Source organism: Chroicocephalus ridibundus, chromosome 2 (assembly GCF_963924245.1).
Source record: "Chroicocephalus ridibundus chromosome 2, bChrRid1.1, whole genome shotgun sequence".
NCBI classification, from domain to species: Eukaryota; Metazoa; Chordata; class Aves; order Charadriiformes; family Laridae; genus Chroicocephalus; species Chroicocephalus ridibundus.
This window is the reverse complement of record NC_086285.1, coordinates 79,606,087-79,735,919: the sequence shown is the minus strand read 5'-3', so window position 1 is coordinate 79,735,919 and position 129,833 is coordinate 79,606,087. Positions and strand designations below refer to the sequence as shown.

The 129,833-nt window shown below is 44.0% G+C and overlaps 2 protein-coding genes and 1 long non-coding RNA gene across 3 annotated transcripts in view; 1 reads left to right on the top strand and 2 right to left on the bottom strand.

Moving 5' to 3' along the window:
• Positions 1 to 9,260: 9,260 nt before the first annotated feature.
• BCL2 (BCL2 apoptosis regulator) lies at positions 9,261 to 106,515 on the bottom strand. Its single transcript, XM_063326046.1, has 2 exons — positions 105,551 to 106,515; positions 9,261 to 14,377 (listed from the first exon to the last, which is right to left on the bottom strand). The coding sequence occupies exons 1-2, from the start codon at positions 106,133 to 106,135 to the stop codon at positions 14,243 to 14,245; spliced, it is 720 nt and encodes a 239-aa protein (XP_063182116.1). The 5' UTR covers positions 106,136 to 106,515; the 3' UTR covers positions 9,261 to 14,242.
• LOC134511697 (uncharacterized) lies at positions 29,368 to 33,065 on the top strand. Its single transcript, XR_010069958.1, has 3 exons — positions 29,368 to 29,400; positions 30,001 to 30,221; positions 32,988 to 33,065. It is a non-coding gene; the product is annotated as an uncharacterized LOC134511697 (long non-coding RNA).
• Positions 106,516 to 114,894: 8,379 nt separating the features above from the next.
• The window catches only part of KDSR (3-ketodihydrosphingosine reductase), a 24,366-nt gene continuing 9,427 nt past the window's right edge, over positions 114,895 to 129,833 (bottom strand). The window contains exons 4-10 of the mRNA XM_063326045.1: positions 126,609 to 126,674; positions 126,364 to 126,459; positions 125,071 to 125,262; positions 123,315 to 123,398; positions 120,463 to 120,546; positions 118,563 to 118,664; positions 114,895 to 118,226 (exon numbers count right to left, since the gene is read on the bottom strand). Of these exons, the coding sequence (XP_063182115.1) occupies positions 118,107 to 118,226; positions 118,563 to 118,664; positions 120,463 to 120,546; positions 123,315 to 123,398; positions 125,071 to 125,262; positions 126,364 to 126,459; positions 126,609 to 126,674 (744 nt within the window). The 3' untranslated portion in view covers positions 114,895 to 118,106. The remainder of the gene's footprint in view (positions 118,227 to 118,562; positions 118,665 to 120,462; positions 120,547 to 123,314; positions 123,399 to 125,070; positions 125,263 to 126,363; positions 126,460 to 126,608; positions 126,675 to 129,833) is intronic.

Sequence of the window (129,833 nt, the reverse complement as noted above, 5' to 3'; positions counted from 1 at the left end):
CACCATAGTTAACATTATATTAAGCTTTTGCATTTAGATGGATTTTTTGTCAAAATAAATACTTTTTTTTAAAAAAAAAACCACACTTTTGTCAGTATGACGGCTTATTTCTCATGTTCTTGTGTGTAATTTTGAATTTCTACTTAGCAGAGTATGTATAGTATTAGAAAGTCTTCATTTGCCAGAATTTGAATTTTGTTTACTGTATTGCCAACATATATTCAAATCACGTTTATGAAGAAAGATTCACCACATACTTCCTGCAATACAGATATATCAGTTTTAGAAGTGATTTTATAATTTCCATGGATTTTTTTCTTCTACGAGAGAACTATTCCAAGGTTTCCTGGGGAACTTCCAGCTGTGCGGTTTCCTTCCCTTACCATGTTCCATCTTCCCATCAAACAAGGTCGGGGAGGCTGGAGGAGAGAGGGAAACTCAGGGAAGAAGTTGTCTCACAATATTTATTGTTTCATGAGCGCACTTACCTGTCACGGTAAATGCTCTCTATATAGGCCAGTGGCGGGGAGACCTGTCTGACAATAAGGAGGACATTCGTGGGTGCTGGGGTCTTGAGTTACAGCTATATATGTACACGTCTGCAGTGCAAAAGAGGGGAGACAGCAAAGGAGCAGAGTGAGACACCGGTGGAGGGATTTAAAGGGACTCCTTCCTAAGGCAAATTCCAAAAGGAGGGAAATTTCCTTCTGCTGGTGCCCCACCTCCTAGCATCAATATTGCCTTCAGGTTGTGGTACTCTCATGGCTCTGAAAGTCACCAAAGGCTTGCCCCTTACGAGGTTCACAACACCCTTAGCTCTGTCTAGGATTTAAAGATGCAAAAGTCTTGCAAAATCCAAAGGCCGATATGAGTAGGGAGGACTCATGAGTAGGGAGGACCTACTGAATCCTACTTGAACTTGCTCTACCTTATAGTCCTCCCTCAGTTCAAGTAATCATAAAGAGATAGCGGCATTGAACATTTTGTTTCTGTTCCTGTGAGAGTACGAAAAATGAGCATTGTTGTAACCAAGCCCCTGGTTATTGCCGTCAGTAGACCTTTACGGCAATGTTCATGTCTGCAGGTTGATTATCAGTCTTCTCAATGATGACACAAGCAGGTAGTTTAATTGCTCTAATATAAAACTTAATGCCAGAATGAGTCACAAGCAGTTTTGACTGACAAATGTCTTTACTCAAAAAATAAAATCTGCTAACATCTCTTGTTTTCAGATAGTTGGCTCCATCTGTAGACATGTTCCATCATGTGCTCAGCTCCTGAAATATGAAATATGGGCATTCTTCTTGTTTAGAGTCCAATAGCTTTTGTTGTTTCCCTTTGGGGCTGCTGCCCCACATGTGCATAAGATAAGCTTGCCTGACATTCATAAGCAAGAATATTTAGGTCTCTTCTACCCAGTAAAGATAATTTTTATAATTTACCTCTACCACCGTTTTGCAAGCTTATTTTTATAGGAAATACTTTATGTATTAAAAGGGCTCATATAACGCTGGAACATTTGTTTTGCCAGCTACAGTCATCATGGACACATCATTAAAATGACAATGGTAGCTGCTCTGTGCTGTCTAATTTTGTAATGTTTTGACAGAATTTAAGACATGAATGTATGTTTGTGCTACTAGTCATTGCTGAATCATACCCCTTAATTGGATGGGTCAACAAGATAAATAGATGTGGTCTTTGGGAAATGAAAATGGCTTCTTTCATTTGTGACTTTGAGTTTGTTTGTACACTGCTTTTGTTGGAAGTAGCATTAGTTGATGGAGATTATGGAAAAAGCAGTGACTTATTTTCCTAACACTTGAGTGAGTGGTGATAGTTGTTGGAGGATGTGATGACAGAAGAAAAGCGGGTTTTAATTTCGGTTTTGAAGTGGGTGGGGGTAGGCAAATGGATACTCAAGACACATTAATGAAGTTATGTTGACAACTGTTAAGTGTGAAGTCTGTCATGTATCTCATTGCAATGAATGTGTCTTTATGAGCATACTGCACTAGAGACATCTGTGCAATTGTCAGCTGTAATTAAAGAAAAGGATGATTCGTCAGTGGACATACAGTTGAAAATGAAGGACAGGTTTTTTTGGGTTTTTTTTTGTTTTGTTTTGTTTTTTTACGTGGGTGGGTATACTTCGGTCTGCCAAAAATGACATATTTTTTGACTAGCTAATTCTTTCCAAATAACTACTAAATCGAAAAAATGAACCAGGGACTTTGGGTTTTTTGATGATTTTCTCCTATAGGAGAGAATTTTAACATTTTAGGGCAAGCGAATAGGGACTTTTTGACCATGCCCTTGTTGGTGGCATTCAGGAAATGCATAGAGAAATTACTTCCAGAAAGCCTTGGAAGAGCATGAGATAAAAAGTCACGCATGCAAAATAGGGAAAGAAACCGATACCACTTAGAGTGGGGTACATCTGTGTTTGCACGTGTTGTGCTCACTTGTGATACATGTCGCAGCTGTGTGTCATGTTCCATTTTCCTAATACCTTTCTGACTGTATCACGGGTTTTGGTGTTGCTTTCAAAGGGGCTTGCGAGTACTGTAAAGGCACAGCTGGGGTTTTGTCCTTCTAAGGGATGAGCAGGCCTTGGGATGGCGCTCTCATTTTTTTCCAGCCACAGAACTTCCCACCACAATCAACTTGAACTTAAGAAAGGTGAAGACATTTGAAGAAAGACTCATGCTTTTCTCAGGTAGCTGAATAACTTTGTGTAGCAGTTCAAGCTGTTCTGCAGCTGTTGATGGCTCGCCTTCTAGTGCAAGTACTAAAATATCTTTCCCTGGCTCCAGCTGATACTAATGAGAGTTCCGCGGTAGATGACGATGGGAGTAGTTCTCGAGTTGGTAGCATGCTTTGAAAAGTGGGGGATGTGAAGAGCAGCCTGCACCTATCTGAACCTCGGATGCTGTCTCATCTCTTGTCGGAAGGTAGCTGTATAGGTTTTTTTCCTTTTATCCTTCTTGAATATCTTTTATGACCTCTGGACTGGCCTTCCTCTCCCCCCTCCATCTTGGCAGAAAGCAAGGAAGCAGCCGCAGTGTAACAGGACTGATGTCTGATTCCAGAACTGGAAGCTGTGACTTGGATGTAACTGGGAGCAGCGCTATTTGTCCTTGGTTAAAGATTGATTTTATGTCCCTGATGAAAACACTGGGACAATCCATCATGCTGATTTAGGTGGTCAGCAGCTGGAGTGAAGGGCTTATTAGGTACCTTGTCTGTGAGGCGGAGGAGTGAGGAGGAGCTGAAAATGAGCACCTTTGTTTAAAATACATCCATTTCCTTTCCATGGCCACGTTTTTCCAGCGTAAAATGTATCAGCTTCTATTTAGAGCTGTGTGTTGGAGGAAGCTGTGCCTGCTGCTAGCAGTAAATGAGATACTTAATGGGAAGAATATTTGCAAAGCCTGGAGAGAAATAACAGCTGCTTTTTTAAGTGCAAAAAAACCCCAACCCTATAATATTTCAAAACTGTAGCAAGATCAGGGATTTTTTTTTTTTTAAAGGCCTGGATGAAAGGAAATACGTAATGTGTAGGGGGTGCTGAAAACCCAGAGCCACGTGAACTACGAGCCAGTTTCCTTCAGCAACATTAATTTACAGTCTCCGTGAGAGAACACACCTGGGTTTGCTGCCAGTTTTGGCTTCAAGCAGAATGATCGGCAGGCAGAGCAGTGCCGGCAGCCGGCCACACCGGGCCACGCCGCCCAGGCGGTGAAGCGGGCAGGCGGCACAAGGCCACAGGCTGGGCTCTGCCAAAAGCATTGCAGAGCACCTTTAATAGTACTTTAATAGTAATTCTACTGCTGTGGCCTCTCCTCTGCCTGCCGGGCATGTTACAGGGTGCTGGCATCTTTAGGCAACGCAAGTGGGCTTGCCAAAGCTTGTGTTTGAGGTTGGTTGACACGGTTTGCATCGCTGGGTCCGGCTGGCGGGTTCCTCTGCTGTTGGGAGGCGGGGGTCAGTGGACGTGGCGCAGGTCAGGAAGAGGGGCTGTTCAGCCAAAACCGCTTGCATTTGCTGTTTGCAGTGCTTCGGCATCATGTAGTAACAGGTATGGAGGCGCAATGCCTCGTAGCATTTTAGAATCATAGAATGGTTCAGGTTGGAAGGGACCTTAAAGGTCATCTAGTTCCAACCCCCCTGCCATGGGCAGGGACACCTCCCACTAGACCAGGCTGCTCAAAGCCCCATCCAGCCTGGCCTTGAACACTGCCAGGGATGGGGCATCCACAACTCCTCTGGGCAAGCTGTTCCAGTGCCTCACCACCCTCACAGTAAAGAATTTCTTCCTGATATCCAATCTAAATCTACCCTCTTTCAGTTTGAGGCTGTTACTCTGTGTCCTGTCATTACCCTCCCTGATAAAGAGTCCCTCCCGATCCCTCCTGTAGGCCCCCTTTAGGTACTGGAAGGATTTTGCAGTGATACTGTCTTGAAGGAAGTGCATTTCCAAACCACCTTGTTGCCTGTTATGGTGTCTCATGTGGCACTTGGGTTCGCTTTCCACTCTCCCGCTGCTCTCTTTCCAAACTATCCAGGAGTCCCAGTGTCAATTTATTTATTTTTAATAGTTTTGAGGTGCTGTTAAGATTTGAAATGTATTGTATATTCTGTATATTCTTGTATATTCTGACAGCACAAGGGGCAATGGTTCAAACTGGAAGAGGGTAGGTTTAGATTGGACATAAGGAAGAAATTTTTTTATGATGAGGGTGGTGAGACACTGGAACAGATTACCCAGAGAAGTTGTGGATGCCCCATCCCTGGAAGTGTTCAAGGCCAGGCTGCATGAAGCTTTGTGCAACCTGATCTAGTGGAAGATGTCCCTGCCCAGGGCAGGGGGGTTGGACTAGATGATCTTTGAAGGTCCCTTCCAACCCAAACCATTCTCTGATTCAATGAAATGCTGTGCAGTTTGAATGTTGCTAAGCACGCTCAGACAACTAGAGGTACATGCTGTCACACAAGTGTCTTGGAGGGCTGAACCCCAGAAGTGAGCAAGAGGCTTCTGGACAAGTAAGTTGTTTTTTTTGTGTGTAAGCTTTTAGTAAATCATGGATGATTATTTCCACTGCAGCAATAATGTACAGTGTAGGTTTTTTGCTTGTTTTAGTGCTGAATGCAGCATTTTTCTCCTTTTACAATTTCTGATGTAGTTGCCCCAACAAAAACAAAGATTAAGGGTCTGTCAAAGCTGTTACCATCCCACTGTGAATGAGTACGTTTGTGGCCTCAGTCAGTGGTCCATAATAGACTGCATGCATTGACCTTTTATGTGTTTGCATCAGATACGCTTGTCAGTTCACGTGTATAAAACATGAAGCTCTGTGCATGGAGAGATTTCTTATTGTATCTCAGTGGTACAATAAATCAAATTTGGGGAATTCATGATACTTGACAGAAAGAGCAGTTTTTGAAGGAATATGAAGTAGTTGCATAGCATGCATTTACAGAAACACACAAAGCGCTGCTCCAGTGTAACTCCTGCTGGCTCAAGTTGACCAATTTATTTTTTTTTTCCCCTCCTGTAAGTTAACTTTCTGCCAGAGGGCTTTATGGTGAATGGAATAAAGCCTGTTTGTGCCATTCTAACTAGATGATGCTGGATCAGGTGTCATTCATCCCCCTACAGCCAAAGTAAACACCTTAGCATGGGCTGTGGCTGCTTTGACAGAAATGGCATCAGGTGCCTCTTTATCATCTGGATGAAAGTAGCACAGCTCAGGGGTCTAGCAATGCAGAGACCTCCATGGTGCTTATCATCACAGTAGCACAGCCTGAGACACACACATTGGACATTATGGTTAATAATCCACTAATAGTATCATTCACATATATTAGATTTTATCTGCCAAAGGGTCTTTAGTGTTCCCAGAAAGGTGAGAACAGTAATATGCCGGAAGGCAGAGGTGGGAAAGGGAAAAGTTTACGTACTGGATATACTGAGGATCAGTAATCTTTTCAGAGTGGGAATGTACGGGGGGGAGAGATTTAAACCTGCATGAAACTCCAGGTGACCCCAAGAAAATTTCTAACTAGGGCATTGGACGGCATCTCTGACCATGGAGGCAGGAAAGCATCTGTAGCTTATCAAGTGGACAAAGAAAGGGAAGGAAGCTCCTTTTCCATTTCATCTCCAAAGAAATAGATTGGCTGGCTTTCATTCCTGTCACCCGTGGCTTTATAAAGCTTTGCATCAGTACTGTCTGCTCCAGATACACATTTTTATCTGCAAGACCAGGACCTTGTTTGAGTTAGGGCTGATTTCAGAGCTTCTCACTATAATCGAGGCATTGCATTCCCACTGTTGTGCTCATGCTTGTAATGGGAGTTCTGGAGGACGCATGGAGAAGAGCGCACACTAATCCATTTATCTAGGATACCCAAGAGCCATTCTGAACATTTTCAGTACTCAGGCTCAATCGTAGTGAGGTGCAGTAAACTAAGAACTATGACGAGATGCTTTACAAGCTGTCTCATCGTTTGTTCACCCATGCGAGTCAGTTTCTTGCAGTGTACAAATCTTGACTACTTGATCTTTTGCCCTGAGTAAGACCTCCTCAGAGCCAGTTCTTGATACCAAAAAGTTAGTTACAAGCAGAAGGCTAACTCCTCTTAGGGTCAGGAGTTACGTGAAACTTAAATGGCATGCAGTTGTTATCTGGCCATTTTTACTGGAAGAAATATCACTTTGTATCATTTGCAATCACTCGTTAAATATTAAATAAGCTAGAGGGACAACAGCAGGAGCTATAGGTACTAAGACCCTGAGAGCCTGCTGCTGCAGAGGGACTGCAGGGCACTACAGCTCCTCTGTAGGCTTCCAGTGCTTGAAACCATTCGAGTATATTTTGAGAAAGGAGCTTTCTGGTTTTGGTCCAGCAAAACTTGTTTTAAAGGGGCTCCTACCTAATTTTCAGATAGCCAAAACCCACTTTAGTTATCAGGAGTAATGTTCATTTTGTCTTTATCCAGGCCTCTTTTCTTTTCACCATCTATTCGCTATGCTTGATCCCAGTGGTAAAGTAGCCATTTAATCATGGGTACTAATCTGTTAGATTTTTAGAGAAATTGGAGTCATCTGACCAGGCAGAAAGAGGGAAATCATTGAAGTAATTTACCTAGTTTTGCTGAACTCAGTTTGCCTCTCTAGAGAAAGTTAATCCCATCTTTTTTTGTTAGGTCTTAGCCAGAAAAAAAGACAGTGCTGAGGCTACTTCCCTCCAAATCCTTTTCTTCTCTTTTCACTCTCACAGAATAATGAGGGAAAAAATGTCAGTACTTGGAGAACTGCACATTTGCTTACCTTCTGCCTTGCAAAGTATTTAGTAACCTTGTTCTCTGCTGGACGGTTCAATCCCAGCACAGGAAAGTCTGTTAGTTGTGTTCCTTCGGTTTCAGGCTGACTTCCTCCTCCTCCTTCGTCTTCAGGGACACAGAAATAGTTTTGTACATGTGTCTGAATTGTCCTTGAAAGGCATTAATCTACTGACTTTGGGCACTCAACAACAAGTGCATCCATGTGCATACACTGCACATGCTACGCTGCATAAATTGTTAGGGCAGGTAACCTGAGCTGATTTAGCTATATTCTACATGAACTAAAGCCACAGAAAGTATGTGGCAATGACTGTAATTTGAGAGCTGGTTTATATGAGCCTTTAAGAAGCAAAATACCTAAATACCTGCCAGGAACCAATCATAACTGTAACAAAATTTCAGCACTGTAAGAAACCTTCAGCAGTCGCAAAAATACTTCTTTTTCTCCTGTTGAAACTTGCTAATATGCTTTTCCAGCTCCTTTCTACTAGGACGAAAAGTAGGTTTAGCAAATAAATAGAAGAGTCTCGCTGCTCTTTCCGCAAGACATCAGACGTCCGGGACAGCAGAATGGGTGACACTGTCCTCAGGTCCCAAAGCGCGTGGCAGACCTGTGGAGTGCATTTCACACAGCAAACCGGGGTTGTTGCATCTCGATGCAGAGAGACCTTTGAAGGCAGCTAGCGAATGCTAGCTCTTTGCAGCCTTTTGTGGAGGTTTCCACTCTAGAGAATTCAGTCCAGAGTGCAGGTCTCTGGGGTTGTGTCCGTAGACGTGGTCCTGGCTGCTCTTTTTGGGGGGATCCAGAGAAAGAAGAGATGCGGTAATGGCACGTAGGGGTTTGAATGTAAGCTGTGTGCCGTCCTTTGTCAGCTGCCGGCAGCACGGATACTTCTTATGCATGGCTTTAGTGCGTAATTCACCTTGTATTTATAGGAAGTTCCTATTGCTCCTCTTCCAAGTACTGGATGTCGTTAAGTCCTGATTTTTTCCCATTTGGAGCTCGCAGTATACTCAATGTACCTACCTGGAAAGAGTGACATGTAAGTTGGTGGACTTAGTAAATCTGTGATCCCAGGCAGTGGGAGCTGTGACAAGAGACACTTAGACTAAACCAGGGTCTTTCAAAAATCTCACTTGAAGTGTTGGCTTGCAGACCTACAGCTCTGAATGAGCTGTAGTGAGCATGATGAGGTGCTGTAAGAGGTAGTTACACTATGAAACATCAAGCACCCGATTAACCAGTCTCCAAAGAGTCAAAGCAAGGAGAGAGCTCCTCCGTCTTCTGTCGTGATGGTCCAGACAAACCAAGAACCCACCTTGGCGGCTCTGAGGATCACCTCTCCACTGACCTGATGGGCAGCCTGTGGAGACTAGTCAATTAGACCCTCAAAGGTGGGTTTTATAAATACGTTCTTGCACAGAGCCCCTTTGGTTTAATAGGAATGTGGTATGAGTGCAAGTCACCACCCACATCTTTTAAGCATGTTGATATTAGCTTGAAAAATATCACAGCATTAAAAAAAAAAAAATCATACATTTAAAACTTGATGTTCCTGTGTTGCATAAACTTCAAAGATGTGAGGGTTTTTTAAAGCGTCTCTGATATCATGAAATTTAGAAAAGTTTTTTCCATTTGTTTTTTAGGAAACTTGCATTCCTGTAGTTCCAGGGTCTATGGGTTTACAAAAATCATCAAATATTTTGGATTCAGATTAAAAAAATCAATAGCGTGGGTAAGTAATATTTCTGCAGTGTCACTGTGGCTTGTTAATATTGAGCAGAACATGTCAATAGAACTATCAGGAAGGAAACATTACGTTTCCTTGATGGGATTACAACTCAAAATGTTTGAGTAGTTTTTTTCAACAAATCCTAAACAATGCAAATGCAAAACAAGTAACTCACAGTGTGCTTTATTATTTTTTCACAATATTAACTAGACAAACATGGTAAGTTTAATGGCAGCATGTTCTTATAACATTTTAAAGACAAAGAACGACATAATCATATTAAATGATGATAAACTGACAAACTACATTACCATACATACATCATCCAAAGGTACTGGATAAACGATATCTGCTTATGTACATTTATGCTGGTGATAATTAAAATTCAAATATTCAGAAGAAAAAGAGAAAAATGTGCTATTTAAATTATAAAAATATACAGTTTTCGTGTGGAATTCTTAATGCTGTGTAACTTTGAAAAATATTTCATTGTGTGATGAAGCTGCATTAACTTAGTATAGGAGCGTGATTTAAACCAAATACAGATTAAATTGGCTCTTTTGTCTTCCTTGTATTTAGCCTTGTTTGAAAGAGAGATAGGAACGAAAAACAAAGCTGGGCTTTTGCAGTGAGAAAGAATTTTTATATTCATAAATCAAAAGATGTTTAATTTTTCATATAGTACTGAGCCATTAACTCATAATGCAAATGAATCATTTTGCTAGCTTGTTTAAAGATAGAAAGAGGAAAAAAAAAAGACAGGCTTTAAACATGCTACTTCACTATACTTTTAATCAATAGGACTTCTAGGTTTGTGGAGCGGAGTGCAGGTGCACAGCTAAGCACAGTGTCACGCTTCAGGGTCAAAGCATGCAGTCCTTACGTACAGCTGACTCCCAGTGCCTCAGCTGGGGAGGCTTGTGTGCATGCAAGGATTGGGGGTACTGGGTCTGTATTCTTTGAACTGCATCACCTGCGTGTTTCCTTTGCACATCTGGTTTCACAGAATCGCAGAACGGGAGGGGATGGAAGGGACCTCTGGAGATCATCTAGTCCAGGCCCCTGCCAGAGCAGGGTCACCCAGAGCAGGTTGCACAGGAACGCGTCCAGGCGGGTTTTGAATGTCTCCGGAGATGGAGACTCCACCACCTCTCTGGGCAGCCCGTGCCAGTGCTCTGCCACCCTCAAAGTAAGGAAGTTCCTCCTCGTGTTGAGATGGAACTTCCTGTGTTCAAGTTTGTGCCCATTACCTCTTGTCCTGTCCCCAGGCACCACTGAAAAGAGGTGCAGAGAAACAATTGTGGGTTTTTTCATAATTGTTCCTTATTAGCGCAACCCTACTAAGGCTGTGTAATCCCCAATCACAACAGCAAATCGATGAATTTTTATAGTGATTGGATAGTTTTATAATAATTTACAAATAGTTTTGCAACTGAAAAGTTTTAGTAATTGTAGTCATGCAGTGCACACATTTGTAGCTGGTTTTAGTTAAAGTTATTTTCAGACTTTCATGGGTGAACTCCTGCATCATATGAAACTCGAGATTTTCTTACCTACCAATGTCATTCTCCATATCTTCCAGCCCCTTTCCTTATCTGTATATTCTATGTTACCTCAACAGCCCCATTGCTCCATTGGTGGATCCAGTGCTTGTTCTACTAAGAAACGTCCTCTGTGTCAGCTCTGATTTCAGAATACTTAACTTGCAGAATTTTTTTCTTGTTTTTCCATCTGTTCATAAGTTACTGATCTATAATAGATCTTACATTTTTGTTGTTGGGTTGGGCTTTTTTTGGAAGCAAAATATTTTCCGTCATTATTTTCTTAATAAATGGAGTGAAAAAGAATTAACGACAAATAAATTGAATACAGCAAAATCAAGTATTTCTCTTAAATTCCTATGGAATTCCTGTTTTGCAAAAGACTGCCTTCCAAATTAACAAAGTTTTATAGCGAAGAATAATTGTGGGGTCTCTGTAATATTTTATTGTGCCCTGATATCATCCTTTTTTCAAGGGAAAGGATGAGAGATAAACAAATTCCCAGTAACAGTCATATTTAAGCAAGGATACATTGCAGTGATCTCTTTGTTTCCCTCCTCTTGACCTCTTCCTTTGTTGTCCTCTGATCTTCCACACCTAACCAACTTCAGAAGTGTCCCTCTTTTTTTATTTTTTTTGCTTTCACAACTTGGATATGCTGGGAGCGGTCAGCTCTGTGTGCATACATAGTGACGCAGGATGGATTTTTCACTGAAGCATAGTCTTGGAGCATGGAAGTCTATAAGGCATTTTGTGGGAACAAAAATCTTACGTGAAAGTGTAATGAAGAATAGGAAAGAGAGGAATTATTGCAAAAGAAATGCAGGAGTGAGAGGAGAGGCTTTTATTAAAGAAGTTCAAGCTTTTATATACATTCAATGTTTCTAATATGTTTCTTAATAAATGTATTATCAACTATCATTATACCTAATGCAGCCACAATACTGTACTATTCTGCAGTCAGGACAGGGAAACTCCATTAGCTCTTTAATAAAATAAAATCATCAACAGTCATCATGACTCTTCTTTTTGCCTGGTATTAACGAATACACTGGGAAGTCCAGTGAGTAGACACAACAGAACACAAAATCCTCAGTATTTATTTAAACGTGTATCATGTGTCGTCTTCATATTATTTCTAAAGCAGCTTTAAGAAACTTTTGCCATTGGAAGGTATTAAAAAATAAAACCCATTCAGATTATCCTGGTAGTATAGCAGCACTGGAATTGATAGTTACTCTTTTACTACTTTTGACAATGTAAACCTTTAATAAAATAAACAATATTGAAACAATTTGAAGTCTAATAGTTCATGAACTTTAATGGGCATATGGGCACAAATTGAAACGAAGACTAGATTGTGAAATGAAACATTAGCTCGATACCAGCCAATTCCAGCTGTGAAATTGGCTGCGGACAAATTCGGCTTGGAAGCTGAAAAAACCCAAAGCCCACACTCAATCCACAATATTCGGTTGCTCCCATTTCAAATATTTTTCATCCGAACCCTATACGAGCGTGCCCACTTCTGACAGAAGCACTCTGAAAACACTGCAGGTGCTTTTTGTTTGATGGTGGGCTTTTTCATTTTTCTTTAATCAAGCATAGTTCACATTTTTGTGTTCTTAATAACATTTCCTTTCTATGTTTCTATAAAATTAGAAGTAATTTCAAATTTGAAATGTAAAGCTAGCTCCATCTTTGCTCATACAAAGTGTAGGTGCCACGACTAAATAGCAGTAAAAATGCTGAGATGTACAACTCTTAAAAAAAACAAACGAACAAAAAAGCAGCTTTGAAGACACAACATCAACTACAGCCTTAACATTGAACGTATTACATTCCCAAGGTAATGGAGATAATTTGCATATAATGCCACAAAGTTATTCGACTGAAGTCTTGAGGTTGAATCTACAGTTTATTCACTGTATTTTTTTCGCCCTTAGAGCACTTATGTATTGTACGGTACACTTTATCCAGAGCTTTGCAGCCTTTTCTTTTTATGTCTGGATGTCCATTTACCCACAAATCCCAGATTTCAAAAGTTTTGTAGAAAAAATAGGAGCGCTTGACTTATACATTTGAAGCTGGACATTTCCACGCCTCAGAGCAGCCCGTGGGACAGGCTTCAGACTCCTCAGCTTCGTGGGGACTCCTGGCCCCCCTTCCCAGCGCAGGGAAAGCCCCGCTTTAAAACGCATCGACACATCTGGTTTCAGAACACGGGTCTGTTTATAAAACTGCACACTGAGTACTCGGCATCAATTTGACTTGAGTTGCATTTTGTAACACGAGCAGGTGACTTCACCCCCACCCCCCCACCCACCCCCTTTTCCTCCACCCTATTTTCGCTTGAAACGACAGCAGGCACCTGCGCGGCTGAGGTGTCAAAGAGTCTCTGTCCAGAGAGAGGATTTGGAGTTTCTTCATCATCTTTTCTTCTGTAGACAGTCTTAGGAAGTTAACTAGCATGAAATAATTTTGAGGGCGAGGGGCAGGAGGATAAAGCTCACTTTCTTTTCCTGTTATGAAAATGAACTTGATTTTGGTGTCCAGTTTGATAAACAAGGATAGTCAGAGCTAATCTGTAACTCAGCTGAGGTCTGCTTCTTGCCAAATAAAATTAAGATCTTTTTCAACTTTCAGGGATTTAGAGACCGCATCTAATTGGTTTCAAACCCCCGGAGGAACTCAGTAAGTAAACAGGATTAGTTGCAGATATGAGCCCACTAAAGTGGGACACAGGTCAGGTCTTCAGACTCCAGCTCTGCTCTGTCGAAGCAGGCACTTAAGGTCTCCTGATGTTTCTGTGTCAGTAGCCGCAAAAAAACGTTTCACTGCTGAGAAAATCATTGGAACGGCAATTTCCTGCAAGCTCCAAAGATTTAACTTCACACTTCTATTAAAAAAAAAAAAAAGTATTTGAGTTGACATGTATTAGGGTACTGTGATTATGACGTGATGGCACAACCAGTAACTTGAAAACGCATGTTTACAAGGCATAGGCAATCATATTTCCAACTGTTCTCCTGTAGGGATAGCCAGGTGTCCTTCAAGAAGGTGCCATCTTGACTCCACGTAGGTACCATGTTGAATCGTTTGCGCTGTCAGTTCTTGCCAGCAGGACACGGTGAGAACTTTGTTCACGCTGACCTTGTCTTTCAGATCCCTCCCAGCCATCCGGAAAAATGCAGGGAAAATCAACACAATTACGCAGCCTTTAGCAGCTCAAGTAACTGCCCTCGTGAATGTAAGCAGGTAGGTCTTTGTCAGTATATTTGCTCTTCAGAGATAAAATAATCCAGCCAGCTGCATTAATTAAAAAAAAAAAAGGACCTAAAATACTTTGGGGCTCATTAAAGTTAAGAATAACAACATGATGTGATGACAGATACAACTTGCAGAGTTTCTGAAAATAGCAGGTTAAAATGTAAATATCTTTTAATAAATAATTTTCCTGCAATGTAAAAATAAATGATATTTCCTTTGGCAGTAATAGCTGATTTAATCTTTAGCTGGGAAGTTGTTTTGCTCATAAAATATCATTGTGCTACAGAAAAAAAAATATTATTTTGTTGTTTTGAAAGACTTTTGTAATCCACGATAAACTGGGTGACTCTACTTATGTCCGAGATAAGCGCCAAGAGTGATGCAAGCTCCCACCAGAACCAGACTCAGGATAGTCTTCAGAGAGATCCAGGAGAAATCGAACAAAGGCCTCATACTGTTGCCATACAACTCCACGAAGGCATCCTAGAAAGGGAAATAACAGAATATCAGAATTGGAGTAACTTTTTCAGCGAGGGGGGGGAACTTCTTCACACTCAGTGGTCGTCTGGCAATCACACCGGCACAAAAAACCCACACGAACCTATTAAAATAACAATTTGGGAGCTATGTTTTTGTGCAGTGCTTAACACAGTCTTCTCCTGCCTATTTCTTCACAAATATTGATGTAATTACTTACGGTCGTGACTTCTGCCTTAGGCATGCCCGGTCTAACAGAAGATATAGAAGTATAAATTTTTAAATACGAGTACCACAATTTTGGCTCCTGACTGTTGTATATACAAACATACACAAAGGAGGAAAATGGACCTTCATTCTGCAAACCTTTTGTTTCCACTGGACATGGGGCATCTATATTGCTGGTCAGCTTTGCTGAAAATAAGGCAGTATTTATTTGGTTCCCCTTGGGATGGGTTCAGAAGACTACGTGGAGTAGCCACAGATGTTTCTCCTGTACAAACTGAAGCTGTTAGGCTTGTGTTGCACCTTTGACAGTCTTTCACAACTGTCACCAAAAGGGGTGACACCTTGGTCCTGTGGTCCTGCTAATCATGCCTTGGATGTGGCAGTGGTCTGGCTGTAGGGTCTATTGGGCCAACCATCTGATCCAACAGCCCTGCCTAAAAATGAGCTGTCTTGCCATGGATCCTCTTGTGAGTCTGCCTTGCCTTCCAGCCTACAGCCAAGACATTCAGCTAGAGGAAGAGGAGGGGAAGAACAGAGTGATGCCACTGCTCATGGCCGCCCACAAGTCACCTGGCATGAGGTGCAGGGGGAGTCCTCTCCCTCAGCCCAGCCCAAACCACCCTGGCTTGCTCCTTCAAGCTGCAGTCCTCCATGTATGGAGAGCCGTTTTGTGAAGCTGTTCTGGGGAAGTCTGGAGGTGTGTGTAGGCACCAAATGGAAAGGCTGTTTAAGTAGCAAAGATAAAGTTTTTGTGACTCATAAATAGACTGGGATTTGACGGGGCTAGTGATGAGATGGATGATACTCTGCAAGTAACGCCTTTCTTTCAGGCTGCAATTCCTAACAAACGTGAAGCTTCAAAGCATTCCTGAGAGATAGATAAATCACACCATATGGCATGAAAGCAGTAAATTGCGAAGCTGAAGGACTTTAAAAATGAGACAAAACTGATGGCATCATTTAGGGCAACTCTTTCATTGTGCAGCCAATGGAGGTCTGCTCCCAAACTACTGAGATAAACCCACGAAATCGCTATCTAATGTGGGGGTTTCTGTCTCTACCTTTATTACTCTGGACTTCCCATTTTTGGTAGAAGCTAATGTTCTCTATTTATGTTATAGTGCCTTTAGCTGTTTTGTAATGTTACTATGCTAGGAGGTAAACCTGCCTTCTAAAAGTGCATATATGTTATCGTTTAGAGACGGAATTAAGGGGAAAGTCTCCATTATTAATATAAACCTCCCAGACAAGTTAATTTTCTGTAAATTAGGTAGTCACATGAGCCTCCATCATTAGCCATCTCTAGTTATTGTCAGAATAAAAGCGTTTGTGGTTTTACCACGAGAGGGCGTGTAAGGTTTTTTAATATTTTGCCATTTTGACTCCCATTCACTAGACACTGAGTGAGATTCAAATAAATAATAGGCATTTACTTCCAAAGTATGTTATTACATTAAGTAATATTGGTGCACGTTATAGGTAAGAGTGGGTGTCAGTAGGTAAGAGCTGGTAAGAGAATAGCTATAGGCTTTGGCCAACAGATGACCTGAAAATACATCTGCCTCCTGCTATTTCTCAATGCTTGTTCCTCCAGGCAATCATTTTCAAACTTGGGTTTCCAAAGGTATATTCTTAAGTGAAAGCAGCTTAACCTTTGGGCGGAATGTTTTAATGCAACCTCTTCATTCCGGAGAAAATTTGGCAACTTTTGCTTAGCTGCATGGTTTTTGAAATAGACATTTGCAAACTCTGGCCTTAATATTCTGCTGTGCTGTTGGGGAGCTGAAAAAGCACACTTGGTTTGCTGTGCAGCTCTTTGGAAAGCTGCTTTTATTTCTCCTTAAGGCTATGAAGTAACACAATATCCTAAAATGTTACAGACTGGGCTAAATCCTGTTGTCGCCAGTGCAGACTCCCTGACTTCCATGGGAGCTTTGTCAGTACAGGGAGTTCAAGACCAGGCCTTATAAAAATACAAGGGTGAAGTTCAACACTTGGTGATATTATTATGGGTGGAAAAGAGAGGAAATGAAAAAAAAAAAAACCACCCATGGAAATGCAAGTCATGTGAAAACATTTTAACCTTAAGATTTCCATGGTTTCTTTCTGCGGGGAAGGTCTCACTTCTGTATACTCATATGACAGCCAATGCATACCCAGTATCAATATCAAAACAGGCATATTTTGTGCCTCCCTTCTATCCCAGTTTAGGAACATTCCTCCCAGTTTGTCTGGGAGACCATTATCTAGTGATTCAGTGGAGCTCCTGGAATTGGGTATGAAGATGGACTTGAAGACAAGGCAAAAAACACTTGAAGACGAGGCAAAAGTATGGCATAAGCTATAGCTCAAAAGAGGAATGTTAACAAAAAATGTGCAGCATGCAGTACTTTTTCGTCCGAGATTATTACAACAATAACATGAACCCAACCTAATGGTGTCTGCACTATATATTACAAGTAGCTCTTTATGATCGTTCCCCCTCCCCTTCTCAAACATCCTGATTAGGCCTATTTCCGAAGCTTGTTTGAACAGCCTGTCACTATTTGTTTAAGTTTCAAACCTGTTTTAAATAAACACATGTCCATTTTATGTACTAAAACAAGGAGAGGGGGGGAGGGAAGCATGACCCGTTGCTGAAAACTATATTAGCACAAAGAGAACCCTTACCAGAATCTCAACTGTTTCATAAGGTTTGTCTCCTTCTGTAAACCCATGTATTTGTCACTGCATTTTTGTCACCTACACCAGTCTGTTTAAAATAAGAGAATCTCTGCTAAACCAAATAAGATTAGGAAAATTGCTTGAGACACTTGATGTCCTCTGAGAAGCACTCTTTATAATGAAAGCAAGGGTTCCCTTGGCAAATAGACCGAGGCAAGTTCTGGCTTGGTCAACCTTTCTGGAAGTCTTGCACAATTGGAAAGAAAATGGTTGCAGGCCTTGCTTTTAAGACCTACCTATTCAAAATTTAATGGAAAGTTATATCCTGGATGTAAAATTATATCAGGGCAGTTAAAAATTATATGGAAAAGAACTCTTCATTCAGCTCTGTAAGTTTTTAAAAAGTAATTTCTTAAGAAGCTTTTATTAAGTCGAATCAGCCTGTTGCTGGTTTACTACTACACTGACTGTTTCTGCAAAGCAAGAAAGGTGGCAGCGAGGAAGGGAAAGATGCTCTGCCAAAGCTCCTCTTAGCACCAAAGCACCCGAGATGCCAGCCTCACCTCCCTGGGCTCGACTGGAAGGCCAGGAAGATCGTCCCGAGGGCAGGGAGGACATAGCGTGTTCCTGGCTGGAGTTTCTGGGATTTGCAGGGAGCCCAGGGCAAAAGGGGAGTTTGTCACCCTCAGAGGATTAGGAGGCGTGATAGCGCACTGAGTCAGGACAGTCTCCAAACAAAGCATCCAGATCACACTACCACGCTCTTCCGCTGGCCCAAATTCGGCAGCTCCGATCCAAGACACAAATGTCATCTTTAATTGCACAGGCATTCTTTGCCTGCGCATGGAGCTGAGTTTGTTCAGTCTCGGTCCTTTTTGCAACTCAGCCTTCACCCCTGCTCGAGAGGCAAGGCACAGCGTCTTGGCTGCAGAGAAGTACGTACTTCCCAGAGGCTGAGCCCGGCGAAGCCTTAGAGGTCGGACGGCTCCTTACTGAAAACAGGGAGGGAAAAGGCAGTTTCAGCCTGGCATTTCTGACTGAGGGGGAGGTGGGGAGAGCAAACACGAGGAAGTAAAGGCTTCCTTTTTCTACCTGAATCAAACAGCTGGTGAGGAAGTGACTTTATTTCCCTCGTTATCATTGGGTTGACAGGATATCCTCTTGAGCCACAGTGTATTGAATGAAGAGCCGGTGAGACTTCCATTTTACTGAACAGGAATTGCCTTGTGGCTATTTTACGCTGCCCTCTCCGTGACTCCAAAACAAACAAACAAACAAACAAACACACACTAGCTCCTGGCTTTTGAAGAAACCTGCACAGGTCTGAAGGAGGTGTCTTCGCCACCCATCACGGGGCAGGAGAGGGAATGGCATAAACTCCGATGCCAAGGTTTAGCAGCTGAATGACTTTTCCCTCACCCCTGCCTCCATACGAATGACATAAATTCTCATAAAAGCTTTCGTTCACAAATGGTAACTCGTTTCAGAACGAGTTTGGGGAGGGAGTGGAGAGAGCCGGTTAAATCGTCCCATGTTTTCTATGCAGCGAAACCTCATTAAAATGTCATCTTGAAGCTAACGAGAAAAGTTCTTGGAACACAAAAAATAGACAAATCTGTGGCTGTTCTTTTCCCAAAGAGTTTATGGGTCTTTTACGCAAGCTTAAGTCGTGAGTACATGCAAATAAGGACCGCTCAGACCTTGACCGCGTTGTGCCGAGGTGTGGTGTTTCATCAGGTCGGTATCTTTAGAGAGGCCGGTATCTTTTTACGCCTGGGAGTGCCAACATGCTGGCAGTCCAGCCAGGTACATGTTATCAAATTATAATGGGAAGGAAAAGAAGGTGTCACCACACAAGCCGTGCCAACCGCGGGCAGGGAACCTGCCTGGGGAGTGGCTTTGGGGCGTGCACCCCTGATCAAATCCCCATCCAGATTTATTTTTTTTCCCTCCTCACCTTTGGGTCTATTCTGAATTCTCCATTTCCACAATGCCCAATATAGTCCTAGGTCTGCAGCCGATGTGTTAGCTGCTGGCTGCATAACCCTTTTGTTTCTCCAGTGATATCTGAGGTTTCTGACTTTGGACCAAACTGGTTCTCATCACAGTGGTCTTGCCTAACTTCTTTGTTCCTTCTCTCCTTGCTATCTATTTGTATAAATTCTTGCCTCAGTCAGTCTGTGATCTTGGGGGCATATCTTGGAGGTCCTAGTGTTGCCAGGCTCTCACTGAAGTCTGTGTGAATTGAAATCGGTGGAAATATTATTTGCATAAGGCTGACTAAACATGGCACTCAGGTGGAGACAGCCGAGGAGCAGGGACTAATTGTGGCTAGGTTTGAAATGAAAACTGACGTGTATGCTTAGAAATATATAAATGTGAGTGGTTATAGTAATGGGGATGACTAATCCTCCTGTCCACGCTCTCGGAGAGTGACCCTGCTGGCAGGCAGATTTCCTCCGGACCTCTGTGAGATGAAGGACAAACCCAGGCTTTGGGGAATGGTCAAGTCATCTCTTTAAACACAAAATTTGTAAGGTGTTGATCATTCAGCTTGCATGGAAACCCATGCCGTGCTCAGACTAGGCTACATTCTTGTTAAACCAAGTCAGCATGAGAAATGTTTCAGTAATTTAGTCTTGGCGTCTCTGCTTAATTCAGTTAGAAGTGGCTCTGCTATATGCAAAAGCCCAGACCTAGTGGAGGCTGCCTTGTTTTCTTATTCCTGGAAAGGCCCACACGAAAATGAGGTATTTCTGGCATCAGCATAACAGTTGTAATGTCACTACAGCAGCTAGCTGGTGGTATTTAATGGGTGCCACTTATGAGGGAGGAATATTAACATTAATGAGAGAAAGAAGACAGGAAGGCCTTCTGGACAAAATCCTCTATGTTTATAAAACACGGTCAAATCTGCTCTACTCGATTCTTCACAATTTACTTTTCAGATCTTTTGTGGGTTGATAATCCTATTCAACTAATTTGTTATTTATTTGCATCAATATTTATCAGTCTTCGTTTTATTTTCTGATTGTAGCCCACTTAGGTAGAGTGCTAGAAGTTGTGTGTAACTCATACTGAGAAAAAAAATATGTGTCCCTGCACATACTTTCATGTATCTCTGTTGCACTGAGAACTGTTCAGTTTTAGGCCACCTTCTTTTCCTTCTACTCAAATTTAGCAAACCCATTCTAGTGAGTTTACGTCCACATACAGCAGTAAACTTAGAAAACACTCATTTATGGATTTGTGGATCACTCTGGAGGAGAGAACAAATGTCAGAGTTGTTGGGAGGACTCGTCTCATCCCGTAACATCGCTCTTACACCTGCATCCTCTGAAAAGAAGCTAGATGCATTAGGACCCCGTCAAATCTTCAGAATGACTTTAAAATGAAAATAATGACAAAATGGGTCTGAATGACAATGCAGGCCTCTTTCTCTCAAAATCTTGTCTAAATTCTCCCTCTTGCTCGTAACTTACTTTCAATATGAGTGACCTTACACTGGAAATAGCCCACCTAATCTAAAAGCCTGAATCTGAAGATCTGGCTGCAGCGGGTACGTTGGTAGTAAGAGGGAAATGTGAACAAACACATCCCCCATTGTGTTCCCTGCCTGCTCCAGCTACCCAGGCCGCCGCAAAAGAGTTAAATCACGTAAACCGCCTGAGAAATGGGAACCGAAAGTAGCTGCTTGTAGAAATGCTCAAAGTGCTGCGGCACGGCATTTGTCATCAAGGCCATGGAGGGTTTTATTTAAGAAGCGCATCCAGCTGTGCCGGGCTCAAGGCGCAGGTATTCGTGGAGGTAGAGAGGGGAAAGCAAGAGAGCAAGGTCTGGTGAGGAGGGCCTGGCCCCGGCCAGAAAAGGCAGAGAGCATGTGTGGATGAGAAGGGTGAAATCGGACCAGTCTGAGCAGGTCGTCCCATCGGCTGAAGCACGAGGGACCAGTCACGCATTTTTCTGCTTCTTGTTTTATCACCCCGCAGGGAAACACTCCATCCCGGGCTTGTTGCCTCAACACTCAGTTCTGACACGAATCTGTTTGGCTTGACCGACTTACGCTCGGTGTTGAGCAAGACTAACGCAGAGCCGGAGTGGTGGCCGCGGTGCTCCTCGCTGCTCTCGGCACCTTCTGCAGAGGTGCCACCTGTCCTTCATGTGACCGTTTTTTCTAAATCTTGTGACAATCAACTGATTTACAGGGAGAACGAGACAACACAGCTAACCTTATGAGAAAGTTACCTCACGATAAATCTGCACTTCAATGAACAAGGGCAAAAAAAGCTCATGCTGTAGGCTTCAATGGACAGTTACACTTCTACCAGCAGCCACCTGGAAAATATGAATTTGCGCATGTGTTTTCTTTGGCAGCCGACACCTCATTAGCAGCCCAAACCATTTCTGCTCACCTGTAAAAGCCTTACTTGAGGCAGAGAAGAGGCAGCATTTTTTGGTTATTGCTTTCTCTTGCCATTTCCCAAGCCAGCCCTTGGGTGCTGTACTCCACCGGGCAGCGTGTGTGTCAGCGTTAGCTGTCGGGGAGGCAGACGTGTCCTGGCTGTCAGGCAGCCCGATGGAACAAGCTGCGATTTCTCCCCCCTTCCAACACAGTGCACACAAGAGTGGAGGCCTCTCGGTGGCTTGCTCCATGTTTTCGTTGTTTCACAGCTAAGTGATCATGGGAAATTAAAATAAGGGAAAAGTTCCTGGTCTGCATCTGCTCAGGAGAGATTGCTTTTGGTCTGGGTGCCTCCCCTCCGTTCCTCCTTCTTGGCCTTTCTGTCCTGTTCACCCTGTGCGCAAAAGCGCAAGACCTGGGAGACAAATGGAAAGTGAAGGAGCAAGGAAAGGAATGAGGAGAGTCTGCCTAGTCTGAGGCAAGTGGGAACCGAGGCAAAACAAACTGTCTAAATAGGACAGGTGAAAACTGCCAGTGCCCACAATGATCTGAATCCTACTTTTAAGCCAAGATAACTTTCTAAGTTGCCTTGCCCTTTGAGGGTGCTGCTCATAGGTTAGGATTGGCTGGTAAATCTTGAATTTTTGGGTTCATCCGGAAAGTCTTTTGGCAAGTGTTATCAGGTTATCCCAGCTAACAGGGACCATATGAAGAAACAAGGAAGAGTCAGTGTAAGAATACAATTCACAAACAGACAGAAGGACTTTGTTTTGTTATTCAAAACAGCTCTTAAATTAATTTGCCTACACAGTTGTAATCCATTAACTATGACCATTAGATTTATTCAAATGCCACAATGCAAAACCAAAATACGAAGACTTAATAAAATGCAAACCACCTCTGCCCCTCCATCTCCAAAACCAACACCAAAACAGGCATCCTACAGGAGAAGTGGGATCCTCCTCCCATCCAAGATCAAGTACCACTGGGATGTTTGAAAGCGACACACCTCCTACCTGTATACTCTGTGAAAAGAAATAACATCTTGCTGATACAAGAAAGGGCACAAAATCTGTGTGTTTCCTTTTAGCAGGAAGCTTTAAAACTGAAAAAATGTTAGAGACCAGTAGCAGGAGAAAAAGGGTTATTCTGTACTTCAGGGGCTTTGCTGGTGTCGCTGTTCTGGCCAAATCCCTCTATGGAGATATGGCTGGTACCAGCTGAAGGAGTCTGCCAGCATGGTTGAAGTACCTCCCAAACAATGTGAGTTATACTAGCAAAAGGACTCCTCTATTTGGTGTAAGTCTACGTAAGTCTACAGAGTGGGGAAGGGAATCATGCCAAAATAGTTATCTTTGTAGGCTAGGGATGTGATTTTTTCCCCATGAGATAGTTATGCTGGCCAGACTTTGTCATGTAGACCCTAGGAACTTTTATTTGCAAAATAAGACTGTAATTTATTTTAACCAGATGTTCAGCACTGATCTGTGTCTGTGCATTCACAGTGCACTCCAAGTAATTTTTACTGTGAAAGACATATACCTTGGACACCGGTAAGATTTTAAAAACATAATGCTGAAACTTTAAGGCTGTGGTGGCCTTATCTTTCCTTTCGGTGGTGATATGTAGTTCCCAATGAAGTAAGACGGTGTTCTGGGTATTGAGTTTTGCTCCTATCAATCGGATCCTCTACAGGTCCTGTAAGGCAGAAGGCTCAGCTCTCCCGTCTATCAGACATTCACATCAATTGCTGGAGCAAGTCATGCAGTTCCTTACAACCTAATGATTGCTGGGAGCGCAGGGTGAGAGCTGAGGTGACCTAGGATCTCTCTTTTTCGTAAAAGAGCAGGAGGTATGAGTGCCAGTCCTCTGAAACAACAAATCCCTCTTTGTTTTCTTTCATGGCTGGTGTTCCTGAGAGGAGGCAGGGGCTTGTTCTGCTACAGGACAATGATCATCAGAGTGGTCACATAGCTGTCACTGGAGCCTGAAGTACCTACCACTATCAACAAGTTACACATACACATCCTTGGCAACAGCTGAAATACAGCTTAGCCTGCATTCCTATGGCCAGTCATTCAAAACAGAAACTAAAGGATTTGGTTAACTGCTGCTTTTTTTCTTTTTCTTTTTTTTTTTATAAGCCTGCATGTCCTTGCAGATCATTCACAAAGGACCGAGCATTTATATTTCCTATTGACATCCTTTGAAAAGGAGAATGCCAACAGAAATTGGATCTTTTAATGAACAATTTCTGTGGACAGCAAGTCAGATGAAAATTCATGAAGGATTTAAATCTATCATTGTGACCTTGAACTAACAGCACGAGGAAGGAGAAGGCCGTTAACTTAGGCAGGAAAGACTGGTAATTACTTCAAGCGTTGGTGTTTCCAAGTGAGTAGAAATTCCATGCAAAATTTCAGTTACGCAAAGGAAAGAATAAAAAACAAAATCGGGAATACCAGCCAAGAAAAAAATAAATGCATTACCTATGAAATCAGTGCTTGAAAGCTTTCCCACTTTCTAAAATAAATAAGACCCCGCAGATCAGAAACTGCAGATCAAAATTAATATAAGGTCTTAAACCCCAACAGTCGCTTTTTTTTAATACCTCTAAGTGCAGGTGGGTCCACACGGCAGAGTGCAGTTTTATGGAGAGGAAGAGAGTGCGGACCTTGCACTGAACAAGCCAACTCAGGGGCAGGTACAGGGGTGCACGCACTCTAGGTGTATTAGAACAGTCCTCCAGGTGGGCTAACCATTCCTGCTGTGAAACGAGTGCAACCACTGTTTGCACAGAGGCAGCCCAAGTATCCCCGTGCAGCGCTGTGCCGTGTCCTGTAGACGTGCCCTGAGGCACTACTGGAGAAAAAATGATGGATCCTGCTGCCCGCAGAGAGTCTTACAGCACCGCCTTCCCCGTGCAGCAACGTGCGCAGTGACTCTTGTGCCAGCAGCTGCTGCTGAAAGGCCAGTTTTTCTTGCCCAGTCACTTCAAAGTAGCCTCAAGAATTTCATTAAAGCATTAATCTGCAATTAAAGAGCTGCCCTTGCTTAAGAGCCAGAGGAAGTGATTACAAGAGCTGAGGGATTAATGTGTGGTAGAAGGAGGGGGACAAGACCTGGAAGTAGGTACAGCAATCATCTAGAGGATGACCACAAATAACTCCTGTGTGCAACCACCTCCTGTGTCTGTTTCTCTTTGGGTGATGACCTGTGCCCATCTTGATGCTCTTTTCATTGGAGTTCTGCCATTGCCGTCAACCCGCTGCTTCTCTCCGAGACCTTCCATCACCACTACCTGCTGCTTCTACCCCTGAGTGGGAAGGCACAAGGACGGTTTCCATCAGCTTTGCATCAGTAGAGGCTTCCTGCCACAGGGGTAACTCTCAACTGGCAATTTATGGCTGGAATCTTATGTATAAGTGACATAACCCACCCAGGAGCTGCCTTGAGAACCTCCTATAATTAACTGTTGCTGCTATAAGTTTAGACAAACCCAGGAAATCACATGCAAAATTCTGTCTGATTTGCTATCTAATCTTCTTCTATCTAGGTTCTTATACCACACACATTGCTGTGGTATCTGAGCATCTTGGTGCCTGGATGCAATTCAGTTAAACCCTTTTCAAGCTAGCAGTCTAAGCTGCAGTCCTGACACTTCTCTTACACGCCGCCAACTGTTTTGCTATGAGCAAACTGTGAAGAAGCTTCTTCAAAGGCTCCCTGAACGTACCAGCTTCTCTTGTCTTCCTTTCCCAGATAATGTAAGGTTGGGAAACGTGCCAAGCATCACGCTAAACCGAAAGAGACATTCAAATTGCAGCAAGTACAGCAGCCAAGGGAGCCCAGTCTGCCAGAATGTTATTGTAGCGTTCTCAAGAAGCTCACAGCATTAAGACTTCATTTTGTTGTGTGCCTGTCTGTCTGTCTAGGAGATGCTCCACTGGAGGCCAGAAAGTCATTGCTTCCTCAATATTAAATACAAACGTCTCGACCAACTAGAAACCATTTGTTAGCTTCAAACTTTCGAGTCAGTTTTCTTTCTTTTTCTTTTAAGATTGGAGGCGTTTGATCCTACGGCTGCTGTCGCTTGAAACAGAACTTCTGCTTTCAAGAGGATCTTAGATATACCCTTTTCTGATGAAGCAAGAACACAGACAGGGACCAGCAGTCAAAAAGGTGATGAAAAGAAGCTGTATTATTTCTGGATGAGAAATATTAGATATGAGTTTGACTGATTTAAGCGCAAGTAAGGGAAGAGAAAAGTTCAGAACTTATCTACACTTTAACAGTAAAGAAGCAATACTCCCCCCAGGAGGAACCATTTATACTGATATCAAAGTGTATTCTGACTCATTAACTGAAATATGTTGTGCTGGTGGAAGGCAGTTATATCAGCAAGATTTTGTCTACATAAGGGTTTGCACCAGTATAATTTATATCCATAAAAAAAGTCAAATGCGTAACCGACATGGGTGTAGAGTGCAAACCAGGCATGAAACACAGGGGAAAATTTGCAGGCCAATGTTTTGGGCTATGTGTTTGATTTTTACAAATTTGTGTTTTAGAAGTTCTTTTATGTCTATAATGAGAGCAGTTAAAACAAACAAAACAAAACAAAAAAAACCCAAAAAACAAACCAAACCCAACAATCTAGAGCAACACAAGCATCAGGAACCTAAAATAAAACGAAAGCCCCTTCCTTTTTTTGGCTATTTATTCCCACAGCTTTAGCCATAGAGTTGGGGCGGGGAGGGGAAGAAGCTGAACTGAGCCTGTGATCACGGCATTAAGTTGATTTGACTATTAGAAAACTTTAATTTAAATGTTCCCCACGGGGATTCTGGTATTTATTTCCTTATTTACTTCTTGAGCCTATTTAATACTTTGACCTGAAGGAAGAAGATTTTGCACAAGCAAGAGGATTAAAGGTTCAAATTAGTTAAAGATGAAACAAATCTATTGATTCATTAAAGCCCAGTGTTCTCAGTGTCACCAGTGATACTATCATATATTAAACTGTTAATATGCTTGAAGTGAAGAAAAAATACATTTTCAGCATAGGTTACAGATGGCTTTTGATTGGAAAAAATACACTGCTCCTTTGCATCCTTTTTGCCTAACGTTTTCAGTCCCAATCCAAATGGCCTTCTTATGTTTCTAACAACCATGGGAGGACTACTGAGTCTCTTGTCATGCCTGGCTGACCCCGTACATTGGTTTTAGTCTTATTTTGTCATCTCTGGCCACTCCCAAATTGTACGTCTTAACTTGCACCCTTTTCATTCATTGGGGTTTTTTGCATGCTTTGTTCATGTACTCGCTTTCCTTCTCGTTGGTGTTTCTTTAGCTAGTCCTTGTGTGATTCCTTCTTTCACTCATTACCTCTGTTTCCACTATTGATTTTCACACATCCAGTACTACCTTGCACAGTTTCTGCAAAGCATTTGTGCATACACAAGTTATGCCTTTCCTTGCCGGTATATTGTTTATTCCCGTCCGTAGAGTTGAAGTTAGCGGAGACAAATGCATGATTGTCATCGTGCCAGCTAATCGTGCTTGAGCCGTGGTCCCAGCAGGTTTTAACTGCAGCTGGCTGCCACAATGCTGAGTGCAGCCTAGGTGGATGTAATTGCCAAGTGACCGTGGGCCTTGTGCCAAGGGGACTCTTCAAGGTTGCGTTATGACACAGTGGTAGCTTGCAGTGGAGACTCGCCCTGCCCCGTACTCGGTGAGACTCCGATACCCAGTTTGTGTCTCGAATAAACCTAAGCTGAGGTGGTGTTCCTCTAGAAGCAAGCAGGGCTGGGTAGGAGTGTTTGGAGCAAGGCTCAGTACAAACAGCAGTTGTGTCTGGGTTGCTGTGAAGCCAACACAAGACCGTGCTTAGAAAGCAGGGATACCTGGGCACTGTACAGCTGTAGTTCATCCCTGCTCAGTGAATCCTAATATGTGGAAGGCACAGCGTTGTCTATTTTATCAAGAAGCTGGTAGCTGCTGAGCCATACGAGAAGCTCTCTGAAGGCTTTCACACTCCTGGGACGAGGAGCAGCTCATAAAGCTGTGTTTAGTACTTCATCTCTGGCCAATTTTTAAGGGTGGATTTAGGAGGAGAAAGATGAAGTTGCTCTTTGTTGCATTTCTTAGATACCAAAATACACACTTATGTCATAGTTTTTAAAGCATCAACTCGAAGAGATGAAAAGTATGATGCATGAACATGGGAGCTGCTATACTGAATTAGCCTTGTGGTCCACCTAAACGTTAAGGCTTAATGAGTCAGCTACAATCGGTTTGTGATTAATACCTGAGTTAAAACCAGCTTCTTCCTTTTGTGTGTCACTTTTCCAAGATGCTGTCATGTTAGGTGTCAAGAAATCTCTCTTCTAATCTGTGCGCTTCCTGATCTATTTGGGACCTGTTTGGCATAGGGGAATAGCCAAAGTCCCTATTACCACAATTTTGTTAACAGTTCTTTTGAGTTCAACATTGTTCACTCAACTTCCTTTTCTTAAGCTGGATATTAGCAACAAAGACCTGCTAACATCTTTACTTTCCAAAAGCTGTTAAAATGCTTTGGAATTTGCAGTTTAGCATTTATTTATTTGTCTTCAGAGATCCAGTTGCATAGTCCTTCCCACTTAAAGTTCAGATAAATAATGTTCATGTTATCCTTCTGTACAGAGGTATCTCCTCTGCCTCTGTGGCCCAGTCTTTCTTTCCTGAACAGCTTGTAGGTAGATAATGATGTTGTTCCACTACATTTCCCTACCGCCTTTTATTATTAAAATCATCCTCCATGGCAAAATACTCCGATTGTTCTTTTGCTTTTAAGCTTGTTACGTTTGTCTAAATACTTATGCTTATTCAACTCCTTTTTCTGATACCTTCCCAGTTTTACTGAATTCCCTTTTATGCATTTACCAAAATTACGACTCTCCGATGGTCGTAATTGGCATCGCGTTCTCTGAATTCACAAGATGCTGCCATATATACAGATGTCTTTAATAGACATATCTGACTAATATGTTCCCCAGATCCTCGTAACTTCTGGCTTATTTGCAGTATCTACTTCTGTTCTGGTCCTCTCCGTTTTCTGGGCTCTCCTTTCCCCAGAAGGTTTCCTCACGCTCTAACAAACTAAAACGCCTTCTTGCACAGTCTTTTCTGGCCACACTCAGAACTGGCATAGATCTCACTGCCTCATCAGGCTTGCATATGAAACTGGGAACGACTGAGTCAAAGCCATTAGCCTTGTCTTGGACCCAGAGTTTTCTATCTAGCCAAATGATGTTAGTTCCCAGACAGTCTCTCTTACTTACTGGTAGGAAAAGCTCATCCAGTGTCTCATGATATCCATTGTTTTGGCTGAAATTAAGCTTGCTGAGTTCATGTTCCTCATGACTGCGTTCCTGGGGACAACTGGGGGCGTTTGTCTTGCCAGTCTCGTTCTGACCGGTGGCAAAAGCCATCTTCGGTCACAAAGAATCGTATTTTCTGCCAGAGAAGGGCGATCCGGCCCTTTGCTCTGTAGCCGAGCTTCTCTTCCATTAGGAGGCTGGCTTCTTAAAACAAAGCATTGGCCAGCTTGTGCCTAAGAGCCACCCTTCCCCTCCCAGATGACCTTTCAGCTTCTGAGCTTCCTCAGTTTCTCACAGACATTTGTGGGATTTCAGAACATTTGAAAGTAAAGAAGCAGAAGCTTTGTAAGATCAAGGGTCCTTAACAGAAGGTAAGCTATTTTAATCAGTTCCCTAGTCAAAATAAGAATTATTGTCTTTTTACCTACTTGCTTAAGTTTTAGAATCATAGAATGGTTTGGGTTGGAAGGGACCTTAAAGATCATCTAGTTCCAACCCCCCTGCCTCGGGCAGGGACACCTCCCACTAGACCAGGCTGCTCAAAGCCCCATTGGCTTTTGGCTGGGCAAATAACTGTCAGTACCGTGTTGCCCGAAAGAGTTCTTTCTCATTCTCACTGTAATACATCCCATTTCCCTAAATCTTCAAAAAATATGCCTTCAAGTCAGATTCCTAAACACATGAGCAGACATCTACGTGAACAGACTGAGTTTCACAGAGGGAACCTCCTGCCTTGGTTGTCTGAAGTTGGGTAGGTGCCAAGCATTCAAAGTCATGGGTCAAGTAATACATTACAAAGCTACGGTTTGAATGGCGACAGAGGAAGTTAAATTCCTGATCCCATTTCTAAATTGTTAGTATTATGCATTAATAATCATTGTATTGATAATAATTAAATTTAAATTGCTGCGATTTAAAAAAAATCTTTTCTGAAAATTGTGTTTGAATTTTCTGCACTATTTTTTTGACAGGGACCAGAGTGGAGCAATGAGATTATAAGAACAGAAAAAACTTTTCAATAGAGAAGGCACTGGAACTAGCCGTGTTAGTAAGTAATCAACTAACTGAACAAGGAGTGAATGAGTGACAGGGAGAGAGAATGTAAGGATGGAGATTCAGCACTCCCAGTCCTCATCATGCAAGAAACAGAGGGATTTCAATTACATAAGGAAAGACAGGAAATTCAAAGCTGGTAAGAGCACATACTTTCGCATGGGATCCACAATTAGACCATTTTATTATAGAAAGTATTTAAATTAGATGATTGCTACAGGATGCTGAGAAGTGAGTTTAGCAAGCTTCAAAGAATAATTCAATATTTCTATTGTAAACAAAAGCTGTTAACAGTTAGTCAAAAGTAACACTAATAGTAGTAATAGTAGTACTAGTAGTAGTAGTACTAGTAGTGGTAGTAGTAATAATAATAATATTGGAAGCCTTATGCTTGAAGGATTAAATCAGTCTGAATTCTTGGGATTAGTGTGACATCTTCAAGGGGACTTAAGCAGGACAGGGGGAAGGACGGGAGAGAGAAGAGATTATCCTAAATCCGCCTCTTGTGGCATTTGTTCACCTTCATCTGAGGCAGGTGGTGCTGAGCACAGGCACAGTCTGTGCTGGATGGATCATGACTTTGGTGAAGAAGGGCAATTTTTAATACTTGTGTATTAACTGAGCAAGGGAATTTTGTGTCCTTCAGTGTCTTACAAAGATTTTTTTCTAAACTTTTTAGTGTTCACCTAACTACAAAAGACTTTGATTGAGCAAAACCAGTGGATTCCTAAAGTAAGATTTGTATAGAAATTTTAAAAAATGAGCAACATAGTACCTTTAACTTAAGAAAAAAATACAGTATGTCTTTCTATCTGTAAAACTAATGTGACTATTTAGTATTCAAAAAAATTGCTGCAAGTTAAATGCTAGTCATAATAAGAGGTTAAGGAAAGTTCAAGACAGATTTTTAAAATGGGCAAGTTTTTTAATCTTAAAAGGAACATTTTCATAAAATATATAATGAAAACTAAAAAGTAAACAGAATAAAAATTTGGTTTTGTCCATGTGCTTTATCCAATTGGAAGGAATAGTAATGAAACATATAATGACAGCAACACAAATGGAAGAGGCTGTATTTAAAAAAAAGAGATAGCTGTGTTCCTTATTTAACTGAAAATAAAGCTAAATAACCTGCTAACGATACCGAATGTAAACCTGTGCCAGGGTATAAAATGCTACTGTTCAGGTGCAGCTGCCTTCACTCCTTTGCCCAGCTATAGACAACTGTGATGGTTAGTTGCGTTTTTTTAATTGAATTAATGACACCAGGGGCGCAGGCTCTCCCAGGCTGCTCTGAGGCCCATCCCTTGCCACCTAGAGAGGCGTCCCTGCAGGGCTGGGGTGGATGCTGGAAGAGGCCACACAGGTACGGCTGATGGCACTGGGGCAGATAAGGCTCCACCAAGCCTGAGATGGGCAACTGGATCCTGTGGCTGGACCCCAGGGCAGAGGGGCAGCCTGAGCGCAGGTGTCCTCATGGTGGGCCACCCGTAGGAGCAGAGCCCCTCTGTCTCCTTGCATGTGATGGCGTTGCAGAAGACAACAAAGCCACGTTAAAGTCTGCAACGCTGTATTGGTCTTTTCTTCTTCTCTACTCTCCCTAGAGGACTCCTCAGTTTATTTTTATTTTTCAACCTCCCTTGAACCTCTTTCATTTCCTCCCCTCCTTAATTATACCTCACTATATTAAATATTTTTAGGTAGAAGTACATGAATACTTTTAATGACATCAAGTCTTTTAAAATTGCATTCACGGAAGAGAATACAGCATATATGCCTGTAGTGTGCCACGGGTAACGTAGTGGCGTCTTTCTCACGGTCAGCCGTGCTTCCCAAACTCCCCTCCCCCCTAACCGAGTACTTTCACTCACCTCTTTTCAGACCACTAAGCAACCACTGTCAATCACCCTTCACGCCCCATCCCACCACTTTCGCTCTCAGTCATTTGCCCACTGCCGTGACTCTCAGGATGCACCTCACCAAACCATTGCAGACGCCCACCCCTTCTTACTCATGTCCCGAACCCTTTCATGCGGGCAGGGATATTCAACAGTAGCTCAGCTAGAGCTGTCTGTACTGTGGTAAATACAGAAAATTCAAAGCACGCGCGCGAGAGAGAAGATAACTGAGTGATACAGGCAGCAGGTGGGAAATTCCTTAGTCAGAAGATTTAGCAGGTATGACTGTCTCGGGGAGGGGGGGGCTGGAGAGTGCAGGAAACTCATCTGCTTGAAGCGCTTCTGCAATGCAACAACTACCCCCAGAGGTGGGTCCCCTTAGATTCAGTAAATACAATGATCCAGAGAGAGACAAACTCTTCCAGAAGGCGATGCAGAGAAGCAGCAGCCTAATGTGGGTATCTCCAAGTCGCCCTCTGGAGAAACCTCTTTGCCCCTCTGTTGAGTGTACAGGGAAAGTCCTTGCCTACATACCCGAGCGAGAACGCCTCATTTAATCTCTGTATCTCAGTGCATCATCTGTGGATGGTGGTAATGAAGTACTTGACTGAGGCATGTGGAGGACTGTTCCTGGAACTTGAGTGCTACAGCAGCTGTGGAGGACTGCCCGCAGCGGGAAATTACGAGTGGCTCTGCATGTGCACAGAGCTGGGAAGTCCCCCACAAAGAGGTTGTCCATGCTTGCTCAGATCAAGGATAGATACTCTTCTCTATGTTACTCTTGTAGAAAGGGTCACGGTATTTCCCTCTGGGAGTAGTGTATCACGGCAAGTCAATTCTAGCTGGTTTATCTTAAGTGGTTTTATATTCCTGCATTAATTCGCTGTAGTAAAAGAAAGACTGCCATTTGCATTTGCATATCTCCTCAGTCTTTGAGTGGAAAATGATAACGAGAAGAAATTTCTCAACAACTCTTCAACCTGAACGTTTCTTATCTTTTATTTTAGCCTACTGTTGAATGAAATACCATTTCAAGCTACGGGAGGCATCATTTGAGTGAACAATAGATATCTCTCCACACCTGTCAAGTTAAAGAGTAACTGGAAGGTACTATTTTCGGATCTATTATCTTACATAAGTATTATGCAGAATCCAAACATACTTTTCTCTGTAAATAAATCCAAAGGCTAAACACTGGAGATATATGTGAGATCCCACTCTTGTGAGACCCCACCTGGAGTACTGCATCCAGCTCTGGAGCCCCCAACATAAGAAGGACACGGACCTGTTGGAGAGAGTCCAGAGGATCAGAGCACCTCTCCTACGAAGACAGGCTGAGAGAGCTGGGTTGTTCATCCTGAAAAGAAGGCTCAGGGAGACCTTCTAGTGGCCTTCCAGTACCTAAAGGGGGCCTACAGGAGAGATGGGGAGGGACTCTTTATCAAGGAGTGTAATGATAGGACACGGGGTAACAGTGGGTAACACTGAAAGTGGGTAGATTTACATTAGATAATAGGAAGAAATTCTTTATTCTGAGGGTGGTGAGACCTCGGAACAGGTTGCCCAGAGAAGCTGTGGATGCCCCATCCCTGGAAGTGTTCAAGGCCAGGCTGGATGGGGCTTTGAGCAGCCTGGTCTAGTGGGAGGTGTCCCTGCCCATGGCAGGGGGGTTGGAACTACATGATCTTTAAGGTCCTTTCCAACCTGAACCATTCTATGATTTTATGTATATGCATAAGTATATCATAGACATATGTATATTATATATATGCATATATATACATCAATACATGTGTTTGTATGTATAAAGCTGAATGGTTTGAAAAACTAAGTGAAAAATCAAGACCCATGTAAAGTAATTAAATTTAGTATTCCATTACTATTTTGCCAGCTAATGACCGTCGTCTAAAATAGGCTGGTTCATTAGCAGAGTCCACCATTGATTGGTTACAGGTGCAATATATCCATCTTAGACATTGTATATGCTGAGTGCTAGAGCCCGCACTTCGCTTAAGCACCTCTTTCATCCACAGCCTTGAGGTCAGCAGAAAGAGTTCCCCCGTTTCCATTTGACTTCGGTCAGGTCCTCGATGAGCTAAACTGAACTTTCCCACAGCTCAAAGAAGACCGTCTCCTCTGTGAAAAGGCCCCCAGAGCTATGCTAGCTATTGATACCAGGGGTATGAGGGTAGTATCTGCACAGCGACCAGGCAGACCCTGGAAGAGAACGGTCTGGACCGTGCACTGAGAGCTTCAGTCATGAGGATCACTTAACCCAAAAAGCTTGCTGCTGCAGAAGGCCACAGACATTTCATTACTCTTCCTTGGTTCTTCCTATCTTTACAGACATCACAGCGACATTGTGCATAATACGGGTTTATTTGAGCTTTCCGCTCGGGACTCTGACCTGACCTCAGACCACTGAAGAGCCGATCTCATCCCAGCTAGCAGATGCCCGTGTGAGATCTTACAGTTCTTGTCCTTCACAAATACTTCTTAGCTCCGTCTATTGCCAATTAAATCTCCCTATTGTGACGCAAAGAACGACAGCAGCATTGTCTATGTCCACACGTTGCCTGGGCTGATAAAATGCTCAGTATATGTTAAGAATATAAGTGTGCTCAGTCCATTCACAACACACAATAAGTGCACAATTCAATTAACTAATGCAATTCATATTTCATTAGGACAGAAGCTGTTTGTGACCTTAAATGGACAACAATTTCATGACAGCATTGCAGAATATTAATTAGATAGGAAAATAACAAAGACGAATGAAACCCAGGGAAAACGCGCTGCCTGGCAGAATTGTTCTAAAGAACTTAAAAACAAAAGATGCAGTTGTTCTGCTAAGCCCTTCCCCTCCTTCCCCCTTACTAATGATGCAGAGAACAAAACGTTATTGCCTTTCTTTGCCTCTGATTAACCATTTGTAGAGAAGGCTATCTCAGCGCTTGTGGTATGCACCTGGTATGGTACCGAAAGGCACAGGAAAGAGAAACATAAGGGCCTGGTTTACCTTTTGATTATGGGTATCTAAATGAAGAGCAGCTCCCCTAACATGAACCATTTTTATATCAGTTTTTCAAATTTGTTTCAAAGGCCCAAATATTGGGCCCTAAAATCATTTGTGAAGGAAAGTGGTAAACCAGCAACAACAACAGATATGACTGATAAAAATTAATTGTTAGTATGATTAGTACAAAATAACACACAAGATCACAGTACATAAAGGGCTGTGATTAAAGTAGAGAAGGATTCCAATGTTAAGCTGCAATTGCTGTAATATTTCTTTTTGTGATACTCTTCAGAAAATGAGAAGAGATTAATAAGGTTAGTTATTACAGTCCCATAGTAATTTCATCCTTAATCCAAAGCATTACCACGTACGCTGACCCCTGTGTGAGAAAAATGGCTCCCTACAGTCTGTAATTCAGTTTCGTTATTTTACTATATATTGCCAAAACCGTGTTTTGTATTACAGACACATAAAAGGACAAGACCCTTTGGTTCTAGATAGTACATTTAAAGAGATGACAGAAAGATGAAACTACCAGATCAGAGTTCACGGTCTGCAAAACATGCTCCCTCCCCCCTGCCCCTCTCCCAGACCATGACTTTTGTTTTGAAGATAAAATCAGTAAATAAATTTTGTACAAAGCTGGCCAGATTTTGTATTAAAGGCAAGATGCTGTGTAGGAAGCAATTGGTTGTGTAGCAAGATGCGTCTGTTAATCAGGATATTTGTTGATCTGGGTCAGTAACAGGATGGTTATTTGTCCCTGGCCAGTGGGTGGCAATGGCAGCAAATGGCTTATAGTAGACAAGGATTGATTTTGATAAACATGTCCAGATGGGTACGATTTAAATCAGTAAATATATTGCTTTGTATGAAGACATATTTTAAAATTAATTTTAAACCAATGTTTACATCTACCAGTCGCTAGATGCTACATATACACTCTTGAAATAATATTTGAACCAGGAGTATAATCAGTAAAGCAAAAGGAAAATAGCTTTGCCTTCTCTGATCCCAACACCTCTGATGTTTTTCTTCTTTATGATATATTAGATCAAAGCCCCATTGTCTGTATATTAATATTATTTAGTAGTGCTTTTCTCAAACTTACTGTGAGCTGAAGCTAATTTTACTGGAACAGATGAAGTTACTTTATTGGCAGTATTATCAAATAACTTTTTAATGCAATGAAAGCATCAAAACAGTACAGCTGCTAAACCAGAGAGATCATAAAAAGGGAGTTTCCAGAACTGACTGATATTAGCTGCTCACCCATACATTCCCTTCCTCTCAAGTTTCAAGATGAGATTATTATAAAAAAAGGCTGATTTTTCAAAAAAAAAAAAAAAAAAGAAAAAGAAAAAAAAAGAAACTGTCTGAACAGATCTGCAAATAAACCAACTTGGGGGAATTCCCACGTCTGTGTCTGACCTCCACGATCAAAATAAGGCATCCTCAACCCAATAAAAAATTCTGCTATTTTTTTAATACTTAACTCTTCACCCGATCGGGTATCTGTCCGGCGCAGCTCACGCTTCAGGAAAGTTGTGCTTTAACAGTGGTCGACCCAGCGCCGTGCCAGACCCGTCGCAGGCCAGAGGGGTGACTGCTCGGGGGGGACCAGGGTGGTGGCCACCGCTGGTCACAGTGGCAGCGTCTCACCTGGCCCCTGAGCACCTCGCTGAGTTCCCGCACCGTGAAGGAGCCAGGCCCAGGCTATTTATTTGTAATGAGCACCGTTGTGCAGCCAAATTGCTCTGTACGGCTTCCTTTTTAATTTTTTTCCTGTTCAGTTTTTGGCTTGGCTGATGGAGGACGGGGAGGAAATGCATCCCAGCAAAACTGCCTCTCTTCGGACTTGCGGAGGCCTTGTTCCAGTCGGCTTGCTGGCCTTGGGCTGACCATGTTAGAGACACTGTGCTGTGATTATTTTAATTTTTTTTTTTTTTTTTTTTGCCTTTTCTGGAATCGAACTTACAAATTCAATGCCAGATTTTTTTCTTTCTCTTACAGTACTGCAAAACCGGAGTCACCCCGCAGCCGTCCTGGGATCTGCTCTGCACTGCCAGTGATGCCACCAACGGCTTTTAGATAGAAGGAAACTGAGGCTAAAGAGCAGAGAATATTTCTTGCCCCACATTGTTCTTGGAGACTATTTCTGTCACACAGGAAGGACTCGCAAAATCACCATCAAACTTATTTTAGCTAACTCCATACGTGACTCCAAGTATTCCAGAGGTGTGTGTCAAGCCTCGGAGAACTGATGGCAAATTTCGTTCCCCGGTTAGACACAGAAATAAAAATATGACACTCTAGGGGCTGCCTGGTTATAAACAGCGGGGAAAATAGCCTTCAAATGATACAGAAGAATATTAACGGGAGTGGGTCCAAATATTGTATTCTAAAATGAACACTTTGATAATCATAACAATGTGGTTTGAAAAGCATCACTTTAAAAGGTCAGCTATACCACCCCCTGACTGCACATTGAAAGCATAGCGGATATATTGAGTCATACATATTGTTCATTGTCATTTGCATTTGGTGAAATCCCTGCATTTTACCCAATTTAGTAAGCAAGCACCGCCTTGGGCTCCCTTGGCAATACTCACCTCTAAACACAGTTACTGTTTGTTGCGCTAAAACAACATCTCGTCCCATCCCGCACCAGTAAATCACTCTTCAGTCTTTTGATCAGTGTTTGTCCCTTCAAGCCTGTGAGTCATTTTGCATTAATGGAAAGAGAGGGAGAGGCACACTGGAGCAATGCGGGTATTTTGAGATTCACCTCTGGGATTCTTTTGTCGGTGGGGGTTCTGAACAAAATGGCCATCTGTATCAGTTTGCAGAGAGCCACTAGTGCATCGCAAGATCTAACTTCATATTTGTGTGGATAAAGACAGGCTTAATCCTACAAACACCATGTAGCATCATCGGGCTACGTGTCGTGAAAAGGCCTTACCGAAGTCAAGCACACGTTTTGCATTCCAGCCTTTTTTTAAAAAGTGTCCTTGAGATTTGACCTCAAGGCCTTTTCCTTATTTTTTGCACATCACCTATCACTGGTAGGGACTGTTCGGCTTTCCAATAGTCATGTGAGTGATATTTCCAACCAGAATACGGCGGAAGCTGTCCTCACCCTTCCGGGGGCTACACCTGAAGAGTAAGCAAATTTTGTGGGTGTTTAAAACTTTTTTTATTTTCTATGAGCAATGTAAAAATGACTCATTCGTGCTTCGGCTGGAATGTATAGTTGGTAAACACCAGCGGGGAGCAATGGTATTTCTAGATTTGTAAATAAAAACAGACCGTACTATGCCACCTCTTTGGTCCTGTTACTAATGTGAGCTTCTGGTGGGAAGGGCAGAGGCTCAGCCTGGGCGGCTCTGATAGATACAGCCACCGGTGGCTGGTGGATGCAGAGAGATGCACGGTGCTCACAGAGACGGACGGATGTGCAAAGCAACATGGAGCATAATCCAAAGACCACAAAGGCAAAGGAATATTCCACTCATGGGCGTCCTGGATTGAGCTCTGCATGGAAGATAGTCAAAACACACGCCCCTGCCACACACACACTACTTTAAAACTAGTCGGTTTGCTGCCTGAAGGAGAATTTAGACTGAATCGTGTAAAAGCACATTTATGCCTTGCAGAAACTGCACAGGAGAGAAGTCACCTTAAAGTGCATTTATAAAACCTAATGCTTTTCTAGTGCCCTGGAAATCATAACGTTCTTTGTAAGGATTCAATGAGTATTCTCCATCCAAGAAGGTACGCAATTCATATGCCTTCTCCCTGATATGGACAGAAAGACCAACACTCAGAGGATTTGATTTAGACCCCTAACCCAAGCTGCACGACCACTTTAGAAGGAAAATTTGGAATGGGAATCTGCTGACTTGCTCCCTCTCTCCATTGTCCACCAGAAGGGAATGCATGGGAGTCCTGCTGGGGCACAACGCTGCGTGTCATCTGCAGATCCTTCCCGTTTTATAGTTTTGCTGGACTGGAGCAGCTGGGCTGCTGTGCCCAGCTCACCAGTCCTCCCAGTTTGTTTGCCCATTGGGTCCCCAGTCCCCACTCAGGCTGCACAGCTCACACCGCTCCCCCGCTGCTGGGCCACGCAAAGTTTCTTTGAGATTCAGCACATCCCTCCAGTGACGCCTGTCCGGAGTTACCCGCTGATGAGTAATAGTGTGTAAAAGTCAATTACATTCATATTCATAGTTGCCTGCTACTTAAAATGTTAACGATGGGGAAACTTGCCCTACAGGAATGAAGATGGGGGCAAACTTTTATTAGCCCCACATGGGCTTTTATCTGTTTTAAATGTTACATTGTCCCAGGGAAAGAAGTGCCATTGTTAACGGCATTGGAAGCAGTCAGCTGCACTCAATTTAAAATTAAAAGGAGAAGAAAAAATAAATGAAAAGGAAAAAAAAAAAACCCAAACGGGTCTGCCTGACGCACTGCAGTATGGCAGGCTATGGTAACTTGCCCCAGAAATTTTTTATTGAATCCAGCCCTTCAGTACAAAAGAATTCGTTAACCGCTTCATGATGTAAAGTCTGCTAAAGACATTACACTCACCAGCCAGCGCGAAGCTGCTCCCATACGCCGTAAGCAATTGCCTTCACCGACCAGCCCTGCGTCCAGGGTTGCATCCACCAGTCAATACGCTCGAGTCACCTGCACAAATGGTGCATCCCTGGTTCTGCCTCGAGCCCAGGCCACGTCCCTGCCCATGGTCACGCCGCTGAAGTCGTGACCGCCAGAGCTCACCTCAGGCAAAGGCACAGCCTGGGAGCGTTAAGTGCGAAGCTGGTGCTTAAAATCAGCCGGTGTCGGGGCTCTTGTGGGCTGAGCTTCTTCCACCCCCTCTGCACAAAGACTATGGGTGGTGCAAGAGACCCCCTTCTCCTGCCTTTCCCACACATCCAGCGGTGCACGGATGGCACAGAAACCCCTGTGCCGACTGTATGCCCCAGCCTGATCCCCCATGGCTGGGTACACCCGCCCTTGGGACAGCGCAGGATCCACTCCAATAAAGTTATCCCAGTGCAAAAACTAGCAGAACCAGATGTCTTCTGCATGAAAAATAGTACTACATTAATGTAATCACTCTGCTATTGTAGCAACCTCCCCTTTAAAAATGTTCTTTTATTGGGCTTAAGTAGGCTGGGGGCAAGAGAAGCCAGTGTGACTCTGGAAACTGCTAGTATCTTCACATCGATTTAAGATTTCCATTCACTATCACACATTTTCCAGTTTGCACTTCACTGACGCAGGCGGTGCTGAAAGAGATGCAGCAGTGGATGTTTATTAAATTTATCAACCAGGTGGCCCTAACTGCCTGAATGACGCTCGCTGCCTTCTATTCATCATGCCGGCTTAATGAACAGCGAGGCTGGCGGCTGTCAAACAACCAGACAGGAGAAACAAAAGAGAAGCCAGGCACGGTGTCACCCAGCCTGAACCAGGCCACCGGTAGCTTTCAGGCTGCCGTATCCATTCAGCTCCCTTGCAATCCTGGTGTGAATGAACCGCAGTCACTGCCGAGCAAACAGATAAGAGTCTGGAGGAACTGATCAATATATTTAGATAAGGTGTAACAAGACTACGTAGCAACCTGCCTCTTTGTCCATGCTTGGTAAAGAGGAGAGGAAAATAAAAATCCCTGTATTGGCTGCTTCAGGCTGAATTCTTCTCTTTGACGCTACAGTTAATCGACACCACCGTAACCATGGAGTTAGCCTAAGTTGAGGATAACGCAATGGCTTTATTAAGAAACTCAAGCACAGAAATACAGCCGGAAAGTCCTAGGTCTCCTCGGCAAATTAATCCTTTGAACTCAGCTCGGCCACCTGCACCTTCACGTACGCAGTTTTTACAGAGAAGATGTTGGAAGTTTAAAAATAATTCAAAATATGTTAGTCATGCTTGAAATGGCCAAATGAAGATGAGAGAAAAGCTGCAAAAAAAACCCCAACAGCTTAACTGAACATGAGGTGACATTAAAGGCTATGTAAATATTTATATGTAATTTTATAGCAGTCTGCTATATACTGTACTTTTTTTGCTCACACACCAATTCCAGCGCTCGCTAATTGGAATTTCTTCAACTCTGAAAAGGACCTTTATGGGATTGAGAAAAGAAAAACTAGGACAGCATCGAATATGAACTTGCTTTTGAGACAAGAGCCACTTACGTGACCAAGGCTGTATTCAATTGCCTTTGCTGTTTTCTTGCAGAGAAGCAGCTGAGCAGTTTTAAATAATGGAAGAAAAGAGTCTGTTTATAGAACAAACTGGAAATGAGAGTCTACCTGCAGAGGCTGAGTACACAGCCAAAGTCTTCCTCTGGCTTCACTTAAGTTTGAGTTTATTACAAAGCCAAAGAAGGCGTACTTCATCTTTTTCTTTTCTAAAATATACACATATAAATAAATATATACGTAGACATGCACAGGACAGAAAGAACAAGTCCGTCCGTATAAAATCCCCTCTATCTTTAGCTGAAAATTTTTCTGCTGTGTCAAATTCAGAATACAGTGCAAACCCAAAATCTAGAGAAGAGTATTTTGAGACCTGTTTAGTTTTCAGGGGATTTTTTTTCCTTAGAGATAAAATTAAGACTACGAGCTTACCTGTGTCTTGTGTAAGAATCTCTTACCCTTCTTTGACTATACGTTTGTAAGACAAAGTGTTTAGGAACACCTAGGAAATTTACCAACTGCACATTATAAAAAGGCTCTTGCTAATCGAATTTTACAGAAAAACTTATCAAACTGCTTATGGGGGGAAAATAAACAAACCATCAACATCGTGTAGCATCTGTGTTTGTCCAAATGTATTTGTTGTAAGCACACACTGTACTACCCACCAGAAAAAATCTCTACCAAGCTGCATCCCAACACTAAAGTGCAAGGCGTGCGGACAGCTGCCCCCCTCAACTCGGTTCCTTTAAAAACAATTTCTCCTCAGTCTACTTAGGTACTTTATTTATAGTCTGGCCCAGAGTTTCAGCTGTGGTTTTACCTTCGGTTTCCAGTAGATTTCAAGTGTTGCTTTGGCCTGAGAGGTGTGGATTGTCCATCCCTTAGGAAGGCTTTACCTCTTGGCAGCTGGCAACGCTGAACCCTTCAACACCAACAGCATACGGGCAGGCCCAAAAAATGATTCATACCTTTCGCTGTCATTTTAGGCATGCCAGTCCCAAATTTAGGCAACCCTTCTCAGTCGCTGTGAGCACTGATGTCCTAATTTTGCACCAGTAATATTTTCCTAGGTCTCTAGATGCTGGCTGCCGATCTGGCTTTGCTCTGGCTTGATCTGGTATGCGTCTACACAGATCACTGTCAGCATCAGGCCTAACAAAAAGAGGACTTGTATTATCCTCATGCTGCTACTCCCCTTTTTGGGAGAATCAAGGTTTGTTCCCTCCTTTGTTCACTACAAGGACTACGAGATGACCTACAAGGCTACTCTGTAAGTGACCCCTTTTTATAGACCCTTATAAGACCCCTTTTTAAGTGGGTCTCTCCCCTGTCAAAGCTTTTCCATTTTGTTCTAAGTATTTAAAATTAGTCACTGGAAGAGAATGAATTCCACATCTTAGGCCTGAGCCCAGCCAGCATCAGGCTGCAGAGTCAGTCTGCCATGGTGTCTAACACAGTTATTGCAGGCAAAATGGAACAGCCTCGAGAGGAGACAACACAGACGAGGGCTTGCTACATAACGCGGGGCTGTGGGAAGATTCCTCAGGGATGGCCACTGCAGCCCTCAGCAAGTTCTTTGTGAAGACCAACCCAATGCATGTTGAGATTATGCTTCCAGATTGCAGGATGCAATATTCGCAGCAATTATAACCCTAGCATTTGGACTCCTATCAAGAAGCAGCAACTCATGGCCAAGTGCAATTGTAAATACCACTTACATTTTAGCAAAGCCTAAACCAACAGATAGATCCCTACAATCCAGAAAATGCTGAGCTACAATGTTCCTGATTCGCCTGCTAGAGCCAGGGATGCAGTAATAACCCCGATCTTAAACTGCAATCATGCACTTTTTTCCCCCTGAACATTCCCTCTAAAGAATCCTAAATTAACTGCAGACATAATAATGATACAAACTGTCTTGTTATCATCTAGGACAGGCTTATTATCACCTGTCTGAGCATAACAGTGCGCACAGGGTTTTTTTTCCCCGGGTCAAAAAGAAAAAGCATTCTCTAGAAGAAAGTACTGCAGAATGACCGACAGCTGTGACAGGGGTGGCAGCAACACCATCTACTTAACCAAGACTAACACTTAGCTTTAGAAGTGCTATTTCCAGCGAGGTGGAGATTTCTGGGGCAATCCCCACGCTAACTTTGAGATACTGGCTCCTTAGAAAGGAAAAAGTAGCATCACACTGGCGAGATGTCAGAGGCGTGCAGGAGCCAAGCTCCTGCAAGAGAGGAAAAAGTCATCCACTAGCCCCTCTGCCTCCCAGCCACCTGAAACCCTGAGAATATCCCCCAACACCTGTTTCCCTGCACAAAGACCTGAGAAAATAAAAGAACAAGAGCCTGGGAGCATCCTCAGCTGCATCTTCAGAGGCAGAGGGGCATATCCTACTCAGAGACCCCGAGAGCAGCTTGCCTTGTGCAGACGCAAAATGCCCCCCTCTCCTGCCCACGCTGCGGAGTAATTTTCAGCTCGGCTGCCCAGGTGGGTATGTGTTACTACTTGCAGATAAAGAACACCACGCTAAAGCGTATTTTAACTGCATATCCAAAATGCTCTACATCTGTTCAGCTTGGATGGGTTCAGCGGTTCAGTTAATGTAAGCGCAGACTAGTCTGAACCTGTTAAGTGCTCAATTAAGCCTGATACACTGCACCTCTTTCTTTATTTTCTGCGTAGCTGGATTCTGTTTTTTCCATGACACAAGCACTTCCTTAGCCTTTTGGAAAAGGCATTTAGCTGAAAAGCACGGAGTAGTAGGAAATTGTTTGCTCTCAGTATGCTGCGACGGAAATAAAGTCAACATGATAGATTAGTACTGAGTGAGTGGAAGTTATTTTTCCCAAGATGTCACACTCGTGCTTCAGAAATGAGTGTTCTCGAGCATCAAATGAAGTACTGGCAAAACCACCAAAATAGACATCATTTATAGCAAAATAAATGCCATAAAGAAATGTGTTATAAGCTCATGCTGAGGCATACAAAGCCCAATAAACGTTTGCTTGTCACAGTGCAAAGCAACAGTTACGGCATGCAGAGGAAATTATGTCTACACGGCAAGAGTGTGTGTCTGGACTTAAAACTAGGCGAATGGATCAGATCTTCATCTGGTGTAAGGGAGAAGAGCTACAGAGATTTCAGTCAAGTTTTAGATGATTATTCCTAATGAGCTCTTGTTCCCTGAACTCTGCAGAGACGCTTCGTTTACAAGGCCATGGCTTTCAAAATACATAATCTTCCTTTTAGGTTTCTCCGTCAGGAATTCCTTATACAGATTTGTTGTTTGATCCTCCACGGGAGGAAAAAAGCTGAATAACTCCTGTCTCATTTGGCTACCGCCAACAAATTGACATAGACACCAAAATTAAAACTCTGCTTAATTCAATTTGGGAATGAAAGAAGATGAAAGAAGAACCTGATCGGGGAGGGGTTGGGGGCGGCAAAAATAAAGCCCACACAGCAGATGATTGCCTCCAGCAGCTCTCACAGGTCCTGTGAGCTGCTACGACACAGACAAACTGCACCTCCCGAAGCAGGGATGACGGGGAGTTTCCCTTGAGGGCTGTAGCTGTAGTTTATGAACGTGCGACTTCATTAGCAGCCAGTGACCCCATTAGATGGGGGCTCTTCATTTCTTGGCTCGGACAAAACTCTCCAGGGACCGTCACAGCTGTATGCCATGCACGGAGATCTCGTTGCTGGGGTGAGGGAGATGGCTTTCAAGGTCACCTTGAGGAAAGGCTCGATAATTCAAAGACCATCCTTTGGACTTGCAGAAAACAAAGCATTTTGTGTCGGGTTTTGCCAAATCCGGTTGCTGTAACTTGTAGAGACACCTATTCCGCAGTACGGAAACCCACTCATCCTCCCAGATGAGGAGCTGACACTGAAAATCACACGTAGCCTAACAAGGCTCCTCTTTCTATAATTAGGGGAGAAGTATGAGACTACTTATTTCTAACATGACTTCATGCCGCGGTTTTTTTTAAAGAAAAAAACTGAAAAACAAAAAAAGGAAAACTAATAAGCAGCGGATGACCTGCTCCACGTAGATCAGTTACAGAGGAGCGACTGTGCTCTTCACAAAGGACTTTTGATGTAGGCAGCAGGCAAACAGTGATTTAAGATGGGCTGGGCTTGCGGGGTGGTGATGGCAGGGGACATTTGCGGCAGGCCTGAAGTCTTTTGCCGATTAACTCAAACCACGACCGACCTCAGAGTCCTGCTCTGTGGGGACGAGGGTGTCTGGGCAGCCTGTGACAGCGTCCCCCTCAGTGGCTAGCTGGGGGATGCCGCTGAGACCCAGTGCTGCCTTCTCGTCCCTTTTCAAAAGAGCAGAGAGGGAATAAATGGTCCTGCTGGGATGGATGCAGTGAACTAAGTGTAGCAGGCACCGAGACTAGGAAGATGGTAGAGATTCAAACGTCTACTGAGAAGACAGGAGCTGTGAGAGCAGTGGGGAAGGAAAGGTCATGCGGAACGTCACGTTTTTCACTATTCAAATCTGTCAGGTCACAGATGCTTTCAAACAGCACTTAGTGCTTTAAGTTGGTTTGTTCAATTAAGCATTGCTAAAGCTTTGACCTGGGTTTAAATTTTGGCCAGAGACACAAGCAACAGCAGTAGCATTCAGACAAAGCCTGCTGTGATAAAAAGACATGGCAAACTCTATTATCTGTACTACTAGAATTTCAACAGTGGGCTCTGGCTGCTCCTGTAAGGTTCTCACAGGTATTTTGGAGAGAAAGGGGATATATATGTTGTCATTTGTACATGCCGTATCAACTGCTGTTCCTAATGCATTCGTCTGGCATGATTTTCTGCTCCTTTCCTTAAAATCTCCTTTTATGGCTGCCATGCAGTAGATCTGTTATTTTTAAACTACTGCATTTTTTTTCTCTTAATACCCATCTGATTGTTCAAAGCCCGACCATGGACTCTCAAAATATACATGTGCATTTTTCCCCAGCTTCATGCCGAGTTCATTCTAGATTTTTATCAGCAGAAGGATTTCAGCCTGGGAGGTTTCGTGGCTTCAGCCCCGGTGGCTACAGGTGGGAAGCGTTGATTCATTAGCGAGCAAGTTCGAAGGGTGCAAAACAACCTTCTGCCATGGCACCGAAGCTGAGCAATAAGCTATCTGATGTACCGGACTTTCCAATGAAAGGCGTTTTTCAAGAAGTATCAGCAGTTTTGAACTGCTGGTATGAGTGAAGGGTAGTTTTTTTAAACTGTCCCGAACTCTCCCCTCTTCTCACTTTTGCATTGCTGTTCTACTCTGGAAACTTCTTTTTGTTGTTGATTTCTTAATGCCGACGCTTTCATCTAAGGGCGCTGCTCTTCAAGGCAGCGCCGTGGCTGACATGAAGTGGTTCGGCTCCGCTGACTTTTCACTGGATTTGCGCCAGCTTGCACCACCTGAGACAGAGCCCTCCCTGCATTTTCAGAATCAGATCTGCTGTATTTAGAAGCAAAAATCAATTTCGACAGTTTCTTAATCTCGTTAGCTCTATAAAATCACGCAGCAGGGCAGGGAATGGCAGCTGGCAGGCATCTGTTACAGAACAAATTTTACCAGTGAATGGAACATCTCCTCAACCATCTGTTTGTAATGTGTAGAAAGAGGAATTACCATCGCTGGTGACTTCAGCCTCAGAGATATTTGCTGGAGATTTCGTGTGGTCATTCAAAAAATACCTTAGACGGTCATGCACCCAGCATACTTGAGATGAGTACTGACCTCATTCAGATAGACATAAAAAAAAAAAAAAAAAAAAAGAAAAAGCGTTTACAGATTGAAGAATTAGCAGGTGGCTGTGCATAACGATGACCGTATTAGGATCCAGTAGAATAAAGCATCAACCAAGGAAATGTATGACAGAAATTTAAATGCGTCAGTATCCCCAAACTTGACATATTAGCATAACTGACTGGCAACAAAAATTAGCAACCGAAAGAATTGACAAAAACATGGGTTTTATAAAAAGATATCCACAATTCCACAGGGAAATTCAAAACAAAACAAGCCTAAAACTATTAGTCTAGATAGAAGGACAACTCTACTAAAGAAGGAGACACAGAAGCAGTGATAAAACATACCAGTACAAAAGATGGTGGGAAGACCAAAGAGACCTGGATTCAGTTGGTAAAGGATTTCAAAATCAGAATAGGAGCTTGGTGTGAAAAGACTGTTTCCGTGGTCTCAACCCAGTGAAAGGAGGCTGAGGCTTATCCAGGGGGGAAGCACCACATTTGGGAGCCACGTGTGAGACTGTTGGTGGCCACATGGCATGGTGCAGCGCCATGCTGGTCATGGGGCCGCTCTCCAGGACCAGGAGCAGTGAAACTCTGGCTCAACTAGTTTGTCTCTGTCCTGATTTGCCCTCGTGTTTCTGGACCCACAGCTAGTGTGGAGCCTGCACATCACTGCCCCACATGGTAGCAGCACAGCATGGTTTGGAAAAGTCCCACAGCTTTGAGAGACAGAGGAAAATTCAAGAGAGAATCACAAAATTGACCCAGGGCCGGGAGACAAGCCTACCGCTGTGATCCATCTTCCTGCTGTGATCATCTGATTCCCTTCTCTTTGTGGCCCAAAACACTGCAATATAAAATCTTTCAGGCTTAGGAAATGAACATGTGGGTGAAACTTATGCACGACACATGGGCAAGTAGGTTAGATGAGTTAATAGCCACTATGCCCCTAACCTCTGCAAACTTAAGGAGGCTTTTACTCTTTCCCACAGATCAGAAACACATTTAACTACCCTCCAACCAGCTCCCTCCCAGCCACTTTGAGGTGGCAATACAAGAGCTGCTGCTCTTCAAGGCAGAAGGCATGCAAAGCCACACTGGGGTCAGTCTGGTGGCAGAGAAACTGTGCCTAACGAATGCAGGCTGGAAGGTATTTAGATACATCTGCAGGTATCATATCATAAACAGATAAGTTTTACTTGGCTGTTTTGCAAAAACGAAGTCCTGTATTTACAAAGCTCTGTGTGAAGGTACGTGAGCACTCCAACAAGCTTTGCTGACTCACAGAGCCTTCGCAGTGAAAGGAGACCACAAGCTCTTAAGGAGAAGTGTATGCATGGCAGGGGAGCTCTTGGGAGAGCAGATGTGGTTGTTTAAAACCATCAGAGCTTCTGTCATTAGAGCTGGGCCCCTTTTCACCCACAGGGAAACAAATTAAGGGCAAGAGAGTCTGGCCATTGACAAGCAGGATTCAGGAGGGGCAGCCTGGAGGATGCCGTAGGAGGAAGGATACTGCCACTGGACTGCTGAAATTTTGGGGTGTGGAGGGGGAAACAGTCATATATTTTAGCATCTGAAGGCCGAAAGGTTTTGCAATGAACTTGAGGGTTCATCAGCTGTACAGATGGCACAGGTTGCACTGGGCCTGCAGCTAGAAAAATGAAATCCTGTGTCACGGAGATCTTGAGAAAGTTTTCCTATAACTAAGGACATCTTCACACATCCAAGCAGAGGGTGCCAAAGCCACAGGCTTTCTAATCAGCCCCTGCCTCTACATGTGCCTACCCACCTTGCCCTGGGAGAGCCTTGCCCACGACAGCCCCAAACCTTGCAAGCAGCTCACCGTTAGGGTTGACTCCGGCCAACCCCACATGTGGCACCAGGGCTTCCCTGCTTGGAGCAGAGGGAGTTTTAAACATTTAAGAAAGGACTTAGTGGAAATCGGCTGGCTGAGCAAAGAGCTAGCCCAGAGAAAATGTGGGAGACAAACCATGCCCTCACCCCAAGGCCAAAGTGTGGGGTTAGCTTGGGATTGCAGAGCGATGCCTCCATCCTCGGGGAGTGTAGACGCTTACATTTGGAAGCACTTACTTTTCCCTCAAAGAAAAAAATAACCCAGAGGCCTGTACATTCCTCCTCTTTCCAAAATTACTTCTCTGATCTAAGCCAGGGGGTCTGGGCTCACCCCACTCTGCAGGGATATGGGACGATCTGGGATCATTCCTCTCCCAGCCTGAAGGGATTGCAGCTCACTATTTCACTTCATTTCAAACCCAACATTGTGGGTTATCCCGAAGTGAAAATGCAGCAAGCCCCTCCTGCTGTAAGGTTTCCACAGCTCACAGCTGATTTATTGAGACAGAGGGAGAAACAAGCCCCGTGATGGAGCAGCAGATGCCCTCACCCAGGAACAACCGTGAGATCCAGCACGTATGGCACCCAAGAAGTGCTCAAAAGCACATCTGTTCCCCACCACCACCCACCGAAGCAGGAAAGGTCATAAAGATACCACCTCTGCTTACAAGCCCTGCCTCCCTCTAGCATTAGCGTTCACTGGGGTAGGCAGCAAACCGCAGATCTCCGCTCTCCCAGCGTGGTACCTCAGGCCATAGACATGCCATATTGTCACTGGAGCAGTTCCTTTAGAGGCATGCATCATGTGCTTGCCATTCTTTCTTCAAAAGCCAGCAGGATCATTTAAAGGAAAATAATTCCTTTATCCTTTGTCTTTGCAAGTAGGATTCACCTTGTGTACCTAAAATTTCCTGTAGAACAAATCACGGAATCACGGAATCACGGAATCTTCAGAGTTGGAAGGGACCTCTAGAGATCATCTAGTCCAACTCCCCTGCTAGAGCAGGATTGCCTAAAGCACATCCCTCAGGGCTGCATCCAGGCGGGTCTTGAAAATCTCCAGAGAAGGGGACTCCACAACCTCCCTGGGCAGCCTGTTCCAGTGCTCTGTCACCCTCACCGTAAAGAAGTTTTTCCGTGTATTTGAACGGAACTTCCTATGTTCTAGCTTGTGCCCATTGCCCCTTGTCCTGTTGCTGGGAACCATTGAAAAGAGCCTGGCTCCGTCCTCCTTAAACCCACCCTTTAGATACTTGTAAACATTAATCAGGTCCCCCCTCAACCTTCTCTTCTCCAGGCTAAAGAGTCCCAGCTCTTTCAGCCTTTCCTCATAAGGGAGGTGCTCCAGTCCCATAATCATCTTGGTTGCCCTACGCTGGACTCGCTCCAGTAGTTCCCTGTCCCTCTTGAACTGGGGAGCCCAAAACTGGACACAGTACTCCAGTTGTGGCCTCACCAGTGCAGAGTAGAGGGGGAGAATGACCTCCCTCGACCTACTGGCCACAGTCTTCCCTATGCAGCCCAGGATGCCATTGGCCTTCTTGGCGACAAGGGCACACTGCTGGCTCATGGATAATTTGCTGTCTACCAGGACCCCCATGTCCTTCTCCTCAGAGCTGCTTCCCAGCATGTCCGCCCCTAACATATACTGGTGTTTGGCATTCTTCCTTCCCAGGTGCAGGACCCTACACTTGCTTTTGTTGAACCTCATTAGGTTCTTCTCTGCCCAGCTCTCCAGCCTGTCCAGGTCACGCTGGATGGCAGCACGGCCCTCTGGAGTGTCGGCCACCCCTCCCAGCTTGGTATCATCAGCAAACTTGTAAGGCCTGACTCCTAAAGCTGTGAAGCCAGAGAGGAATAAAGGAAAGGAACTACAGGGTATGAAAACCTCTCATAAAAATTAGTAATTTTCACGTGTCTTTGAGAAAGGTCATTTTATGTGTTTGTTTCTTTATGCAATCACAAATGTGTTACAAGCCAGTAGGTAAAAGCAACAGGGTTTACTTAATTTTATTTTTTTTTAACAACTGTTCAGGATTTGTTAGGTCCTGTGCTCTATACCTCCTATCGCTTCACTTGGCTTAAAACTGTAACTATTGCTCTTTGACCTAGGACTGATTAGTTTTTCTAGACTCTTGCCCTAGATGTTTGTAATACAACAACCCAGGTTATCCAGTATCTAATTAAACACAGGTGGAGCTTGAATTTCTTACGGGAAGACAGCAGAAACCATTTTGAGCAGTCTGAAAGGGAAAAAGTGCACTGGCAGGGAAGTGAAGATAAGATGGTGGGGAAAGCAGATCACCTTTCCATTAAAGTCAGTAACTTAGCCTCTTCCAGAGTGATACCCAGAAGATTTACTTTGTCTTCTACTAGAAAATATATTAAACTGATCCGTATGTGAAATTTTGTGGGTTTTTTGCTAGCATCTGTTGCATTGAGAGCTTCTTCACGGGTGAAAACAGCTTTATCTGTAACCTGGATGCATCCCTACAGCCCTCACTTAGAAGATATAGCTAGCTAATCCTTACCCACACCTGTTTTTTCTGAACCTTGAATGTATTTTATATTAGGTTGCTGCTCCCTGTAAAAAGCATTACATTTCCTGCAACTTTGTCCTTGATGACACAAATTTTTAGGCTTATAGTATAGAAGATACAAAGGCAATGAGTTCTTTGAGTTCCACTTAAATATGCAGCTACTTCTAAATAAGCAAAGAGCTGTCTTAACAAGTCTTTCCAAATGAACAGTTTCATACTTTGGTCCCAAATGAGCCACGAACTTGGAGCCAGCTAGGTGAAGGCACTGCTGGTGGCACGTCTTTAGCTGGCTGACAACTGCAAAGGGGATGCGCGAGATGAGCTGGGGGATGGAGCTCACCACCTCGTTGCCAAGTGCCTCCAGCACAGCTGGTTTCGGGAGACTGCCCAGCCAATGCCCTCGAGAGGGGGAGGCCAGCGTTGACATTGGTGTTCTTATGGTAGCAGGACACTGGTGTCTGAGCCTCTATATGACCCTTGTAATTTGCTGTTGTGTTGGGAACATGAAAAACACTGGCGTGAGAGGCTGTACCCCTATAGGGAGGGAGTTGTTCAACACCCATGGGCATGAGTACGAGCATCCAGCATGGACACAAAACTTGCCCACATTACCCTGCCAGTGGCCTCAAGCCATGAAGCTCCCACGAAAAAAAATGTCACCGCAGCTCCAGCTGCCAGCCCGTTGGGACCTCCCCTGCTCTGCGTGCTGGCCATGACACAGGGGTTCCTGCCTGGCTCCGAAGGCACTGGCGGTACTGCCGCCGCTCAGGACGCCGAGGCGAGGGCGCACCCCTTCTGCAGTCAGGGACAAGGTCACCGTCACTGCAGAGGTTTTTCCTTCCACGCTCTCCTCCACCCGCAGGAAGCCTCTCCGATGTGACGGGGTGATGCGGCGCGGCGCCAGCCTGCGCCCTCCCCCGCTTCTGAGAACCCCGGCTCTCACCACTACCGGCCTTCTGCGAGGCCGGGCGCTGCAGCCGGCACAGCACGGCACCCGCCTGCTCTTTTCACTGGAATCCCCGGCTTTTGGCTATTTACATCCTTTTCTTAGAGAGAGACAGGAAGCCGAATGAATCAGAGCCATCTATGGTTACCTCCGCCCCAGCCCTTACCAGGCTCCTAGCCTTGATGGAGATACCTACGGCTGCACTCACGCTTTGCCCACCGCTGAGACAGGGACCAGAAGTGTCTCGGCCTGCTCCATCCCTCCTGGGATGGTGGGTAGGGACCAGGAATCCTGGTTGTCCCAGGAAGCAGGGACATCTCCCCTCTGGGTACCCCACCCTTGCTAGCTGCCAATGCCCCCGCCGGCATTTCCCACGGGAGGTAAAAGCGGTGTTGTCCTGATGGAGGCACCTGCAGAAAGCAGGGAGAGGACAGGTCCCTGGGCAAGCTTGTGGCATCCCCGCCGCTGCAGCCAAGTCCCAGGCACTGAGGGGTGTACGCCGGAGGGAGGGAGGGAGGAAGGGAGGATGCAGGCAAAGTGCTTCATGGTAAGAGGGCCGGTTCCACGGAAAACTAAAAAGCAAGTCGTTCCTCTGAACGAGCGCACAGCATACGAAAACACCCCACCAGAGGAAGTATATCCTTTGCTCTTCTCTCGCAATACCTGGCTGACACACAGGGTTAAACGCCAGCGAGCTCTGCTGCGCGTCTTCCGCGGAAAGGTTTTCTTCCCTCCGAAACCTTGAAGAACAGGCGAAGAGCAAGGCAGCAGCTTAAACTGACGCTTCCCCAGCGAGGAAGCAAACCCTCCGAGCTTCCTTTGTGCGAGTGAATCGGAGTTACAATCTCTTCTGCCCATCAGATGTAGGAGGCTGCCTCTGAACTCAAGAGATGCATCTGTGGCGCTCACCACTGCTCTGTTTTAAAGGACACCTCTTGCTTCAGGGAATCGTTTTGGCTGCCAGAAAACAACTGCAAGGAGAAAACGAACACGGTATTTGGGCTGCCTTTGTCCGATCCTCCTGTCTTAGGCCTTATTAGCTGAGGGCCGGAGCTCAACCTCTACTGCCCTGAACCCAGCTCTGCTGGGACCACCTGGAGCTGCTGAGATTCCCAGCCCGGAGGCAGGTTTCCCACCGGGCTCAAGGAGAGGGCTCCCTGCTGCTCCAAACTCGCTTGTGAAATGTGCCTGGGGTTCGGGACACTAAATCAGGGTCGGGTACCTTGCCGGCAGCTTTAGGGCCAGACGTCGGCAGCGCCATGCCTATTGGGGGGCTTGCCATGGGTACCACGGGGAAAGTCAGATGCCTCCGAATGGCACTTGCAGAGCCTCAAATATTTCCTATACAGCTCCATCTGATGCCTAATAGGCAGCAGCATTCAGTTGAGCAGGGACGCGATGCCGGGAAGCTCCCCTGCCACTCTGGGAAATGCCCTGTCCTGCCAGCTGCCAGCTCCCGCTCGCTCTGCTGGACGCAGCTCCCAGGCTTTGTGCTGGCTCCTGCACAGGAAACCAGAAGCGCTCAGAACTTCTGAGGTGCAGGTCCTTTTTGCCAACATAAAATATTTACCGTCGCGCCCAGGAGGGCCAGAACAACGCACCCTTTGTGTCTCAGTTGAATCTGCAAAACAAAGCGTACGTCTTGTCCTTTCCTCTTCTTTTCATGAAGGGAAAAAAGTATCCATAAGTTATAGCAACAGAACATCCAAAAAACCCGCTCCCATCAAAAGAACCCTAAATTTGCAAAGACAAGTACTCATAAGGTTGGAGAGAACTGAGACTGCCTGCTCGACACCAGAAGCAACAGGCAACTGAAATAAAGGACGTACATCCTGCCCCTCTTGCGGAGGGAGGACTGCCTTCTCTGGACACGTCGCACTGCCATAAAGTACCTGGAGAGAACAAATGGAAATATTTTCTTCAGCGGCAGGGGAGTGACAGGGAGAGGCGAAGCCAAGCAGCTCTGAGCCAGGGAGCTCTAGCTTGGCCGCAGTCCTTCCCGCACCCAACCTCCGTCCCAGCGCGGGTCCCAGCGGAGAAAAAATGAAGCTCCGAGTCCGATTCAATATCGCCTTGTTCCAGTTTTAAACCAGTGTAACTCCCATTATTTGAAAACAAGCAAGTCCTTAGCTCTAAAAGTCAGATTTTTTCCTGTTTAAGGAAGGGAAAGAGGAAAGAGAAGAGAATAAAGGACCCTCTACCGATAATCCATTATATATGGAGGCATTTCACAGGAGTCACATTGCATAAAAACCAATAACAAAGCAACGATTTTGGTCTTTCCTGAACAGATACAGCGGAAGATGCTTTTTATCAGCAGCACAACTATCAAGCTATATTTTTTGGAACATGCACTCGGATATATTTCTGCATTGTGAACGCAGTCATAACAGCTTGGGTTGACAACTACTCGGCCCCTCTACTAATTATGAAACTAAATATCTGTGCTTACAAACAAACCAAAATATTCTGGCAGCCCAAACTCACACAGCTATACGGAGTGCACACCCTTTATTTTCTTAACCTAGCCTGCCTCTCAATAACTAACTACTTCATTAAAAAGGTACCTAGTTTGGAAATTTGGGCAAACTCTAGGATCCATACGTGTGCCAAAGGAAAGGTTTGGCTTTAAAGTTTCATTTGCTCTGTGGTTTCAGTCATTCGGTTTATCAGAGGGTGTGATTTATTAGAAAAATACAAACGGCGAATAGAAATTAAAAATCCCATGACCTTTCACTGCAAGGAACAGCAGTTTCACAATGCACCCCTGATTAGAAAAGAACATCAAATGACCCACATGCTGGTAGCCGAGCAACTGCAAAGCTGACTCTTTGCAATCTACAAAATCAGAGGACTTTTTTGTTTTTTCTTTAAAAAACATAAACAGTCAGTGTTCATGTTCCCAAGTGGAAAAAGTGCCTGAGGACCTTATTTACAGACTTGGAAGGACAGGCTAATCCCTTGTCCTTGTAGCCAGTTTTAGGAACTTTCAGGTTTTTCTTGGCAAATACTCAAATGCAACATTGATGTCTTGCTCAGGGTAGCTTTAGTCAACACGATTTCTGTTAAACTCACCTGTGGCGTGAATCGGGCAATTGTTTGGCCTTATTACTACCAAACAGTTATTTTAAAGAGTAATCCTTACAGTTAACGAAATGACAGCGGAGGCCTTGGCTTAGATATGCACCAGGAAGAGAGCATTTTCTTAGAAAAGCACAGTTCTCAGTAAATGATAAACCACAGAGCTACTGCTGTGCACATTAAACCACAAAGCTATATTTATATAGAATTAAGGGTCTTAAATCCCACCTCCACCCCCACCCCCCAGCTTCTGCCATCCAAAAGCAAGGATTTTCAGATGCACATCTAGCACTGTGACTCCCAACGCAACCTCCCGACCCACCCTATTAGGCATCCACGTTACAGCCATGGGGAATACAAACTCTTTTTCCATATGACTGTTTAATTTAAGGCATCTGAAACTTCTCCACCACTTATTATTATTGATCTTCTGGGTTGCAGTGGTGCCGAGAGGCCCTGCCGTGCCAGCTTCATAGCAAAGCAGGAGTCCCTCCCTTGCCAAGCTGCAGTCCAAAGAGACCACAGAGACACCAGGAGTCAGAGGAAGCGAGTGCTCCGATCCCAAACACGTACAGGAGGAAATAAATCAGTCTCCAAAACAAGCAAGCATCCCGATTCAGAAACACACTTCAAAAATGCCCACGCTTAACCCTTCGTGGAGACCTGTGGGACTAGCCAACTCCACGAGATCCTGCTCGCCTGGGCTATGTGCTACGGCCCAGCCTCAGCCCGTGCTGCCACCAGCGTGGCCAGGTTGGCAGGGCCACCTCAGGCCGACTTGATTTTTCCAGTGGAGATGCATGAACAGCCCTTACAGCGTGCTGGTATCCAAAGCTGTGTCCACGTGAGCTGCCCGGTTACAAAAGGTATTTGGCAAAGCAGCATTTTTCCTGGGGGCAGAGGGGGGCAAGGCTCATGGGACGGGACAGCAAAACAACCCATGGAGATGTTTTCCTACGCCTGATGCGACAAACTGCCAGTAACATTACCTTTGCGGGCTTCTTTTTGCTATTTCAGATAGTCAAGAAGAAACAGGAATGAATAGAGCTGCACCTGCACAGAGCAACCCAAATCTGAGCCCCAGGGACACAGACTGTCCTCAGGAGGAGACTTGTGGGGCACCTCCTGCGCTCCTCCAGGCTCACGCGTGTCTGTCCACTTCCCAGGGAAAACAGAGGGAGAAGGAAAAGGGCACACAGGTCTTGTCCCAGCACAGGCTTCAGCCATCGCTGAAGCATCCGCTTGAAGGTGGGAATCAGAAGGTAGAGAGACTCACCTGAGGCTCGGTTAGCACATTATAGCATTTTTAAGAGCAACACAGAGCTTTCTAGGTGACTTAAAAGCCTTCTATTCATGTCATGTAGGAAAGGTAGCTGAAGGGAAAGAGCACCTTTCAGTGAAGCATTTATAGGCAGGGCTTCTCAGGAGTCAAGGGGCTGCATGTTGCCATGAACAAGACCCACTCTCAGTCCAAGCTTGCAAGGACTTTGATCTCCAGCTGGCAAAGGGAAGTCTTAACAAGCCCCATCTGGCAGAAGAGGCTCCAAGTGACCACAGTCAGACAGCTTCTGGCCTTCACTGTTAGGTGAGTGTCAGGATTCAGCAACAAATCCAGCAGAATTGAAAGCTGTCTCAATACTTCAACAGTAAAAACTGAGATGCTCTTCACAGGGTAAGGTGGCTTCAGTGGTTGTACCAAAACCTCAGAGTGACTGCTGACATTTTCCCTGAAAGTATTTGCAATTCTGGGCAGTATTTGCTGTAAAATGACAACTGCCTGCATCATACTGCTATAGAGTAATGCAGGACATCCAAATATGAGTGGAGCAGGGCCCGTGAAAAGCAGTGAGTAATAGAAAAATCAGTTTCCCAACTCCCTAAGCCCTCAAGAGAGCTAACAGAGCCGTGATCACAGGAGAGGAATTAAAACGCGGTTACAGACAGGACAGGGGCTGTGTAAAAGCGGGACGTGCCAGCTCAGCCTGTCAGCGCCTGCCCATGGCCCATGGGCAGAGCTGGCTCAAGGCACAGCCCTGAGGAGCTCCACAATAGCTTGGGCCATAATCTAAATAGGCTCTGGGCACCATTGTACTGAGTACTAATTACTGCCCTCGTTGGCTTGAGTTGGGCAATGATTTCACGCACCCCCTTTTCACCTCACAAGGCTGACAGCTCTGGCGGAAAGTGGAAGGACTCCAGCAATGCCTAGGAAAAAACTAAAACCATTGGGTGACTCACTTTTGCATACCATATATGATTATTTTGTATCTGTAAAGATAGTTAATCCCACAGAGACTCCTACATCAAATTCACTCACTTCACAAAGCAAATAACAATTTCCCTCCTCTTAAGCCAGGTAATTTGGTGGGGCATCTGTTATCAAGGAGAGCTGAAACACGTGGGGCTGGGCTGAAGGTACAAATGGTTGTACCTTCCCAACCAATGTTTGGGTTGACCAAGCCCAAACAGTACATACTACAGTTTCCAGGCTGCTGAGAAAGAGGCAAACATGGGTTAAAAGTACTCAAATGACCCAGTGTGGAAATACAAATATAATTCAGGTACCAATGAATTCTGTATTAACAACGTATTCACTGGCGGGAGGAGAGGAACGTTTCTGTCACATCTCGAAGGCAAGCGGGAAAGCAGCATTATGCTGGAACTATAAATACTGCTTCAGTAACCCTTACTATATCTAAAGGGGTTTCTGTTTGGGGATAATTAACTTACTTTCCCTCCAGGCACTGCCTTATGTAAGTGCTTTGAATAACAAGGAAAACAATGACTGAAATAGTCATTGTGCTCTGTAAGCTCACGTGCCCCATAACCTCCTAATGGGAAACACTTTGGACAAGTTTTATTCCCTGATGCGCACATGCAGCTCCCACTGAAGTCAGTGAGAGCCCTGTTTATGCTTCTCCAAGAAGAATTTCACCCATAATGTTTAACTACAATGACCATGAAAAAAATCCGACTTACTAGATATTGGGTGACTGGAAAAATGCCCTGAATATTTTTAGATGGCAACCTGGAGGACACTCCAGATCCCTGGGTTTACCATGGCTCAGCTCTAATTTATGAAGCAAGAGTCTGGCGAGAAGAACAAAAGCACGTGGACGCAGCTATTGCACATCTCATGATCAGTTCTTAAATGGAAAAATAGATGAGATACCTGAGCTTGGAATAAAAGTGTTCCAGTCAAGGGAATAAACAAACTGAGTGGGTCTTGAAATGTTTCAAGGCAATAGGATAACATGAAGGTACCACTCTAACGCTACATCACTATGTATTACACATTTATTATTGTAAGAAGGAAAATTCTAATCTTTTTTTTTGTGTGTGAGTTTACTAAGCAAGGGAGTCCTTAAAAATTAGAAGGGGAAAAACCCACTGAACAGACCAGCAATTTAGAAGTGGGGAGAAGACAAACAAAATCTCCCACTTGTGGACCCAAAGTTGTGTATTGGCTAGCGTATGGCATGGGAGCAGTCTCAGATGAGGGACCAACCAGTTCGTGCTTGCCACTCAGATTACCCGGCACCTAAAATGAAAAGTGTAATTGCTGCATAAAATTAAGGAGGGGGTTCCAGTTTATGTCTGTAGACTAGCTGATGATATACTCTTGGCACTTCTATAACCTCAGAAACTTGCAGATATAAATTTAAAATAGTGGCTTAAATCTGCAGAAACTTTAAAATGTAAGTGCCTGGGGAAGTGAGGAATCCCTTTTTAAAAGGGAAAGGATTAGGTAGAAGAAATGTGAAGAACTGTAAAAGGGAAAATATCAATGGAAGTGTGGCAAAAGCCTTCCTGATGAGATCCGTTTAGCTATAGAAGGAGTAAAAACACAATCACTGGATGCACATAAAATTTTACTAGGCTCTCATAGATGTTTTGCATCCTCACTCGCAACCTTTTCTGGTTAGAGCTTCCTTTGTAACAGACGGGTAGGCATGAGGGAGCAAAGAACTGGTTCCCAAACACTTCTCCTACCAAAAAAGTTAAGGCATTAAGACAGCAGAAGAACTTTTCACTCTTGAAAGAGGGGAATTTACCCAAATCTGCAACACCACATGCCTTTTCAGCAAATCGTACCGGCTTTGCACAGAGCGGAGGAGGTAATTTTACCTCTTTGTTCAGGTACTAACAGATGGCAAGGCTGGGAGGAGAAAAGCTACCCAGCCGTCTCCGGAAATTTTAGTGGCATCAACAAATGTTTGGTTTGATTCCCCCCGATATCCCCGGCTCCAAATAATCCTTCCTTTACCATGCCGCTGGAGGTTCGAAGAAAATCACATCTCCTTGCAACTGCGGCAATCAAAAGGACCTTATTTGGATTCCTCCCCCCAGCTCCACTTTGCACTGAGAATACATGGCTTCAAGAGCGTTCACGAAGGGATTTTTTTCCTCCTCTGGCTTAAACAGTGAATGGCAGAGCTCCGAGTCTGAATAAACAGTGTGGGTGGTGACTGCTCTGTGAGGCCCATGTAAAGGATGCAATCATTTTCTGACTCTGTTCAGCATTAAATCATGTGAAACTAGCTTGATTACCACACATAACATTGACTCTGTTACAGACTATAACGTACCGTGTATCCTTCCCTAACTTTGCAGGGGAAAAAAATAACAATTAATTCTCCTAGCTTCAAGTGTTTAATTGTGTATAAAGTTCATTGACCTCACTAGTTGCTGTCAGATGATCTTGCTAAGGCCTGTGAAAAACATCCCAGGAATGCAGTGATGTGGGCAGAAACAAAGTGAGTTCATGCCACAAAATGCTTTAAATGGAACAAAATCAGCAACCATCCGGAGAGCCTGCACTGAAAACAGAACTGCAGAATAATCGCTGGTTTAACCTCACCTAAGCACGGCTAGTCCTTGAAAAGGGGCTATTATAAATCATAGCCTTTAAAAAAATAAATCCTTTAGGGATCCTGCATGTGACTACATGAAGTAACTTTGTTTACTGGGAAATCTCTGCAGCTGACTGGGAGTCAATGTTTTGGAATGACTGGAGAAACTGGGACACATAGGAGATAAGCCAGGAAGAGGGGAACCTGTTTTTGTGCCCTGTCCAGTTCCCATTAAGGGTGACCATAGATAAGTCGCTTTGCCACCGTGCAACTGAATTTCTTCCCCAATAAAAATGGAAATAAGACTGCTTATCTACATGCAGACACGTGATGCTTTTTTTTAGGCAGGGAAGCCACTGTTAATGGGAGGAATTAATCACATATTTGACACATACGTGAATACGTGTGCTGTATCGTTTTTAAAGTCTCTCTGAAATGCAGCTTCTGAGCTGTGTTATAGGAGATTTTTCCCTGAATGATCCCAAAGAGGTGTGTTGCGTTGCCCATTTCATGTGCTGTTACCGAATGAATAAAATCAGCATGGATTCTGCTGGTAGTGCCCATTAAAATATAAACGGCTCCTCTTACGTACTTTTCACAATTGACCTGATTAGGTGGCAGCTTTCGTTAAGCCTTAAATCTTAGCACAAGTTGAAAGCACATCTGCCAAATCTCTGTCAGACTGCGAGGCCTTTGGGACAGGGACCTATGGGCATGGACGGCATTTTGACCGTCCCCACTCTGGCCTCAGGAGAATAAAGTCAGCTGAGCCCCGTATCTCACCAGGGCTGGAAGCAGTGCCCCAGAGCTCACCCCGCTTCTGGTATCTTCATGGGTGCCTCCGGCAGAGCCTGACCATGTCCATGAAGTGTGACCAGGCAAGCATCACAACAGGGCACTTCATCATAGGGATTTGTTTCCCATCCTCTCCTGTACTGCTCTCGCCGCTCCTTCTCTCCTCCTCTCCAAAGGCTGATGTGCATGAGGAGGGAATATAGGGCTCCTAGCCAGTAACAAGGTGATTGAAAAGGTGGTCTGAAGTGATGACCTAGGAAAAGGGCTTTCATCACATCCAGTATGTTGCCTGACAGCAGCTCTCAGTTTGCTGGAGGGCGCCATTATCCAAATCCTGTCCAATATCCTTCTGATATTTTGCATTTCTTATGGCAGCTACAGCAGATAAGCTCCTGAACAAATAATTCTGGTGAGACCATTTTCCATTTGGTTATTTGGTTCATTTTGGTGATCATAACAGGCTTGGATTATAACTTCTACCATCTGGAATTTAATCTTCTTCACAGACAGATAAAACCAGATAATAGCCATATTAAATTGTGGATTATGATTTCTCTTGGTATTAAGTTCTAAAGTCTTACCCCAGAAGGGTACAGGATTAAGACAACCTATACTATTAAATGCACTGGAAAAGATGTAGTTCATAATTTCTCATATCTATTTTATCTACTCATTATCAATGATAACAGTGGCCTTAATCTTTTAAGAAAATACTCCAATCAAACTCTGTAACCAAAACAAAGTGTATGCGGGAGAAGGGGGTTTAATTAATTTTTGCTTTCCATTGCCCAGTTGCAAGTGTTTGGGTGGGAGGGGAGGGGGGAGGAGGAAAAACCAGAAAGTGTGATGCAACTTCATGCTTATGGGAAAAATATTTGGAGGACAAGATATCTATGAAATCAATGGGTTCCAGGCCTCAGCCAGCATTTCATGCTTTTCACAGATGGTGACATATTGGAATGTTTTCCCAAACAGCAAGGAGCCAAAATGGGGTTTCTGCAGCTGCAAATAGGTAAGAAAGCTCTAACCCAGTCCCTCGAAAAGCTACAAAATATCAAGCAATTTTAAGGTACTTTTGAAAGAAAGCCATAATACGCGAAACACATCCTTCTGGATTCCATTTTTGCTAATAATAGAGCAAAATACCTAAGCAGTAATAATAAGAAATAGGCTTCTGCGCAACACCCACACGTTGAAAGGTACCAGGGTTTAGTTCAATCATTTCCAAAGTTCAAGATAAATAATCTGTAACATAGGACTTAGTGTAAGTGCAGCCCTATTTTATCACCCATGAAAACTGTGCTCCACCAGAATAAACTGAGGGAGAATTCATGGCGTTTGCAGCTTGTCAAAAATGGAGAAGACATTAAACTTGCCTTAGGGGAAACACCCACCGATAGATATATATTATACGCTATACAATACCTGGGCATTAAGGTTTCCTCTTATCTGAAAATGCCATTCTCGTTTATTAGCACCTGAAAAATACAACACTAGTAATCCAAGAACAGCTGGTGAAAACCAGATAAACCTCGGAAACTGTCTGCACATCAATTCAGAAATTCTTGCCACATCACTCCCTTTCTTCAATTTTATTTCAGGAAAACTAACGCATCCTGGAAGCAGGAGTTTTATCTGAAAAAATCATGTAGTTCAGTCACATTTGATACTAAATAGCACCTTGGATCCTATCCTCCCACCTCCTGCCCGCTGTTGAAATCCAAAATGATTTTAGCAGCCCACTAGCTAAAATTTCCTCGGACTAGCAACCCCTGCTTTGTACCACCCGAATGCTGCATCTCTGGACTGCATGAAGAAGGGGGTTGTTACGTCTAATAGTTCCTGACACAATGGACAGCAAAAGCACGTTGAAATTTGAATTAAGATGACAAGTATTATCTATATATACATGAATAAAGACTTTTATTTATATAAGGTTAGTATCCTCAGATAGTATAGGGCTAGAACATTGTTTGGATACTGTTGCAACAGCATAATCCCTGCGTTCCCGTGGGATACGACATGTGTTTCTATCCCTGGTGATTTATGAGCTATTGGACCTTAAAACTCTTGCTGCTTCTTTCCTCCAGCAACGTTTCGCTGGCACGGGTCCAGCCCTGAATATAGCCAGTCCACAGCCTTTGACTATTAAAAATATTTGGTGCCTGTTCATTTGGAGGTGAGGGTCTGCACAACCCGCTCTGCAAGGCCAACTGCTCGACTCGCAAGGTCCGATACAACCCCACCAGGTTCAGCAGCACCATCCTGATTTACACCCCATCGGTATTTTACCCTGGATCCCACATCAATATGTTAAAGAAAGAGCAAAAATTGAAAAACAAACAAACAAATCGACCCCGTGTCCCCATTAAGATAAAAATGTGAAATGAGCATGGAATGACCGGAGATACTGCTGTCACTTCAAGGAGTGAGGATTAAAGGACTTCAGCCTCATCAGATAAGACTCTGGATTTTCTTGTCTAGCACTCTTGTTTTAATCCATTTTCCGGTTCTATATGAAATGAATTATAGCTAGATCTGCATAGCGTTTAAGGACATAAATCTATCCTACAGTGTATTTGAATTTAAAATACACACAGCCTAATATCCTTCACGCCTGAAAAAAATGGAAGGGAAATCTCAGGGGGAACAGAGCAATTACCTATTTCAGTCAACGTGTGAAGATTAGTCAAACAAATGGGCTAACAGGCCCACCAGCTGGAAAAATTAAACTGAAAGCCTGCTTCTGAATATATGCGTTATATCACCCTTAGCCAGAATGGCTTTAATTATTCTTAAATATAGCAGTGGAATGAGAAATAGGAAAATCTTACAGCCCTTTTCTCCCACAATGGAGAAAGAGATGAAAAATGCCATCATTATAATTTTTATTGCCTTTAGAAAGATGGGTAGTCTTCGGGTCACGGTAATTCTTCTTGGCTTTTTATATCATCTATTTAGCCCGAGGATCTAAAGAATTTTTTTTAAGTGCTTGTGAATTCTGTCACTCATCCGTCAACTGCTGGGTATGGAAATAGCATTGGGCCCGTTTTGCAGGCGGGGACAAACACGGCTGCGTGGGTGACAAAGCAGGGACAGCCGTCTGAGCCCTCACTGTCCCTGCTCCCGCTCTCAGACCACTCAGAGAAGTCAAGAAATGTAGGGTGGGATGCATTTTACCTACCTTGAGTTGCCTTAAAACTGCAAGTCTAGACTAAGCTAATCATGTAGAATTTTTTTTCCCTGGATGAATCATCTTGCTTCGCCCTACCTATTTTAGGACAGGATGAATCACCTTCTGAAAGCATCTGTCTGCTGGATGCCTAATTTTGAGATATTTCAAATCCATCCTTTGCAGAAAAGTACAATCTTTTCTAACTACTAAATAGTTAATAAACTCTATCTAAGGCTAGTAATGAAAGTGTTTTACCTAGTATCCTTTGACGGTAATTACAAAAATACCAAATTCCAAATTTTCATAATCTCAACAATTTCTCCTGACAGAAAACAAACAAAAGAGCCACTATGTTTCAACGGAAAATACTTGAAGAAACTATTATTTTGTCAGGCACACTACACAATTGAAATAAAGTCTCTCAGTCGAGACGGTGAGGAAGAGAATACAAACACATAATCAAACTTTGCAGCAAACATGTAATTCTAGCTTTTTACATATGTTTTAGGAGGGGCTGAATTTACATCTGTATTTTCTTTCCAGTCATCTGCTAGATGGGCTCCTTCTTGAATGTGTGCTGTCATGAGACCCAATTTTGCCTGAAACAACAGAGAGCTCCTGGGTCAACCCCTCTTTGATGCTACAGCTGGACACAAATCTCTGCTGCCCCTATAAACCTCTGCCTGTTGCTCACTCTTACTTTTGGCGTACAGTCCCCAAAAAGATGGTGGAGCTCAGTACAGATCTAGCTGTACAAATTAATTGCTTTAGGATGACAGAGATGACAGAGAGTTTCCCCTCTCGGGAAAACTCCCTAGTGAATTCCCACATGAGAGCCAAACCCCCTTCCAAGCCATCAGCTTAAAAATAACGTGTTGGGTTTCGGAAAAAATGTAATTCTGGGGGGTTTGCGTAGCCTCTGTTTTTGACCCTTTAAGGTTGCACTGGTGTTGAGTTTTCAGAGGACTTCTCCACAACCGAGAAACTTCTCTGCAACCAGCTCCAGAAGCTTAAGGAGGCCTTAAGAACATCAGCCAGGGCGAGACTCAGCCCGGTAAGACTTGGCAATGCCACCAGCGTACGTGGCAGCCCAAAAGGCCTCCAAAACCCAAGAGGCCCATCTGAGCAGAACTACAGTCAGACAAAAAGCATCTCCTCTCTCTCACAGTGAGAAGTGCCTTAGAGATACCAAAAGGCACTTAGAACAGCAAGTCAACTGCCTCAAATTCAAACTGATGAGTCTCTACTTCATGACTGATTTCACTCTTATGGGTAATCCCCAGGGTAAAAATTTCTCCCTGTTTCATGCCAAACTGCTACCAACAGGTTTTAGGGAGGTTCTGCATAGCTTGGGGGTTTTTATTCAAGTGTTTTAAAGCCTACACAATGAAAAACATGGCAACTAAAACTGAAAGCCTGGGCACTCTGCACCATATCTTACTGCTTTGCCATAGAAAACTTCAGAGTTTCAGGGTTAGTGACTGGGAAACAATGGCCTCCTGCCCATGAAGTTGCAGATATTTAGCACGTTCCCACTACTGCACCATTAGGTCTTTGGTTTCGCAGGCAGAAGGAACAGGGTTTTTTCTTAAATCCGTTTCTCTACAAAATATCTTTTAAAACCTCGCACCAGAAATGGACTTAGCGGATGTGCAGAGATCACAGAAGGACTTTCCCCTAGTCCCAAAGTGCAGTTTCCCTGCTTTAAGCAGTCGGCTCTTACATTGCTCAGTTGCAAAACAAAGCTTCTGAATGTGACCTGATGTGATGCTAATATTCTCGAGCCAACCAGCATACCGGCAGAAAAAGATCAAAGCTCTGGGAACTGTTCTCACTGAGCTATATGGACAATTTAAATGATAACAGCATCAAATTATTGCACTGTTGATAATATTAACGGAACAACTCCCTCCCCAGGTGTAAGGGTAGAGCCACTGTTTATGGGTGAGCCTGAATATAGCTGCACTTCTTTCCACCAACCTCTAACCTTATAGTATCTTCTCTGTATAAACAGCTGACAAAAATACAGAGGCTCTTGAATCTTCCTCTACTTAAGCACTGAAATCGAGGAAAGAGATTATATTACATTTTACCTTACGATGAACTAATTCCTTCTCAGCATGTCCATTCCAACGCCAGGTTTGCGAACTATGCCACGACAGTTAGAAAAACTGCCGGTAAGCATAACTTACTGCTAAGGAAGTTATTTTTCTAAAAAAACAGCAAGGAGAGGGTTATAGACTCCAAAATATTGTATCGCAAGTTCTACTAAAATACGTATGTAAGTTAAAAGTGAATAAAGGGTGGTAAAATTGAAGGCACTTTCCCTATTCTGGGTGACAAGATTATTTGGGATTAACTTCTGTATTGGATGGATGACTCTGAGTACACTGTGGGCAAGAAGGAAATAATACACATTTTTGTGGCTACAAACACTAAACCAAAAAACTAAACTGTCTGGCTTTATATTGCTCAAACACAGAGTTGTGGAAACACTGCAAGAGTTTTGTTGGTACAGACCACGGTACTAATCTTGTCTCTTTCTGTTTCTTTATCTCATGCTTTATCTTCCCCTTACTTTCTGCTTTTTCCCCTTTTTCCTTCTCTCCTCCTCCTTGTCTCCCCCTCAGCATTCAGTTTCTTCCCACCTCAGGTACAGCAAGGTTGGTTAGCAAGGAAATCCTGATGCAATCATGATGCTTTCTTGTCACCCTTCATTACTCACTAAGGCTATAAAACCATAATGAATGATATCATTATTACTAAATAATTTCTGCACAGATTAGATTTCAATAGCCTAATCTTCCCCTTTTGTTTCATTTTTTAAAAAAAAACACTTCCTTTTTTCAGTACAGCACATGGAGGGCACAAGAACATCTACAGCCGATCTCGGGACATCCTCTTTTTTTGTTCCTGCACTGCTCAGGCTGCGGCGGTGGCACCCCGTGAGGCCACCTCAGTGGCGTAGGATGCTCATGGGGTACACCAGTGAGGCAGTCCACCCTCCCATGACCCATCAGCACTGTCCCCTCTGGTGGGACACTGGCTCTTGAGGTGGGCAGCTGCTTCCTGAAGGTCCTTGGGATGATGGACTGCATCCCTCTGCCTCCCTGGATCCACGAGGGGAATGGGAACCACAGCTTTGCTGCCAGCAACGTGCTGCTGCACTCGACAGGAGGGCAGTGATGTCCCTGCCCCGGGACGTAGACAGAGATGGGGTTAGCACATTTCCCTGGGGTATTTGGCAAATAACCCAGACCTAAGTAACCCAGACCTTAGGGGGAGCTGTGAGTGGAGAGGACTTTGAAACTCAATCTTAGGCTTGAAAAAGCAGGTCCTAACATCTCCTCTCCATTTGCCCCCTGTGTTAAGCTGTAGCCACACTAAGGTCGGCGAGATGAAAGAAGAGAGACAAACATGCTGTGTCTACTGCTTCCCCCTTGGCACTGTCCTATCGCTTCCATACTCATTTCCATCTGTGCAAAGTGCATGTAAAACAACTTAACCCCTTGCCAGCCAGACACTGAACTGCAGGATTTGAATTGTTCTTGGTTCCTGGGCCTCCTTAGGTACATAAAAGCTGTGGCCGCGCTTCAGGAGGCGGCTGAATCGCAGCCTTTGTGTGCCGGGCGTGGGGGAAAGGGAGCTCGGCCGTGGGCATGTGCCAGCCGCCGCTGGGTAAGAGCTGGCATTGTCTGCCTAACGAAGCATCGACATTTCCACCGAGCACAGTCAGTAGATTTTCAATGGCATAATCGGTCTGTACGTAGTAAAATAAATGAGTCCAAATTTCCTACAATCAGGAAAGTCTACAATCGAAACACACAAGAAAAAGACCTGGATTTCCTCGCCTGGGCAAAGAGCAGAGAGGGCAAAACTTCCTGAGCATCCTTGAATGCCGACTTTTGGAGCATCCGCAGCTGCAGCAGCCAGCGCCGAAGGAAAGGCACCACAGTGGGTGGGAAGGACGCTCAGGGCTGCAGGACATCACCCAGGGGTGCTCGAGGGAGACGTGCCGGGCAGGTGCACAGTTTTGGACATGGCAGCTCTATGCAAAATAGTCTTCACTGTGTCTTGTTCCCACCAGGCATGCGTATCTCCCTGTCACAGAGCAGTGAGCGGCACTGAGCATACACTACACAGCAAAACAGAAGCGGAGGAGCCTTTGGACGCAGCAGTAGTTCCAGTATACGTCTTCCAAAGAAAGGAAGACAATAACTTGCAGTCTGCTACGTGAAAAGGTCTTTCAGCAAAGTTTTTCCAGCTACAGTGAGATACATACAGCTACATGTTTACAGTTAAGACACCAGGGAGATAATCTATGTACATACACTTCCAAAGTACGTTTGGACAAGAACTGGAATTTTCCTCTGCAAGTAGCGTAACAACTAAATATTTAAATGGTTAGAAGGCCAAACAATTGCAAACAAGTCAGTAACAACCACATTTCTCTCAGTTCTTGGTATTGCCCACTAAGGACAGCTGTAAAACAGGGCCGGAGTAAGCCCAAAATTATTCCTTAAAACTGAACATGATAATAATAATTAATAAACAACTATATGGAGTGGAAATACGTATACGTCCCTTGGAAAATCTCCAAAAAGACAAGACCAGTGCTTTAGAGAGCTCGCCATTTTTTCATGTACCAATCACCAAACACTGCTGTGATAAATTGTTATGCAAACTGATGCTTGATGGAGTTTGGACTAATTACATAGTCTTATGTCAGAGAGAGACTCACAGAAGAGCCTTATACGGGTACCCAGCAAATGCACCGAGTTCTGTTTGCTCAGCCGATGCTGCGCCCTGCAGACAACTCCTGATCGCCGGCGCCTTAACGAGCCCACGCGACACGAGTAACGACCGACTGGGCTCATTAGAAACAGCCAAGGATTTTTTGATGTTTAGTGGGGAAAGGCTGCTGTCCTCCCCGTGGCGGGAGGGACAGTGGTGCGGGGGGCACGGGGAAGGACATCACGAGAAGGAAGAAGCAAAGCACTACAGGTGTCCCGCCGGGGACAACGCCGCAGTGTTCCCGCTGCATCCCAGCAAAGAGGAGCGAACACAAGCGTGAGCGCAAGCGGGGTTTGTGTGCATTCAATGAAATTGTTTTTGTATACAAAGAGGATTTCAGCTGCTGTGAGGCAGATGGAAGGCGCTTTTGGCCGCGCTGAAATGTCTGGTACTGCCTGCGTTCGGAAGCATGCGTGGGGCAAGAACAAAATACCCTACTGTGCAATCTAAGTTGTCTGGTAAAAAATTAATTCAGCACAGAGCTCTCCCAACTACAGGAAAACAAGGAGGAGTGGATGGCTTACCCTGCCACTCTGCTCTTTCCTTTCTCCTTGAAGAAAGAGCTGCTCACGCTGTTGGTCGTGAACCCGGGCAGCTCAAAGGAAGGTGAGGGGACAGCAAGTGTCAGAGGGCAGCAAGAACCACGAGAAACTTCTCCTTCAGAGCAGAGGAGAGTGAACAGGGAGCAGCTACAAACAGGGAGCCTTTGCCTTTGGCAGGGCACCGCTCACCTCCTTTAGTCACTGGCAGCAGCTCCGTTCTCCGGGCTGGGGGGAGGAATGGGCACCTCCAGCCAGCCACTACAGCTCACCCTCCCTCTGTCCTCCTCTCCCCCAGGAGCTTCTGCGTGGCTTCCAGGGTGGCACGGAAACAGCTGAGGCAAACGGGAGCCCCACTTTCAGACAGTTTGAGAAACTCTTTGCTCGACCAGCTGGTTCATCCTACCAGGGTGATTGCATCGCTTAAATATCTGGTTTGCTAAACTCTTTAATTGGACAAGTGTTTTTCTATTGAAATTTGCAGGTCTCTGTAGATCATTTACCTTCCAGTACCCCACGCCTGTTAAAAATCTTTCTCCCAGCCTGGTTTTGTATGGTGCTAATGTCAATCCACATCAAAGTCCACAGGAATTCTACACATGTGAATCCAAGTTTAAGCAAGAAAAAAAAAAAAGGGGGCTCAGATTTTTATTACGTGAATTTTATTGGAACATTCCCTTCATGTCCCTACATACAGGAGAGCGTCTGGATTCAGTTACAGCTGCATTTACTCCCACACATCTGCTCCCTTATTGTTATAGTTACCTTTTCTCGGGGGATTTAAGAAACTACCCAAGAAAAAAAAAAAAGCCCTTCACCTTTAGGTCCATGACGACGAAGATCAAAAAGCCTTCAGCATTCCTGTACCGTGACATGAATTATGCTTTGAAGCTGCTTAAAAATTGCTTTTCTAATTCGAACGCTGCTGTTTGACCGCTGGGTTTCTAACACCGGCGTGCAGCAGGGCCAGTGCCCTTCCTCTCCGCGTAGGTGTACGGCTTTTCTCTGTAAGGCACAACCCGCCTGTGAGAGGTGTTTCACTGGAAGGGAAGCAAGGCAAGGTACAGCGGAGCTCCCTAGCAACAAACGTAGACACAGTAAAATAAACTTTGGATGCGCCGGGTTCAATTGATTACACAAGCTGCCGGGCTGGCGGTGTGATGGAAAGCAGTAGGAGGACAGCCCCCAACGGGGCCGAGTCCACCCACAGAGGATGTCAGCAGGATTAAAGGTACCCTGAACATCGAAACACAAGGTCCCAATTGTGTCAAAAATCTTATTTTCATAGAATAATACAGTATGAGGCGAGATACTTCCCCACTTCCCAATTAGGCCTATGTGAAGAGCCACTGTGAGGCTGTCAAGACCAGATCTTATCATGCTCTCACTGCAAAGTCAAATGCCGCTCCGGCTGAAGGCAGGAGCAAAGTTCTGGTTTATTTCAGCGCTAACGAGGGTGGGCACTAAATGCAAATGTTGATGAACATCAATGCGGGAAGGCAGACGAGGATGCCAGGGCCGTCAGGGATGAAGCACTGCAGCAGCACACCTAAACATACACGCTGGCGGTGGGGGATTGGGCAAAGGGGGGAAAAGGGAGGAACCACTCAGTGGTTCCTGCTGAGTGAGTCCTGCTGCGACTACAACCGACAGGGCTACTGCTGACATGAACAAAAAAACACAGTCCATTTTGGATTGCTCTCATTAGCTGGTTCAGGCCAGCTAGCACGTATTTGGGGCTGGAGTTTGAATTGATTCAAAATCAGACGCCGGCTGTGTTTTCTATGCGGAAAAACACGAGTCCCAGAAGCAGTCATTTTCCAGGGAGACAGTTTAAAATGTTGAAGTACAGATGGACGTGATTTAGAAGAACCAAACTGGCGTATCAAGAAAGATGTGCATGGCAGGGATAAAGGTTAAGACAAGGGAAGGCATAGCTTATCTGAACTATCTCCTAATGACCCCACGGATGAGTTAACATCACTGGGTCCTGAAATGGTGTGGGCAGACGGGGGGGCAGGCTGCAAGGCTGCCTTCGCCCTGGCCAATGTGATGGCTACCTGGGGAAGATGCCAGCTAGTCTCGAGGGCAATATGCACGTCATCCTCCCAACCATGCAGTAGCAGTCCTATCTGAGACCTGTAAGTAAGGAGAAACAGCGTATTCCTCAGCTTGTAAATTAATTTAATTCCTGGAGTGCATTTACAGAGTAATGCCTGAGGCTTACGAAGGCAAAATGGAGCTAGAGACAGCACATTAGTCTCTGGAGAGACATACCAGCTGTTTCACGTCCTGATGGGGGGTAGGGTGGAAAACAGTTGTATACGGTCTGCACCATCCGCTTGAAATGAGAATATTTTCCCCTTACTTTCCCATACTATTTAAAAATCATATACCTGAATAAATATAGGAAATTTGCACCTTTACAGGGGTGCATTAAGTCCAAACCCTGTGGTATACCTCCGAGGTGCAATGCTGAAATAGAAACAGCAGCCGCCTTCTCCTACAGAGCATTACCAAGAAATAATGATTCTCTCTGATGAAGAAACAGATTAAAAGGGAAATTAAACTGCAGATTTAATTTCAATAGCAGTGCACCCAAGTCAGCTCATAAATAAGCCAATCTCACCATCTAAATTAGGCATCAATAGAGAATTAATGTTGGCCTTAGGAAAATTTTAAGCCTTAAGAAAAGGAAAGGGTAGACGAATGTTCCCCTTTCAAAGATGAATCTATAATCAACCCTCTCAGAACCGAAGATGGTTAGGGGCTGATGGCAGGCAGATTTAATTTAATAAATATGTAAAGGGTTTTCATCTCACTGAAGGTGCAGGGTTGGCCCAGAAGCTGAGATCCAAATGCTCCTAAACTTTGTGGAGGTCTAAATTTATATCCAGACATTGTGAGTAGCCCATATATTTTTAATAAGCTGTATCAAGAGCCTGTATTCAGATACCTTACCATACTGAGACACCTCAGATGCAAAGCTCTTCTCTAGATCCCAAGCCTCGGTTTCCATACGAAATATGCTTTCAAAAAGCTTACAGTAAGTGCTAGGGGTTTCTGTTTTGGCATCCTCATTTCTGCCTCCCAACGAGTGGTGGTTTGCCCAGTACTTGAGTCAGAATATCATGTCTCCAGCTCAGCTTGAATCAGTCAGGTAAGGCACAATGCAGCTGATCACTTAGAGCACATAATTATAGCATCCCTGAGCTGCTCAGAGGACGCTGGCACTGACAAAGTAGGAAAGGCTAAAAGCATCATATTAAAATGTCATAAAACATTCATTTTGCATGATTAGAGAAACCGGTAATTAGCATTTTTCTTTTAGTGCTTGACTTTTTATTCCAGCTGCTCTAATCCAGCTTCTTTCTACGGCAATTATTGCCAGGAAAGCTGAATTTGGCATTCTTTTCATGTCCACTTTAAAACCTGCTCTGTAATCTGTCAGCGAGGCAGGTCTCATATGCAGTATTTGAAGATAAGTGAGGGGGGGTTTTCCCCATAGTCAAATTACGTTCATAGTAAGCTTCAATTGCTAAACACTGAATTGTAGGAAAATGTCCATACTCTGTTAAACAAATCATATAAATATGTTTCATCTCCGTTAGTCCAGATTTATCTTACTGAGGCTGAAGCTTTGTGTAGAATGACTGACCCCAGGAGTGCATATGTCAAGCTGAATAAAGGAAAAGAAAAAAAAAAAAAAAAGTAGAGCCGTATCTAAACTTCCTAAGAATAATAGGATGTTGATTAAATTGTAGAAAGTTCAATAAACATGCGAATTTTTTTTTAACTGTCCTTGGAACGCCTCAAACTTTCACTCACTCTAGCTGTCTCTGAAGGTAAGGAGGAGAAACAGCCCATTGCTAGAGGACGTGCAGATTTCAGGAGGCGGTGCTCTGCCAGAGCTTTCGGAGTGACACTGGGTAAGTCACTGAAGCCTGCGGCATTTTGACATCTCATTTCCATCAAACTAATTGAGTTGTAGTAGGAGTAAATAGAGAACAGAGCTTTGCAGCAGAAGGTCAATGCTTCAATGGGTAAGGCAAGCGGCCGGGCGCTGGTCTGGCCTCTTGGAAGGCCAACACCAGCACCATCCTGTTGGGAGCGCGGCTAGAAAACCTGGGTCGGGAAGCACTGGGAAACACGCCATTGCAGGGCTCTGGCCATGCACCGTTGCTGCTAGCAGTAGGAAGAGAAAAAGACAAAAGCTAGCAGGTATCCCCAAATCTGGTGGCTGCTTCTGACCATGAGAGGGTCACACGCTACTTGGTGTAGACTTGGGTAACACTGCCACGTCCCTGCCACAGATGGGGAAGCACCGACCCGAAGGGTTGAGAGGGTATGCTTCGGAGACTAAAGGCATCATCCATCCCTCCCCTGCCTCTGAGGGTTTTTCACCTGGATATCACTTTCATCTGGCTTTAGAAGAGCCATCCCGGCTCATGTTCTGCAAATGCTTTGCCACCTTTCACTTCCCTCAGGAGACAACTGGAAACCCTAAAAGCTCTTAACCTACAGGAAAAAAATCTGCTTGGAACTTAAGCTAAATTTTTATTTTTTCAGTGGCATTCTGCCCCTGCTGAGCTCTTGCTGTCAGTCCTCATTACACCAGTCCTGCTTACCAAGAGTTGGTTGCTCCGGCCACCCAAGAGCTGAACCACCTCCACGCCGCTGGAAAGCCATGCTCACTCCAGCCACTGTCTCCAGCTTCCCAGCAAGTCCATTGCCTTGGGGACAGCCTCATGCTCACCCATGTATATAGATTTTGGACCGGAACTGGCTTAACCTTCAAGCTGCCCTTGGTGGGCTAGCAGGGCAAGCGCAGGATTGTCTGCATTCCCCCATTGTGACCCACAGCCACTTAGAAAAACCACAGGCATCTTTCCTCATACATGTCTTCTTAGCTAACCTGCTTTTGTTCTTTCCTGAATCCCTGCAGAGCTATCAATCTCTTTCTGACAAAAAGTGTCGATTTTTCCAATTATAGCAAAGCTGTACAGAAATGCAATAGCATTTCTTGGCTCATTAATAATTGCAGAGAGGTAACCCCATTCTTCCTCTCTTATACGATTTACAAGTTCATTTGTCATCTCACGTTAAATATCATAGGTAGACATCAATTAGCTAAACAGAAATACTCTTATTTCCCTAAAACAATGCTTTAGATATTTCAAGTTCCAATCACCTTTCTGCTGCCACATAAATTCCTAATTAAAAAAGTAACTAAAAAATGCTCTTCTTCAATATGTTAATAAGAAACCTCAGTATGTCCACACATTGCCATACAGTTCTGTAGTATTAGAGAAACTTAGAAAGGTGCTTGTATTAGTTTTACTTCCTTACAAAAGGATCTCACCAGCATTTGAGGAAGAAAAACATGAAAATCAATACCAAGAAACATAAACACAAACAAGGAAGATATTAAATTAAGCCACATTTGAAAAGTTCCTACTCCAATGAGTACACGATGTGCAGCCAAAAACCTATTTTTATACTACAGAAAATATTTAAGTGAGCACATCTGCAATAAGCTTCTGTGGGAACATATACCGGGGATGTTTTTCACACAACGTACACAGGTGGGTTCACGTTTAGACAGCGGACTCTGGAGCATCGCAAGCCCCCCACACCTTCTGCCCACCTTCCCTGTTACACACGGCTGTGGAAAATGGGTTCAGCCTGGCTTGCCAGCATTTGCCAAGATCTCTATACATATGGCTGTGGACCTTCCTATGGCCTCTCTGGTTTTGCTGAAAGGGACCGTGATTTCCAGCGCATCGTTTTTGCCCCGTTATTTCCCTGCAGCACGTGGGCAAAAGTATCTCTCTTTGCCAAACGGAATCTCGAGCCTGGTGAATGTATCTGAGGAAAGCGCCTGCCTTGCTCTCCTTGGCCACCCCCTCTCCTTTCGGGAGCCCCGCACGCCTGGATCAATACGAAGGGCCCTCGCATAGGAAATGGCTTCCCGGCAGCTGCAATTATTCCAGCAGAGCCGATAACAACGCGATGCCTGGGGGAGACGGCAATTCCTGACAGATACCATCTCCTGTCTTCAGACACGATGTCAGCAGTGCTCTTCATTTAACTTAGCGAGTGATAAGACGAATTGGGAAGGTAACGTTGGACCTCACAGGAGAAACATGAAGAGCAAACCTTTCATGGTTGAGCAAAACCAGTCCTTTTTAGTCACTTTTCTCTTTAGCTCGCGGAAATGGCGAGCTCTGTAAATGTTTTCAATAGGCTGCAATTCTTTTTTGTGCAATTATAAATATTTTAACATATGACATCAGTACAATATGTTTTCATTGTGTTTAGATCTCTTTAATTAGGATGGGGCCCGAGTTCTCCTTGCTGCCTTTGGTACTTGGACTTGGCAACCAAATTTGTTTTGTCTCAACTTACTGTTCTTTCTTCCAGTGCAGAAGGAGCAACGCGCGCTTCTTTTTTATTTATTGTTCTTGATAATTGGCTTCGTTTTCAGTCAGAACTGATCTGATCATCATGGAAAAAGAAATAAAACACATAAAAAAACCATTAAGGGATATTTATCTCCAAGTTAGAAGGGTAGTGAAAATAACCAGAAGGATGAGATAAGTGGTATTTCTAATCTAAAGGATAAAATCCCCACTTAAACATCTACAGACGATGATACAGCTTTCAAATGCAAGTATTTATGTCCTTTTATTTCTGGACTTTGCACTTAATACGGTGGTTAATTTATAGCAAGCAAAAGCATAATTCGCAGGATTGCAATAAGCCAGGAGCGAAATCCTGATACGAAAGAAGTCAATGGCACACCACACGTTCCTCCTCCGTCACACGGGCCATAGCTGCTTGCTGGGTCACACCTGGACAATGTCACCAGCCACGGCCCTGGGTACTGGCCGGAGCTGGGCCACCCCAGCTACCGATCACCCTCTTCCCCTCGGGTGAGGACCAGAAGAGGGTCCCACCCCACCCTGCTGCTCCAAAAAGCCCCCAGTGCCCTCCCAGCGCCAAGTCCCACCACCCCACAGCTGTGCTGGGGAACTTTCGGATTATTCACCTCGCGGCTGGAGCCCCTGTGCACCACTTAGTAATGCAAGAAGTGCCAGCGAAGGGTACTTTCCATAGCTTGTTTAATGTTTCCTGGTAATCGCTTAGGCGACAAGCAGGCCCAGAGGCTGGGCACAGGGGGCTGCTTTGCTGGGGCTTGGGTGAACGTCGCGTGGCGGGCGGGAAATTTCTGTTTGGGTACATCCGACTACCAGAATTAGTCTGCAACTTTTGCTTGCTTATTTGTGGTCATCGAAATTGCACTGCTACACCGCATTATTAGTCAAGGCAGATACTGAAATGATCAAGTCGCTAGAAGATGGAAACAAGCTAGTTAGAGCGAAAGATTACAAATTAGCAAAGTACACAGAGTAAGAATGCAACTCCCTTTGTGAGCCAATATGGCAAGGACAACCGTTTTTTTCCCCCTAAGCAAGCTAATAAGGAATGTTAAGCAGGGCTCCATTTGCTCTCGAGAGGGTGGCTTTTTAAGTAGATTTAAGTGTATTAACTAACATACCAAGATGCTTTATGAGAAATCCTGGCAATAGAATTACAGAGGTTGACAGCACATTTGAAGTGAAAAATTAAATCATAACTGGTGTGCCCCGTCTAATCCCATTCATTTCAGTCAGTATGAGAGAAAAACTTGTCATAGAAGGAATAAGAACTAAATGAATAAGATGCTTGGGGACTTTCTGGTTCTCTTCTTGATGTCTCCTAGGGGCATATAGAGGGAGTTTCATCCTGTGATTCAGCCAACCGGCCAAAGATTGCATGCATCTGTGCCTGATTCTCTGCTCCCTGCCTGACTCAACTCATGGCACATCAACTCATGGCCAGATCCAGAAAAGGCAACCGTAGGCATTCGAGCAGGACACAGGCTCCACGGGTCTCAGTAAGACCCACAGCAAGAACCAGAGAGTCTATCTCAGCACGCTGTAGCCCTGGAGCCAGGGGAACTTGCTGGGTCACCACAGCTTTACTTTTTGAAGCCGCCCAACCCAAGCAGGTAGAATCTATTACCTATGGAGCCAAACCAGTAGAGCATGCCTAACCCATGCACAGGACCAGCTTCTCCCACGCAATACAGCTGCTTTCTTTCCTCTAAACGCGTAGCAGTAGCCGTCTCCAGGCCAGCAGTTAACACTTACCTAGGGAGTGGCTTTCTCCCACCAGGTTTGAGCAACCTGGTCTAGTGGGAGGTGTCCCTGCCCAGGGCAGGGGGGTTGGAACTACATGATCCTTCAGGTCCCTTCCAACCCAAACCATTCTATGACTCTCTGATTCTCAGTCTGAAGGCTTTCAAGGTTTCCACCACCAAGGAAAGCAGCCCAACCATCTGAATGGGGGCTGACCTCCTCAGTGGGGAAAAGAGCCTAGCTATGGAAAAAAAGGAGATGGCGCATTTCAACCTCACATGAACACCGAGAGCTAAAATTCATTACCCCATACAACATGCCTGGGAAATCAAAGCTTACAGTGTGTCCTCCTGGAGAAAGAACGACAGTGCTGCAGATGTAACAAAAATACATGCTGTGGGTCTCTCTGAATTAAAAAAATATTTTATGTACTGTATTATACCACACCAAATGCAGAGGTATGGCATGTGAAAGTACTAGTAACATGAAAGAAGTAGTAACATGAAAGAGATGGACATTTATGTTTAGAAATCTCCAGCTGCTATGCGACTTACATCTTTTTTCTTTAAGCATAAAAATTTGCATACAAAGGAGAGAAAATGTTTGGGGGATAAAAATAAGGAGGAGGAGTAACACGATCCTCAGTTCAGATCTTCCTTGAAGTTTTGAAAGAAACCGGGAAGGAAAGCAAAGACAAAGCTTCCAACGATACCGTAAGTTACTCAGTAAACGTCTTTAGGAGCACATGTCTTTGAAGTGCCATGGGGAAGGCTCAATCCTATTACAGCCCTCCTGAGGAAGTGTTAATCTTCTAGACAAAGAAACCAAGGCTCACTTTTTATGAACTCGCATGTATTTTTGATTGCTTCTGGCTTGGTTTATTTGTTTCTTTAAGGCTCATCAAACCAAATTTTTTTTCTGAACCACTAAACCTACAGTTCAAGTCAAAGGCAAATGGAAGCTGCTATGAAACATCAGGCCACTTTCTTTCAGGAAGGGTAAATTTATGGGCCTATATTTAACCATTATTGATGAAATTCTGGCATTGCAGAAATCAATAAAATACCCCATTGCCAAAAATGGCAGTAAGATTTTATTCTCGATTTAGAAATTGCTGGCTATGGTAAAATAAAAAAATAGAAGAGAAAAAACATGTTTTGCAGGTTCATAAAAAAGGATGCAAGAAAAAAGGCAGAGTGCTAGCAGATAAGCTATATTGATAAAATGTAATCCTTTTATGTTGGAATTAAAAAGGATTCAAGGTTTATATTTCTGGTGCTTTAGACTACATTTATCACAAATAAGCCTAAGTTAGTATAACGTCGTGGCACAGTCTGTTGGGAAAAAATTTACAAATCACCCCCTTTATTAGGATTACTGTTATTACCTTAAGGGAGGGCACTCAAATCCAAACTCTGGGCTTTTTTTTTTATCTTCTAGAGACAGATGAACAGCTTTTGGTTGGGGATTTTTTTTTTTTTTTTTGTATAAAAACCAATTACTGGTCTTGACTGAAGCTGAATTCAATTCCTTTTTTGATGTTCTGCAGTGCACTTCTGAGCAGCTTTTGCAAGCTATGACTAGCGTACAGCATTTGCACTCCCTCCAACAAAACAGAAAATATACTGTAAGCTTATTACTACTAGAATAACAGCCCAGACACGACTCACACAGTTCGCTCTTGCAGCGACGAGAAGGAAAATTCCCAGTATGAGCAAGGGGAAAATCGCAGCAATCGATTTCTGATTTATTTAATCAGTTGGGGTTTTTTTTACATTTAGGTGTGAATTCATCACATCAGATGTTTTTTGTCACCTCCACCTTCTTGCAGAAAGGCTGGCAGGTCCCAAAGGCAAGTTGTCCCAGAGGGCAGCATGCGTCTTAGGCAAACCTGTACCCCACTCAGGAGGCCTTAAAACTGTGTTTAAAGGATTTAAAGACACGTTGCATTTCTTTGTCCTTTGCAAGGATCGGGGACGCAGCATTTGCCATGTTCACCCTCGCTCTCGTTGTCCAGGGGGTTGGCTGTCTGTGCTTTGCCTGCTCTTTTCCCATGGCCCAGCCTTTGTCCCAGGCCGTGCATCGTCCCGCCTGCCGTCGAACAAGAAATGCTGCGCGCGGCCAAGCCATGGAGAAGGAGAAAGATTTGCGACCTACACGCTGGCTCCACCTGGTATCAAAGACCAGGATCAAGACACAAAATGCAGCAAATGCATTTGTTGTGGCGCTAACGCTGCTCTTTCTTGCTTGCGCAGCGCAAGCTGCTCGAGTCGGATATTAAGTGGGGAAAAAGTGCACCGTGGAATTTAGTTATTACATTAATTTGATTTCGTTAAACAGCGAAGGGGAATAAAAAAGATATATGAGAGCAGCTTCAGACATAAACAAGGAGCGTATCCCATTTTGGACAGCCTCACGCGCTGTGTATGGCACAACATGTAGTTTTCTTCTTTTTGTTTGTTGTTTTCAGTTTAGGTTTTATCCAATTATATATCTATTGTGTGACAGGCCTGGCATGAGAGATCCCATTTACAGGAAATATTTCTGAGATCACAGGCCCTGCAGGCTAAATGCAAACACTGGAGCAGATGGTAACTGATCCAGTAGAGCTGTACCTAGGGGTGCTGGAAGGGGGAAAAGACTTGGAAAGTAAAGCCGCTAACAAAATAACCTCGCATTATTAAAAACTACAACCAAATCAGCCCAGCGAGCAGCTAGGGACCTCATTAGGGATGCCTCTGGCCACTGCCATCAACCTGCTCATGGCAAGGGGCCGGGGGCGGGACAGAGGACAGGCAAAAGAAGGTACTTGGTTATAAAATTACTTTCTACCTGCCCGAGAGGAGGGCAAAGGGGGTGTTTTGCCCGCCAAGTAATCACCCTTGGACAGCAGCAAAACTCTTTAAGGAGAAACATGAGAGCTTAAATGTCAACCCACCCTTTAACACGGTCGTTCCCAGGCTCTCCCTTTGGCACGGCCGGAGGATGTTGAGACTAGCCCTGCGAGACGAGCTCCCTCCCCTTCCTAACAATACGGCGTCTGTGCCTGGCCCGGACCCGCTGATGCTCGTATTCAAGCGGGTGCCCTCTAATCTGCAATGCATCTTGTGTTTACAGCAGCCCGGGCTGGGGCCAGGTCGGCACCAGGAATAGCTGACCGGTGGAAGAGCAAAGCAGCTTAATGGCACGGGCAAGCTCAGGCGGTGCAAACGCCGTTTATCCTGGGGAGGGTGGGGATTAAGGAAGGAAGCTTGCATCAATACGCTCTCTAGCACTTTACTGCAGCACAAAAACCACCCTTTTGATGATAAAACTGCATTTATGCTAGGGTTATAGAGGTGCCGTGACAAGAAATCACAGCCCTAAATGAACCGTACTGTAGCAGGAAAACAATTCAACCACAGAGCTGTAAAAGCAGGTAACTCTGCCTCTCCGTGTATTTAAGTAGCATCCATCACAGCGAATTTCTGACCTCAATACTATCACAGTATCTCAGTACAATGACGGCAACTTCGGTTTTAAACACATGAGGGGAAGCTCAGGGAGACTGGATGACAGAAGTGAGATTCCAGACCAGCAAATGGGAACAGCTGACCAAAGCCCTTGAGAAACACTGACTCATTCACGATCAGTATTTTAAAGGTTGGTAAAAGTTACATCACTTCATAAGGCAGAGTGCAAAACATCAGCTTAAGTTACTTTACCTACTTTATTTGCTGGGGAGGAACTATTCATATCCACTTACCTATGTTAATTGTACTGTCTCGTCTTTACTAAGTAAGGCTTCAAAAAGCTAGAGGTGGTCCCTCAACTATGCCTACGTAATTTTTGATGCTTCTGCTCTTGTCCTACCCCCTTCAGGCTCTGTGGCTGCTTCTCACTCATTTGAAGATTTATACTGCCATCCCTTCGCCTTCTGCGCTCTTTCACAGGCCAAACAAGCAGCGTTTGCTCTGATTTTCCTTGTGGGCAACGCTCCCCAGGCCACAGGGGAGTCCTCTGGACTCCCTCTCAGCCTGGTCCGCTGCTGTTCTCTTCGAAGCGGGGCACAGCATCCAGCTGAGACTTCCCCAGCGCGGAGTCTCTGTATAAAGGTTTCCTCACACGTCTTGCGTCTCGCTCCCCTCATATGACTTTTTCACCCTTTGGAATGCAAAAATAAGCTTTGATTTACATGAGCAGCCCAGTTTTACCAGGATCCTCTAACATAAACCCCCCTGCCTGCTGCTGCAGGGCCCTGTTTAAATCAAGAGGCCTTCACCATGGGTGAAGATGTCTTAAAGAAAGATCGGGATGTAACTCAGTCACAATTATTATGATTTGGTAACATTTAGCAGCTGTGTTTTTTTGCTGTAGACATCAGTTTTATAGCTGAAACTGTTCCTTTAATTTTTTTTTTTGCAAGAATGTTTCACTATGTTTTTTGTCATTGTTGTTTCCTGGACTCCTAAATATAGCCAAGTGGAATAACTAGCACCTCTGTAAACTGTTGGTTAAATGCCACGCTGAGTTTCATTTTGCACTTTGGAAGGCCATTTAAAACACATCAGACTTGTAGAGCTCAAAATTTAGGAAATTATTTACATTCTGGGAATAACTTCTAACCATTTCCTCAGGCTTTTCTGCCTTTAATACACGTTAATGCTATTCCCACCAAATAAAAGTGTGGCCTGAAAAATACCAGGTGTCAAAATAAATGGCACTTCAAAGTTTAAAAAACACAATTGAGAAATGAAAAACTGGAAAGGTTGCTCTGCTGCCACAAGGTGTTTTGTCACCGGGATGCTAAACAGCAAGTGGACCGCTTTGGGCTTCACAGGAAATTTCAGGCAAAGCCAGAGAGGCAAACTCACTGGCGGCCAATGAAGCCACTGCTGAGCTCAACCCTATGGAGCTGAGCACATTAATGTCATTATTTAGTATAAAGGCACACCGCTTCAAAACTAAAGACATCATAGAATTGAGTGTCACATTCCTGCCTGATGGGAAAGTACGATGTCCATCCGACTAGCGTCTACACGCCACGAGGTGTAAGATGGCAAATGACACGGCCATTGGAGGCAAGGCATGAATCCCTCACTCCATCCTGAAAAAACCCCACACCCACACGTAACAGAAAGCTGAGGTATGGGGGTCAATACCGGAAAACACAGCAGGTCCTCGATGATCCAGAAGCCTGTGCTACTCTGAAGCAATTCGGAAGAATGGAAGTTCTGAAGTCCCTTTGAAAATAAGACTGCCCGACCCACAGAGAGTAAAACTTGCTTATTTATTTAATTTTCTGTCAACATTTCAAAGGAATTATCATCCCCATTTTGCAGCAACTAAGCTGTTTGCCTAAGGTCAAAGAGTGAATTAACGTTAAACTAGATTACAGAGTATCGTGGTTCCCATTCCTGTGGTCAACCAGCTAGCATCTGATTAGGTCACCCCAGTACATTTAATTTAAAAAGAATGCTGAACCTAACACTCTGCCTAAGAAGTGCCCTGGCCTTCAATAAAAAGTCATGTGAAAGTGAGAGAGGGAACAATAAACAAGGAGGCTTCCTAAGTCTCAGTAACTTGCAGATCCAAAGAGATAAAGAGCAATGCAAAGTACTGTACTGAAATATCGGTATTTACTGAAAAAAAAGTCATATAAATATTCTTGGCTTTTCAGGCATACAAGCAGCCTGGAGGGTCTGACCATTGCTGGGGTCCAGGGCTGGAGTAAGCAGCTTTGGGGAGGCTCAGCAGCGGCTCTCTGACAGCCCCAGCAGCCCTCCGCATCTGCAAAGGCATTGCAGCTTGGCCAGAAGGAAGGTATAATGAAAATTAGGTAAATGACTTCTTGTATTTTTCAGCTGTAAAACAGAAGATGGGCTCCAGAACCTGTCCAGACACACACATGAAGAGCGTCTCTTTCAGAAACACCTACTGGCCTGTGCTGGAAGGGAGGCAGCAGAGGTTTCGAATTAGGAATTGCATTCCTCTTCCAGGTGCCAATGAAATCCGTAACACCAAACCAATTAAGATCTTTGCTAATTTTTTCTTTATTTGCTGAAGGGGCTGGAGCTTCAGAAAAGAAGAGAAACACATGTTTTTGCAAGGCCCGGCTATTGCTTGTGTTACCACTGGCAAGCCAGCAAAGAGCTGCCTGCCCAGACCAAACTGCAGCACCTCACATAGGATCACTTGTACACTTAATAGTCTCAAACCAACCCTGACCTCTGAATTTGTACTTTCAAGCAGTGGGAAACGTACAAAGATTTTGCTGAAAATATATATTCAACATCATTTCTTGACAATTCCAAACATCAAATAGCCTCCTGTACCTGTTGGGTTGTCTAAACAAAGCTTGTGCGGTTTGCCTGCCAAGCTAAATGTTTCTGAAGTCACCATTCAGACAACCACTAAGTAACGCGAACTGTGAAGACAAGTCCTCAGAAGCCCCAGACCAAGCCCTGCAGCACATCCACAGAGCCCACTGAAAGAAGAGAGCTCGGCTTCATGTGAGATTACTGAAGAGCAGCTATTTCCGAATTCTTCTGTGAGTTGCCACTCTTGCTCTGCAATAAGAGTGCTTTGTTCCTTTTTAGCCAAAACTGATGCTGCAATACACTAAAGACTGCTCAGGAACAACAAAAAAGACTACCAGCTGATGGACTTGGTCACGAACAGCTGCTCCTCCATACCTGTTTCTGAATAACACAAGTAGAGAAATCCTGGGAAATTTGTGTCATCAAAAATGTCAAGCTATGGTCTAGTGAGATACGTTAGTCACCCACCTGTAGGTCACTGGGTACCAAATATGAACAGTGGAAATTAACTAACCATCCTGGATGAGCTCTATGAAAAGCTGTTAGGAAATCAGAAGAATGGTCACTACAAAACCTTAAAGATCACAAAGCGGAGTCTCTGCTGGCAGAACCACCATGGATTTCCCAAAGGGTTTCTGTGGAGCTCTCCTAGTATCACCCTCCACCTTGGGTACCACCAAATCACTGGTGATTTTCACGGCCTATTGCCCTGTGTACACACGATCCCTCATGAACATGCCTTCCCACACACAAAATGGTATTCTCACAAGGAAAATAAGCAATTTATTTTACATATAAGTTCAGTCTTCGTGTCCAAAAGTCAATATGCAAACAAGTACATGAAAATTAATGTCGTGCTTTCTAAATTTAATTCTAGAAGTACACTGCACAAGGAATAGCAAGAAGACATACTGAACAGCTAAGTACAATTCATACATTTTAGGGTAACACTTTCTTTTCCTACTCTCGCCTCTCTGAAGATCTTTCTTTATTCAGCAGAGTTAGCCACATACATACCCACTTGCCTTCAGAACATCCCACAAAGGTTTGTGAACGTGTAATAAATGCACAAGACATGCCTCCCATAGGTTGCATCAATAAGGGTAGGGTTGCATTTCAATCAAAGGAATGATAATTATGTACTTAAAGAAACTTTTCTTAATGGGCAGGCAGCAGTGAAAAAGAACATATCCACGCATCCATGCAAAGTGGTCTCTGTCCATGAAAATCCAGAGAGGCTGAACAGTTGTATGAAGAGGATGTGGGATGCCTTTCCTCCTGTTCACTTCCCCTGGCTCGTGCACCTCTAAAAGGTCCTATCATCCCAGCTCTACAGCTCTCTTGGTAACTTCACCAATCAGTTTTACCAAGCCTCTCCTCCGAACTCCCACACAGCAGAAGTATCCAGCTTGCACCCACAACTTGTGTGCTAGCATGGAAGAAAGCTTGAGAGCTGCCGCTACACCCACAGCTGTTTTCCACGAATCTGAAGAACGCAATCAGCCTAATTGTTTCTTTGAAGATAGACCATCCTTTTCCTGTGGCCTGATTTAGACTTAACATTAAAACCATATAAAGCTAAAAATGGAAAATCACTCATAATTGAACTTGATTAAACAATCTATTTTTCATGAAACAATATCAAATTCTACTTTTTTTTCGTGTACAGACGGTTTCCTACCTCAAATGGAAAACACCACAGCAATGACCTACTCAGTTATGAACTCCAGCACTGCTGACCTGTAGCAAGTAGGACACAACCCGAGGTGAAAAAAGACAGCTTCAGGTCTGACTCAAAGTGTACCAAGGTCTAGCAAGAGTCTGCTGGGACTGGGATCACACCTACAAGGTCTGCAAACCTTCTGAGACAAGAGCAGTACATGACAGAAGAGCAGAGAGGCAACAGCAAGAGGCCAATAGACATTGGCCTTTCGCTGAAAATGAGCAGCTGTTGGGTGTTATGATAAGCTGCTAAAATAATGCTGTTTACTGCCAGTGAGAAAGCCGTTTCAGAGCATGTTTAGTAGAGGGAATGTTATACTAGCAACATGCACAATTTTGAAACATGGAACACCTTCAATTTAGCAGGAGAAGCTGAAGTTGCGATATAGTCAATAACCTGTTTGGCTCAGAGCTCAGGGCCCAGGTTGTGCCCAGCTGATGACATGACCTCCACACAAAGACTGGCATGCAACGAGCTAGTAAAATGCCCCCAGACAAGAAGTCTTAATGGGTCCTTGCAAAACCTGGGAACTGTGCTATCCATTCTTCAGCACCATCTACTGGTACCGTACCTAGCACCAAACTATCTGTTTGCCTGCAGGATATGGCCAGCTGTCACTTGCCCATTCTTCCAAGAAAACCATGGACCCCACTGGGTCCAGGGCTCCTCTGTCACTAACAACCCTTTCCCACATGGCGGATACACTCCAATGACACTTCTGGGACTGACCAAACACCTTCCTATGCTGAGACACATAGACCTTAGACTTGAACCAGGGGCCTGGATTAAGGCTGTTCCAGCTCAAGAAATGAGATGACGTATTCCCATGACCAAGGTGTTTCTGACCATACCTGCAATACTGACCAACAAATATCCTTGGATCTGCTCACCACAGAGTGCTATCTGACAAGCGCTATCTTTCTTCCTCTTCACGCCTCTATCACCTCTTGGGTTTCAGTCGCATCTAAGTGGCATCACCACACTCGAGTGACTTGGATGATGACACTCCACTCATTCAAGAGTGGCTTCAGGAGGACAAGAGACAAAGCGCAAGGCATGGCAGCATCCCCAGGGATGGTAAGCACGCTAACCACACACAAACAGACTAGCTTTGCATGGGGGAAGTGCAGACCACCCCAGCTGAGCCTCCCTGAAATGGAAAGGTGTTTGTGTCTCACCACGCAAGCTCTGAGCAGCACTCGCAAAACCAGCCCCCAGCAAGTACTGGAAACGCAGGTCGCAGCTGGTTAGGCTGCTTCTGGAAAGCAAAGCAGTTGAAGGAAATGTTGTCATTAATAGAAAGAGGTTTTCTGGGGCCACGTGGACAGTTCTGGAGACCGGAGTCAGTACAATGCATCTCTGCTTCAGCGTCCTCATGCCCTGTTGTTTCACTGCTTTAGCTAAATGTTGGGAAAGTGTTGACAGGCATTTCAAAGGGAAGTTTCGAGCCTAAACACATTGCTGAATCCAGGCCCTCAGTAGTTGTTTTGTTGCACAACAGAAAGGAGGGAGCGCATGAAATAAAAAACCCACTGCAAGCACTTTCCCAGGGCACGGGCGCAATCACCCAAAGGGCCGGAGCCCAGCCAGTCCCGCGCCCTGCCCACCCACCCACTCGCTCGCACCACCCCTCCGCCAGCCTCCACATGTCATGCCGAATTGGTGCCGAATCGGTCAACACCCTTTCATTTGTTTAAATGGTGACTGCAGAGGACCTGATCTGCATCTCCGCTCTCCTGGAGCACCTGGTCCTCCCCCTGCCAGCCCAGCAACCAGCTGGAAATAATGACCACTTCTCGGGGATGCTACTTAGTAGAGCATAGCCCGAAGAGAAGATGAAAATCACTGCTGGCAAAAAAAAAATAATGTTCCAACTGGGATTTTTCAGCCTGTCTTGGGAAGACGCAGTGCATATAAAGACCAAAACAAAATAAAAATTGTCTTTCTTATTGCATAAGAAAGCACCGTTGAAGATTGAGAACAAACAACATTTACCCAAACGGAGGGTAAAGGAGGGCCCAAATAGAGATAATAACTACTGACATTCCACTTTAAGCCTAGTTTTTAGATCTGAACATGGAATTTAAATATACAGTACATAATGTAGGCAGAACTGAATTTCACTCTCTGATAGCCGTAGTTTTCTCCGATTTGGCTCAGTCATTTAAAGGAACAACTTCCCCCTTGAACTCTAATCATTTTTGAATGAATTATTAAAATGCCTGACTTTACAAGCAGATTTCCTTTTATATACAACAGCACACAAATAACAGAGGAAACAGATTAAACAGGGAACATGACAGTATTCACTTGACAGCATACTTTGTAAAAACCAAATTGGGCACGTGTGGTGCATGTGCGCACATCTGCGGGCGAGGAGGGGTGGTTTATTTCTTCCGTCTTCCTTCTCATTTAGAATAACTGTGTGTTGTTCTGGCACTTTTAATTTTAACATATCCAGCTAATTATGATTTTTTTTTTAGTTGGTAGTGCCTCTTTAAAGAGATAAAATATTTTAGCTTGCATTTATATTTATTTGTATAAATTTATCTTGAAGTAATGGAGCTTAAGTTGCACTCTTGAATGGCTTGCATTTCATCTCCAAAAAAAACTTAATAACTCTGGAATATATAACTTATTCCTTTTTGTTGCAAACAGACTCTAGATTATATTCATAATAAAAACCCAGGGATGCTGCCAGCTCTCTTTTGAAAACTCATGGCAATAAGACGTCTGTGTTTTGCAACTTCGTGTCCTTATTCAAGACCGATAAAAGACTTCTTTTGAAGTAAATTATAAGTGTGCAGTACCTTGAAGTGATTAAAAAGGAGTAAAATAGCTAAATATGCCTTTTTTTAATATGAAAACAATCACATTTGTAACAGCAAGGATATAGCATGAATGGGAACAGTTTTCCCTTAACTCCATGCATTGAAGCAAAGCTGCTTTCGGGGTGGGTGGGCACATGGGACCAACCACGGTTTTTGTGTCCAGGCACTGCGCAGGCTGAAGCTTCTGTCGATGACAAGGGAGCCAGAGCCACCCGCACCCCTGTGCCCCTCATTGAGGCATTTCTCCACTGTGTTACCTTCGCACCAACGACTTTGCCTTCAAAGAGCAATTCAATCCAAAACATAGCAGGCAGAGCTCCCTTAGCTCTGTGCTTCAGCTGCAACACATTTTTTTCAGATCCTTTCTGTCCATTTCTGCAGAGGGCATATACATTCAATAACTTACACATTTGACCATATTAGATACTATTAGCTTCCCATGTGACTCTCATTACAAAAAAAGAAAAGATTAACGAGGAACATGAACATACTAGCCAGCTTGCTTTCAGAAAATTACAAATCCATGCAAGAACATGATGACAAGATGATTTTGAATGAAAATAACATAAGTGCAATCCAAGCCTAGGAAATGATTCCTCTGATATTAAGGTCACAAACCACTATGGCTGTTTTTTTGGGTTCAAATCAGACTGAGAATCTCAGCCTACGTGGCTATCCAGAATAATATCAGTTATCTCTGTAAAACTCTCCTGCCTTTCGGAGGACCAGCCCAAGCCGACTCATCCCCTAATGCCAGCTGAGGATCGCTGGGAGAAGCTCCGCGATGCCGATGCCTTGCCCTGACCCTCGGCACTGGGGTGAGCTCTGGCCACAGCAAGCAACCCTAGGGGACATGCTGCCAAGTGATACAGCTGATACCAACCAGCCCGACCACGTACCCAGTTAGTGGCAAACAGCACGGAGTAGCCGGCACGTATCCTCTCCAGCGTGCGATCCGGCAACCTCCAGTGACGTTGACGTCCAAGGACTCTTTGCCAAGACACTGACTGCTGCACTGGGCCCTGGGGTCATACATCAAATGTTCACATGCACTGACAGATGTTTATGTTGGTCATCCTGATTTAACTCCCATTACATCATTTACCAAGCTACTGATGTTATCATAAACGATTAAACAAGCCGGCAAAAGAGACTCGAATACAAATTTGATTCCCTTGTGGTATGAGGGCATTACACTCCAGACTGCGCCTTGCTCTTAAATCAAATTGAACAATTTGACTGTGCAGATTCTTTAATTCATTTGAATTCCATTTTGAAAAGAGCCTTTTTTTCCTCTTTTTTTTTTTTTTTTTTCCAGAAGACTGATTTCATTCATGATTTGATCATTGCAGGATGAATGAAAGGTATTAAAAGGTAATGGGGGGGGTGTCAAACTTTGAATCACAAATTATTGGTATAAAACTAAAAACAGTTACGTACTTTAATTAAGGAGCCATTCAGGCTGAGATTCATTTCAGCTACTTTAATTCCTGAACGTCTACTGCATTATTTAGTGCTTCCAGTCACTTCTGGTTTGTGTCTGGACTATTTTAACATACTGAAAGTAACTGAAAGTTTTGAGGGAGCAAAATTAATAAGCAGAGGAAGTCCTCAATCTGGTGTGTACATAACATGCTTGCTGCCTGACACTGCAATACAGTCTTATTAGCAAATACAAGGGGTTAAATTTAAACTCCATGACCGCCTCCCTGCCTGCTTGGTTGTCATTAAGCGTGGGGAGGGAATAGGAAACACTTCACACATCTTGTTTTCCGCTTCTAATATATTTTTGAGTTTTCTAGTGCAAGCTTTGCTTGGATGTGTAATCACTGTGGAATGGCTACTATACCCCTGCTACACTGCATAATACTTTCCCTTCCTCCTTCTGTAGGATTCCTCTTGAAAATAGGCACTTTGTGTTTTTGGCCCTAAGGACAGAACATAATGTACTGTCCCTAGGAAAAAATAAAAAAAATAAATCATTAAAACATTTTCCACTACTTAAAAAAACCCCAATACATGAAGTACTACTGTATTTCTTCTACGCACATGACCTCATAGATAGATGTGTGCATCCGCACACACAAATGCATTCAATTTTCAATTTAGCTATTTATAGAGCTCTATGATTTTTCCTGGCTCAAGTTTTAGTAAGCCTTCCCTGATGGGGTTCAGTTCACACGGTTTCGCAGCCCTTCATTTTGCTCCGAGTTCATATCCATGGAACATCCCCTCCCTGTCCCCGCCTCCTCCTAGAATCCCATTTAATGTTTTGCTGATTAAATTGGCTGGTTGCTTTACCGAACTCATCACAAAAAACAGTGGGTTTTTTCTTTCCCAAGGAGCCACATGTGTTTTGTCAGTTCCCCTTGCAATCTCCTAGTGGCAAAGCTCATAGGTGCAGTTGTGTCTGTCTACAACCACCCTCTTTTTGCTGATGTAACATTTGACGCACATCTAGAGGATCCTGGCAGAGAGTCGCATAAAGGTCTTCCAGCCATGCTGTTGCTCCCGTAAGTAGGAGCAATGCAGGGTTTGGGAACATTTGAAAGTCATGGAGCCTTCCAGCCGAGCTGGCAGCAGTTCTGGAAGACGGGCATCTCCATGATGCTGTTTGCTTGCTCTGCTTCCAGTGAGATGAGCACCAAGATCAAAGTGCTCAGAGACCTCAAGGTGGGGAAAACTTTTTCTCACCCTGGAGTCAATCTGTTCTTCTGTCCCCTCATATCTCGGCAAACTGGCTTGTCCCAGGGTGAAGGACACCCCTGGCTGATCTAGGACAGTTGGGTCTGGTGGTACTTCACCTCTTCCCATCCCCTTTCCAGCTCTCCAGGCTGGCAGGCAAGCCTGAACCGCACTGCAACCCAGCAAGCTCCTGTTGCACGCACACTCACTGAGAGCTAAATGCCTGTTTGTGGAACTTCCAGCTAAGCTCTGCTTTCCTCTGGTAAGAAATCACCTCCCTGCCGTGTCAAGGTGCAGTGCCCCAGCACACAGGCGCACAACAACAACAGGAGAGGAACAACTAATTGCCCCCTCTCTCCGCTTTACAGAGCTCAGCTGACCGGAGCCAGAGGCCTACAGCCTGCATAAAGGACAGAGAGGTAGAGCTCAGAAAGTAAAAAGCTATTAAAGTGAAAACCCATGAGGCAGATAACAGCTTGCTGCCAGACTTTTCAAAATTTAAGTGTTGATTGTTCAGAATTTATGTCTAGATTTTTCTTAAGAATGCAATTTCCTGGCACATGGTACAAGTCGCTCTAGACCTGCATGTCAGCACAGCAGGCATCCTGTTGCAAAGGTTATTATGGAACTATTGAATGTTTTCATGCCAAATTTGTCCAAATTAAACCGAGGGGAATGGAAATACTTTCCCTGGATAGGTGGTGGTTGCATTAGGTGGGTTTGTTTATACGGAGAATGAAAGTTACAGCTAAATATAAAAGCAGATATATCATAATATTGTCCGAGAACTTGAATAACATGTCATTCAGCCTGTGTGCTGTGGAAAGAACACGAAGGTCAAGTCTAAAATAAGATCAGTGACTGTTTGACAATAGAAACGTGTAGGAGGTAGAGCAGGAGAATTTTCCACATTTTTTTAAATGACATTCTTCTTTCAAAAAAAATTCTTGCCTACCTTGCTACGGGTCTGATGCAAAACCCTGTTGAACTCTGTGGAAAACATACTGCTGAATTCGGCATGTTTTTGATCAACCCCCTGGCAAACCTGCATTAGTCATTTGTGCCAACTGTTTACTTTTTGCATTCTGCTCAGTTGGGAAAATGAAAGAAGGTTGCTCTGTTGCATTTTTGTTTTTTGAGAGTTTCACTTTCTGCTTCAGCCCTCTCATCCTGCTTCCCTGGAAGTCAGGGACTTCAGCGAGGCTACTGCTGCCTCTTAAAGGTAAGCCCAGCTGGGTTTCGCAGCAGCGGGGAGCTAGCAGAATCCCTGGCACGGTCAGAAAGAAGGGTTAAAAAAAGAAAAAGACCCAAACCACCACTTGAAACACTTTATAAAATACAAAGCGTTCCTTTTGTTCATCCACCAAAACTTGGGGTGAAGATGTGACATCAGGGACTTGCCATTTCCAAAAGCACAGCCAAGGCAGGGATTTCAGCCCCTGCCCCGCGGCAGGGGTAACCGCCCCTCAGCAAGTCTTGTAGGAGGCACAGGGAACTCACAACCGCAGTCTTGACAGAGACATCCAGCCTGCTCTACTTTTACTTCAGTCAGTGATGTCGGAGGTACATTACCCTTTCCTCCCCTATACTCACTTTTAAATATAGTTACAGCCACCTACCTGTCAAAGGTGTTAAAAAAGGAACCTTGCAAACGCTTTAATCCCCCTCCCCAACAACCCCATTGACAAAATCCCATGATTTTGAAGCAAAGGCGGAGACAAAAACTAGTCCAAGTCCAAGGTCTGAAGGCAGTATCCCTCTTTCCTTGAGCCATGGCAGACAGTCCACATAGCTTACAGAGCTAATGCTAATTGCCCTCACATCCCTCCACAGGAGGACTCTCAGGGATTCCAGGAGGTAGGGTCTGGGGCAGAGGAGGGAGATGTGGGGGTAGAGCATCCTCTCCACAGCTCCTGTCCCTACCCTCTGGAGACTCCACACCAAAGCTCAGGGTGGATGAGAGATGCCAGCTTCCCTTTGGCAAGCCCAGCCCCACAGCCACCCTTTTGCTACCGGGCATCCCCCTATTTCAAGAGAGAGCTCACGTCAAAATAAGCCAAAATGAGTGTTCTTATTTCTCAAAGCCCAAAGACGCCTCTCTGGAGCAGCAGGGCAAGGGAGGGGGGGAGGCAGTCTGCAAGGTCTCTGGCCAGGGGAGGACTTGTCTCCTCTAAGGGATCACTGATAAGGTTGCAGGAGAGGTAGGGCAAGGAGACGGTGCCTTGTAGAACACCAACCTTGCTGGGGGGTCAGGAGAGCCCCCAGGCACAGCCTGGCCAGAACCTGCTGTGGGGCAGGGGGGCTGCAGGGACAGGTCCTGCTCAGGTCCACACTTCACAGCCCCTTCCGCCTGACCTCCAAACCTTGGGGCAGACATGACCAAAATTAGCATCACGATGAGGGCTGGCACGCGATGGCTTTGATCCTAACGATCCCACTGGGAATGCAGTATTGTTCTGGCCCTATTAACAATAATTTGCATGTTGTCTAATGGCCCTGGGAGGAAAAAAAATAAAAATAAAAATAAAAAGGGTGGCAGGCCCTGAGGGAGGAGAAGAGGAAATGGGAGTGCTGCCATTTTCTTCTGAGAAATGGCAAAATAAGAAGGCTGACTTTCTTACGGAGCCAGAGGTAAAACTAGTCATTGCAAAATTATTTAATATATAACTAATCGCCCAGCCTTTGTCGCTTCAAGGCAGGGTTTTAAGAACCCAGGCCATTTAGCTACATTTAGCTCTTGTCAAACCAGCCTGGTAGAGACCTTGATCACAGCAAACTTCTTTTAGTGGGGCCTTGAGTGTCTCCCAAAGTGCTGGTGACAGTGGCCTGTCAAGATGAGGAGTTGCTCTCAACAGAAGGATCTGAACTACAGATACCAGGGATGTCTGCACACAGTGTTTCTCCATCATGCTTAAAGCCTTACATATAAAGAACAGTCAGTAACACCAAGTTGCCACAGTTCCAGTCTTTTTTTTTTTGGTTGTTGTTGAGAGGAGTGTCTTTAGGGATCAAAGTGCCCTCAAAACCAAACAAGCTGGCTGTCCATCCCTTCCCAAGGAACAGGTAGTTTATTCTAGCTGTCAGCGACTGCAAACCAAACAGCTCCTCTCCCACTGTCAGTTTTAGCTCTAGGCCAGTTATTAAAATTAAACAGTTTCGTTTGTGAGAATGATGTATTTCTGTCCGCAGGGGGGAAGAGAAGGGAGCAGAGAGGGAAAAAACAGAGCAAGTTTTCTAAAAGGAACCCTAAGCCCATTCACCCAGCCTAACAGCGTGCCAGTGCTGCCTCTTCCTCCAGCCCATTAAACTGCCACAGAAGCCCCAGCCTGCAGGACGTGCTACCATGCCCCACGCGGCCTTCTCACTGGGCTGGGAAAAATAACATAAAATAATTAAAAAAAAAGAAAAGGAAAACAAAATCCAATTGCTTGCAAAATAAATACACTATTCCCTTGGGAAACAACAAGCCTTAACAGATATGGAAAAAGGTACGAAGAGATGCCTTGGCAGGTTTCCCCACCACTTGTGCCACCCAGGCTGGAGAGAGCAGAGGGGGAAGCTCCCTGTCTTGTGGTCCGAAAGCACCAGGGAGGCTCACCAGCTCGCCCTGGGGCTGAGACACAGCCTTACTGGCAGGAGCTGAACAGGACCAATTTCTAGAAAGCCACTGTGGTCCTGGTGGGACTCCACCGCCCCTGGTCCACCCAGGCACTGTCAGAGGGACATTTGTGGTATCCTGGGCCAGGTTGCCCCTACAGCGCGGACACCTAGGGAAGCTGAGGAGCACTCTCCAGGCAAAACCCAAGGCAGCCTAGCTCCATCCACTACAACCACGGCTTTGTATGATGCTTTATAGGTTCCTTTTTGGAGCTGCCCACATGCTCACTGCTATACGAGGCTGGATACCGCCAGTTTTAGCATCCCTACTGGAAAAAAAATAGCTATTGACTCCAACCGGGCAAGGATTTCACACATTCAGTCCAGAGCCAAATACGCGAATTTTCTACTGCAAGAATTTTTTGCAGACAGCCCTGAGCTACTGCAGAAGCCTGAACAGACTCCAGGCCAGCTCGTTTACTTGCAGCCTTGATTGCCACCTGACATTTCAAGCGACTGGTTTTATTTTCTCCCTTGCCTCTCTGCTGCTTAGTTTTTATGCTCCAATTTAATCACTTCCAACAAAAGTTAAGAAATAATTTTAAACCCTCAGTGCTGGACTTCTTTTGAGTATGAGGGCAAAGATTTTTGAGCCATCCAGGTGCGTCCCGCCACCACACTCCATCCCTGCAAGGAGGAAAGCCTTTCCCTCACCCAGGCTTCATGGCAGTGCGGCTATTTATTGCAAATCTGGGCAATGGAGAAAGGAAAAGGTCAAGCTGGAGGCTGAAAATAATAGGGGCATTAGGCCTCCTTCTCGGTTATATTCGGGACCTTTCGCATCCAGCAGCAGACTGGGGATTAGATATTTAGACAGCGTGATTTACTGTGATTTGCCAGATGACTTCAGGAGAGGGGCTTTGGATATGTCTAACTTGAACTAAAATTTGCAGACACTTGGAGCACGATGCAGGGTTTGCTTCTATTATGAACAAGGGAGTTTTTACTTCATTTTTTTTAATGTCATTTTTTACTTGAGCTGTGCGTACATTCTTGAGAAGTTCAACAGATTTTACTAATCTACAAAACTGATCATCTTGTTCTGCTAATGGAAGTGCCAACTCATTTACTACGGTATTTGAATTTGTCTTTGAATTATTTTTAATTCTTTTTTCTTTAGAAAAAAGATTAGAAATAAGGTTCTCTCCTACATTTTAAAATACACGGTCCGAACATGTGATTAGTTTTCCTAAGAAAGGAGTTCTTTCCTTTAGAGACACAGCTGGCAATAGTTATTCCATCGCAAAGACACACTGCAGGACTGTCCCGTACCGCAGAGGGAGGCATTTCACCGGTCTCCCGTCCAAGGACCTATCCTGACTTTCCAGTGACTCACACAAGTCTCTCCAGAGCATGCAACAGGAATTTTGTCTCCTAAGCCTCAGTTCAGCAAGATAGTTAAAACTAACTTCAACCCCATGGTTAAGGCCAAAGGCTTGATTACTGCTCACTTTTTCTTTTTTTTTTTCCCTTATGTTTTAAAAATGCTTTTTCTGACCACTTAATGAAGCTTGTGAAAGGAAGCAAAAGAATTTGTCTGCGTGAAGACATTTCTTACAGGTGCATGTAGTAACAGCTTATTGCTCCTTCCCCTGAAGTGCCACAGACAGCTTTTACATATGGTGGGAATGGGAAAGGAAGGACAATTTTGTTCATGCAACACCTGATGAACTGTGCTGATACAGAAAGGAAAACACTGTCAGTTGCCATTTCTCACACTGCTCACCCTTTTCCTAAATAAAAACTAGAAATCAACACCTGAAACCTATCTTTTTCATCTGTTTCCATCACGAGCATTGCTAAACACATCCAAACACTAGAGCTGGAAGAGTTTAAGCTGAATTTCCATTTAACTAACTTACTTGCTTTCTTTCTTGCTTTCTTTCTTTTTCTCCTACCTCCCCTCTCCACTCAAATCTCACCTCCAGGTAGTTTCACAGTCTGACTCACTTTGCTCTTTCCCAGCCTAGCGAGCTCCAGCAATGACAAGATGCAATGCTACAGATTTGAATTTTACCCTAAGCCCCAAATTATCACAACAGGCATTTTGTTCAATACTGTACCTTGTATGACTTTTTTTTCTAATTATAAAAACATCATCCGCCCAACTCATGATAGAGGCAACAATATGTTTCCCAGAGCTGGTGTGCTGTAGAGCTAGCAAGAATGCCCATTTCATAGCTGGGTTAACCAAAAAAGAGAGATATTAATGATTTGCCCCATATCCTATCGTGTAGTGAGTACTAGAGCCAAGAAGAGGAAGTTAAGTTTTGACTCTCAGTTGCTTTCTCGAATAACTGCGCGACAGCCTCTTTCTATCACCATGTGGGGAAAACAGGGCCTTTCCTTTTTGATTGTACCTGGCCCACGTACGTAAATTACTCACAAACGTAGCCCGAAACCCACCAAGCTGCCTTTTCAGTCAACAAAACGGAATCATCCTTTTTATGCTCTGGTAAAATAAAATAGCAATAAAATGATGTATGCACTGAAGGATGATGACTATTTCTTTTAACTAACTCTAAACGTGGCAATTCATAACAGATCTTCAGCCAGCGCAGGAGTAAATTCGGTGATGTGGGTGCTCTTAGCAACACAAGCAGCCCATTTACAATTACCTTTACTTCTACAAAACGCATGCAGAAGTAAAAAGTTTTCCCTGGCCAGATGAGACCGGCAGTGCATCTATCCCAGTATCCCCAGTCACCGACCAGCACCAGGTGCTCTGGGGGAGAAGCCATGTAACAGACAATTTCAAAATAGCATTCCCCAGAGAAAGGTGTACCCTCAGCACCTGGTGATCTCATTTCAGCAGCTGATGTTAAATTACCCCATTTCATCAAGGTGTATGACTGCCTTTAAAAGCAATTGTATTCAAACGTAAATACGGACATTTTCCCTACCCTTATAAATACCTAAACCTTTCCTGAATGCAACTTAGTACTTCCACTCACAGCTCTCCCATGAAAACAGCTCCCAAATGTTAATCATGCGTTGCAGAAAGGGCTGGTTTTCTCTATTAGTTGAAAACCTCTGGCTTTTCCATTTGATCTTATTTTTCTTGCCACATATACAAAGTAAACATAGTTACAATTGTCCAATTAAGTGCCTCTTCCTCTTCCTACTGAAGTCAATGGCAATACTTTCTAAAATCAGATTTGTTTTCTTATTCATTAACTGTAAAATCCAGAAACCTGCAAGAAACTTTCCAGTGAGGGGGATTTAGCAAAGTCTATCGATATACAATAGTTATGACAGCAAACTAACATTAGGATAAAATAACAGAAAATAAATTCCAGACTTTTAGATGCATTTGGAAAAGTTATCTGGTTTCATGGTCTTTCAGGAGCCAAAAAAAAAAAAAAAGGTGTGGGGGGGAAGCCATCAGATTGTTAATGAGACTGAAAGCCAGAGTAAAATAAAAATCCCTCAAATCTGTCATTGGCATTTGTGTTTGCCAGGAAGGCCTGGATGTTATCCTGCCGGGGAAGAGAAGATTTATGCCACCGCATACCTTCATCCATCCTATTATTACATATGAAATGGAAAATAAAACAGGCCGGCACTGCCCTCAGAAATAATCAGTATTTTGCTGCCACCGAGTAACAAATGTTATTATTATTACTACATCAGCAGGTACGGGAGCAGCCACGAGGTGCTCTTAAATAAATAATTTATAAAAAAAAACAACCAACCAAACCAAACAGGGCTGGGCTCCACCCTCCCAAGGGCGTGCAGGAAAATCAGACAGGGCGGGGAGGGAGCCGGGAAGGGCTGGGCCCGGCACACGCCGTGGCTGATGGCCGGGTGGCAGCACCCAGGACCGTGTCCGATGCCCAATGCCCGGCACCAGGATTTCATCCCGCTGGAAGGGAGGGTGAGAAAGGCCTGCAGAAAGCCCAGGACCACCGGCCCTCCATCAATGCCCAACACAAGCTGTGTTGTCTGCTGTGGGAGCGGGAAGCGAGCCCGGCCAGCTCAGACACACCCCCCGCCGTAACCCCCATCTCCGAAAGGGATGGAAATGCAATAACTAAAAATAAAAACAAAAATTCACTTTGCCACAGTAAGGGTTGTTATTTAATCAGACCTATCACGCTGTTTTCTAGCTACAGCTGCTCGACTGCCAAGGCCGCTGACCCAGTTTGTGGCTGCCCGGCCAGCAGCGAGCCCCGGGCTAGGACTGCGGTGCTACCACAGCGGGGGGTGGCTCGGCCAGGTGGCCGCGGAGCGAGAGGGAACGCCCGGACACAGCAAGATGGGAGAGCCACTGCCTCAGCCGGTCCTGCCCCAGGCCTGGCATCCCTCGGTGGGGATGGCAGAGCCCGAGGCCGGTTCGCTATTAGCACGCCAGGCACAAACCATCACACGAGACTAAAACCACCGCAGAGGTTTCGGTGCGACGCCCTAGCGTTGCTCCCGTTTCTACGTCCATCTCCTTCCACCATCCCGGGTCCAACCCATCAAAAGATGACCCCTCTTGTCAAGGACGCCTGTATCAGGCACAAGGGCTTCATGTTTGCCAGCAATGCAGTACAAAGTTCCCGTGCTGCCGTAGGAAGCCCGGGCCCTGGTATCTGTCCGCTGAGAAAACGCTTCTGCTCCACATGCAATTATTTCACACATCGTTGCATAGGTCTTGTGATTCTCTCGCCAGAGCCCTGCTTTGCCATGGGAGAAACGCTCGTGCCTCGGCAGAAAAATTCAACTGGATTTTCTTCGTGGATTACCGACCCTGAATTTTAAGCTACATAGTCGAAAAACTAAGCTACTTACTGCTCAGCAGCTCAAGAGAGGCCTGTGCTAACGCAGGCACAGAACTGACTTCTTTCTCAATATTGAAAGTAAAGTAAAACTTTTTAATAGGATTGCTGTTTGAACTTTACGGCTCTTTGCAAGATGAAGGCAAATGACATCATCTCCATACCCGAGACCCCTGGTTCTGAAATTTTAAAGGTCACGGTCAATACATATATATTAAAAAAAAAAGAAAAGACGAGACTTCTGAGAAAATACCCAACCTAATGTTGTTGCAAGTTATGGAGAAAGCTATTATAAATGAAAGGGACCAGAGAACCACAATCATTTTCTCTTTCTGCCCCAGCTCTTCTACTCCTTGCTTCGGTACAGATCCTCCGCAGAATGAATTTCTCGCTCTTCAGCAACAGCAAAAAGAAAAATATTTTGATAATATTTTGAGAATTCGATTATAAACCCACAAAGCCACAAAAACTGGCAAAGGACCTAGAAGGTGTAGCACTTGAAACTGCCAATTCATTTATTTAACTGAGTGGATTTCAGATAGTTTCCTTTCACCAGTCAAACAGTGACTTGGGGTTAGCCCCACTGGGGATTGAGTCGTTACAAGGCCGCATGTCGCTGGCAAAAAAAAAACCAAAAAAAACAACTCAAAGCGCTTCTGCTCCAGCATGGGGCATCTGGCTCCCAGCGAGGTATTGTCCAGCAGCAGATGAGTGAGAAGGACTTCGCTCGGGACTCGCAAGAGAAGCAGCATGCTGCAGAGGTGGCTGCCTGGGAGAGCAGCTCCAGAGCCCGAAAGGGATGAGATTTCAGTCGGTGCCCCCATGCGCGAGGACATGAAAGGCCCCTGCGTCACACCAATATCCATGACCCGTAGCACTGTCCCGCAGGCAGATGTATCTGCCGTACCTTTCCTTCGTGAGAGGGGCTATGGACCATTGCAGAGCACAGCGACTCTCCACGTTTCCTTTCCAAGGCGTGCCACCAAGCAAAGAAAATTAATTATTTACTATGCAAAAAGAAAAAAAAAAAAGAAAAAAGAGGAAGTTCAGTGATTAGGGCAGTCAACCCAGGAGAAGGGAGACCTGGGGTACAGCTGCTGGCCCAAGAAGCATTTATACATTGGGCTGCAGCCACCTGAGAAAACACATCAGACAGCGGGAACTAGACACCTGGTTCTTCCTCCTCCACCAAATGAAATCTCATCCCTGCAGAAGGAGGAGGAGCCCTGCTGCCAAAGGGGAGGACACCTTGGCAAAACCAGCAGCCATCCGGCAGGTGAAGCCTCCTGAGACATTGGAGATGCGGGCGTATACCCCACTGCCAGGCAAACCTCCTGTTACCTTGAGAGAGGCATTAACCAAGGAGCTGCTAGGAAAAGCGGGGGCTTCTCCCTGGCTGCGTTTGCACATGAGAATGGCACGTGAATGACAGCAGCCTGCCGGCTTTGGGAAACAGGTTCTTGGGAACGGTGTCCCCCACAGCGTGCTGAGCAGCTCTCCTCTCTCAAGGCAAGAGCAGCTCCTGGCTGGCTTGGAAAAGGAACAGTGAGAAGCCAGGGACTTCTGCCACCACTCTGGCCAGGCAGGCACTGAGGGGATGCAGGCGCTTATGATCCACCTAAGGTCCACTTCAGACATCTAAATTCTTCCTCGTACCTGGCCTTCACCCTCAAACAGAATAAAGAACCACAGTAAAGGAACAGAATTGGATGCAAACACACAACCATCACATTCCTGGTTCAAATGTAAATATTGTCATTTAAAATGATGCTTTCTTGGCTGAATTTTCAACACGATGCTGATTCTCTCACTTGGGCTTCTTTATGTTCTTTACATCAAAAATATACTTGTCTACACATCTACGACGGTGCCTGTGTCAAGAAAAGCTCTTGTTTTTTCTTGAACCCCTCCAGGAGGAAGCCGTATGTTGGACTAGAAGTGCCCAGAGCTGAGCAGGGCTCCCATCTACGTTAGGTTGTGTGCCCAAAGAGGGAACCCATCACTGCAGGACAAATACAGTTATTTCCCTGCACCGGCTGCATCACTTCAATGTTCCCAACATCAACATCAAAAGTCGCCAAGTGCGACAGCCCGCTGCCAAGCCAGGCCTTCTGCAGCTCAAACACTACGCTCTAAAAAGCAAAATGAAGCCATTAAGTTGTCAATCAAAAAGCATACATTATACCAAGCACCACGAAACTGCAGAGATGAGCTGGTACTCCTCTTATTTCTTTTCGAACACAATTAAGATGTTATCAGGCCAAAGTACAATATTGCGGTATCCTGGTCTACGTGAAAATCTTTGAAAGCTGCATTTATTTGCCACCAGAACCACAAGCTAATAATACAGCCTCCATGCAGCCAGTCCCCATCTGTTGCTTTTTCTAAGTTTTGAACAAACCCATGACACTGTGTATTGTAAGGAGATTAACAATCCCCAGACGCCATTAACAGCGATGCCTAGTGCCTAAAATTTATACTCCACCAACTATATCCCCTTCCAGCCTGCCTTTTGATATAGAATCGTAGAATGGTTTAGGTTGAAAGGGACCTTAAAGATCACCTAGTTCCAACCCCCCTGCCATGGGCAGGGACACCTCCTACTAGACCAGGTTGCTCAAAGCCCCATCCAGCCTGGCCTTGAACACTTCCAGGGATGGGGTATCTACTTCTTTCCTTCTTCGTTTTCCTTGCAATATGAAGAATTAATGTCCTGAAAATACATCGTCAACTTACAGAACCGATTCAAAAGAAACAGATGAATAAGAAAGACATTTCAACCAAACTTCAGACCTGAGTGTGAGACATCAGCCCATACAACAGACTCAAAGCACGCACTGTCAGACTTACTCACCGTGTAACGTATGCACCTGACTAACTCCAGTGCTCTTCTTCTCTACTACTACGCAGCCCCTAATAAACTCAGTGCTCCGCTACACACCGGGGAGCCACAACGTAAAGGAGGAGAAGGCTACAACAGCCGGCGCTCCCACTTGTTGCAGGACCCTGCATGACCGGGAGATCTCGCACGCAGCTGCGCTGAGGTCCCACAAAGTGCCACCACCTACAAGGTGATCCGCTACTTTGGAAGAGCCACTTAGGACGCTTTAACAAGGTTGGTACCTGGGGCTCGGTGTAAGTGTCATGCTGAAGACCGAGTGCATATATTAATGTGTGCTTTCCCACTGACAGATCCTGAAAGCTAGAATAAGAAGAAAAAAAGAAAAAAAGAAAAATCTACTGCCCCATCCCGTCCTTGATTTCTTCTGTCTGAAGACAAGATCCTAAAAGCTGTGTTTGCAGCTTCATGTTAGTCTTTTGCTCTTTGTAACCAGCTAGAAGGTTTTGCCTGTGTTTAAAAATCCCGTGGCTCGAAAGTACCAGCCACCTACCAGACAGACAGGCGAAAGCCAGCCTGGGGTTATATTTTGCACATCATCTTCCATGTGTACATTACAAATAACACAAGGCAGTAAAAGGCATCACATGCATCCAAACTCTGGAGCTTTTGTTTATAGGAAACCTCAATGAACAACTAAATGGCTATCAATGAGAAGCATCTTTTCCTTTTCAAGGCAGTCAGTGTTTATAGTCCGAGTGTCTCGTATTTCTAATCGTTGAGAAACAGCTCCAGCGTTCGCCTCATCTGGCCAATCACGCCTGGTAACACCTGTCTTTTCACGTTCTCACTTTTATTCATTATTTATGTTTCTCTTTACACAATACACCCGCAGGACAATACATCTCCAGCATGCTCACGGATTTGATCCAAAGCTCACTGGAGTCAACAGAATGACTTCACTGGCTCTGGAGCGCACCGAGGGCCCCAGCTCCGCAAACGGGCTTCCAGCCTGAGGAGAGACTTACGCACAAGTTAGGCATCCCAGTCCAGAAGTGCAATCGCAAAATCCCTAACCCTTTAGCTGCTCATCTTTTAACCAGGCAAGGTCTCCAAAAGCCTGAACTGTTTGAAGATTATTTTTTTTTCCCCCAAGTTATTCATTTCATTATAAAAAACATCCTTCCGACAAACTTTCTGTAGTGATCCATGAAACAGGGGAGCAGGGGAGAGGTCGCCCTCTCCCAAGTGTAGTCCCAACCACTCAGCACTGGAGTAATTTTTTATGTGTGTGTGTGTGTGTGTGTGTGTAGATGTACGTGTGTGTCTGTATGTGCATGCATATTTGCATATACATATGTGTATATATGTACACACACACATGAGCACACACATTTTTTGCTCCCCCTTCTGGCCCCACGCATCTTGAATTTTTTTTCTTCTTGGTGGAAGCAGGGGAGAGCAGGAGAAGGATCCTGCCTCCAGCATGACCTGTAGCCAGGGATCTGCAGCACTCCTCTGGGAGGCGCGCAGTGTGGATTCCAGCTGAGAAAAGGGCCCCAAAGCCTTACTCCCTCCTTTACGGCAGCTCGTAGATGTCCTCTGCATCCCTGGACACGTATACCCTTTAGCCAGGCGGGTTCAGCAGCAGGAAGGCAGCATCTCATTTTTTAATAGAGATGGTCAATGTGGGTGGCACGTTACTGACCCTAACGGAGACTTAGCAAGAGACCCAATGCTGAGAATTCCATGCAATAATGCTTCACAAACACCAGGCTTGCAAACCACGCTAACCGGGAAACGTATACCGTATTTTACATTCCTTTACACGCGCCTCTTAAAGGTGTGCTGTGTAATTGAGCCAGCTCTCTGCATTTCACAGGGCACCGGACCCGAAATTGCCAGTCTCCTACCTAACTGACCTCCATTTCTAGGTGACTTATGCCAGCTCTCGGCCCATACGTAAAGTTTCTTCTTCAGTCTAACTTTTGCCATTTCTGCCTCCAACACATTAATACCATAAGCTTTACACATACAATGGGTTTGGTCTGTGGGAGAGCGGCTGGGACCACATTTTGTTACAGTATATCAATTAATACAGGAAAAAAAAGGAAAGAAATACCCTTCCAATTTCCGTGTGGTTATTTATTTTGGAAGGAGAGAGGGAGAAAAAGGAAAGGCTTTTAACTGACTACCAGAGTAGAAGCTGTCCATTTTCCACAAGTGGAAATTGTCCCTTTCTGGATGATGCTGAAGCCAGCCCCGGCTAGAGGTGATCTCCTACCCTGCAAACACAGCCACCCATCGGATCACAACAAATACTCCTTTTCCAGAACAATCCCACCGACACAGCTCCTGGCACCTTTGTTTCATCTCAAGACAAAGGCAGATTTTTCACACTAGGCATATCCGATACCGTAAAAACCCCGTTGCCGCCGCAGCTGTCGACGCCGGCGCTGACGGCCACCTGCCCTCCTGCAGCGCCGGCATCCCGTGTGTTCGTCGTGCGCCTGCCCGGCGCATCACCCGCAATGGGCAGGGACGCCTGCACGCACGCACGCAGACACATGTGGTCCCTGCTTGCCCTACCACTTCCCACGCCTGGGACCTGCCCCCGGCAGCCGGACAGGAGCCTCTGCTGCCCCTTCCAACCCCACTGCGGGACCCTGCCCTGGCCAGGGCTGGTGCCACCAGCAGGCGATAGTGGCCGGACGGGGGTAGGAGAGCGGAGCCACCCAACGAAGGAGGTGCCTCGCTTATCCTTTTTGCTCCCGAGTTCTAGCGGCTCCCCCCATCCCAAACCGCTCCACTGCAACCCCATGACGAGGTGAAACCTGACAGCCAGCAAAAGGCCCACGCCGTTTCGGCACATGCCAGTGCAGACATGCCCCCCAAACAAACTTTTTGCTCCCCTCAACGTGAGTGCAACCCCCCCAGGCGCTGCCCACCCTGCAGCCCCACCGGTGGCGGGCCAGGGCCAGGAGAGGGAACGAGCAATCGGGGGACGTACCCAGCCTCCATTGTCCTGGATCCAGTTGTGCAGGTGCCGGTTCAGGTACTCGGTCATCCAGGTGGCGATGCTGTCCACGAGGGGAGACATCTCCCGGTTGACGCTCTCCACGCACATCACGCCGCCGAACTCGAAGAAGGCCACGATCCTGCCCCAGTTAACCCCGTCTCGGAAGAGCTCCTCCACCACCGCCACGAAGCGGCCCCTGGCCGTGAAAGGGGTCAGGTGCAGCTGGCCGGACATTTGGGCAAAGTCCCTCTGGTAGCGGCGGGAGAACTCATCCCCGGCCTGGCGCAGGGCGAGGTGGACCACCTGGGGCGCGGGGCGCAGCCCCTCGGCCGGGGGTGCGTGGCTAGCAGCAGCCGAGCCGGGGGGCTCGGGGTGCGGAGACACCAGCCCAGTGTGATCAGAGGAAGTCCCAGCAGCAGCAGCAGCAGCAGCAGGAGGAGGAGGAGAGAGACCCGGAGGCAGGGGTGCCCTGTCCTCGCCGGCAGCCCAGTCGTATCCCCTCTGCGAGAGTTTATAGTGGATGTACTTCAGCACTATCTCCCGGTTATCGTAGCCTCTTCTCCCCGGATGAGCCATAATTCCCAAGAGGAAGCAGCAAGAGGAAGGGAGAGAGGAAGAAGAGGAGCAGGATGAACCCAAAAAAGTAAAGCAGCCAATAATAATAAAATTAATAACACCAAAAATTATAATCCAGTTACTGTATCGGGCACGGTTTCATTCATGGTGGTGTGGGGGAGTTCTCAGGGTCTCGGAGGTACTTTTGTCTTCTCAGTGTTTCCTCCTCGGTTTGAGATGCACGGTATAAATAGGGATTAAATTGCTGTAAATACTTTACTTCCAGGAGCACATTTATTACTTATTATAAATTTACTTTAGGACCATTTCCTCCTCGGTGTTGAAACACATCTTAAAAAATATTATACCGATTCAAAATCAGGTGCATTTTCCCCTAGGTGCTGCACTACCATGGACGCGAAGGAGCGGATGAACACACACCGTAAAAACTGCAATTCAATACGATTTGCTAAACAGCCTTGGATGAACGTTAATCCAACGCACTTTAAGCTAGAAACCTCAACACTGTTTTTTTTTTTTTTTTGTTAAGTTACACAAACTAAATTTCCTCTGTAAAGTACTTACTTGGACTATAAATATGTTCCTCTGTCAAGTTTCCTCTAAAAAAAAAAATAGCAACAACAAAACCCAAACATCACAAGTCTTCAGAAACGTCAAGTTCTGTCCGCTTTGATGCTTCAAGTCACCAAGGGGATGGGAAAGGGACAAAAAAAAATTATATATATCTCTCTACGATTTCAAATGTTTTTTCCCCGACTCCTGTTTAACAGGCATCTCCAAAGATGTGTCAAAGCTCAGAAAATCCCGCCTCGCAGCCCGGGAAGGCGAACAACCCCAAAGAGACGGAAAATCCTGGAGACCAGATGAACCACATTTGAATCCAAGCCTCTCGCAGAAGTGCTCCGTTTTTCCCTCCAGTGCAACGTACAGACCATATGCATTTACGTAGTTTCATTCAGACACCGATCGCAGGAGCCCGGTGCTTCCACACACACGCACGCACACATCAAAAAAAAAAAAAAAAAAAAATTAAAAAAATTTAAAAATAAAAAATATATACGTATTTCGGTAATTAATTCTTTTTCAAGAGGACGAGCGTAAAAGCAGGAATAAAAAAATAAAAATGTAAAGAAGGAAAATTGCTTTTGACTCTGGCCCGGGGGAGAAATGCCATTTCCCCCGAGCAGCTTTTGTATCGAGAGGAGGAAGAGCCCCCGGCCGGCGCTGCCGCCCAGGAGGGGCGCGGACGGGGGCGTGTGTGTGCGGGGTGACTGGTGCCGGTGGGGACCGCGGCCGCCGCGGCGCCGCTGCCCGCCCGCCCGCCCGGGCCCGCCCGCCCGCGCAGCCCCGCGCACCCCCGCCGGCTCCGGCCGGCTCCTCCGGGCGCTCCGCGCTGCTGCTGCCCGCGGCGGCGGCGGCTCCGGGCGGCGGCTCCGAGCGGCGGCGGCGGGCGCGGGCGGGGAGCTCTCCCGGCGGCGGCGGCGGGGGGGAGCGGAGCGGAGCGGAGCGGCGGGGGCGGGGAGAGGCGGGGAGGAGCGGAGCCCGAAGGCGGGGGAGGCTCCGGCCCCGGCGCGGCGCGGCGCAGCGCAGCCGGGCGCGGTGGTTTCCTAAAGCTCCGCCTCACGCTTCATTCAAGAAAAGGGGGAAACGGGGAGGGAGGGGGTGGTAAAAAAAAAAAAAAAAAAAAAAAATTTCAAAATCACAACATTTTTTAAAATTACAAAAAAATGAAAAAAAATGTGTTGTTTTTTTTTTAAATAAAGAATGCGGCGGCGGGGGGGAGGCGAGCAGCCCCGCGCAGCCCGGGCCCGCCCTCCATCGCGGCGCGGGCCTGGGGCCGGCGGCGGGGCGGCGGCGGCGGGGCGGAGCGCGGAGGGGCGGCACTCGGGTGGTGCTGCCGGGCCCCGCCACCGCCCCCCGCCCGCCCTCCCTCCGCCCCCGCCCCCGCCACCGCCTCCGCCCGCCCGGAGGAAGCGGGCCGCGCAGGCAGGGTGGCTGCCGGCCCTTCGCGGGGGTGCGCGCCCCGCTCCGCGCCCCGCGGGCGGGATGGGGCTGCTGCAGCTGCGCGGATTTATTTAAAAAATCTGACGGAAAAAAAGAAAAAAAAAAGGGGGGGGGCCGATTCTCAAAAAAAATTAAATATCTCGTTTTTAAAAAGAAAAATGGCCCGATGGAGGCGGGCAGGGGCTGCAGGCGGGGTGGGCCGGGGCGGCAGCAGCCCCTGCGCGGCCGCGGAAGCCCCCGCGGGGCCGTGGGAAGGGGACAGGCCGGGCCCCGCCGGCCGCCGTTGCGGGTGGCCTCCCCCTCCCCCGCCCCGGTGGTGCTGGGTCCCGCGCACCTGCCCCGCACACGCCGCCCGGTGAGTTTTCAGGCTTGGGACAGGATTTGGGGACTTTTTGCGGAAACGGGACTCAGATTCGTCCCTCCACCCGGCCTGATGTTTTGGGGATTTTTTTTTTCTTTAGATTGAAGAGGTGGGGAACCGAACTGTTTGGAGATTAAATTAATCTGGAGCTTGACCAAAGCCGCGGAGTTAACCCCCAGAGCAGGGGAAGCCGCGGGGAAGCCGCGGTGGCTCAGCCCCGCTGCCACCCCGCCGAGCGACGGCGGGGCGGGGACGGCCCCGCATCAGGCGGGGGCACATCCCAGGGAACGGCCGAGCGAGACGGGAGCCGGGGATGCTCGGCACCTTTCCCTGCTTAGTATGAGGCGTTGGGGGGGGGGAATAAAATTTTGATAAATTCTACCAGTTTTTGTCGAGACGAGGGTGCCTGGGAGGATAACCTCACCTAGAAACTGCCCTGGACCTCAAAGGAAGACGAGGCGGGAGTTAAGCTGCGGACGCGAGTTGGTTTTGACACGGGAGCCAGGGAGGGGACGCTGCCCTCCGAGTCTCCGTTTTCAGGGTCACGTTTCCATCGCACGCTGAGCCCTTCACGCGTGGCTCGCAGGCTGCCACCTCCCCCTGCTTGGAGGATAACTCACCGGCGTGAGGAGCGCCATCAGCTTGTGCTCCATCCATTCACGAAGAGGAGGTGCTGGCATCCCAAACGGGGAGGATTCCCCGTGCGGGGGCCGCCAGCCTCGGCACCGCCTCCCCGGCGGGCGGCTGTTGCCACCCAGCGGCCGCTGCTCGCCCCCGGCCCGACGGCTCGCCCCGGGCAGCCGGTACCCCCCCACCCCCGTCCCGTCCCCGCAGGCTGGCAGCAGCGAAGGGCTCACCCGCCTCATACGCGCCCGGGGAATTCGGAGAGCAACGCCTTGCCCACCCCCCCGCCGCCGCCTGCTGGGTTTTTTTTTTTGGTCTTAAAATGGGGCTGGTTGCAGTTGGTTGTGTCCTCAGGGGTTCAGAGGGACCAGAGGTTGCAGGGCGGCAGGGGGATGAGATTTAGCAAAAGATGGAGGATGCTCTCCCCACCCAGACGCGGGCTAAGGGCTGTAGCCCACCAGTGCATGCATGTAACTCACGGCATGGTTAAATGCTTGAGCACAAACGTGTATGTATATATATACACACATACATACATATATACATACATATATATATATATATATGTCCGTATAAAAGCCTTCAGAGAAAAAGGCATTTGCGATGAGCTGAGGGATTGCTTCTGGTGGCAGAAATGCAGGCAAGGGATCTGTCAACCACGTAAAATCGCCGCCTTCACATTCTTGCACCAAAAGAGACAGGAAAAATAATGAAAAAAAAAGGTCTCCTCTGGATACAGAGAGTAACCTGACATTTCCATGTAACACGCTATGGTTTAAACGGAACGAGTGATACAGACCATCAGAACAGCCATACCCAACCGGGCTGCTGATTCAGCCTGTCACTCTGCTAGTGACTGAAGCTACTACAGTTGGTCCCGCAACTGAAAACACATCAGACACAGATGTTTAGTAACACAGAAAAAACTGTCTGGGTAAGCGGCGCAGCAATGTCAGAGCAGGATGGGTTTTAAAGCCCACAGGGTAAATCAGCCTGGGACTGAGGCAGAAAACAAAGATGCAGATAAAACCAGTGGGCTTTTGTAAGGAGAAATTGAAAATACCACTGAATTTGCTGAGGGCGTTTAAATGTATTTTGGATGCAGAAATGGAAGTAAGCATAACTCAACGAACGGAGTGTGCTGAGAGCACATAATCAGTAAACTAAAATAGTTTCAGGACTCATAGCTGATTTCTGATAGAAACAGGCGCAGCAAAACTTGAGATACTCTGTTTGGAACGGATTTAGTAATGACGCTTTTTCCCCACTAGCTCTACATTCAGCACTTCGCTATGAGAATGATAGATCCCAGCCTTTTTAAAAGTTTAATAGGAAAATAGTGGTCATGGCTCACAAGAAAGCTTGCTAATACCAAACACAGCTGAGACTGCACCAGAAAAATTAAAAACACACGAGAAAATCCTAGGAAGTGTTTGCTTTAAGGAAAGGTATTAGGGATGAGTCATGGGAAACAAAAACTGTGCCTTGAAGAATGATAAATTGGGGCTCCATAAAAAAGCAAAACAAAATGATGTGCGTTCAAACAGTCTGTCTTGGTCTTAACTGAATGCGTTAAATGCATTGCATCTGACCTGCATTTATGGCTGTAATTGAAGGGAGCGGCAATCTTAAAACCAATTATAGTGCTACCTGAGTGGGTGATGAGCATCTATTAAAGTGCCACGAGTTTGCATCACAGCGCTGCTTTTTACCTTGCTTGTTTGCTTGAGCTCAGCAGGATAAAACAACAGTTAAAAAGACATCCAAAATAGAGGCAATATGGTTTTGGGGGTAGGGAGAAGAAACTGGCAAGAGGCTCAGGATTTATCAAGGAACATCGAATAAGCGCGTAACGTAAGAAATTATTCCGGTGCTTTCAGGTAGCAAAACAACGTGCTGAGATCTGATCCTGCAAATCCTTCCACATACACATTTACCTTCATGTGAGCTGGCCCACCAAAGCTAATCAGACTAATGAGAAGAATTAGCTGTATCAAGGATTGGAACTCAATTAGGGATGCAAAGAGCAGTTCACGTGAAAAGAGCTCCCTTGACAATTAGAGGCAGGAGGATTGACAGCAGGTATCAGTCAGGTCTGTCGGTGAAAACAAGAGATTATTTTTGCGAGGTGGCTTTCTTATCCATCCTCGGGCAACTGACCAACCAGGCAGGATCCTGCAAAGCAGCCTGCTGTTTCTTTGGTAGCTTCCCAGATGCCCGGCGTGCAGCGGGTGCGTTATTAACAAGCACTCTAGAAAAGTTCTTTATGCCTGGCAATGCTGTACTTCCTGACAAACTGAAAATGGACACCTTTCCCCCGCACCTTTGTATTAAGATCGATGGGATTTCAACAGCAACCCTGGTTCCTGGTGACCTGCCCACCCTTTTATTTCCTTGGCTGCTGAGCAGGCAGGTTGGAGAGATGCAAGCGATGGTTTAAGTCCCCGCCTGAGCGGGCGTGAAACAAGCTGGGTGTACTTCACACCGGGTGACAGTACCCAAAGCGAGCAAGGACATTGCCGCGTTTCTCACTGTAAATCTGCAGAGATTTTCTGTGCTAGAACAAACCAATATAAATCAAACCCCCAAAACTAAATCTGAGTAGCCTGAAAGTAGTATTTAGAGAGGTATAGGTAAATACAGTTATGATAATCAAAGAAATCCTTTGCCTTACCATGTTCTAGCACAATAATGGGGATTATTGAAAGAGCCTGCTAAGATTGCGCCCACGGGTGGGGAATTTGCACACGAAAATTAGCAGCCAATGGCACTGCAAATGCCTGTAAATATCACTGTAAATGCTGCTTGGTGCTATGTCCAGTGAGGCATTTGTCTGTGCCACCCACGGCCGCGCTTCGTCTGGGTTCCTCTCTTCAAGGCATTCAGTGTTTCTCCTTTCCACGCCAGCATGCATTTTGCTCTGCATGCCTTTGTGCCAGCGAGGGCTCTTTAACTTGCCCCGACCAAAACGAACCACCAACCGCACGATCTTTCATGTTTGTTCCTGTCCATGCGACCACGATACCCACGGACCCATGGTATCTCTGCCAAGCTGCATGAAATACCTGGAAAACAATGCTCTTCTCGAGACATCTGTGCATTTAATTCTCTGCTATCAGCTGCACATCATTGATTGCCAAGACCGTCTCATCTGTTTTGCTTAACGTGTCGCCCAACGTTGCTATCTAAGGCATTGTATTAAATGCTTTAAGAAACAGTTTTCTGCATGTAGAAAGTATAGGGAAACGTAGCATCCATGAAGCCTGGATGTGTATTTTCCTCATTTTTAACCAGGACGGTGGCAGATTAACCTGAACAAACGAGCTCTTCTTCAGGGCGCCTTCCTGGAGTGGGAGATTTGCCTTTCATCCTGCCGGTGTTGCAAACGCTACAGGTGTGGAGTGGATCCTTCCTGGCTGGAAGCCCAGAACGCTACTGTAAAAACGTTTAAAGCATCCTGCAATTATGGTTTATTTCATGGGGCTTAATTGTGCTCATCAGGAAAGGCAGCTGGATGAGATTCTCAGGTAATATCCTTAGGGTTCAACACAGCAAACAGCTCCTGACTTTCGACCCTTTTTACTGTACTCATCCCTCAACCATCTTCACTTCTCATCAAGACAGAGGCCCCACGGTTTGGATTGGAAGGAGGCAAAACAACTGCATCCAGCTCTGGAAATCCTTCTCTTTGACATCTCTTCTCCGCGTGTGTCTTGACTTCATGGCATGTGAACTGCCTCACCGCCTTTTGCAAGCTACCAACCCATTCTTGTGATTTGTGCGGTGCCACCTATGCCCTTTTCTTTCTTCTCTCTGCTATGGAAAAAGGGATCAGAGACAAGCTTCCCAGTTGGAAGAGCAAAAGAGTGACAGAGAAAGGAATAGGAAATGGGAAGAGTCTGCTGGACAAATAGGAACATCCATCTCTGAGCCATAAAGTTTCATTATACCTGTTAAAATTTCTCAAAGTAAGGGGGAAAGCATTTTTTGAGTAAATGCTTTGAAAGACCAACACACCTCATTTTAACTACTTCCTTTGAAGCACCTGTTAGCTTTGAAAAGGATATTCCCCTCAGTTGCAAGTTACCTAGAACATTTAAAATTTGGTTTTAGGCTTATTTTTATATCCATTATTTACAGCTGGTATCTTTACAGATTTAACACCTTATTTTGGTCAAGGGAGTTGATTCTCAGTGCTCGGTAGCATGATTTACTGTTAGTCACATATGTTTTACTTTCGCCCCTTTATTTACATTGCTCTAGCAGCACTACTACAAAATGAACTTCATAGCTAGAACTCGAAAGGTTTAAAATTAACATGGGGATTCCCCTCCGAGCTGAAAACAAACTTGTTTTCAACTCAGAAAGATAAGATTTCAGGCTGGCTTGGTGCTATTCTACCACAGAGGTTTGGGATTATATTCCTTCATCAAGGCTTCCCCAAACATCACACCTTCCCAGTCAGCTTCATGAAGTGCTTTCCCCCGTCCCCCTCCATCAAATTAGACATGCATCTTTGGGGTTTAAAAAAAATAAAAAAAGTATTTGTACTTCCCGCTTCCTTCAGTGCAAGTTTCTGTCCAAAAGCTTAACAGTATTATTTCCCACCCACCGCAGACCACCACCAACAGAAGATTAGCGTGGTCTTCTTTTTCACCAATTTAGTGTATCTAGGTTGAAAGAAAGGAAATAAAGAGGATGGGAGGTGTGGCAAGACAGGCACCTCATTTAAAGGTCTCTGGCTCTCCTGAGTCTCCCCCCAGTGACAGAGGAAAGGAAATGACTTCATGAGGTTCTACTACCAGCTTTGACAGACAATCAAATATGCACTTACTCTTCAGTGTGCTTGGTACTCACTGGGCAGAAAAAAAAAAAAGGAAAGAATGGAGCTACCAGGTAATTTAGCCTTGTAGCTAAAATCCAATTATGAAAAGGAATGAAGGGCAATCTACTTTGGCCTGCTACTTCTACTGAAAAGGAAAAATCAGCAGCTCCAGTTGCAGCGTGGCATTCTTCCACTTCAAAACTTCGAATTCTCCAACATTCTAAGACTAACATCATCTCCTCAGCTTTAAAACACCTTTTAGATAGCATATACTTTCCTTAATACATCTTTGATTTTGGCTCTCTGATAATTCAATAAGAATCCCTTTTAGAAAGATTGCACTTTTGTGATTTTGGATTTACTTTGAGAATAACTATCTTAGAGCTATTTCTTCCCTACTGTTTTCTTGGAGCTACGTATCCACTCAAACCCTCCTACCCCAGAGCTGAACCGTAATACAGTAATTTTCTATACAGCTGCATGCTCAACGGTGGTACAGGAAGGCAGCTACCATATAACTAGTATTTCTATTGTTTCCCACTAGGAAGAACGAGCCTCACTTGGCTCATGAGGACTCACAAGCACTTCCAGAGAGCACGCGCAATAGTTATACACTGGCAGCACCTTCTGCAATAAAGGCAGATTGTGTCAATTGAATCCCACTTTCATTATGGTTTGATGACACTGGGTCTGCTGACAATATTCAGTCAAATTCTTCATCTGGCCTACACCTCTGCCCTAACATGCTAAAATGGAGGGATATATTGCCCCCTCTGCTGTCCTACAAAATTAAGAGGATCCTGGCAAACTAATCCCAGATTAAAAAAAAAAAAAAAAAAAAAAAAGAGAAAGAAAACCACGAAGTCCTGCAAATGAATTTATCCATTGCTCTTCATCCCCTCAAAAGAACTCAGAAGTTACAGGCTTTGTTGATTCTCCATTTATTCTGAGAAATATAAAATATGAAAACTAGTTTACAATTCTGGCACAAAAATGATGAAGCAATAAGCACAAAGTTTCTTTTTACAAATAATGCTATATTTTTATCATTTAAAAGTGCCTAGAGTTTTTCACAGCAAATAAAGTTTATTTACCTCTTATTTCTTAGTAAAATATTAAATCTATTTAAATTGCACATGAACACCTTGGTGAAGTAAACTATATGTAAAGTTACAATAAATCTGTATTTAAAGCAGACGGTCATTAGAAACTACATGGAATGGAAAAGACTATCAAAGCCTAAATCGAATCTTAAAGGCCGACTAAGAAAACAAGAGACAAGACACCGACTGATATGGCACAAGTGATTAAATTATTGACAATTTGACAAAAAGTAATAAAGCCTATTTGAAGTTCTTCACGGATCTAATACACTGCTAAAACATTTCAACGCAGAGGTTTTGTAACACTTAAACTGGCAAAATAGTTTTTTGGCTGCTAAACATTTTTCCACAAGATTACAAGGCATCTCCTTCACTTAATATTGGACCTTAAAATGAGTACATTGGTTGATAAAGAATGTGCAGAAGAAAACAAAATTTTTACACCAAAGGTTGCTGTAGTTGACAATTTACTATGTTTTGACAATAAAACAGTTGCAGAGTTTATCAGTTGAAATTCACCGCATTAACTTGCAACAGCAGAAACTAGAACATTTAAAAAGATTTTTCTTTACTTATTCCATCAAAAAAACTTGCTTCGTTCCAATTTCCACAATTGCTGAGGGGTTCAACCTACAGTTTTACTGTCAATACAACGACTTAGACTATGCAAAACTAGGCGTGAACTGATGTTTCTATCGATCATGGCCATAACTTTGACCCAGTATTCTTATTCCCCCTTCACGAACACTTGCACTGAATTCTATCAGTCATTACTTGGAGGACTCTTCAGTCAAGGAGAGACTAGTGATCTAAGATGTCCAACCTGAAATACTTTAGAGAGGCCCAGCTGCCACGGTGTCTTGTGTGTGCTCTGATCTGGATTATGTTTCTTAAATGCAAACCCTTTAACATTCCAAGTTGAAGATCCCAAAATTCAAGTATCCAAAGTGTTACTGGTTTTAAGTCCTGACCTTCAAGTTTGTGGTAATGTCATTTACATAAGCATTTCTTTCAAACTACAGCACAACTGATTGACCCATTTTGGTATCTTTTGCAGGTGGTCGAAGGAGCATTCGATTTGCATCAAAATAACAGTTAATAATAGGGTCCAAACAGAATTGTTATGTTGCTTTAAGAAACATAGCAATGTTGACATCGGAGGTATGATAAATGCTCCATTATGTCATTCACATTAACAGCACAGGAAACACATATGCACATTAGATTTCTTTGCACTGAAGCCCAGCTGTTTAAAAAAATGCAGGAATACGCTATTCTCAAAATTAGTATTATATTATAGGCATGCACAACTTCACATATCTAAAAATCAGGAGGCAGGACCTAAAACATAGGCTTTGTGAAGAATTCAACAATGCCTTAACATTTGCAATCTAATAAAAGTCTAACCACTTAAAATGAGTGCCAATGTGACTCTCCCCAAAAAATGTGTTTGTAAACCAGGTATTAAAGCAAGTTTAGTCTATGGGAAGAAAATTTGAAAAGTGATAACTGAATTCAGAGAGGGGAAAATAGCCTCAATAAATTATGTTTTAAAGGTTTTCCAGTTAACCACCTGTTACTGAATACCTCTTCTTAAATACACGTACAAAGTATCTTACCAAAAGCAATCAATTTTGCCTATTTTGTTGTTAAATACTACTTTCAAGGAAGTGAAAGTGCCCAGTTTTACAAGTAATTTTAGATTCAGGGTACTGACTGAAAATGGAAAATATGACATTGAAAACACAGCAGTGCTAACAAATACAAAATATGCAGCTTTTGGAAAAAAAAAAGCAGCTCACAAGGCACTTGCTATAGTGGTCCATTAAATAAACAGTATATATAGTGCACCCTTAAAACATCATTGTTATTCATCAAGCTTTTTCAGTGTTAAACTTAAGATTTATTAGAAACAACCACTGGGTTCTGTGTATTCTGAAGCAGTTATTGAGCAGCCTTGTTGCATATAATGTAAATGAAACAAACTCGAAGTGGGGCATAGAAGGAGAGTATTTAAAATCATTTCTTGTCATGTGAAAGTTTTTCTGTGTAGTGGTAAAATTAAGTGTGGAATGCCATTCTGACACACACCCCTCCCCCTCCCAGCCCCCCTGCCCCAAAAAGCTACATTCCTGCTACTGGAAGAGCCTGGCATTTTAATTACAATTGATTCTATCATCAACTACTGGTTTGGCTCATCATTTGCAGCTTTGAAAAAAATAACGTGCATAACAGCAGCATTAAGCTACTTTCCTTTCCGGAGCAAAAACTGGCAGATATGGAAAAGTAAGTATCTGTAAAAATTGTACATTATTTCAATGGCTTAATATGCTGAAAGTCATAATCACCACAGTTGATACTGGTTTGATTTTTTTGTTCCCAATATACTTCAAAGGCCAGTAGAGCTACAGACCCAATCACATCTCCTAGCATTTCTCTGTGGGAATGGGTTCTTCATCTCCCTTTAGAAAGTATGCATATATTAAACCATACTTTTTAATTACTCCCAGACTGAGAAAGCTTAGATCATACAAATGTTTCCACAGTTGCATGTTGGATAGAGTAAGGAAAGCTGTCGTTGACAGAAGGATCTGTAGATTGGCCAAAGGAAAAGTTAACATTCTAAATTAAAGACAGTCCCAAAACTGTTACCAGAAGGTACCAACCTGTTCAGGGGACTTCAGCCTACTTCTGCCCAGTCTGTCATGGTACTTCTTTTGTCCATAAGCACCAAAGTAAGAAAACTTAAGCATTTGTCCAGAATCACCGCACACAGTTCATTCTCAAATTCTACTCTGCAGATCACTTACAAGTTCCCCAAATTCTCTCTAAATCAAATCACCAAAAAAATAATCTAATCCTCATTCACACTTTTGCATAGTTTGGCGTTTTCTGGAGTTGTACTTTTGTTTTCTTTCGTAGCTTTTGAGGGGACTCATCTGTCACATATGCAAGTACTTCCAGCCTAAATCCTTCAGGAAAAAAACTGAGTCCCACTTAAGCAGTAAGCTGTCCAGGACTGTTTAACATTCTTCTTTCAATTCAAAGTAAAGATTATTCACTCTTATCTGTGCTTTCAGACTTTTCCCTTTGCATCATGCAGCGACGAACTATGCTGTCAAAACTTCCTAGGTAAAATAGGCCAACGATGCGAAAAATGCCCATGCAAACAACCTGAAAACAGAGAGAAACATCTTTCAATTAATTTAAGATCCCAGACTGCAGCATATTATTTACTCATGAAATGAAGTTCCAGGCAGGTATCTCAAGAAAAACTCATGAAAACCATCATAACTATGTAACTGTTCAGGACAGAGCAGCAGCTAGTAGTCTTAGCTTTCCTGCCAACTTACTGCTTCAGCTTGAAAATACTTCCATTTCTTAAACTCAAGTCTCCACAGTATAAACAATCATTTGATGAAAAAATAATCAATGCTTGTATCATGTTCTATATTTTAAAGTATTTTAATGTATAAGAAATTGTGACTACAGGGTCTTCCCAAATCTTACCTGCTGAAGACCTTCAGTAATAGAAGTGACTGGTGACATTCCACTTGTCAATATTGACAGCATGTAACCATCCGATCCAACTGAGCTGTTAAAGTTCCCTTGCTGGATGGAAAGAAAACAGCAATTAAGACAAGGAAAAAGTAATTTACCTACTTGTGGCAAATCATGATGTGTCTTATTTCAACAGCTATTCTTGATGAACATAGCTGATTAATGTAAAAAAATTAACACAATTAAGAATCAAAATATTCAAAAACATTTTGTGCTATACAGCAACATTCCAAAATTACCGCACATTTCTTTACAAGATAGGAAGACTTTAAATTTCTTCTTGAAGCATGCTTACTGATGGAGAAAATGCATGATGGTCTCCCTGTCTGTAAATATATTTCAGAGCCAGAATTACACCCTAATGCTGTCAGATCACCAATCACTACTATCATTGTAGAATAAAATAGTACTTGCCTGCTGTTAAAATTAGTTTGTTATCACATATGATTTGGCAGGGGGGTATATTTCAAATGTTAGGTAACAGGTCCTCCTTCATCTGCATCACGGATTTTTAACATGCCCTCCTCAAAACCATGAGAGAGACAGCCTGCTAAGCAATGCAGCTGGCAGGAGAGGGGGGACAGACACCAGGAAAAAGTTGTTCAGTTGGCTGGTTTCCGACCACTCATCAGGAAAATTGCAGCTTTATAGCTCTGACTCCCAGGCTTCTCCCATTTGTTTCCAGCAGACTTAATGCTGGAAAACAGACTTTCTGAAACACTGCAGGACTAAACTTATGGAATGCAGAAGTGAAAGGAGAAGGCGGTATTCCTGAATCAGGGTTCGGAGTGAATCACTGCAAAGTAGTAGAGGATATAAAATTTGGTTGAGTAATATTTCCCAGCACACACCTAAGAGAACTGTGAGTTCCTACAGTACAGAGCTACCTCTAAATTTCTATTTTAGTCTCTCAGCTGATAGCTTGAGTACATAAAGACCATGTTTGAACTAATATATCATCCAAAGTGCTGGAAACCGTGGTGTAGAAATACCAGATGCTTAAGATTAGTGAGGAGATTAGTCTTCCTTAAGCACCAAAGCAGAACACCGTGTGAGGTAGTAGTTGCTTTTAAAACTCACCACCCCAAAACCAGACACGATTTTGTGTCCATGTGCTGTATTTCTCAAAATACTGTAACAACTTCACAATTGAACACCTGCTGTAGATCTGAATCATGCTGGAGACCAAGTGTATTTGGAACCCTAAAATAATCACAAATTTTAGGATTCAATCACTGTGCTTTACAAAGACGAAATTTCATGTTTGTTTCCATTCTGAGGTGCTTTATTAAGCATACAAGCATTCCATATCACAAAACATTAAAAAAATTCCTCAGAAAGGCAATACAACTGTAACCACTAAGAGCAGCATTTTATGTATTTTAATCACTCATAAATCACATACTTAAGACATTAGAAACCAAAAAAGGCTAGACTGCCTTCATTTGTTTTATAATTATTTTTTATGAACTCATCTTCAAGAAAAATAAGGTAGTCCTACAAGCTTTTGAGGTTAGACCAGTGGTATTTAATATCTAAAAAGTCAATAGAGTTTAGTGCTTTAAAGTCAGTCATAATCTGCCTTTCAGACATTGCATCATACCGATGCATCATTTTGTTCTGTCTAATATACAACTTCAGATACTTTTTAGTTCCAGAAGATTGGATAAAATCATTTGCGGGCACAGTGGCAAAAGAAGAATAAAGAAAATACTTCCTGTTCAAACTAACAAAAGAGTACTGTTTCGTGTAAATTGGTTTTGCCATTGCCTTATAGCCTTAAACAAGCATTACATGCAATCCCTGTCTCCCCAACAAAGAACATACTTTAAAAAGATAATTTACTTACTATGGCATCTTTGACTATAACTCTGGCGACTTGTTCTGCTTGGCAAACAGATGAGGTTTCAGAAATTAGCTTCGTCTCTAAGGGCTTTAGTAGAAAAACATCAATATAAGTTTGACTAACAACACACAGGAGAGAAAAATGTGAAGGTAAAATTTTGGTTTTGGGTCTTTTGTCATGGATGATATCACTGTTACCAAGTGGTATCATGCTGTCACCTAAAACATCCACTTAAAAGAAAGTTAAAAGCATCTCCATAAATAATAGATTAGTTTTATGAAGGGAAATGCCAACTTTTCCTTGAGTAGTATGGTTTTTTAATATTCTATAACTAATAAGAGATGAAAAAGTGTTCCTCCCCCCCGTATTTAATTTTTAGAAGTAGTTATCAAAATGCTTAAACTGTCTCCTCAACACCTGTATTACTTCATTTATGGTTTTTTTGGCAGAAATGAAGTAAAAGATATACCAGAAATATTTTAAGATCCTACAAAACAATATTTTTTTTTAAAATTTCTCAAACTCCACACACTGGTATCCACCAAAATCCATCACTGCATTTTATTTCTTTGTGTTTTAGAGCATTTATGCCCCTTTACCTCACTAGAAGAATGAAATTATGGCAGTTATTTTAGCAATCACAATTTCTTTCACAAAACCCAAACAAGTCTGGTCTGTTACAAAAACAAATAGCAAAAATATGCTTTAAAGTATTTAGAAGCATGTTTGTCATTCATGTCCTTTTAACAAATAAAACAATGATGGAGCCAACTGCACAGCAAGGTATTTAAATGCTCAATATGTTAAGATAGATGGTTCTGCTAATGAAGAAAAAACAGTGCTAAATAAGGGAGAAAAAGAGTACTTGGTCACAAGTCAACTTGTTGTAATGGCTGATTTGGTTACATTTAATAACAAAATTTAATTGAAGCATTCAAGCCTAGTGAAATACTGGGGCTAGTTTAATTCCGAGACTAATACTTGAAAAAAGCACTTCTAGGGAAATGCTGAGCAGCTACAGGTTTCTCTTTCATTATCAATCCACAGTACTACAGAAATTAAATTTCACAGAAACAGGCCTATTTCCAAATACCTGTAGAATTATGAACCCTGATTTCACTAAGCAGCCTCACTGAAAACTTTTTTTATTTTTTAGTATGTGTATTTTAAGGGGGCAGGGGGGAATCAGTGTCTTTGCCAGCAGAAATCACATACAAACATCTTTCACATGCTTTCCTACAATGATATGGCTCACATCATCAGATCTCCATCTCATAACCCCTATGTACTTTTGAGCTTACTGGCCAGTATCAACCAAACCTGAAAGAGATACAGGGATGTCAACAGTAATTCAAATACTGTAAGTTTGGAAAAAAAATTAGCAGCTGCTCAGGAGCAACAGCTAAAGTTAATGACATGTTGAGAAAAAGACAGGCAGAAATCGGCCATTAAATACTCAATCTGGCTGGTCAGCCAGGCAAAGCTTGGTTGTAATTTGTAAAGCAGTTACCTCAGAAAAAAAAAAAAAGAAACAAGAAAAGCTTAATGATTAAACACAGGAAACCTGTATCCTAGTTCTTGACATTTTCTTTTACCGTATTCAATGACTACAGAGAAAAATAGTCCTAAAGAGATGTAAACTACAGAGACAAAGCAGTATTAAATAAATACAGCAATAATAAATGAGCATTTGAACTGTCAGAGGAATGCACAATATTGCAGAGATTCAAGGTGCACTATCACGATAGGAGCAAGTTACCCAAAGACTTCATGTATGCTAAAGCAAAGCATAAGTCTTTGCTTAAAAGACAACACCTTTTTGACAAGTAAGATAAATCTCACTGAATCTCTTCTAAAGAATATATGCAAACTATACAAATATCTCCAGATGTGTAATTCTGGCACTTTATGCAGATGTGTGGGAGTATACATTTAATATAGGATATTTATATCAAGAAATGATGAAGTAAGAATTGTAATATACAATCCCTACTGCTTCCTATATGAAGGGTGAAAGACAAAATGGAATTCAATCTCAATTTCCTATTATGTGTGATGGGGCATCTTGAAAAGTATGATCTCCTTAGATATCAGGTTTCTAGTTCACAGTATGCGAATAAAAAATAGACACATTTTTCTCTGGTTACCCAATACTTCAGCCTGAACTGGGGGCCTGAATGCAGTTTTTGGAACTACTTAGTATGTAGTCAAATGACAAGAGGCAACTGAATTTTTGAAAGTCAAAACTTTCACTTCCAAGGTACGCCAAATAAAAAAGGTCTACTGCTGACAAGTCCTTCTGAAAATCAATACTGTCATTTGCAGTCCAAACACAATGCAAGAGAGTTTCCTTCCTACTTTAATACTAGACAACAGCCATTATTAAATTGCATCATTACATACAGTCATAGACAGCACTGTTAGTTTGCAGACTTCACTGAAGAAACTGAGGTTTATTTTGATCTTTTGCATCTATCAGAACAACTGCCCAGTATCAAAGACACAAAATAAGAATGTTATTTTTAGTTCATTAAGCTTTGATATCAAAACAAATAGCGGTTTTACAGTTTACCATTCCACAACAGTATTTCAGTTGTCTACAGAAAGACTTTCAGAGTTTCAGCCATTCAAGGTAGGTAGTTCTTCCATTTAAAGCCAGAACAATAAACTACACAAAATTATCCTACAAGTTATTTAACTCTGACTAGTTAAATTGATAAAATTGAAGTACTTCTTAAAAATCTTAATATGCACTGATTCCAAAAATACTACTGAAGTGGATGAAATCTGAAATCCATTGCTTGCTACAAAATGAAGCTTTAATAACATTACAGTGTTACTGAAGAATGGTTTACCTTTGTTTTACTTTCTTCTGCAAAGCCAGGTGTATCAGTATCTGGAGGATAGGCCACCGTTATGTAGATATTGTAAGGTTTTACCTGTATTTTACAAGAGTAAGTGTTATCTTAATATTCACAGCCTCTACACATCCCTTAGAACTTCATTAATTTCTCTTGTACCTAAGAAATAGAGCAAGCAGGAATTTAAAGTGCTTCTAGCGTTTAGTCACCCTCACATTCAGCACTTGCAAGACTCAGAGCTTTGTCAAATGAGACAGCAAAAGCAAAGAGTAAGACGGTTGTGTTGGTTTTTTAAATAAAATATCTAAAAATTTTTGTATTCAAGGTAAATTATTTGATGAATCTAAGTGTTTTTTTAAGACACTTAGGAGGAATATGAAAGTAGCAATTTCAATTTTAAAAAAAGACTAAACCATTGCCAAACACCAGTACCCAGCATTTATAAACACAAGGCCAAAAAGGCTTTCACTGAGACTTACTAGCATGCTCTTTTGTTGTTGTTTATGTCAACTTATTTCAACTGCTGGACAAATATGAGAAAAAACACAACAAAAATTGTAAACTCAAATTTGATATCTTTAACACATATACTCAAGTCACAAGGCTTTTCAACCCAGGGTATAAACTTGCAAAGGATCAAAATCTAAGGAGACAAAAAAAAGAAGTAGGAATCGTGAGGAAAAATGGAAAGCCTCACACCAAGAACTGCATTTAGTTATGTATTTGTACATACGTGTCATAGAATTACATCACTTAACTGCACTACTATTCAGAAACTACTACAATGCAAATCTGTACAAACATTCTATATTAAAAACACTGAAATACCACATCACAGGTCCATAAATGTCCTATTTTTAGTTTTGAAGAATTCACCCTTCAAAAAATATCTGTCACCCCTCTGAAGAAAGACCCTTCAGTCACATTGCTCTATTTGGCACACTGGATGTGATTAGAGGCAGCTTTACTCCACGTTCTTATCCTTATCAAGGTATACATCGAACAGAAGAAGGCAGAACCAGGGACTATGCGAGGGTCCAGAACCAAACACTTTATATATAAACACTTAACTGAAATGTACATTCTTAATAAAAGAATTAAGAAAAGCGATTTTCAAATCAATTTTGCCTGTCTTACAACAATGCACTTACCAATCTTGTTCCACTGAATAACAAAAACAGCGTTTGTCTGGTTTTTAGTTTTGACTTAAGCATAAACTTAGATCATTGCACTGTAAAAAGCTCATATATCCCAAAATTTAGAAGGGTGAACCACTGTCAACTTTTTTTTTTGGACAATCCTCGAATCTATCTTGCAAGTTTTACATACCACTTACTGTGGCCTCACAAAGAAGCTGGGAATCACTGGCCTGCCATTCATTCATCCATGGGATCTTCAATACCATTCTGCACTTAGAACCTTGAGAAAGCCTTTTCTCAAAAGACTTAAAAGCCAAGTCCTTTTAGTTAATGAAAGATTAAAAAAAAAATGTCTGAACATGTCACCTTCAGTTCTAGGAACAGATTCAATCTACTCCCTCTTACGCAACTGAGATCCACTTAGTTTCTGCAACCCCATGCAGAGCAACAGAATTGTACTGCTGCCAAAAAAAGGGCCAACATAGCACACAGATATCCGTAGTGCTGCACAACACAAAAAGGGCTATTTAAATGAAAGTGTGCTGTGCTGCTAGTTTAAAAAAAAATATTTTTGTTTACAATCAAAAATACTTAAATCATTGCACACATACCTCCATTTGCATGGCTTCAGCCAACCCTCGAAGAGCGAACTTTGTTGGAGAATAAGCTGTATAACCAAATAGGCCTAACTGCCCGGCCTGAGATGATACAAACACAATCCTTCCCATTCTTCGTTCCTTCATGGTAGCAATCACTGCTCGACTCGGGTAAACACTACCCAGATAATTGACTGCCATTAATCTCTGTACAAATGATATTAATATGGTATTTGAGTCACAAATTCAGAATCCTTCAGCTGTTTGGTGTTATTTATCAAAAATCCCCATTTCAGTATACTTTAACAATGAAGTTCACTAGATTTGTAGTTCTATCAGCTAGCAAAAGAAACAATTGTTTTCTATTCTACAGTTCCATAAACTGTTTTATAGCTAAAAATCTCACTTCAAGCCAAAAGAAATCCAGTCTACCTACAAGTCTTAATAGCATCCAGGATACTGGTAACACTTAGAACCATATGACCTTCAAGGAAAAAAAAGACGACCATTTGAGGGAAAATCTAATTTAAAGAGTGTCCAGGAAGCAATCCATTTACATACAATGTATGAAAACACACCGAAACGAAAGTTTAAAGAGCTTTCTAAATCAGGAAAAGAAAGTATGTATTTATCCATTTCAGAGATTTTAATCTTTGATGGATAAGGGGAAGTCTTTAATTTCACTCTCTAGAAGATCTAAACCACAACTGATAGCCTATACAAGCAATAGAATGGATGATTCAAATTTATAATAAAGTTATGCCTATTTAGTCTTTTCAGATTATTCAGTGTTATCTGTAGATGACTGGGGGCTTGAGGGCTGTGGGCATAAAAGTAACCAAAATACATGTGTTTGGGGTATTTTCATCAGAGAAGCAGCTTCTCAAGCTGCAAACAATCTGTGCACCTCAGTTGAACACTGGTAATAGCCAAATTTTTCTTAAACAAGTTAAAAAATATTTAAAAAAAACCATTAAACTTCACCAGAAAAAAAGAGACCGTGTGTGAAATTCAGTACTTTTCACTATAAACTCTAAAAACACATGCCAGGCTTTTTTGCCATCTTCAGGACTCTCTCTAACCTCGAGGGAGAATTCACTGTTCTGACCCAACAATGGACTGTTAAGTGAGAAATTAGAGGCGATCTTTACAAATGTAAAAAGATACATTCCAATTCTGACAGCTACCACAAATCAAGTGTATCACTATTCATACAAAGTCTGCAAAGACACAGGAATGTAATCTAGTTGTTAGAATGTTTGAACAAGAAATCATCATATGATAAAATAAAAAAGTATGCTCACTCACTTCAAAAGAATTCACTTCAATATCCTCAAATTTTCCTGTAACTGATGTTCCTGCACAGTTTACAAGCATGTCAACTGGCCCCAGCTTCTCCTGAGCCTGGAAGAGTGGATAGAGGTTAAGTTGTTCTTTAGCAGTAAAAACCTCCTTCCTATAGCACAGTATCATTATAAGAAACTTTCCATTAGAAATATGTCACACACAGATAAGCTTCTTAAGGTGCACAGGTGAATCAGTTACTTCCTCACCTGTTTTAGGACATTCTCCACCTGTTCGTAGTCTTTGGAAACATCAACAGAAATACATAGTACAACCTAGAAAAGGAAAGTGAAAGAACATTTTTACAACACAGTCAATCCAATAACTGTTGACTCTGAGCCTTTCAAAATGAAACAAAACCCAGTAACATATTTTCCAGAAAAACAAGAAGTCTTTTTGACAAGACAGTTTGCACTTCTGGACTGGCAAAAGCAATCTCTGACCCTCCGAGTTCCTCCCCCTCACACACACACATACCAGTATAATAAAGATTATATTAAGAACGAATAAGCACTTCAGGATCTTCAAGGAAGCTACTCATGTGCAAAGTATAATTTCTAATTAACTGTACTAAGACACGCTACCTCGAGTTATTTACATAAAATTTAGTAAAAACTATTCTGAGGCAATCAAAATTCCGCAGTGCTACATTTAACTTTTGTCAGCCCTAAACACAAGTCAAACCATTTGTGTGGCTTAGGCTCATCTTTAAGAAAAAACATTTTTTTTTCCACATAATAGAAAGGCATGGTTGCAGAGCATTGCCCTGCAACTGCAGCACCAGCACTGCAAAAAAAAAAAAAAACAAACACTTTTCCAAAATTTGTAAAGCAAGCGTTAAAAACCTGCTAACTTTACTACTGGCATTGCACGCCACCCGCTTATTTAAAAAAAATGCTTTTTGAAGAATAGTAGTAAACTTAGTTGCATACTGTTTAATTGGGACATGTCAAGGACAAAGCTAAAATAAAAATTCTGTAAGAAACTGACTAGCTGCACAGTGTCCTAAATATCTAAAAAGTGAAGTAATATGTATATATTTACTCCTTGTCTGGAAATCAGAGATTATGGGGTTTAGGTTGAAAGGTACAGAAAAATGAAAATAAGCATTGGCCTGGGGGAAGAGGCAAGGGACACAGGCAGGACAGGATAAGAAAAAACAGGTGACAGTGAGATCTAAGTTTTGTTGTAGCTAAAAGTTAGGCCCTGCTTTTCTTGAAAGTTACTCATTACTTTCAGCAAGATGATTTCAGAATCTACGTTTTGAAGCCCATTCAAATCAACTTCTGACCAAAGGAATCACTGCCTTTGGGTTACCACTTACAAACTGTAAGATCGCTACAAACTCCAGTTTGGCCAAGTATTTACAAATAAGCTACCCTCTCTGATGAACAATCAGCAGAACAGGGCAATTCATCACCTTGAAAGGAGAAGCAATCTCATAGCATGATAAGAGGAGGGGCTCCTTGTTCCAATTTCTATCCTTTCTGTTACTTTGGTCAATTCACTTAAACTCAGTTTGAAGTGAAATAAGAGAGGTCATCATCAGTTTGTAACAAGTATCATCATGACCACTAGTCCTGGAGCACGTGGACACACACCAAAAAAAGAGCTTACCACAGTGTAACTAACTGCTTTGGCAGCTACTCATTTGTCAGTTCTGCCTCTGGTCAGACTGCAACACTTCTTAGCTGCATAAACAGAATCTGCTTGCCATTCCTGTACAGCAGGTTGGCCATTCCTGCCTCCCAGCATTGTGTGTAGTTGGACATCAGAGTAAACTTGTGGCGCAAGTTATTGGGGGGTCTGCATGCATCTCCCCTTAGGGCATTTATTACATTTTGGAAATATTTATCTTTTATGTAAGTTTGAGAACAAAACAGCAGTTGAATGAAAATGACATTGATTTATTATCTGAATATCTTTGCAAGATCAATGAGAAGGTTAAAAAAAACTCCGTACCAAAATTGGAGCAGTTGCTTAATATATCAGATCGCATGGATTAATTAATCATACTGTGAACACCACACTCAGGAACTATCACAGCTTTTATTGACTACTGTCATACTATACAATTTACCTCTCTGCTTCTATTATCATACGTTCTTTCTTCTGCTATAGTATACTGATTACCTTCACTCCAGAGCGTGAGCTATAGATCCACGCCTAGGACACAGAATATGCTGCCAGAAATAGTCTAATATCCCCACCCCTGTTCCTCACCTTTTATTCTAAATATTGCATGGTGTTGGATCATTAATAAAGCTTTCACAATAAATTCAACTCCCAGTGAAGTAACTGGGCATATTCTACATTAGGAAAAGGATTAAAAAAAATATTGCAAAAAAAAAAAACACCAAAAACCTCTAAGGGCAAGGATTTTGTTCCATTGCACACCTATACCCATAAAGGCTGTACTGTCAGCACTCTAAATAAACTGCACACAAATGTTTTTAAAGGAACATTTGTCAAATGGTACGTTAAAATGTACATAGATGGAATGTAAAAATGTACGTAGACCCTGGCTGTCAACACAACCTGGTTTCACGTATATATCCAAGAGGTGAACAGTGACAGCATATGCTCATGTAAAAAGTAATCTTTCCTGAGGATCTTAGCTTGACATCTAATAAATGTAACAGTCTCTGTGCACGCGATCCGTATCAGACATCATCTTTCTGTACTCTTACAGCAATCCTCTGTACAACTTCTCTTGGTTCAGCTACCCTCACCTCCTAGCTTCTGATCTGCTGTTACAGTGTGATCCCTGCCCCAGACTCCCTGCTTTTTTCAGCTCTGTTCTTTGCACTTAGATCAGGCAGGCTTCCCTGTGATATTAGCTACAACCCAACAATAGCCACAGAAGAGACAGCCTACCTACCACTCACATGGCTTATGCTTAACATGGCTGCAAATCTAAAGCTGTTTCTGCAAAAGCAGTCCTGTTCAGTTCCATGCTGGAGATTGCTCAACCTTGAAGGTACTTCCTGAGATTTTAGACAAAACTCTTATAAACATGCACAAAGAAATAAGAAGTCCACATCTATCAAGCTTGGACAGATTTTAACAAGAACATCCGGACACAGTTTTGACAAGGGATTAACTTTAATGCTAAGCTTGGGAAACTACTAGAGCAGCTAAAAGAGAATGGTTATTGGGATTTACTTTTTATTTTTTTTAATGGGCAAAATACAGTTTCTCCTCACCTCAAATGGCTTAGTTTTTCAAATAAAGTTGATCTGAGTAAGGCAGCATGCATAGAAAAAAAAAGTAATCTTGAGCCACTTAAAAATATAAGGAAGGGAAGACAGAACCTTATTAGGTAAGTGGCGACATTAAGAAAATTTTGTGTCAGCTAGTACTAACATTATTGGATTCTGCTTTTTCCATTGCTTCTTTTCAACAGAATATCCAATTTATCAATTGAAATCCCT

What these genes read in the sequence shown, in the direction of transcription:
- BCL2 (XM_063326046.1), bottom strand. Translation starts at nt 106,135, where the DNA reads ATGGCTCATCCGGGGAGAAGAGGCTACGATAACCGGGAGATAGTGCTG. An exon ending in TCCAGGACAATGGAGGCTGG is followed by an intron (nt 14,378 to 105,550) that starts GTACGTCCCCCG and finishes TTCCCTTTCTAG; the next exon opens with GATGCCTTCGTGGAGTTGTA.